Here is a 121,896-nt window from a genome sequence, read left to right as displayed (position 1 = left end):
AACGTTCATTTAGCCAATATTTATTGAGCCCCTGCATGGGTATGTGACAGTGCAAGCCAATGCAAAAGTAGAAACAACTCAGTTATGCTTTGGAGAAGTTCAAATGATCAGAAATAGATCAGTACACAGATAATTTTAAAAGTTTATGATAGGTGCTCTAGGAGAACTTTACACAAAATGTTATGGGAGCACAAACGAATGCATAACTAGCTGAATTTGCAGAGGTACTGGAAAGCTTTCCAAAGGAGCAATCCCTTTAGATGATCTTGGGAATATAGTGGTTTATCTGTTACACAGGTAGAGGAAGAACATATCAGGCAGGGGAAATAGTGTATAAAAATATAAAAAAGAGAGACATTGCATTTGCCTGCATTTAACTGAAAATAAAAATAACAGAGGTATAAACAAAATTGGGATTTATTTTTCCCACATTCTAGGAAATCTAGAAGTAGATGTTGGCCTTGATTTGACTCAAGGATGGCAAGTCGTAGGTCTTTGAGATTATTTTGACCTATAGTCTAAAGGAAGCAGGGAAATAAATGTTTTCTTTTATTTATTTATTTTATTCTTTTTAGGCTGGGCACAAAACTACCTCAACAAAATAAAAATTCTGTTAAAAAGAAAGAAAGGGAAGAATGTATTTTTCTGTAGACAACTAACAATCTCTGCTATAGCATTTTAAGAGGATTGCAAAGAGTCATTGTAGCTGGGTGATGGAATTTCAGAAGATTGATAAAGGAGGCTGGAGATCCAAGCAAAACTGAACCAAGGGAAGATCTAAAAGTTTATTTGTGCAATTTTTTCATGGGAAAACAGATTTAAAAAGCCATGATGGAACATCTGCCAGTTTATAGCCATAGCAGTAGGAAAGGAAATTTCATTATTCCCAACACATTTGACCAATTGATCAGAAACCTCCCAAGACCTAGAAATGCTAAGGGGCAGGGTCCTGGCAGAAAATACTGGTTGTTTTGCTAGAATGCATAAAACCTGTTTTTATCCCATGTCTTGTTAATGATAAAACTCACCACTGCCAATCATGTTTCTTTTTTCTTTTGTCTTTCTATTTCTTTCTTCTTTTTTTGTCTTGAACTTACAACAGTATTTGGCCCCGTAACTCCATTTCTTCTCCCTCTGATTCTTCAGCAAGAGTCTGTATCCTGAATGAAAGCCAGACATGGTCATTTTTAGGCTCCAAGGTTTCTGAGACGTAATTTTGTTTTTATATTTTTCAAGTTTCCATCATTCTGTTGTGATTCCTCTCCCTCTCATTCTAGCAGTTTTCAATAGTTGCTTTTTTAGCATGCTCCATTTCTGCCTCTTAACTCCTTCCTTTCCTGGGCACACTCATCTTCTCTTGCATAAGGAAACATCAGGGAAATGTTTAGTTACCTGGAAAATCAAGTACTTTTTAATATCTGACTAAACCCCTTCTACTACCAAATTCAACTTATATCCAAACTGTTGATATAAGTAATAACATTTTGGTGATTCTTTTTCTCATCTCAAAAGTAATATCTGTTTATTGTAAAAAAAAAAAAAAAAAAAAAAACTTGAAAAAAAACCAGATCAAATGAAAAAGAAGTGGGACTCATCCATAATCCCACCATCCCAAAATTTCCACCATTAATCTTTTGGTGTTATGTTCCTTCCTTCCAATCTTTCTAAACAATATACCTTTATGGTTATTTCTGGGTTTTAAATTTTAAACATTGAAAATGTGTCTCACAATGGAAGACAAGGACTAAGAACTCATGAACGCTTCACTCATTGCACACACATATTTCCCTTCCTCTTGGAGTTATACAATAATTTTTACTAAACCATCATTCAGTGTTTACCTTAAAATGATACCAACAATGGGAATGGACTTAATGACACTGAACTGTACACTTAAAAAATGGTTAAAATGGTAAACTTTAGTGTGCATATTTTACCACAAGTTTTTCTAAAAACACAAACTGCAAAAAATAAATTATATCAACATTATTCACAGTCATTTATTTAGTATGTAATACATTTCATTTCTACTACAATTTTTTTTTTCTGAAAGTTAGTAATTACCTGTTTTTTCCCTCTGTTTGCTCTGTTTTTATGGAAATGATCTCAACTTTTCAACAGAACTATAAAACTTAAAATAGGTCAGCCAAATATATCAGTTCTTTTTTTTTTTTTTTTTTTTAATACAACATCCATTTTGGAGCCTGCCATAATCCTGCTCTTATCTGAACTGGAAGCTCTCACCTTCAACCTAGATTGTTTCTATCCTGGTAAGTCCTTTTTCATCTTTTCTACCTTGGATTTCCTGTTTCCTGAACCCCAATCTTTTCTTTCTTGCTTTACTGCCATTCAAATATGGTAAAGCACATACTTGAATAACTTCCTGTAACTCTGTGTGGAAAGGAAATTTTTTGTGTTCATGGATGACTGAAAATGTTTATTATAAGTTATCCTCACCTAATTGGTAGTTTGGCTGGGTATAGAACTCTATATTACAAAAAACTTTTTCTCAGAATTAAAAAAATTTTTTAATGTTTATTATTTTTTTTTTGAGAGAGAGAGAGAGAGAGACAGCATGAGTGGGGTAGGGGCAGAGAGAGAAGGAGACACAGAATCCAAAGCAGGCTCCAGGCTCTGAGCTGTCAGCACAGAGCTCGATGCAGGGCCCAAACTCCCAAACTGTGAGATCACGACCTGAGCTGAAGTTGAATGCTTAACCAACTAAGCCACCTAGGCACCCCATTTCCTCAGAATTTTAAAGGCCTTACTCCATTGTTTTCTACCTTCCAGGATTACCTGCCAGTCTGATCCTTAGAACTCTGTAAGCAATCTGGTTGGTTTTTGTGTTTTTTCCCCTTAAAGATTCTCTCTTTATGCCTCTCGATTTGAAATTCTACAATTGCTACAATTCTACAATTGCTATGGGTCTTTTTTCATCCAGTGTCTCAGTCACTTACGCTCTTTATGGAGAAGAAATAGGATCCCAAAATCTAACTGCAAGAAGTTTCTCTTAACTTAATCAATTTTGCTAAAGGAGAATCTTCTATTCTTTTACATAGGGGATATAAGCCTAACTACCAGCCTACTACATAAATGTATGCATATATATTTTTTTTCACAAATGAGATCACACTACAATAATGTTCTCTAAAATTTACTTTTTAAAAAAAATTTTTTTTAACGTTTATTTATTTTTGAGACAGAGAGAGACAGAGCATGAACGGGGGAGGGTCAGAGAGAGGGAGACACAGAATCCGAAACAGGCTCCAGGCTCCGAGCTGTCAGCACAGAGCCTGACGTGGGGCTCGAACTCATGGACTGCAAGATCGTGACCTGAGCCGAAGTCGGCCGCTCAACCGACTGAGCCACCCAGGCGCCCCTAAAATTTACTTTTCATCTAACAATATATCTAAAACATCTTCCTGGGTGTGTATGCATATGAATACAGAAGAATGTAAAAAGGATGCCTAAAATTTCATATTATATATGAGCCATAATTTACTTAAATAGTTTTTAGTTGATGGGCTTTGGTGTTTTTTCTTATAACAACATTGCAATTATGTCCGTATCTTTCTGTACTTGAGCAAGAATATCTATACAATGAATTTCTGGAAGTGGAAGTGTTGGATCAAAAGATGTGCATATTTATTTCTACACACCAATAATGAAGCAAGAGAAAGAGAAATCAAAAGTCTATCCCATTTACAATTGCACCAAAACCCATACGGTGTCTAGGAATAAAACTAACCAAAAAGGTAAAAGATCTGTACACTGAAAACTATAGAATGCTTATGAAAGAAACTGAAGAAGACACAAGGAAATGGAAAAACATTCTATGCTCATGGATTGGAAGAACAAATATTATTAAAATGTCTATACTACTTAAAGCAATCTACACATTCATTGCAATTCCTATCTAAATAACACCAGCAGTTTTCACAGAGCTAGAACAAACAATTCTAAAATTTGTATGGAACCAGAAAAGACCCCAAATAGCCAAAGTAATCCTGAAAAGAGAAATCAAAGCTGGAGGCATCACAATTCTGGACTTCAAGCTGTATTACAAGCTGAAATCATTGAGGCACCTGGGTGGCTCAGTCAGTTAAGCGTCCAACTGGCTCAGGTCATGATATTGCACTTTGTGAGTTCAAGCCCCACGTGAGGCTCTGTGCTGACAGCTTGGAGGCTGGAGCCTCCTTTAGATTCTGTCTCTCTCTCTCTCTCTCTCTTTTTCACTCTCTCTCTCTGTCCCTCCCCACTCCTATCTATCTCTGTTTCTCTCTCTAAAAAATAAACATTAAGAAAAAATTTTTTAAAGCTGGAATTATCAAGACAGTATAGTACTGGCACAAAAACAGACACATAGATCAATGGAAGATAATAGAGAACCCAGAAAAGGACCCACAAATGTAAGGCCAACTAATCTTAGATAAGCAGGAAAGAAAATCAAATGGAAAAAAGACAGTCTCTTCAACAAATGGTTTTGAGAAAACTAGACAGCAACATGCAGAAAAATTAAACTGACCATACACAAAAATAAATTCAAAATGGATTAAAGACCTAAATATTAGGTAGGAAACCATCAAAAACATAAAGGAGAACACAGGCAGCAACCTCTTTGACCTCGGTTGCAGTGACTTCTTAGTAGATGTGTCCCCAGAGGCAAGGGAAACAAAAGCAAAAATGAACTACTGGGACCTCATCAAAATAAAAAGCTTCTGCACAGTGAAGGAAACAATCAGCAAAACTAAAAGGCAACCAACAGAATGGGAGAATATATTTGCAAATGACATATCAGATAAAAGATTAGTATCCAAAATCCATAAAGAACTTATCAAACTCAACACCCAAAAAAACCAAATAATCCAGTGAAGAAATGGGCAAAAGACATGAATAGACACTTCTCCAAAGAAGACATCCAGATGGCCAACCGACACATGAAAAAATGCTCCACATCACTCATCATCAGGGAAATAACAAATCAAAACCACAATGAGATACCACCTGTCAGAATGGCTAACATTAACAACTCAGGCAACAACAGATGTTGGCGAGGATGCAGAGAAAGAGGATCTCTTTTGCATTATTGGTGGGAATGCAAGCTGGTGCAGCCACTCTGGTAAACAGTATGGAGGTTCCTCAAAAAACTAAAAATAGAACTACCCTGTGACCCAGCAATTGCACTAGGCATTTATCCACGGGATACAGGTGTACTGTTTCGAAGGGATACATGCGCCCCAATGTTTATAGCAACACTATCAACAATAGCCAAAGTATGGAAAGAGCCCAAATGTCCATCGATGGATGAATGGATAAAGAAGATGTGGTGTGTATATATATATATACATATACATATATATATATACATATACATATATATATACATATATATATACACACATACATACACACACACACACACACACACAATGGAGTATTACTTGGCAATCAAAAAGAATGAAATCTTGCCATTTGCAACTACGTGGATGGAACTGGAGGGTATTATGCTAAGTGAAATTAGTCAGAGAAAGACAAAAATCATATCACTTCATTCATATGAGGACTTTAAGAGACAAAACAGATGAACATAAGGGAAGGGAAACAAAAATAATATAAAAACAGGGAGGGGGACAAAACAGAAGAGACTCATAAATATGGAGAACAAACTGAGGGTTACTGGAGGGGTTGTGGGAGGGGGGATGGGCTAAATGGGTAAAAGGCACTAAGGAATCTACTCCTGAAATCATTGTTTCACTATATGCTAACTAATTTGGATGTAAATTTTAAAAAATAAAAAATAAAATAAAATAAAAAGATAAGCTTCTGCACAGCAAGGGAAATAATCAACAAAACTAAAGGCAACCAACAGAATGGGAGAAGATATTTGCAAATGACATATCAGATAAAGGGTTAGTATCTAAAATCTATAAAGAACTTCTCAAACTCAACACCCAAAAAACAAATAATCCAGTGAAAAAATGGGCAGAAGTCATGAATAGACACTTTTCCAAAGAAGACATCCAGATGGCTAACAGACACATGAAAAGATGCTCAACATCACTCATCATCAGGAAAATAGAAATCAAAACCACCATGAGATACCACCTCACACCTGTGAGAATGGCTAAAATGTACAACTCAGGAAACAGGAGTGTTCACAGGTGAATTGTACCAAACATATAAAGAAGAGTTAATACTTATTCTTCCCAGACTATTCCAAAAAATAGAAGATAAAGCTTCCAAATTCATCCTATGAGGCCATTGTTACCCTAACACCAAAACCAGAGAAAGACACTACAAAAAAAGAGAACTACAGGCCAAGATCTCTGATGAACACAGATGCAAAAATTCTCAACAAAATATTAGCAAATCAAATCAACAATACATTGAGAGAATTCACCATGATCAAGTGGGATTTATTCCCAGGATGCAAAGTTGGTTCAATATTAGCAAATTAATCAATGTACTACATAATATCAATAACAGAAAGGATATAAAAAAACATATGACCATTTCAATAGATGTATAAAAATCAAATCAAATAAAAAACTTGTGGCAAAGTACAACATCCATTCATGATAAAAACCCTCAACAAAGTAGGCTTAGAGGAAACATACCTCAACATAGTAAAGGCCATATATGAAAAACACAGAGCTAACATCATACTCATTGGTGAAAAACTGAGAGCTTTTCCCCTAAAGCCAGGAACAAGATAAGGATGTCCACTCTCACCACTTTTATTCAACATAGTACTGGAAGCCCTAGCCAAAACAACCAGACAAGAAAGAGAATAAAATGCATCCAAATTAATAAGGAAGAAGTAAAACGTACAGAATTTGCAGATTACATGATACTATATATAGAAAACTCTAAAGACTCCACCAAAAAACTGCTGAAACTGATAAATGAATTCAGTGCAGTCATGGGAAATAAAATCAGTACACAGAAATCCATGCATTTCTATACACTAATAATGAAGCAGCAAAAAGAGAAATTAAGAAAACAATTCCATGTACAACTGCACCAAAAGTAATAAAGTACCTAGGGATAAATTTAACTAAGGAGGTAAAATAACCAAGAAATTGAAGATGACACAAAAGGAAAAATAGTCCATGCTCGTGGATTAAAAGAACAAATATTGTTGGGTGCCTGGATGACTCAGTTGTCAGATTCTTGATTTTGGCTCAGGTCATGATCTCACAGTTTGTGAGTTCGAGCCTCACAGTCAGGTTCCATGCTGACAGTACAGAGCCTGTTTGGGATTCTCTCTGTCACTCTCTCTATGCCCCTCCCCCAATTGTGTCTTCTCTCTCTTTCTCAAAATAAATAAATAAACTTTAAAAAAAGAACAAATATTGTTAGTGGTCCATACTACCCAAAGCAATTTAATGCTTTAATGCAATTCCTATCAAAATATCAACACCATTTTTCACAGAACTAGAACAAATAATCCTAAAATTTGAATGGAACCACAGAAGACTGTGAATAGCGAAAGCAATATTGAAAAAGAAAATGAAGCTAGAGGTATACAAATTACAGATCTCAAGTTATACTACAAAGCTGTAGTAATCAAAACCATATGGTACTGGCACATACATCAGTGGACTGAATAGAAAGCCTAGAAATAAACCCATGATTATATGGTCATTTAATCTTGGACAAAGAGAGAGAGAATATGCATTGGAAAAAAAGTCTCTTCAACAAATGGTGTTGGGAAAACTGAACAGCTGTATGCAAAAGAATGAAACTGGACCACTTTCTTACAACATATACAAAAATAAACTCAAAATGGATTAAAGATATACATTTGAGACTAGAAGCCATAAAAATCCTAGAAGGGAGCACGGGTAGTAATGTCTCTGACATCTCCTGTAGGAACATTTTTCTAGATATGTCTCCTGAAGCAACAGAAATAAAAGCAAAAATAAACTATTGGGACTACATCAACATAAAAAACTTCTGCATAGTGAAGGAAACAACCGACAAAATTAAAAGACAACTCATTAAATGGGAGAAGATATCTCAAACTGATATATCATATAAAAGGTTAGTATCCAAAATACATAAAGAACTTATACAACTCAAAACCCAAAAACCAAATAATCCAATTTTAAAAAATGGGCAGAAGACGTGAACAGACATTTCTCCAAAGAAGACATACAGATGGCCAACAGATACATGTAAAGATGCTCAACATCACTGATCATCAGGGAACTGCAAATCAAAACCACAATGAGATAGAGCCTCATACCCTTCAGAAGGGCTAAAATACAAAATATGAAAAACAATAAGTATTGGTGAGGATGTAGAGAAAGGGAGCCCTTGTGCCCTGTTGGTGGGAATGCAGACTGGTGCAGCCACTCTAGAAAACAGTATGAAGGTTCATCAAAATATTTAAAATATAATTACCATATTGTCCAGTAACTCTACTACTGAGTGTTTACCCAAAAAATGCAAAAACGTGAATTCAAAAAGATATATGCACCCCTGTGTTTACTGCAGCATTACTTACAATATCCAAATTATGGAAGCAACCCAAGTAGCCATTAATAGATGAATGAATAAGGAAGATATGGTATATAATATATATATAAACATATAGAGAATATATATAGAACTTATGATGAGCATTGAGTAATGTACTGAATTATCAAATCACTATATTGTACACCTGAAACTAATACAACACTGTATGTTAACTATACCGGAATTAAAATTTAAAAATATCTAGTTCTAATTATAAAATACACTTCTTTAATCATTATTGAAGTAGAATAAGTTTTACTATTTTTATTAGCCATTTGTATTTATTTTAATGTGTCAAAAGACACACACTATATGATTTCACTCAAATATGGAATTTAAGAACCAAAACAGATGAATATAGAGGAAAGGGAAAAAAAAAGAGAGAGAGGGAGGGAGGCAAACATAAGAGACTCTTAACTATAGAGAACAAACTGAGGGTTGCTGGATGATAGGTAGGTGGGGGGATGGGCTAAATGGGTGGGGGACATTAAGGAGGGCACTTGCGATGAATGAGCACTGGGTGTTAAATGTTAAGTGATGAAGCACTAAATTATACTCCTGAAACCAATTTTACACTATATGTTAGCTAACTAGAATTTAAAAACTTGAAACACTTTAAAAAATAATAATAATATAAATTTTTTCTTTTAATTCATTGCACATTTTTCTAATGGGTGATTAATCTTTATGGTATTGAATTGTCCCACGCTTCTGTACATTAAAGAAGTTAAGCCTTTGTTCATTATTTAATATTTCTTTTTATTTTTTAACTTTCTTTCTAGTTTTATTTTCCTCCTAATGGAAAATTTTACATACGTATATTTTACTTTCTGACTTGGGTGGGGTTTTTTTTTGTTTTGTTTTGTTTTGTTTTGTTTAATAATTCTTAGAACAGCCTTCCTTACTCCAAGATAATTTTTAAAAACTCACTGTTTCATCAAGTGTTTCATGATGGTTTCTGTTATATAGAGGCACCATAATTTATTTAAATAGTCTTGTATTATTAAACTTTTATGTTGTTTCCCATTCTCCAAAGGCCACATCCCCCATTTTGTCCTAAATTCTCTGAGAAACTGAAGAACAAAAGGTGAATGCTTTCTCTTTTCACAAATATGTAAAAGCCTTTTCACAAATATGTAAACATTTTTCTTCTCTGACTTCTCTAACTTTAACCATATTTCATTTCATTTTTTATTTCATTTTTGCTACTCTTCTCTCAAATCCTCCCAGCCACTCACATGTGCATTAAAATGCCAGGGCCCAAACTTGGCATGATACTTTAAGGGTATGACCAATTCTAAGTTTAGCAGAGGGATACTTTCCTAACTCTTGGATGTCACAGACCTATTAATATATTTCAGTATCACAGTTAGCTTTGTAAAAACAGCCACGCTATACTGCTGACTCATTCTCAGCTGGTGGTCCCAGGCTATCAAACTCATAAAACTAAAAAAAAAAAAAAAAGTCCAATGTGTTAGATGAAAGAAAAAGATTCAAAAGATCCTGGAATTTTGGAACACTGGGCCAAAAGATGAAACTTATCAGAAAGAAATGAAAAGATCTGCATTCTATGTAAAAAACAAAACAAACAAAATAAAATAAAACACAAACTTACAGGATAGGGATGATTTCACTTAACACACACTGGAACATTTTAGTTTACTGTAAACTTAGTATCAACAACAATGTGAAACAGCTGCCAGTACATTTAATGCATTTTTGACAGGAAAAAAAAATTGATGTCTGACTGTTCACAGCCTCTCCTCTCCTTCTTCAGCCAAGGAAACTTTTTTCCTTGGCAAGTTCGGCTCGTTTTTAAGAGATTTGTGGATTGGGTAAAAGGAAAGCTTTGACTGATTGACCTATTAGAAAAGTTGACCTATTGGAGAAGTACACAAGGGAAAAAGGCAGATGCTGAAGATGAGAGGAGGCACTCCAAAAATCAAAAGCCAATAAGCACTGGCTAAGAAAGAGAGTTTGGGAAGTTTATAAAAGAAAGAAAAGAGAAAGAAATTTGGATTAGCTGCTGTGTTATGGCAAGGGAGGCTTTTGAGATGAGGAAAGAGGTTTTACAGGAAGTGTTGTCATGTGTTATGAATATCATGTCACTCTGTGTGTGTTCTAAGAGACTTAAGTAAAATTTAAACGTTTTTTTCCAATTATTTTTGGATGTTTGAAATGTGTGTCTTTGGATGGAACTTTGAGCTGAGAAGCCACCACAGAATATCTGAACTGTATGCAGGTTACAAAATCTGATGTCGCATTAACAGAACTATAATGTTTGAACATAATAAAGATGACAATCATGTCATTTTGGCAGACATCTATATTATTATCTCGAGCCCAGGATATCAAATTTTTATAAGGGGTATTAATTTGCTAGGGCTGCCATAACTAACTGCAGACTGGGTGGCCTAAACAACAGAAATTTATTTTCTCACAATTCTGAAGGCTAGAAGTCCAAGATCAAGGTTTGACAAGGTTATTTTCCTCTAAGGCATCTCTCCTTGGTTTGTGGATGGCCATCTTCTCTCAATGTCTTCTCAAGGTCCTTCCTCTGTGTGTGTCTCTGTGTATGATATCTCCTCTTTTTATAAGGACACCAGTCATATTGGGTTAAGGCCCATCATAATGACCTTTTAATTTAATTACCTCGCTAAAAGATGCTGTCTTCAAATACAGTCAAATTCTGAAATATTTGGCGTTAAGATTTCAAAAAGGATACAATAATCAGACTATAACACAAGGCTGCCGACAAAATTAATCTTTATTTTCATTTATAGAAGTCTTTTAATTTTATTGATGGTCTTTCAGGACTTGTACCTAAGTTCTTATAATTGATAGCCAGAATAGTCTCAACTTCTTCATTAAATTATCGTCAAGTAGTAAAATACCTGGCTGACACTGATGCACATGATTTCTATTCCACTCAAAGAATTCAGAAGCTGATAGTCAATAGATACATGCAAAATAATATTATATGGTCCTTTGGAGTTTATGAATAGATAGATAGATAGATAGATAGATAGATAGATAGATAGATAGATATCATATATATCTATATGGCACCAAGGTGCCAAAAGTAGAATATATATATATATCCATATACATAAGTATATAAAGAAAAACAATTCCCTTTTCTGCAAAATGAAGCAAGAGGACCAGATAATCTGTAAGTTCTCTTCTAGTCCTAAAACCCCACAATTCTAGTTCAAGGACAACAAAAATTTATGTTCTTAAATATAATCTTTAAATATTGGATATGTGTTATAAAAATGGGCATATAGGAAAAGCAGAAATCAGGTCAGGAATCATGGAAGTTTCTCTTAAAATTTGACTGGGCAATCTAAAATATCTTGGAGGAAAGTCTTCAGGTCTGATTATTAACCTAGAGTTAGACTTTCTGAATCGTAACTCATACTATGGCAATTCAGGCTCCCAGTTTCACAGTGCATAACCAGCATTTTCTTTCATGGTGGCACATGCTTCAAAACTGACCTAGGAGAACTGACCATGTGCATTTATGCCTTACTATAGATTTCATATCCTTTCACAGCTTTCATTCACATTATTTCCAATATCCTTTACTTTTATTTTTGCAGAAATAATAACCTTTAATCAGCATTAACTGATTGTCTATGTATTTAGGCAGAGAAGATAGTAAACTTCTGCAGTGCACAGATAAATATCTGAATTTGACAATGTTTTACACATTATATTTATTCACATTTCCCAAGCTCATGTGGAAATCTATTCATATACTTTTCAACAAGCCAGGATTACACAGTAGATCTGCCAATCCCTAAAATTAGTTTTTTAAAATACCTTGTTTAAGTCAGAAAATATGGCTCATCTTTTTGAAGGTTGAAGACAAGCTAATATTTTACTTTTCTTTAAAAAAAAAGATAAGGGCCAACTGTCAGGCAAAAGTTGTGAAAATTGTAGCAGTAATACTTAGAGGTTGCTCTCAACAGTGAATTATTATACTTTGTAAGACTTTCATATACTACCCAAGGCCCATTCTGACATCAAGTTAAAATCACTTTAACATGAATAATTTTTAAATGAAGCATTTTCTGAAAGTAGAAAAGAGTTATATTGGATTTTATCTGGTTATTAAATTCAAAAAGTGCCTTGTATCAAGAAAGTGGATATTGTGCCCAGCGTTATTAACATATTCTATTTAGAAGAATGACATTGTTATTCATATGAAAATAGATGTTGGTTTAGATAAAGTTAAATGCCTTTAGAGGTCTCAAACATGTATACATGAAATTATAAAAATTAGTTATAGTTCAAGCAAGGACTTTTCTGTTCTTCTGCTATAAAGAAAGTGTTTGGGCTATCTACGGCTACATAACAAACCACCTTAAAATTTAATGGGTTAAAATACAGCTTGACAAACTTTTCCTGTAAAGGGCCAAATAATAGGTATTTTTAGAGTTTACTGGCCATACAACCTGTCACAACCACTCAGCTTTGCAATTTTACCTCAAAAGTAGTTGTAACAATGCATACACAAATGGGTGTGGTTACATTCCAATAAAACTTTATTTACAAAATGAGGCAGTGAGCCAGATCTGGCCCACAGGCCATAGTTTGTTGATTTTATTTATTCATTCATTCATTCACTCATTCATTCATTTATTTATGTGCTTGGGCTCGTAACTCTATTGGTTGGTGTTTTGGGAAGGGCTTTCAATGGGGAAGACTTGTCTCTGCTCTCATGATGGAATGGGTTGATGATGCCTGTGTTAGTAGGCAGGTGGCAAGTTGGCTGGGAGCAGAATGGTTCTGAATAGTCTCACTCACATGTCTCTCAGTTGACTGAGGTTGCTGGCTGGGTACTGGGTTTGTCTTCACACGGCTTCTGTTGTAGGCTAGCTTGGGGTTTCTTGCATGGCAAGTGGATTCCAAGGTGCCAAAAGTAGAAGCTTCAAGACCTTTCTGAGGCCTCAGAAACACAATGTCAGTTCACCATATTCTATTGGTCAAAGATCCAAGGCTGACCCAGAGTCAAGTGTGGGGAAATAGACTTTACCTCTCGATGGGATAGGCTGCAATGAATTAGTGGTCATTTAGAATTCTGGCGGTAAACTCTGTCAAAAGAGGGTACTATCAACTCCAAAGACTTTTATCAGCAACTTTCTTACTTTGAAAAATTTGCCAAAACCTAATGTGTTGTGGTCACAGTTCTCACTGTATATCACATAGCCACAACTTAAGCAAAAAATAAGAATCAAATTTTCAATTCAGACTATTTTGAAATTTTTGTGAAAAGAAAGAAGTTATGAAAGCAAAAACTCTTTTAAAGTCTCAGAATGGAATGATCTCATTTTTATTTTTAATAGGGTTCTTGTTCAAGAGGGTCATTTGAGGAGGAGAGAGAAAGGGAGAATGTGGAAAATAGTGCACAAGCATGGCTGGAATTTTGATCTTTAGAGGTGAAAAGATTATTGCTTTGAGTGACTTTTTATTTTAGGATATTCCCCTCTCTGAGTCTTTAGTTACATTTGATTATAGTGGTGTCTGCCAAGCTTCTCCTCTGTAAAATTATACTTTTTCACTTTCCAACTAATAAGTATTTTGTTGAGTTTCTTTATCCCATTCTCCATCAGATTTTACCCATTAGTTTTAACATTTGTTGATGTTTTTTGTTCAATTTATTAGTATTATGATGGCTGTCAAATAGTGTTTTTCTAAAATTCCATCACTCCCTCTATGTTTACTAGTTATAAGGAAAATCTTCCTCCTCTCTATATGTATGTATTTATTTATATTAATACAAGCCCATGAATTACAATTTCACTCAATTTTATAATCCATATTACTGTTACTTATTTTGACGACCAAACTGTCCTAGAGTTGACCAGTGGAAGCTTCTGGAAACTGACTTTTCTGTTCTTTTAACATCCTCATCATTCTTTGAATACTTCCTTACTTTCTCACACAGTAAGATATTCCAGGCTCATCGTGTACTTTCCCTGCCTCAATTCAGCCTTGTTCCCTTCAATGAAGGGATGAAGGGATGGGCCTCTAGGTCCATCCATGTTGTTGCAAATGGCAAGATCTCATTTTTTTCATGGCTTATATTCCAGTGTGTGTGTGTGTGTGTGTGTGTGTGTGTGTGTGTGTGTGTATGTATGTGTGTGTGTGTGCGTGTGTGTGTGTATGTATATGTGTATGTGTGTGAAGAATGGAGTACGTTGAGGTATGTTCCTTCTAAACCCACTTTGTTGAGTTTTTATCATAAATGAATGGTGAATTTTGTCAAATGTTTTTCCTCATCTATTGAGATGATTATATGATCTTTATCTTTAGTTTTGTTAATGTGGTGTATCACACTGAATGATTTATAAATATTGAACCATCCTTGCACCCCCAGAATAAATCCCACTTGACAGTGGTGAATGATCCTTTTAATATGTTGTGGGATGTGGTTTGCTAATATTTTCTTGAGGATTTTTGCATCTATGTTCATCAGGGATATTGCGTTGTGGTTTCTTTTTTTTTTTTTTTTTTTTTGGTATCTTTGTCTGAGTTCAGTGTCAAGGTAATACTGGCCTTTATAGAATGTATTTGGAAGCTTTCCTTCCTCCTCTATTTGTTTCAATAGCTTGAGAAGAATAGGTATTAATTTTTCTTTAAATGTTTGGTAGAATTCATCAGTGAATCCATCCAATCTTACATCTAGGTTTTTTTCATATTTTTTAAATTAACAGTTCAATTACTTTACTAGTAATCAGTCTGTTCAGATTTTTTATTTCTTCTTGATTCAATTTTGGAATTTATCCATTTCTTCTAAGTTGTCCAATTTGTTGGCATACAATTAGAAAAGAAAAGATTCTTATTTAGTACATAAAGGGATGATTATGGGAGGAATGTTAATACCTATTTTGGTGGGGGGGGGAAGAGAATGAGTGGGAAGCTATTTTTTTCTAATAGGAGAGGGCTTAGAGAAATTTAACCAAGTATGAAAGGTGATTTGTCTCAAAGCCTTTAATAAATGTATATGAGTAAATCAAAACAATCTAAGTGTCTGCTGGCCAATTCCACTTGAATGTTGCAAAAGGAACTACAGCAAATCTGAAACTGAGACTGTATCTCTCAAAGCTGGTCTTCTTTTAATACTATTTATCAGTATAATGTCACCACCATTTATGCAATTTATATGTAAACCAGAAACCTGAGGGTTATTATTAATAACTTATATACCTTCACTTCCTCCATATGCATTTAATCACCAGGCTGTATTTATTTTACCCTCCAAATTTGTCTTAAATCTCTCTACTTACTCCCTACTTTGCCGCCACTTCCTCTGTCCAAGCTATCATCATACTAGACTACTAGTCTTACCTACTAATTGGTCTTCCCTGTTTGTGCTGTTGCTCAAACGTATACTGCATATCTGATGATTTCTATCCAGAAACGTCCACCTTCCTCAGGGTAATAACACCCTAAATTTCATTTAGGAAACCACCCCTCCCCCAAGTGGTTTGGGATTACTTCCATCTCCAGCTCCAGAGTTATGGATGCCCCCTAATTGGCATACTCTTTCCTAGCCACAGAGATTGTTCTAGGCAAGGGCATTTAACCCATACCTAAGCCACTTAAAGTACTGTATTCCCCTAGTCAAAGGAATTAGTTCAAGGTAACATGTGATTTAAGTAAATCCAATCAGCAGCATTGACTGGTTCTTGTGACCATGATGGGTACCAGACTGGAGTTGAGCCAGCACAATGGTAAGAGCAGAATCAAGGGATCCCAGAGAACTAGAGCTCGGATATTAAGACATCAACTGCCTATGCATAAAACTGTGTTTGAGTGGGGTCTGAACTCTGAACTTCACCATTATATAAACCAATGACTATTTGGCGGGGAGGTGGGTAGGGCTTAAGGCAAGAGAGATTGGGCTTCCCATCACTTGAAGCTGAAAAATTCTTAGCTAATATCCATCCAAGCTAATGTACCATTACACATAGAATAAAAGCAAAAGGCTTAATGCAACTTGAAGCATATTTATGTTTGTTTTCTGAGTTCAATCCACAAAGGCCAACCTTTAACCTCTTTTCATGCCATTCCCTCTTCCTGAAATGCCCGTGGCCTCCATATACTCAATATCATGCTTCTTATTCTACTTATCTTTTAATTCTTAGCTCAAATGTCTCACATGAGTCCTCAAACATACCAGATCCTCATCATTTACTTTACAAGCACAATATGGGTTTGGCTTTGCTACTTGTAAGCATAGAAATTTTACATTTATTTATAAGATTCTTTCATAAAAGTCTGTCTCTCTCATATAAGAAACTCTTTTTGTTCACTAATAATACAGTTCTTGACACATAGTAAGTGCTTTATTTCTTTTGTTTAATAAATTAATGAATTAAAGAAGTCAACAAGAGGAAGACATTCTCTTAGCATAATAAGTTTCAGTTAACTTCACGCTTCATCAAATAACAAATTGAATTGTATTTGCAAAGAAGTGGAAAGTTACAGAGACTATCACTGGTTCACTTACAAAATGAAAACAGGTTAGTAAAATTTATTAAAATTTTTAAAGACATGATAGGAGAAATTTTCCTGGTTATATCCAAGCAATTTATAAAAATGAGAAATTTTTTAAACATATATATCAGAAAAACATACTATTTTAGCTAGAGGATAAATTAAATAGCTGAGTTAACATCCTTGTAGGGTAAAAGGTTGAAGGAAAAATTTGTTTTAATGTAACTCAACCAAAGGGGGCAGAATATGACCAATGTATTGATTTAGATGTAGATGGAATAATTTGGGAAAAAACATGATTTCTGGCAAAGTTCCTCTTCTAGCTTAAAGCTGCAACAAAAAAAAAACTGATAAATGTTCACAATTCCATTTCAATGTTGGATCAAATCTCAACACACAGACTTTCTCTCAGCTATTGGAAAAAGAATTTGAAATGATTTTGTTATACTACAAACTGCAAAGAACTTCTTCATGGTCAAAAGATGATTTTAGATTAATTTTAATTTTAAGAGGTCATATTTCTGCATCAATTTTTCTTTCCTGGTGTCCCATCCTCACACAGAGAAATAACAGCTGTGTACGTAAAGGTTAAACTGACAATACTGTTGCTCTTATGAGAGTTTCACAACATAACAAAATGTATTATATATTTAGTGGAACAATACTTTGTTGCTTTTCAATAATGGTTGAATGAAATATACCATGAGTCAATTTGGACTTTGAATGAGCTATGATTCCATAATTAAGAACACCTAGAAAAGTAAGATCACAGGGGCACCTGGGTGGCTCAGTCGGTTGGGATTCTGACTTTGGCTCAGGTCTATGAGATCATGGTCTTTGAGATCATGGTCTATGACATCTATGAGATCATGACCTGAGGCAAAATCAAGAGTTGGCCACTTTACTGACAGAGCACCTAGGGACCCCAAAATCTGAAAATTTAAAGAATATTCTCCATATATCCATGTTCATGGTAGTATTACTCACAGTAGCTAAAAGGTAGAAGCAACCTAAGTATCCATCCAAGATAAATAGATAAACAAAATGTGGTATATACATACAATGGAATATCATTCAGCCTTAAAACATTAGGAAATTCTAATATATGCTACCACATGGATGAATCTTGAGAACATTATGATAAGCAAAACAAACCAGTCACAAAAGGATAAACACTGCATGATTCTACTTGTATGAGGCACTTAGTTAAACCCATAGAGAGAGAAAATAGAGTGGTAGTAGCCAGATGCTGAGGAGAGGGCAGAATGCAGTTATTGCTTAATGGATACAGAGTTTTTATCCATGAAGATGAGAAAAGCTTTGGAGATGGATGATGGTAATGGTTGTACAACAACTTGGATGTATTTAATACTACTGAATTGTACACTTAAAAATAGTTAAGGTGGTAAATTTTATATTATGTGTATTTTACAATTTAAAAATGGTTGAGATGGCGGTGTAGGAGGACGCTGGGTTCACCGTCTCCTGCGGATCACTTAGATTCCACCCACACCTGCCTAAGTAACCCAGAAAATCGCAAGAAGACTAGCAGAACGGAGTCTCCGGAGCCAAATGTAGACAAGAGGTCCAAGGAAGAGGGTAGGAAGAGCAGACAGGCGGTGTGCACTACACAGACTGGCAGGACGGAGCCAGGGTGGAGAGGCAGCCCGCCGACCAAGCAGAGCCCCCGAGTCTGGCTGGCAAAAGCGGAGGGGCCGGACGGAGTGTATTCTGACAGCAAGCGGGACTTGACATCTGGAAGGTTATAAGCTAACAGCTCTGCTCAGAGAACGGGAGGGCTGGAGGACAACGGGAGGGAGAGTTGTTGCGCCCCGGAACAAAGGCGCTTGCCAGCACCATCTTCCTCGCCCATCCCCCAGCCAAAATCCCAAAGGGAACCAGTTCCTGCCAGGGAACTTGCTTGCACCGCGCAAACACCCAACACTGTGCTTCTACGGATCCATCCCTCCAGCAGGTCTGACTCCCTCCTGGTGCCGCAGGGCCCCTCCCAAAGCACTCTCCGAAGGAAAGGCAAGCTGGGCCTGCCCCTCCCGCCCCTGTGCACCTTGCAGATCCACCCCAGCTAATACGCCAGATCCCCAGCACCACAAGCCTGGCAGTGTGCAAGTAGCCCAGACGGGCCACACCACCCCAAAGTGAAACCCGCCCCTAGGAGAGAGGAAGAGAAGGTGCACACTAGTCTAACTGTGGCCCCAGCGGTGGGCTGGGGGCAGACATCAGGTCGGACTGTGGCCCCGCCCACCAACGCAAGTTATTCAAGACAGCACAGGGGAAGTGCCCTGCAGTTCCACACCACTCCAGGGACTATCCAAAATGATGAAACGGAAGAATTCCCCTCAAAAAAACCTCCAGGAAATAACAACAGCTAACGAACTGATCAAAAAGGATTTAAACAATATAACAGAAAGTGAATTTAGAATAATAGTCATAAAATTAATCACTGGGCTTGAAAACAGTATAAAGGACAGCAGAGAATCTATTGCTACAGAGATCAAGGGACTAAGGAACAGCCAGGAGGAGCTAAAAAATGCTACTAATGAGCTGCAAAATAAAATGGAGACAACCACAGCTCGGATTGAAGAGGCAGAGAGAGAATAGGTGAACTAGAAGATAAAATTATGGAAAAAGCAGAAGCTGAGAAAAAGAGAGATAAAAAATCCAGGAGTATGAGGGGAAAACTAGAGAACTAAGTGATGCACTAAAGGGAAATAATCTACGCATAATTGGTATTCCAGAGAAGGAAGAGAGAGGGAAAGATGCTGAAGGTGTACTTGAAGAAATAATAGCTGAGAACTTCCCTGATCTGGGGAAGGAAAAAGGCATTGAAATCCAAGAAGCACAGAGAACTCCCTTCAGAGGTAACTTGAATCGATCTTCTGCACGACATATCATAGTGAAACTGGCAAAATACAAGGATAAAGAGAAATTCTGAAAGCAGCTAGGGATAAACGTGCTCTAACATACAAAGGGAGACCGGTAAGACAAGTGACGGATCTCTCTATTGAAACTTGGCAGGCCAGAAAGGAATGGCAGGAAATCTTCAATGTGATGAACAGAAAAAAATATGCAGCCGAGAATCCTCTATCCAGCAAATCTGTCATTTAGAATAGAAGGAGAGATAAAGATCTTCCCAAACAAACAAAAACTGAAGGAACTCATCACCACTAAACCAGCCCTACAAGAGATCCTAAGGTGGACCCTGTGAGACAAAGTACCAGAGACATCGCTACAAGCATGAAATCTACAGACATCACAATGACTCTAAACCCTTATCTTTCTATAATAACACTGAATGTAAATGGACTAAATGCGCCAACCAAAAGACACAGGGTATCAGAATGGATAAAAAAAAAATAAGACCCATCTATTTGCTTTCTACAAGAGACTCATTTTAGACCTGAGGACACTTTCAGATTAAAAGTGAGGGGATGGAGAACTATCTATCATGCTACTGGAAGTCAAAAGAAAGCTGGAGTAGCCATACTCATATCAGACAAACTGGACTTTAAATTAAAGGCTGTAACAAGATATGAAGCAGGGCATTATATAATAATTACAGGGTCTATCCATCAAGAAGAACTAACAATTATAAATGTCTATGCACCGAATACGGGAGTCCCCAAATATATAAAACAATTACTCACAAACATAAGCAACCTTATTGATAAGAATGTGGTAATTGCAGGGGACTTTAATACCCCCACTTACAACAATGGATAGATCATCTAGACACACGGTCAATAAAGAAACAAGGGTCCTGAATGGTACATTGGATCAGATGGACTTGACAGATATATTTAGAACTCTGCATCCCAAAGCAACAGAATATACTTTCTTCTCGAGTGCACATGGAACATTCTCCAAGATACATCACATACTGGGTCACAAAGCAGCCTTCATAAGTATACAAGAATTGAGATCATACCATGCATACTTTCGGTCCACAATGCTATGAAGCTTGAAATCAACCACAGGAAAAAGTCTGGAAAACCTCCAAAAGCATGGAGGTTAAAGAACACCCTACTGAAGAATGAATGGGTCAACCAGGCAATTAGAGAAGAAATTAAAAAATATATGGAAACAAATGAAAATGAAAATACAACAATCCAAACACTTTGGGATGCAGCAAAGGCAGTCCTGAGAGGAAAATACATTGCAATCCAGGCCTATCTCAAGAAACAAGAAAAATCCCAAATACAAAATCTAATGGCACACCTAAAGGAACTAGACACAGAACAGCAAATAAACCCCAAACCAAGCAGAAGAAGAAAAACAATAAAGATCAGAGCAGAAATAAACAACGTAGAATCTAAAAAAACTATAGAGCAGATCAATGAAACCACGAGTTGGTTTTTTGAAAAAATAAACAAAATTGACAAACCTCTAGCCATGCTTCTCAAAAAGAAAAGGGAGATGACCCAAATAGATAAAATCATGAATGAAAATGGAATTATTACAACCAATCCCTCAGAGATACAAGCAATTATCAGGGAATACTATGAAAAATTATATGCCAACAAACTGGACAACCGGGAAGAAATGGACAAATTCCTAAACACCCACGCACTTCCAAAACTCAAAGGGGAGGAAATAGAAAGCTTCAACAGACCCATAACCAGCGAAGAAATTGAATCAGTCATCAATAATCTCCCAACAAATAAGAGTCCAGGACCAGATGGCTTCCCTGGGGAATTCTACCAGACATTTAAAGCAGAGATAATACCTATCCTTCTCAAGCTATTCCAAAAAATAGAAAGGGAAGGAAAAATTCCACACTCATTCTATGAAGCCAGTATTACTTTGATTCCTAAACCAGAGACACAGTAAAAAAAGAGAACTACAGGCCAATATCCCTGATGAATATGGATGCAAAAATTCTCAATAAGATACTAGCAAATCGAATTGAACAGCATATAAAAAGAATTATTCACCATGATCAAGTGGAATTCATTCCTGGGATGCAGGGCTGGTTCAACATTCGCAAATCGATCAACGTGATACATCACATTAATAAAAAAAAAGAGAAGAACCATATGATCCTGTCAATCGATGCAGAAAAGGCCTTTGACAAAATCCAGCACCCTTTCTTAATAAAAACCCTGGAGAAAGTCGGGATAGAAGGAACATACTTAAAGATCATAAAAGCCATTTATGAAAAGCCACAGCTAACATCATCCTCAATGGGGAAAAACTGAGAGCTTTTTCCCTGAGATCAGGAACACGACAGGGATGTCCACTCTCACCGCTGTTGTTTAACATAGTGTTGGAAGTTCTAGCATCAGCAATCAGACAACAAAAGGAAATCAAAGGCATCAAAATTGGCAAAGATGAAGTCAAGCTTTCACTTTTTGCAGATGATATGATATTATACATGGAAAATCCGATAGACTCCACCAAAAGTCTGCTAGAACTGATACATGAATTCAGCAAAGTCGCAGGATACAAAATCAATGTACAGAAATCAGTTGCATTCTTATACACTAATAATGAAGCCACAGAAAGACAAATAAAGAAACTGATCCCATTCACAATTGCACCAAGAAGCATAAAATACCTAGGAATAAACCTAACCAAAGATGTACAAGATCTGTATGCTGAAAACTATAGAAAGCTTATGAAGGAAATTGAAGAAGATACAAAGAAATGGAAAAACATTCTGTGCTCATGGGTTGGAAGAATAAATATTGTTAAAATGTCAATACTACCCAAAGCTATCTACACATTCAATGCAATCCCAATCAAAATTGCACCAGCATTCTTCTCGAAGCTAGAACAACCAATCCTAAAATTCATATGGAACTACAAAAGGCCCCGAATAGCCAAAGTAAGTTTGAAGAAGACCAAAGCAGGAGGCATCACAATCCCAGACTTTAGCCTCTACTACAAAGCTGTCATCATCAAGACAGCATGGTATTGGCACAAAAACAGACACATAGACCAATGGAATAGAATAGACACCCCAGAACTAGACCCACAAAAGGATGGCCAACTAATCTTTGACAAAGCAGGAAAGAACATCCAATGGAAAAAAGACAGTCTCTTTAACAATTGGTGCTGGGAGAACTGGACAGCAACATGCAGAAGGTTGAAACTAGACCACTTTCTCACACCATTCACAAAAATAAACTCAAAATGGATAAAGGACCTGAATGTGAGACAGGAAACCATCCAAACCCTAGAGGAGAAAGGAGGAAAAAACCTCTCTGACCTCAGCCGCAGCAATTTCTTACTTGACACATCCCCAAAGGCAAGGGAATTAAAAGCAAAAATGAACTACTGGGACCTTATGAAGATAAAAAGCTTCTGCACAGCAAAGGAAACAACCAACAAAACTAAAAGGCAACCAACAGAATGGGAAAAGATATTTGCAAATGACATATCGGACAAAGGGCTAGTATCCAAAATCTATAAAGAGCTCACCAAACTCCACACCCGAAAAACAAATAACCCAGTGAAGAAATGGGCAGAAAACATGAAGAGACACTTCTCTAAAGAAGACATCCAGATGGCTAACAGGCACATGAAAAGATGCTCAACACCACTCCTCATCAGGGAAATACAAATCAAAACCATACTCAGATATCACCTCACGCCAGTCAGAGTGACCAAAATGAACAAATCAGGAGACTATAGATGCTGGAGAGGATGTGGGGAAACGGGAACCCTCTTGCACTGTTGATGGGAATGCAAACTGGTACAGCCACTCTGGAAAACAGTGTGGAGGTTCCTCAAAAAATTAAAAATAGACCTACCCTATGACCCAGCAGTAGCACTGCTAGGAATTTACCCAAGGGATACAGGAGTGCTGATGCATAGGGGCACTTGTACCCCAATGTTTATAGCAGCACTCTCAACAATAGGCAAATTATGGAAAGAGCCTAAATGTCCATCAACTGATGAATGGATAAAGAAATTGTGGTTTATATACACAATGGAGTACTACGTGGCAATGAGAAAGAATGAAATATGGCCCTTTGTAGCAATGTGGATGGAACTGGAGAGTGTGATGCTAAGTGAAATAAGCCATACAGAGAAAGACAGATACCATATGGTTTCACTCTTATGTGGATCCTGAGAAACTTAACAGAAACCCATGGGGGAGGGGAAGAAAAAAAAAAGAAAAAAAGAGGTTAGAGTGGGAGAGAGCCAAAGCATAAGAGACTCTTAAAAACTGAGAACAAACTGAGGGTTGATGGGGGGTGGGAGGGAGGGGAGGGGAGGTGATGGGCATTGAAGAGGGCATCTTTTGGGATGAGCACTAGGTGTTGTATGGAAACCAACCTGACAATCAATTTCATATATTTTAAAAAAAGGCAAATAAAACAATACAATAAATAAATAAATAAATAAATAAATAAATAAATAAATAAATAAATAAAAATAAAAATGGTTAAAATGGTAAATTTTACATTATAGCTAGGTAACCACAACTGACAAATAGTAATTCTCTAGATATGGGAAATAATTCTTATTCAATTGTCTTGGTTTTCCATTCTCCTTTATCATATTTTATTCAAGCATCCTCTATAAATATTTACTGAGTATCTGCCATGTGCTAGGCATCATTCTAGATGTTCGAGATATACCCATGACTCAAACAGACAAGGTCCCTGCTCTCAAACAGTCATAATTCTGTCTATGACACTATATTTATAAGAATTAGATGGTGTAGCATGAGAGAGAAGAACCAATATCACAGTGGCTTTAATACTCAAGATATTATACTCTCATATAAAATGTCTATTTGGCAGAGACCAGATTCATTCCAGTTTTCTTTGTTATCAACACTAGGGTGTTATCATATAGGTATGGTCCATGGTGGTTGCTGGATAGCTGGTCTTTGTACCTGCATTCCTACCAGCACAAGGGAGACAATCAAACCCAACGCATAACTCTTACATCTGGCACATTTTCGGAAAGCAATCTCATTGACAGTCAGCTAGTCATATGGCCATGCCTAACCCCAATGGAAGCTGGGAAATGCACTCTTTATTTTTGGCACCCTGTGACTACCTAAATTTCAAGGGTTCTTTTATTTAAAAAAAAAAGAGAGAGAGATGTATACTAGAGAACTATCAGACTGCCACAATTATTTTCCCAGCAGTTCTCGAATCCTTTGAAGGCTGAGAGTTCTGTCAAAGCATAGATTTAGTAAGAAGAGACCAAGGAGCAAGGTAAAGAGAGCACGGGGGATAATATCCCTCTAAAGGTTTCACTCCTTTTACATGCCACTTCCTACTGACAAGGATTGCCTTAGAGCAGCAGTCAGCAAATATTTTCTGTAAAGGGCAGGATAGTAAATATTTTAGGCTTTGCATGCAATAGGCTCTCTCCATCTACTACTCAATGCTGTTGTGATTGCATGAAAATACCCAAAGAAAGTATGTAAATGAATGAGTATGGCTATTTCCAATAAAAAAAAATTGTACTTCACAATACAAGCCCTTAAAAGTCAGTAGTATTTTACCCATATATTTTGTCACCTTCATGGGTTAGTAATCAAAACCAAATGTGTGACTGAGATCCCTCATGAACATGAATTTTGTTTAGACCATCAGGTTAGCCACTGAAACAAGTGGAGGTAATAGTTAAGCATTAGGAGAATTTAGAACAGAGAGTAAAGGAGGTGTTGTGGAGGAGGGCCAATTGTGGCAAATATTTTCCCCCATTCTTTGAGTTGTCTTTTCACTTTCTTGATAATGTCTTATGAAACACAAAAATCTTTAATTTTGATGAACTTCAATGTTTCCTTTTTCTTTGATTGTTCATGTTTTTGGTGTCATGTCTAAGAAATCACTGTCTGATCCAATGTCACAAATATTTATACCTATGCTTTCTTTCAAGAGTTTTATAAGTTTTAACTTTTACATTTAGGTCTCTAGTCTATTTTGAGTTAATTTTTGTGTACAGTATGAGATAGGAGTACAACTTCATTCTCTTTCATGTGGATATCTAGTTCTCTAAATATCATTTCTTGAAAAGAATGTTCTTACCCCCATTGAATTGTTTGGTACCCTTGTTACAAATCAGTTGTCCAAGAATTGTATGGGTATATTTCTAAGCACTCAAGTCCATATAACTATCTTTTTAAATTTTTTTTAAGTTTATTGATTTATTTTGAGAAAGAGAGAGAGCACAGGTGGGGTAGGGGCAGAGAGAAATGGAAAGATAACTCCAAGCAGGCTCCACGTTGTCAGCACAGAGCCCTAAGCGGGACTTGAACTCATGAACCTGAGATCATGACCTGAGCTAAGATCAAGTCAGAAGGTTAACTGACTGAGCCACCCAGGCACCCCAAGTCTATATAACTATCTTTAGGCCAGTCCCAAGTTATTTTTACTAACCAGAATATCTATTTTTCCAGTATAATGAATAACATGTTCTTTTATTCACTTTCTAAGCATATATGTCAAGTACTATATTCATACTTAGAGGGGAAAGGAAAATATTGTCATTTAGATTAGATCTAGGTATCGATATGTTTCCTTGGATGTGTTTCCTCAAATATAGCTCCCTGGGAATGGTTCCTTTTGATCTGCAAACCTATGAACTAAAGAGACAAAATATCTCTCTCACACATTCCCAACATACAATGATGGGACAGGCACAAATAACTGTGATAGACATTGCCATTTAAAAAGGGGAAAAACTGAAGAACACAGAAGTCACTGGTCCATCACAATACTAAAATCCAGCTGGACATATATTGCCAGTTTCTTGATTAGAGGATCAGTCCTACTGTTTGGGAATGATTCACTATTGCTCTTGGCTCTACCCTCTGTATTCTTGACTTCTTGATTTTCCATAGAAAATAGTCCACATTTGCAACTGAGTAATTTTCTCAGTCTGCTCTGCCCATAGAAATTTGGAGGTCCAAAGACCTCTTTTTCATTTTATATTATCTCTAAACCTTTTAGTCCAAGTTTATATAATTCTTTTAAAACATTTATGGGTTTTTATGACTCAATTAATTTATAGTCCACTCCATTAAACAAAATCTATGCCCAAAGTCTCTGAGAGAAGCCCTTCTCTTACTTTGGTCTTCCTAGTAAACTCCTGAGGGACAACACCTTTAAGATTCTTAGAAGTCCTTTTTAGAGACATCCTTAAGATCCCTAAAGGACCTTTGGTCTGACTAAATTGTCTTCTGAGGAACGACTTCAGATTTGTCTGAGATCATGAAAATGGATGTTATATTTCTTCCCTGGGTTTGATCCTTGCTGTGAAGCTTTTTCTTAATTGGCAATCTTGAGGAGCCTGGAAATGATAGTTTTATTTTCAAATTCAGTTCTTTATTTAGCTTATTTCTTTCTTCTCACATTTTACTATAAGCAAGAAGTCAGGTGGTGCCTTCAATATTCTTCCAGGAAATCTCCTTAGCTAGGTTATCAAGCTCATTAGGTATATTTTCTATTTTCTACTTTAGCATAGGTTCAGTGTTGCTAAACATTTTGTCACTACATAACAAGGAATCTCTTTCTCCAATTTCCAATAATATTTTCCTTACTTTTCTTTAATTCCTCTCTGAGAGTTCTCTTGAGGGTCATTAGACTCTTCCACCAGTCTCTTCAAGGCCCTTTCACATTTCATCTACTGTCCCAAAGTCCCAAAGCCACTGCCACATTTTTGGCATTTTGTTATAGCAATACCCTACTCCTATATACTAAAAACTGTTCTAGTTGCTATGGCTGCAATATAAATCACCCCAAAACGTGGTGGACTTACAGCAACTATTTATTATGCTCATAGACTCTGTGGGTCAAGAACTTTGGGGGAGTGATTTTTGTCTGTCTCATAACATTTGTGAGATAGATGACCTGAAGGCTGGGGACGGGAATCGTCTGAAGTCCTACCACTCACATGTCTGGCAGTTGAGATGTATCTATCTCTATCTCTATCTCTATCCCATTCACTGGGGACCTTAGTCCCTCTCTATGTAGTCTCTCTGAATGGGCTAATTTTGGCTTCCTCATAGCACAGTGGCTGGCTTCTAAGGGAGAGTATCTTGAAAAAGAGCTATATGATAGTTGAATTGCTTTTCAGGACCTAAGTTTGGAAGTCACCCAGTGTTACTTCTGCCTTATTCTATTAGTTAAAATACTCACAAGGTCCCCTCAAGTTCAAAGACTCCACTTCTTGACAGTGGAGTGGCAACTTGGGAAGAATATGAAAAGTATAGGGGACCAGAAATAATGTGGTGGCCATTTTGGAAGAACACAGGAAAAACCTAGAAAGGTGCTATTTCAATAGATCTCTTGTATAAGAATTCTATGTCAGACTCTTCTTCTAGGGAACTCAGCTATATTAGTTTCAAGGGCTGCTGTAACAAAGTGTTAATGAACTGGGGGACATAAAATACATTTATTGTTTCACAGTTCTGGAGGCAGGAAATCCAAGATCAAGGTATTGATAGGTTGGTTCCTTTTAAGGGCTGTGAGGAAGAATGTCCATGCCTTTCCCCAAGATTCTGATGGTTTCCTGGCAATTTTTAGTGTTCCTTGGCTTATAGATGCATCACTTCTATCTCTGCCTTCATCTTCACATGGCATTCTTCCTGTGTGCATTTGTGTCCAAATTTCCTCTTTTTATAAACACACCAGTCATATTGGATTAGGGCTCACACTATTGGTATCATCTTAACTAATTATATCTGCAATGACCCTATTTGGAAATAAGGCCACATTATGAGGTGCTAGGGTTAAGACTTCAATATATGTATTAAACAATTAAACCCACTGAACAATTAAACCCATAACACTGACCTAAGACATAAGAGTACCTATATTATAGTATTTATTATAAAGAATATCTGAAATAATACATAGGAATTTCCTGGCATTGATTAAATGATTAATAAGTGTTAGTCAACATCATTATTTATCTTTGGATCCAGGGAAACTAACATAGGGCTTATCATATAAGTGAGCAAATAGTAAACATATTTGAGTTTTGTCTGCTGGGCATTCATTCTTTTTTTTTTTTTCTGATAAGAACACCTTAAAACAATTCCTTTGACAGTCTTGGTGAGGCAATCATTCAAAATGTTCTGCCTTGAACAAGAAGTGAGTGATTGGATGACCCAAAAATGCCATTCAGACTCTTTCTTCCAAACATTAAACCTTGGGGAGGAGTTCAAATGGCAGAGCAATAGGAAGACCCTATGCTGGTCTCATCCCAATCATTAAATCTCAAGTATGATAAAACAGGGATAGAAAATGGCTATAATCACTTATCCTAACAACACTGCCACAAAACGGACTGACCATTGGTTCGTGTTACTTGGATACTTAGAACTATTTTGATTTCTGTTCTTTTCACAGACTGGTGCTTAGATTTTCTTTTAATTCTTTGTGTTACTCCACATTCTTGAGCACATTTCTTGTTTTTGCTTAAGATAGCCACAGTTTTTTTTTGTTTATGGAAAAAGTGAAATAGAAATTGATTCCTGAAAGTACCTGTTACAACTGACACACTTGGAATGACAGTGTGGAGTTGCAAGGGTCATGGTGAGGCAGGACATAGTGTATTTTCGCTTCTCTTGCTGGGAAGATGGTTAGCTTCATGAGTAAGTTTTATCCGGAGACCCAGGCAAGATGTCTATGCTGGGAAATTTAGGAGAGTTGGTGGAAAAATGTCATCTGGTTAGATAAGGTTGGATATTTTTTCAGACTGAGACAAGCTACTATAAGTGATTACTGGCTCATCAGAAAGCAGAAAGAGAACGGAAATGGTTAAGGAAAGCCCTATGATCAAGGAGAGTTAGTAGCCAGATAATCTTGCGCTTTGCTCATTTGGCAAATGCTGAATTCTCTTCCTCAAGATAAAGTTAGAGGAAGCAAAGTCCAGGACACTGAAAACTTAAAAGGAGATAAAAAGGAGCTAAGGAAAGCCCCACTGAGCACCTCTTTCTGAGTCTCCATTGCCTGATGAAATCTCCACTTAGCCCCACTTTGGAACCCAACCACTGAAATACTTGGCATGGGGGAGCCCACAGGTTTTGTCTCTTCCAACTCAAGCTACTGCTTGTCACTTCCCCCAGGAAATATCCAAAATGGAGGCATTATAGTTAAGGGCTGGGGACAAGGGCATAAATCTAAGGCCTGTTGCTGTAAGAAAGGACATTGTAGTGTTAGATATAGATGGAAAGCCTACTAGATCTAAATAAAAATGATGACCAGCCTAAGGCAATCTCCAGGGCCCTGAACTCTTCTCTATAGAAAATAGGTTTCAAAATTAGTTTAGCTCCCATCTGTGGGAGCTTCTCAGATGTGACCACAGTAGATACTGCACTACCAGAGGAGAAAGCCATTGTCAGCTACTTTGGCTAACCTCTGATTTCACTCCACCACTGAAGCAGGGAGAGTTTTTTATTCCTGGAAAGCAGGATGTGATCAATGTTGTTAGACAGTGACCATTATAAGTTGATTCTTCTTCCCTTTTTCACATGGGACTTTTTTTTTTTAATTAAGGTATCCTGATCTCCTTACACCTTTGTAGCTTAGGTTATATTTGTCATTTAGCAAAGTTGCCAATACAGAGCATATACTCTGGACCTGAGAGTAATGAACTGCGTTAGTCAGCATTCTACAGAGAAACAGAACCAGTAGGATATGCAGAGATACACAGAAAGAGATTTATTATAAGGGACTAGCTAATGTGACTACGGAGGCTGAGAAATCCAATGATCTGCTGTGTGCAAACTGGGGGCCCAGGAAATCCAGTGGTGTGCTTCTAGTCCAAATTCAAAGGTCTAAGAACCAGAGGAGTCAATGGTATAAGTCCCAGTCCAAGTACAAAGGCTCAAGAACCAAGAGCATTGATGTCCAAGGACAGGAGATGATGGATGTCTCAGCTCAAGCAGAGAAAGCAAATTCACTCTTCCTCTGACTTGTTATTTTATTCAAGCTCTAAATGTATTAGCTGATGCCCATGTGCATCAGTAGGGGAGATCTTCTTTACCCAGTCTACTGATTCAAATGCTAAGCTCCTCCAGAAACACTCTCACAGACACACCTAGAAATAAGGTTTTACCAGCTATTTGGGGATTCCTCAGCCCAGTCAAGTTGACACATAAAATTAACCATCAAATGCCATTGCTGAGAGCCCCTAGAGCTGGATGCAATAAGTGGCATAGACCTTAGGGAGGGAGTTTTGGGGTGTACATGGAAGAGTTGCACTGTCATGAGTGGGAATACTTATGACATTTTATGATGAGAGGAAGAGTGTGTGTTTGTGGATATCAAAGCATCAGGAAGAGTACAGTGAAAAACTATTGTTTTTGCCTGCCTAGCATTCTCATCCCAAGAATGCCCAACATTCCTTTATAAAACTTTCTCCCCCCAGGCTTGAGCCAAACAGTTCTAAAAGGGCTGAATCTATACTTCCTCAGCTCAGCTGGCATGTAACCCAGACCTGATGTGTTAATTTATTCCATCTCTCTGGCTCAATGAATGATTTAGGAAAGTTTATGCGATCCAAATCTGATCAATAGAGTCAGCTACAGATTTTGATGGAATCATTGGGAAAGAGACACATTCTTTACACAAGTACTGCTTGGCTGATAAAATATAAATTTGCAGCTCTCAGGAACCAGCATGCCACCATTTTGAGGAGAATGGTCCATGAACAGAGGAAAGCAGAGTGAGAAAAAGCTAATAAAAGTCCCCTTTGCTTAGCCATTTGGAGGAGGTATAATGGACGTTTGTCTGGAGGCCAGCACTTTATGAATACTCTCCCTTTGGTTAGGGAATTTCCTCCCTCCTCAAGTTAAAAGTCAGAAATCATGCTTTCCTAGCCCTCCTTGCAGCTGGGCACAAGCATGTGATCCAGGCCTCACCAGACACTCCTGTGAAACCTGCCTTGAGAAGAGACTAATGTGAAGAAGAAATGCCATGTGGAATCCATTTTTGCCAATGAGAGTGACAGCACTGCCACTTGGCTTTCAGACATGACACTGGTTAGTTTCTGGTAACACAGCTGGCGATAGTACCTGCATCAGTGAAGTTAAATTCCTGCTGGCAGTGGAAAATGTAGCATCGAGTGCTAGGCGGGAGTTGTGGAGACAGAAGCAGTGTCCCAAGATAGTTCTGATGCCTACTTCAGGTGGTGTCCTAGAAGTTCAGCCTTGAGGCTGACTCTCTAGACCTTATGGCAATTCTGTGACCTACCAAATAGCCTTTGACAATTTTTTTGTTACTTAACCAATTAGATTTCTGTCACTTCCAACTAAAAAGTCATGTTAATAGAGATGGATAAATGAATGAAAATTCTGTGAGGTAGGCATTATTATTCCTATTACAAATATGAAAAATAGCTCTAGTAGTATTAAGTGCATCCTGCTCAAGGTTACACAGCTGGTAAGTCCTAAAGCAGAGATTTTAATTCTACTCTATTTTTTTTAATCTCCAAAGTTCATCTTTTTTTAGTGTGCCATTTGAAACATGCTTTCAGAAATAATCTTGTGACAGAGAATAGATTGGCTTGCTCAGAATTCATCCCAATCTCCTTCTAGTATGCCTTCCTGAACTACAGACGTTGGAAAGCTAAAACTGATATTTCCCATACTCATTTGCAACTAGGAATATGATTGATTAAATGTACTTACATGAAAATTGAATTCAGAACTGAGTCAAATAGGAGGGAAGGCAGGCCTTCATTCTGGTGGTGCAAATCAGGAATGCAAGGTTTGGGGCTAACAACTGAGTCTGCAATTTTCTGATGCCTAAATCAGCAAAAGTTGTGAGATCTTGGAGCTGGCAGGTTGGCATGGGCTTCTTGATTCCCCAGCTTCCTATTCTTTGCAGAGATAGTTCTCTAGACAGGTCAGCTCTGTGGTAGTGTTCTGGAAGTCACTCCAGAAAGCCTAACCTAGCGCCTACTCCTCCCAGCCTTATAATTGTGAGCATCTGATTCCTTGTGTCCAATCCTTTCTGTTTAACTACTAGACTGGCTTCTATTATCTGCTTCTGAATCCTGTCTAATAATACAAGCACATATAGAAGTCAAGTACAACATAACCAAGAAGCATTGCATGGAGATTCTCATCTTTTCTCAGAGTCACAATTATGGGGGGGCAGAATATGTATTTGATATTCAAGGTGAATTGATATATTGAAATAAAGAGCACCATGGTCTTTCCAATATTGCCATACTTGTATCTCAAAAAATGGAGTGTATCAGTCAAGATAGAGGAAAGCAATAGATGGCTTGTTCAAACTTGACTAGACCAAAATTTAAAGGTATGCACAGGGCATACAGAGCCATAAGGGTTATGCAGTGTCTCTCAACCTGCAGTAGCAAGAGGAAAGAGTCTGCTATAGACTGAATGTTTGTGTTTCCCCAAAAGTCATAATGTTGAAATTCTAACACCCAATGTGATGATACTAGAGAATGGGGTCTTTAGGAGATAATTAGGTCATGAGGGTGAAGCCCTCATGAATGGAATTGGTGCCCTTATAAAAGAGACCCCAGAGAGCTCCCTCACCCTTTTACCATCACAGGAGGGTATAGCAAGAAGTTAGCAGTCTACAACCAGGAAGTGGGTTCTCACCAGACACCAAATCTGTCAGCACCCTGATCTCAGACTTTCAGCCCCCAGAACTGTAAGAAATAAATCTCTTGTCCATAAGCCACCCAGTCTATGGCATTTTGTTATTGCAGCCTGAACAGAATAAGAGCCATTATGGAAACCTGGAGACAGTTATGTAGAGAGGATGTTTCCAGCTGCGACCTTTGGTTGAGGGACGATGCTAGCTCGACCTCACAGGCAGAGGGAGAAAGGGGCAACCTCACACTCTGCCCTCCTTTCATTCTCCTGCCCATTCACTGAATCCACCTGGAAGGCAGGAGACATGGGCCTGTGTTGTAGTCCTCACAGGACAACCTCCGGGGGTGAACGATGGAGAGTCCATTTGAGGAGAAAATGGGAGATATCCAGCATAGCAAGTAGAAAATCACCAAAACCCAGTGCAGTAAGATATCATGAAGATTGCAGGTCAAAGTGTTTTGGTGCTACTGAATTTTTTAATGCTCACAAGTTGAGTTTATTAATTCTTTTTAAAAGTGGTCAAAATAATATGATCTATGTGATTCAAGGGCATTTTAGTAAGATTCATACAGAGTGTCATACAGTGTGAGAAGTGGAAGTCACCTTAGAGATCTCCATGAACATTTCTCATTTCATAGATGAGGAAACTAAGACTTGGAGGGATGAGATAAATTCCTACAAGGTCATATATCCAGAAACATGCAGAACCAAGAGGCACATCCAAATCTCATGATGCCTAATGCAGGGCTTCTTCACATTCTGCAACTAAAATCCTTGCTGGACACGAGTTATGCTTATGACAAAGTGCCAGACTGTGATGTGGTTGCAGTCTCAGTCTTGTGCATTCCTCTGCCTTGGTTTTATTTTTCTCTTCATTTTGAACATTTACCTGAGAGGCTGAATTTCAAAGACACTTTTCCTAAAAATAACTAAAAGATATGCAGGAGGAAATCAGCATAATGTATTTTATCTATAATTTACAGTGTGTAATCTAAAAATGTGCAACAAAGCAATGCTGGTAGTGCAGAGAAAATTCCCCTGGGATATTTGGTTCCATTTTAAAACACCTCAGTATGGGGGGATGTGGGAGCAGCAGCCTGTGACACACTTCCATCAGGGCAAAATGTTATTCTAGTGATTCACAGCAAGAGGGCTGACAAACACTTCGAGTCGATATAAAGGTTCTTGCCATCAGAATAAAATGAGAATTGCAGTGGGTGGTCCCATTCTAGCCTCATGTCTCCTTCTACTTCTGTCCTGGCTTAGGTGGTTGCCCTGGAAACAGTAGGGTGGCAAACAAAACCATTTGGAACAACTTTTAGGAAGCCTTACGCACGAAGGCCTGATTTTTATTTGATGCTGTCCTTTTTCTCTTCTTAAAGGGTGGCTTTCCCAAGGTTATCATTCCCTAAGAGGGTGTGCTCTTTGGACTACCTTGGAAGTTGGTTCATTCTAAAGTCTTTGGCAAGGTCCAGTTGGAGGGCTGGCTAGAGTTTGGCAGATAGCAGGGGAAGGGGGCTTTATTTTTCATTATTCAGTTCTGGATCCCAACACAGATGGTCCTGATCTCCTCCTCCCCCACCTAAGAATTTTTCTAAAATGACACCCAAGTTTTTCTTGGCAGAAGTTATAATTCCTGGCAAACAGTTCACTGCAGCTCTAATTATGATGACAGCTTTAATGGAGAAGATAATCATATTAAATGGTTCTTATTCAGTTCCACGTGATGAATTAGTGATTACCATGAAATGTGTTAAGCAGCCAAAAGTCAGGGGAAGGGATAATGTACTGAGCTACAAGTTGAGGTCTGAAGGATTCCAAAACTAGTGGGAGGAAGGACAAAATGACCTTTAAAGAGATGATGATTTTAATGTCTCTTGTGGCTTACATAGTAAGAAACCCCTTTTTCCTGATGTGTCTGTTAAATAAAAAATTATTCTGACATTTGTTAAAATGGTAAAGAATACTTTATTCAAGACTATTGCAATAGGAGCTGGCTCTATGGCAATAGGAGAGAGATCAGATTCAACTCCCCATACAAGAAAAACAAGTGGGTGTTATTAGCCAATGTGCAAAATGAGGGGTCAGTGGATAGAAAATTACTAACAGGAGGTATCAAGCGTAGAAAAATTCTTTTCTAACAGAATTCCTGTGAAAGGCTGACCATGTACTTACACATCAATGGTGAGTGATGGGGGACTTGACCAGACATGGAGGGTGACTAGATATCAGTGGTGGGGGTACTCTCACTAAACGTAATTGGCAAGATTCTTGTTAAAACAGGACCGGACCAAGACTGAAGCCTTAGAATCTTTGTCAGTCCTTCCTCCTGTTCAAGGGAAAAAAAGAGACATTTTTCTTTCCTCTGAACAATTTAAGTCCATTTCTTGTTCAGTCCCCTTTTGTTATTAAGGACCAGCTAAACCATCTGTTGGGAGTTGGTAGTGGAGGATATTTGCTGCATGGTACAAATAATCAGGCATTTAATTCAGGAAATTTCTATGAAAGTAAAAAGAAAAATAAAGATTAAGGTTGAAGCAGACTATAAACCCAGTTTCTGAGTCCAAAGGGCAGGCAGTTGAGATTTCTAGATAGTGGCCATCTTTAGACAGTGAAATGAAGGTGATGGTGGCAATCTGATAGATTTCCTAGTCTGCAGTTTGAATGTCTTCAGTGATGGCATAATATCAGTGCCATGGTTATGTCCCAGAGCAGAGCATGGAAGATATGGAACTTTTCCATAAACTTTCTGAGGGTCTACTTAGCAGCATCAGGCTTAAAGGCTGCCCATTGTCCAGCTTCAGCTTGCAAAACAACCTAAGATCCCAATAAATATCTGCACAGTCAGGTTTTAGTTTTCAGTGACACCAAGTTAGGAAAGTGGGAGAAAAATTGGAAATATTCATTTGGATAGTTCTGGAAAGATATTGAAGAAAATTAGAAAAACTGAATATTTGGGAAGGACGAGTTCTTCTAATTAAGGCAAGTTGACAGGATTCACTTCAATCTGTAAGTTTATAATAAAACCTCAAAGACAATGACCAGACTAGAGTCTGACGTCCACAAAGGTAAGCTATAGATTTTCACTGAAGCATAAAATTTCTCTCTACATTAACCCCTTTTTTCACCAAAGTTAACCAAAGTATGATTATTCCTGTTTACAAAATAAGTCTGGTCATATTATATTTGGCCTATTATTTACATAAGTGCAGCAAGAGTAGTAATTGACCACATACATCTTTGAAGTTTGCTTTGCTAGAACTTTTCATAAGGAATCTCAACTTAGACTTTTAAAAGCCTCTCAAGGTTAGGAACCCAAGCCACGAATTTGCCACCAGATTTCACTTGCAGTATCTATAGATTTAGGTAAATTTCTCCATTCTCTAGGTCTCCAAAATATCCTAACGTTCCTGGGCCTGCCAAGAAGAGACCTTTGTTACTCACCTACAAGGCTGGGAACGCTGTAAGCCATACCAGCCCAGTTTTCCCAAAAGGGCTTTGAAAGCATTAGCTCCATAAAGTCAACCTTAGTTCCTTCAAACTATTTGGTCATAACTGATTCTATGCTCATCAGTCTAAAATATGACATTCCACTCAAAGTCTTGGTTATATAACAAATGTTTCCAATTATGTCTTGTTCAAGGAGGACAGATTCTTATTGGACTTACGCAAATGATTATATTGCCATGAAAATAAGAACACTCACTAAGAGTTTCTGAATTCTGGAGGAATCAGGCAGGGAGAAAAGATAAATGTTTCATTTCTGTTTACAAAAAGAATTATCTACTAAATCGCTGTGAGTTATAGCTTAAGAGAAAAGGAAAAGGGGTTCCTTAAATCCAGTGGCAATCTTCTGAACAAAAACCATAATCATCCTTCATCACTTCATTCATTCTTATGTAACTCATTCTTGTTCTGCTTGCTCTTATGAACCCATCAGCTTCTCCACTAGAGTTCTAGGATGCTTTCTCAGTCAAATAGTGTGGTCTCAAAATTATTTAAGCAATGCCATTGGAAAGCCTGTATCCAGAGACCTGTCCTAGTGGGATTCTGAGACCACTGCTTTCTGTTGAAGATGAGGCACTCTGGCCTACAGCTGATTGTAAGTACTTTCAGAGAAGAATCAGAGTCAAACAAAAACTATTAATGATGAAAGATCTGAGGAGAATTCATCATAAAAATAATGCAATTGGCAAGGGAATTTGATTATGTGGTGTAGAACATTTAAAATGTTAACTAGAGTTATGACTGGTGACATTATAACAGAACACATCATGGACAGTGAGGGTATTGAAAAGTTTCATAAAATTTCTGAAATATTTATCCATACAAATATTTTATCCATACAAATAAAACTTGGAGAAGGTTAGAGTAGCTTTTATTGGACAATACTTTTCATGCAGTTGAACATATGAAATAAAGCTAATTGTTTTTTTTTCTCTTTTTCAAGATAAAAGAAAAATCCTTTAAGATCTTGAAGGAGCCGTCTGAGAAATGTCAAGGTCAGTTCAAGATAAAGATTTCATTTAGGATTTGATCCAGGGAGGGCAAATTGTCCAAAAGGTCCAAGATGGAGGGCACGTGAGTGGCTCTGTCAGTTAAGCATCCAACTCTTGATTTCAGCTCAGGTCATGATCTCACATCATGAGGTTCATGAGTTCTGGCCCCACGTCAGGCTCTGTGCTAACAGTGAGAGCCTGCTTGGGATTCTTTCTCTCCCTCTCTCTGCCCCTCGCCTACTCCTGCACACACTCTCTTTCTCAAAGTAAATAAATAAGTTTAAAAAAAAAAAAGGTCAAAAGTTTTGAATACTTGACTAAATACAATCCCAGGTTATGGTGAACAATACTTAGCTACACATTTAACCAAAGTCACAAAAAAGAATTCAAAAGTAAATGTCATAGATAACATGACTGTAACATCTTTTAAAAAATTAGTTCTTTTAAAAGTGAGAAGACTTGGTTCTCTTAAACAATTAAGGATATGACAAAGCATATAAAGCACAGGAAATTATTCTGAGAAGACATGGTATCTGTTTCCTAGGAGAACTACACAAAAGGTAGAAAAGCTTTTACAATCTCTTATTAAGAGCAGACGAATAAATCAAGAAAATTTTGTTATTTCAACAAAGAGAAAACCAAAATCTAGTTTTGCATTAGTGTACTTTTAATATTAAAATGCATTTTCAAAAACCTTATAAATAAACATATTCAATAATCCAGATTTGACCACATAAGATTCCTTCTCCAAGATTCCTTTCCTGAAAACCTTCTATAACTTTTTACACCCATTCAGTTTTTGTCCTATTTTTTCCTTTTTTCCTTTTGGGAAAAATTACATTCTTATTACCTTAACAAAACCCTTCCTACATACACTGTATACTTTTCTCTCTTTTTTTCAGTGTTTATTTTTATTTTTGAGAGAGAGAAAGAGCGCAAGCAGGGGAGCAGCAGAGAGAAAGGGACAGAGGTTCTGAAGGGGGCTCTACACTGACAGTAGACAGCCTGATGTGGGACTCAAACTCATGAAATGCAAGATCATGGCTTGAGTGGAAGTTGGATGCTCAACCAACTGAGCCACCCAGACATTCCCACTGTATACTTTACTTTATCAAAAATACATTCTACTTTCCTTACATACCTGTCATGCAATGTTGTTTCATTTCACCCTTATTGTTTCTAGTAGCTTCATTTACAAATATTGATTATACTTTTTAATCATTAATAACATTTTAACAGAAAAAACTACGAAGTAGGCAACTGAATTGTCTCTTGTATACCAGCATTCTGTAACAGACTAGCAAATTTTATGAATATACCATCTCACAATTTTATAAGTACATATATGCTTTCTGACAGTACTTTTCATTGTGTCAGAAAGATGTTATCAACAGACTCAAATATAGTTAGCCTCTCTATATCATATAAAAATAAGAGGCCAAAGGTATATAAAACTTAAACTTGTGCTTAGAAATTTAAGGTTTAATAGTTTCTCTTAGAAATGATCTCAATGTTTAATGAATGTCTCTATTTAACATACATATCTCTAAGGTTGCTAATACAAAAAATATTTTGTAAATTCTTTTTAGGCATATATATCATAACATTAAACAAAGCTAGCCCTCATCTCAAGTTATTTCCCTGTTGCCTATTTTTACAGCACATGCATGATAGGCAAGTATCAAAAAAAAAAAAAAAAAGAAAGAAAGAAAGAAAAGAAAAGAAAAGAAAAAGAAAAAAGTCACAAAAGCAAAGAAATCTAAAAATGGTTAAACACCAAATATATACTTGTATTATACTTGATGCTTATACTTAAAGCATTTGAATTAGTTTCTATATTTCTGGAAGATTTAGGAATATTTAATTTATATAAGCACTTCTCTCTAAGCCAATTAAAAAATGTTTAATGTTTATTTATTTTTGAGAGAGAGAGACAGAGAGAGAGAGAGACAGGGCACAAGTGGGGGAGAGGCAGAGAGAGAGGGAGACACATAATCCGAAGCAGGCTCCAGGCTCCGTGCTGTCAGCACAGAGCCCGATGCGGGGCTCAAACCCACGAAGTGTGAGAGCATGACCTGAGTCGAAGTTGGACGCTTAACCAACAGAGCCACTCAGTCATCCCTCTAAGTCAATTTAAGAATCTCCTTCACAAGATTTTATAAATTTTTTGGCAATACCAACGAGAGATAGAAAATATCACATATACATAACACAAATATACAAACATAACTATATAAACATACAGACAGATGCAAAGAGAGACCCTGTCGCTTTCATTCTAAAATTGTTGCCACGAGTCAGGTAAACATAGCAATAAAAACTCACTGGTTTCTACAAAATAATTGGCTCTTGTTTTTGCTCCACTTTATATTTTTATCCCAAATTGTGTTTCTGACAGATGGAACAAGTTAAGGTTACCTGCTTAATTGATGGTTAATGCTTTTCACCAAGATTTATGGAGGAACATTTTAAGATTTTGTTTTGCCCTACATGTACTTTCTTTGGTGGTCCCAGAGTCTCTTGAGAGCCTTCAATGTGGGTTGGGGAACCCAAAATTCAAGCGACTGTAAGAAACTGAGGGGCTGGAATGGGAAAGAGAAAGTCTTGCAGGGGTGGACAGAGAGATGGAGGAGGTAGGGGCTTGACAACAGTCATATCAATGGATTCAAAGACTGAAGGTGCTAAAAGGAAAAAGGAGAAACAGAAATAATGCTGAGAGAAGTCCTAGAGGAACCAGTTTGGGGGAGTCACTGAGGTTCCCAATTATCTCTAGTAAAATTATTCCAACAAGAAAGGAAGTAGAGAGTTAGTACCATGGTAGTGGAGCATATAGTCAAAAGGGGTATGAGAAGGGGTTTTCATTCTACTGAGATCCTCCCTTGTTCTTAATTCATGGTACCTTGCTAACAAAGAAGGCTGGGACTCTAACCCAGCTTCCATTTGCCTGGGACTCTAACACAGTTTCTAGAGTAGAGGCCTCCAAAAGAGTCAGGAATTTGCCACTTAAGAGTCAGGGAGTAAATCCCTACTCAGAAAGATCCAAGAAGACATCCATCCAGAAAGATGCTTGCTTAACAGGTACTTTTCAACCAAAGGATCGTGGAACTCTAACCTAGCCTCAGCGAGTATATGCTGAATCTTAAGAATCAAAACCTGCCCTTAACCATGCTTTAACAGCCTGTCATCCAGAGCACTGGCCCAGGAGTTAGACTCACCAGTAGATCTCTAATCAGTCAGGAGTGAAATAAAGTCTTCAAAAGCACACACTTGGGGTCCTGGATGAGAGGTTCCAGGGGTCCAATGATGAATTCGATCCCGTCCAAGTCATGGCACCATAACTGTTAAAGAAAAAAATATTCCGGCACTTATTAAAATGGCAAGGAAGACATTATTTAGGACAATTGCAATAAGATCACTGTAGTAGGGGAGAGATTACAGCAAAGACAGCAGGGGATTTATAGCCAATAGGCAGAGTGAGGGGGTCAGTGGATGGAAATTACTAAGAGGAGATATCAGGGGTAAGGGGATTCTTACTAAACCAGCTTAACAGGATTCTTGTTAAAACTGGGAGAGACAGGCCAAAGACAGAATGGGGCCAAGGTGGAGACCTAATAGAGAAGAAGACTCAGAGAAGTCTGACTAAACTATGGTCAAAGAGAGAGTCTGTCAAGTCCACCACTAATATACATACTTTTACTTACAGTGACCCAGATATGGAAAGGTAAGAATGGAAAGGAAGGAAGAAAAGGTTTGTTTGCTTGCAGTGAAGAAATTTTGCAATAGCCAAAAGATACTGAGGGCCAAGTCTTTAAAAATAAAGAGGGGATCAAACTGAGTAATAGGGTTACAACTATAAAACAATAAGCTGGCGTTTCTTGTGTTTACAAATAGGGTGACCAAACTCAACCCATTTTGCCTGGCACTCACCCAGTTTTAGGACTGAAATCTCCCTCGGTTCCAGGTAACCCAGGAAAGTTAACCCAAAGCTGTCTCAGGTTTAAAATTCAAAGTCCCACATCCTGGGAAACTCTTCAGTCCCAGACAAACTGAGATGGTTGATCACCCTGTGTGTTTAAAGAGCTCTGAAGTTACAAAAAGAAGTTCCAAAATCATTTTGAGTGATGGCACATGACAAATTAGATGTTTGGCTTTCAATATAAGGAGTGTTAAAAAAAAAAAAAAAAGAGCTTTATTTGTTTAGTCACATATTATGTAGGAAGATAAATATTCACCCTGACTCCTATTTAGTTAGAAGTATGTATACATAAATACTTTATTTCAAATAAAAGCCCAGGGGCACCTGGGTAGCTCAGTTAAGCGTCTGACTCCTGATTTCGGTTCAGGTCATAATCTCGTAGTTTTGTGAGTTCGAGTCCCATGTCAGGCCTGCTTGGGATTCTCTCTCTCTCTCTCTGCCTCTTCCCTGCTCACACTGTCTGTCTCTCTCAAAATAAATAAATTAAAGTTTAAAATAAATAAATAAAAGTCCAAACACCTCTCCACAAAAGTTTGGCTAAAGAAATTAACATAGTTGTGTACAATTGTGCATGTTCTCTTTTTAAATTAATATATTTATGTTTTGCTGCAAAATTCTTACCAGAAAAAAAGACATTCAAATTTGCTACTCATTCGCCTGTAAGCTACAGTAACTGTAGTTGCATGTGTGATATCCAAAGTGTGTGTACATGTGTGTGGTATTCTATGGGGAAGCAACCTTCTTTACCCTCATTATCTCCAACCCCTAATTTATCTGTACTTTCACTCATTTTTCCAAAGGGTGTGTTGTTCCTTTAGAAGACTTTGAGAGATGGGGGGTGCTAAGAGATGGATAAGAAGATTAGATGATAGCAAAATCTTGCTCAGAAAGCTCTGCTTTTGCTATTTTGCTCCGATTAGTCAAAAATACCTTAGGGTGACATTAGTTTATCCTTTCCAAATCCGTTTTACATGTTTTCCCATTTATGTGAGGACCTTTCTCCCTAACAAGAGGGGGCTGGGAAAGCTGGGAGGGGATGTGGTAGCTGGGACCCTGGGACTTGTCTGAGGCTCACTGGAGCTAAAGGGGAAGAGATTCAAGAGGAAGCAACTTAGGGAGAGGCTGAATTTAAAACCACTTTTAGGGGTGCCTTGGTGGTTTAGTCGGTTAAGTGTCCGACTTTGGCTCAGGTCATGATCTCACGGTTGGTGAGTTCGAGCCCCACATCGGGCTGTGTGCTGACAGCTCAGAGCCTGGAGCCTGCTTCAGATTCTGTGTCTCCCTCTCTCTCTGCGCCTCCCCCACTCATGCTCTGTCTCTCTCTCTCTCTCCTTCAAAAATAAATAAACATTTAACATTTCAACACTTTTAATGCCACAGTATCTAAATAAGAGACAAACAGGGGAGAACACCGAAAACAAGGAGGTTAGAAACAGAGCATACGGTAGAAACTAAAATAAGGTAGCTGCCTGATGGCAGTGGACATTTTAACCAGGACTTGCTCTTCTTCCACTTGGCACTCCACTAGACTGCGTTGTCCAGTGTGCGTGGCTAAAAAGACTCACATGTTCAGGGTTCTGAGACTGAGCAAGGGTATTTCATGTGTTTGATTCTCTAACTTGCACCCCTTCTCAAAGACAAAGTAGCACAGCTGGCTCTGGGACTGCTGGGAACCCAGAAACTTTCAGCAGATTCTTGAGTTCCTCCAACTCAGTTGTCAGGGTAAGACAGAGTTCTGGGTTGGAAGCAGGGTCTCAGTGAGATGGACTAGTGGAGCTGGTGGAAGGAGACTTCATCTCTCTTTTTACTCAGAAAGGAGCAAGCAGAAGACAGCTATGACAATTTCACATCATCACAGTTACTAATTTTTGCCTCTTTCCTTTATGACAGAACTTTCCTGGAGTGTAAGTTCTCTTAGACTTCACCACTTAAGCCCTGGAGCCCCTCTAACCTATTCAAAGGCTTTGCTCTTTCCATAATCCACTCTGTCTAGCATTCCCACATTTCCTCTATCTATTAGAACATTCCTATCTTCATATAAAAATGCCAGAATAGCTCCCACCTTAAAATAAATCTATCCTCCCCTGAATCTATGCCCTTCTCCATCTACCCCCTCCTGTGTGCAGAGCTACTTATATCACCATTCCTAAAAGCAGTGATCAATGCTCAATGTCTCCACTTCCTCACTTCATAGTCTCTTTTCAGTCTTCTCTGATCGTTTTCTTCCCTACAACTCCACTGAAGCCCTTCTCAGGATCACCAATGACCTCCATCTCTCTAAATCCTCTGAACCATTCCCAGTCCTTCTCTCACTGGACCTCTCAGCAGCATTTGACTCAGTAAACCGCTTGGCTTCTGGGTCAACACACTCTCTCAGCCTTCCTCCTACATTCCTGCTTGGCTTCTTCTTAGTCTGCTGGCTCCTTCCACTTATTCTTGATTTTTAAATTTGTCTAAACCTCTTCTCTTCTTTAAATATACTCACTCACTTTGGAGAAGATCTTATCCAGCACCATGGCTTTCATTTCTATCTCCTTCTCAATAATTCCCAGATCTATATATTCTCCAGTCCTGACATCTCCCTTGAGCTCCAGACTTAACAATCATATCATGCCTCCTACTTGACATTTCCATTAGGTGTCTAATTAGAATTTCAAGTTGAACATTTTTTAAATAGAACTTGATCTTATCTCCCCAACATGTTTCTCCAATAGTTTTCTCACTGCAGCTACTGGCTTTGCCATTCATCCATGCTATGGTCTGGATATGTCCCCCCAAAACTCATATGTCAAATCCTAACACCCAAAAGTGATGATAGTGGTTGGTAGGGTCTTTAGAAAGTGCTTAAGAACACCATGGATGGGATTAGTGCCTTTATAAAAGAGATCCAGAGAGATCCTTAACCCTTACCACCACGTGAGGACACAGCAAGGAGGTGCTGGCTATGAACCAGTTAGAAAGCCCTGACCAGAAGGCGACCATGCTGGCACCATGATCTCAGACTTCCAGCCTCCTGATCTGTGACCAATACATTCTTGTTGTATAAAGATACTCAGCCTGTGGTACTTTATAGCATCCTGAATGGACTAAGAAAACCCGTACCTCAGAATGTAAACTTAAAGCCCATTCTTAACCATTTTATTCCTCTTACACCCACATATCATAAAAATCCAATTGTGTGGGCCCTTATCTGTGCCTAATGGCTAGGGCTGGATGTCCTCAGGATTCCCAGCCACATGACTGCCAGGATTGGTGCTGTAGTTTTCACTCATGGTTCTATGGTTTCCAGGATTGGGTATGAAATGGTAAACCCAAAGTGCTTAAAAAAGATGACACTAATGCAAAGGAGTCCCTGCACTCATCTTAGCCACTACAGTCTCTATGACAAGTGACTTTTGTTCCCAAAGAGGATGATCAATTGAATTTTTCCAAAAGTCAATTTCCCAGAGAAGGAAACCCAAGGGGTAGAGGAGGCATCAGGGGTGGGGCCTCTTGGGATCTAATGTTTCCCATCTCAATGGTTGGAAATATTCATACGGGTTGGACTGAGTCAGGTGGGTTAGTGGAAGGTTGGAAAAATGAAGCAAGGCTTATTGGAAAGCTGCATCTGCCTCTGAGCAGGAAAAAAAACAAAAAACAAAAACAAAAAACCTCCTTCCCTTTTCAAAGTGTCAGCTATTCTAACAGCCAAGGAGAAGAAATGTGTAATGAATTTTGTAATAAATTCCAGGAATTGCTAAATATATTTAATGAACCATGTGGGTTTTTACTCTGGGACCATGAATACTTGAAGCACAATGCAGATGTCTTGGCTGTACAGAATACAACCCAGATATTCCTCCATTTTCTTGAATGTGTATTTTTTGGAGTTGGCCTGCAGGTGGAGTTGTAGCCCACAGAGGGACTACACACAACAGTATACACAAGAGACGGATAGGATGTTAGATTCAGATGAGTAATTAGGATATTGCCCAAGTAGATCTTGCCTCCTTGATTCCAGATGTGATTCATTTGGCATTAGAAGATGACTAAGGCAAAATGACACCATAATCTGACAGACGGTGTCTCTCCCATTGATCTCAAAGCTCTTGGACAGGTACACTGAAGTATCTACAACCTCCTCCATGTCCAGGTAGGTGATAAAAGAAAAACTGCCTTCTGCATAAGCCCCAATGAACTGCCCATGGGAAGTTGCTCATGCCTTTGAAGAAAGGACGTCTATCTATGAGTAAAGTTGCCAATTCTCTCATAATGCTAGCTCTTAAGCTCAATACAGCAGGTTAGCATCCCCACCACACTTCCTGCCACATATTCCACTTCTGCTAAAGCTGGTAAATAGAATTGCTGCCCACAACTGGCTTGGCAGGAAGGCAGACATATTTGTAGCAGAGTCACAAATTCATTCACTCTGCACTTAGATGTATAAAGAAAATGCAGCTTCTTTATTTCTCTACAATACACCTGCTCATCCACAGGGAACTGGGAAAAAGAACCCTAAATTTATCCCATTCAGCTCAATTTATTAGTTCAGTTCAATAATTCAAATAACCCCTTCATGTGAATTCTCTCTTTTGTTTCTTTAAGTAAAATATTAAATCTTTCAAATTTTCTCTTCATCTCTTTGTGTCCTTCAAAATAGCATCTGTGTGGACCGACAGCAGCAGAGATAGCATTATCTGGATCTTCACTGGTGAATAGTGGGGTGGCTGGATTTTCTGTTTCTTGGACTGGTGACCATTAAAGTATAGTTTTTCTGGTGTGGCTTTCTGAGATGAAGTACTACCTATCTCTGAAATTTGTAGTTCTGGCCTTTTTGAAGTTCCTATTCAGCTACCTTTTGGCTTTGACCACAGCCCTCTGATGTACTACTATGTTCTCTGAACACGCGGAACTTGCTGGGTCACTTGTACACCAGGTCATGTGGACCCAGGAGGGATGGCTCAAGCTCATCTATCAACTCACCTCCCACTACACCTCCTCGCCATAATTCCTTGCCAAGACTCTGGCTTTTGACCTTGCCTCTTCTTCGTCTTCCTTAGTTCTTCCATAATCCTTTAGAACTGGAAGGTGAAGTCTTTAGGCAATTCATTCGTCCAGGTATTGTTTCCCTTGTAGGCTATAGAAAAGAGCCTCATGGCTTAACTTTCATAGGTAGAAAGGATATCTTCTCTATACTAAAGAGAAAAAAAACCTGTGATTTGAGTTCCCCCAACTAGTTCTGGATAAACCTTAAATATGAATTAAAAAGATCTTTTCTGAACAAAAAAGAATCGATGCAAAATATAATCAAAGTATCAAAGGTCAGAAACTACTTTGTTTCATTGCTACACTGTCCAGTGTAATAGCCAGTAGTCCCATGTGGCTATTTAACTTTACATGTAAAATAATTAAAATTAATTAAAATTTAGAAATTCAGCTCCTCATACTAGCCACATTTCAAGTTCTCAGTAGTCATATGTGGCTAATGGCCACTATATTGGACAGCAAAGATATAGAACATTAACATCATTGCAGAAAATTCTATCTAGCTATTCTAGAATTGTACCCTTCTTCTTTCCTGAAGTCCTAAAATGCCTTATTTAGAAGGAAGCTTCCCATAAGGTAAGTTTTGCAGCATATGGCACTACATCTAAAAAACATTTTTAAACAATTACTCCTAATAGTTGTTGCCCTAGACTCCTAAGTCAGTTAGTCAGTAAGGGATAGTCAGTAAGACCCACCCACTTCTCCAAGTATCAGTGATGTTCTCTGCTTCTCCTAAGGAGAGGGTATATAGTTTGTGGAACCTAGTGCAAAATAAAAAAATTTTAATTGTATTGAAAAGCTATTTTAAAATGTCAAGACAGCAGTAGCAGAGTATTAATGCAAGTACTGGCTTTTCTGAGTGAGGGGCCAGGATAACTGCATAGGTTTCACACCCATGAGGCTGGCTTTGTTCCAAGATAATCATATCTAAAAAAGAAATGAAGACAGCCCTGTGGGCTCACTGGGGAATTTGCTAATGAGCGGTAATGCCAGGGCCAAGCTCAGATGTTAACTCAGACAGCTGCCCAGGGAATGCCTGTGGCTGGAGGGAGCCACCTAGCCAAAAGGAAGCAATAGGAAATAAGGGCCCCAACATGTTGTATTGGAAAGCCCAATGCTGGAAGGTCTGGGCAGGTCAACTGCTTCCAGCTGGGTACATTTCCAAAAAACCCAGCGCCATGTGCAGCCAGGAAGGCTGAGATTTGTCAGGGCCATCATTTTAGAAACTATTGGTGGACAAGTGAAAGGCCACACATCCAGAAACTTCAGGTTTCCTACCTAGACTGTTGATGTATGGTATCCAGGAGCTTGTGCACAGGGGAGGTCTTCCCTGCCTCAATCTGAGAGACAAGGAGATTTGAGGAAAGGCCAGAACAACAGCCACTCAGAACTTCAAAATGCCAGTGAGTAAGATGGGGGGAAAAAAAGAATCTACTTATAAGTTGGCTAAACAGAAGCTGAGGAAAATAGATAAAAACAAAAAGATCTGAGGTGGAAGGTGAGACTTGTAAACTGTAAACAATCTGTAAGATAAGTAAATTAACTCCCACAGCTTTTTAGAGTGTAGCAGATTGGTATCTACATAGAAACGCTGGTTAAAATGCAATAAAAAACAATTTTTTAATAAATAGCTAAGCTCAAAAGGGGGAAAAAAGGTTTCAGAATAAAAAGAGAACAAAACCATAGTGGGTTCAGTCTGAGTTGACACTGATTCACTTGATGGTCTAAAGAGTTCCTGTTCAGGGTTTTCTTCAGGTGTCCTTGTCTGTCACATTGACCCCCGGCCTTGGGCAAAGAAGTCCTGGCCCTGAGCCCATCCCAGGCTTTTGGCCACCCTCTCTGTTCAAGTTCAGAAGCTGCATAAAGGAATCTCTCTGAGCTACCTGAAACACAGATTCTGGGGACAAGTAATGTCTTTGGAGGAAGACCCTTTAAATATGAAAAGAGACATAGAAAAGTCCAACCTCCCAGCTTGGGAAATTAGTATAGAAGCTTGGGGTTTTAATTTCTCACATGGGACTTTTTAATTTTAATCCTGACCCTAGGCAGATAGCAAAGTTCCAGTACAGAGGAAAGAGGAAAATAAAATTTAAAACTAGATTAACCTAATAGAAATAAAAAAAGAATCAAAAAGGATGGTAAATAGAAAACAACATACATGGTAAAAATAAATCCAAATAGATCAATAATCAAAGTACATACAAATATTAATATATTGAACTTGCCTACTAAAAGACAAATTTTCATCATAAGGACTTTTAAAAATGCAACAATGTACTGCTTATTAAGAGATATGCCTAAAACACAATGATGGAGACATCATTATGTAAATGGATAACATGTACTTTTAAACAAAATTAACAGAAATTAAATATAGTAGTACCAACTTTTTAGCTTTAAGGCAAAAGGGTCATTATATAAACATACAAAGATAAACAGAATAATTCACATTGAATAAATAGTTATTTGGAACCTCAAATGTGTGTGAGAGTGTGTGTGTATAAATCAATAATCATAGTTGTAGATGATGTAAACAACATAAGTGATCTTACACCCAAAACTTAAAATACACATTCTTTCTAGCACACGAAACATATATAAAAATTTACTATAATATGTCAAAAACCAAATTTCAAATGAGTACCAATGACCCAAAACATGTTCTCTGATAACAGTGACGTAAAATTAGAAATCAATATAATAGTTACACTGCCCTATTCATGTTAGAAGCTTCTAAATAATTATTAAGAAGGCGAGAAAAATTAATGGAAATTACCAAATGTTTAGCACTGCCCAGACAATGAAAACACTAGTACTAAAATGTGTGGTGTGCAATTTAAGCAGTATTTAGTAGGAAATTTAGAACTTTAAATGCATTAATAGAAGAGAAGGAAGCATATGCCTCAAAAGTTAATTAGAACAGAGCATGCAGAAGGAAAGAAAAAATAACAAAAGGAACAGAAAAAGATGAAAGACGGGAAAATCAATAAGGAGTCAATACATCCTAAAACTAGTTTTTTTCCAAAGACTGATAAAATAGACAAACTTTAATTTTTTCTGATTGATAGAAAAAGAGAAAAGTGAGGAGAAAGGGACAGGACTACAAATAGAGTCAAAGTTTTTAAAAGGACTAGAAAATACAATGAATATCGTTACACAAGTAAAGTTGACAGTTTAATGAAATGGACAGTTCTCTAGAGATAGATAAATCACTAAAATTGACTTGAAAAAGAAACGGCAATCTATATATTTATTTATACCCATTAAATAAATTGAATCTGTAATTTTATTTTATTTTTTAATTTGTAATGTTTATTTATTTTTGAGAGAGAGAAACAGAATGTGAGTGGGGGAGGGGCAGAGAGAGAGTGGGAGACACAGAATCTGAAACAGGCTCCAGGCTCTGAGCTGTCAGCACAGAGCCTAGTGCAGGGCTCGAACTCAAGAAGGTGAGATCATGACCTGGCTGAAATCGGATGCTTAACTGATTAAGCCATCCAGGCGCACCTGAATCTGTAATTTTAAAAAATTGCATCCAAAAAAAAAAAATTGTATCCATTAAGATAGGTCTCCTCAGGCAAGAGAAGCAAAAGCAAAAATTAACCACTGGGATTACTCTAAAATAAAGTTTTTGCACGGCAAAGGAAACCATCAACAAAAGGGTAACCTACTGAATGGGAGAAGATATTTGCAAATGATATAGCTGATAAGGGGTTAATATCCAAAACATATTAAGAGCTTATACAACTCAACACCAAAAAAAGAATAATCTGATTTAAAATGGGCAGAGGATCTGGTCAGACATTTCTCCAAAGAAAACATATAGACGACCAACAGACACATGAAAAGATGCTCAACATCATTCATTATAGGGACATGCCAATCAAAGCCATAATGAGATATCACCTCATACCTGTCAGAATGGCTGAAATCCAAAACACAAGAAACAACAAGTATTAACAAGGATGTTGAGAAAAAGAAACCCTCATGCACTATTAGTGGCAATGCAAATTCGTGCAGCCATTGTGGAAAACAGTATGGAGATGCCTCAAAACGTTAAAAACAGAAATACCATAAGATCCAGTAATTCTACTGCTGGGTATTTACCTAAAGAAAATGAAAATATTAATTCAAAAAGATACATTCACTCCTATGTTCATTTAAGCATTATTTACAACAGCCAAGATATGGAAGCAAGCCAAGTGTCCACTAATAGATGAGCAGATAAAGAAAATGGGGTATATATACATATATATGTATATATGTGTGTGTGTGTGTGTGTGTGTGTGTGTGTGTGTGTATACACACACACACACACACACACACACACACACACACAATGGAATGTTACTCACCTATAAAGAAGAATGACAACATGCCATTTGGAACAACTTGGATGGACCTAGAGAGTATTATGCTAAGTGAAGTACGTCAGATAGAGAAAGACAAATAGTATATGATTTCACTTATACGTGGAATATAAGAAACAAAACAAAGGAATAAACAAACAAACGCAGAAACAGACCCATAAATAGAAACAGTATACAAAGAATACAATACAAAGAGAACAAACTGATGGTTGCCAGAGGGGAGATAGGAAGATGGACAAAATGAGTGAAGGAGACTGGGAGATACAGGCTTCCAGTTATGGAATGAATAAGTCACCAGGATGAAATGTACAGCATACAGAATATAGTCACTGGTATTGTAATAGTGTTGTATGGTAACAGATGGTAGCTATATGAGGTGAGCATACATAACAAATAAATTTGTTGAATCACTATGCTGTACACCTGAAACTAACATAACACTGTATGTCAACTACACTTCAATAAAAAAAAAATGTACCATTAAAAAAGCACCATGCCAACCAAGTACTTACCCACACAGGTGAGTTTAACCACATGTTCAAAACTTATTTCCTGCACTAAACAGACTTTTTCAATGAAGAGATAGAAGAGATCATTGCTTCATATTATGACATAAATATATTTTTGATACCCAAAGTGCACAAAGACAATATGGGAAAAGAAAATATTTATATATTTAAATATTCTCACTTTTGAACACAAGTATTTTAAAATATTACCTAACTGATATAACACATCACAAGAGATAAGGTACAAAGCAAATATAATAATATGTTAATTGTAGAATCTGAATGGTTAATGCATGGGAGTTCACTGTGCAGGCCAACTTTTCTAGTTTAAAATTTTTCATCTGAAAACCTTAGGAAAAGTAAGAAAATCTCTGTACATCTGCAACCTCTAAAAGCATATCATAACAGAATCCCAAGGATGATTGAAAAATCTATCAATGTAATTCATCTCATTAATAGAGGTGAGCAATTTATAAAAGTGTAATTTATGAAAAAAGAAAAAACATTGGCAAACTGAGAATGGACTACAACCTCATTACCCTGGTGAAGAGTGTTGAAGGATTGGGCTTGACTATTAGTGGCAGAAAACTTCAGACTGTATAGCATTTTACTTCTCTCTCACGTAAGACTGGTTAAGTGGCCCAGAGCCAAGTTCCTTTATTATGTTTTGTGTGATCTTTATTCCTAAGATCACTTCAAGTCCACTATAGTGCTCCAATTCAGTCATCACAACTGCATGTCAAGCCGCAGGAAGGAGAAAAGGTAAGAGTGCCTAAAAAGAGGCACCCTTTCCCCTTTAGGATATACTGAAATTTGCACATATGACTTCCACTTAGATGCCCATGGCAGAAACTAAGTTATGTGCCCTCACGTAGTTGAAGGCTGGGCAATGCAGGCATTTTCTTGGTAGACAAGTCTTCAGAAAAAATTTAAAGATTCTACTTAAGGAAAAAGACAGAGCCAAATCTGGGGGAGCCGGCAGTCACTTCCGCATGTATCTATCAGAAACCTCTAGAACACATGATATTTAGTGGTAAAACATTAGAATTGTACTCTTTAGAGTCAGGAACAAGACAAGGGTACCAGTTATCACAGCTTCTCTTAAACACTGTATAGAGTCCTAGCCAGCATGATACTTAAAAAAAAGAATTAGAAGGAAAGAAAATTTTTCTTATTTGCAGACCATAGGATTATTTACATAGAAAATGCAAGAGAATCTGTAGGTAAATAATTCAAACAAATGGAGAATTCAACATAATACATGTTCAGAGTGTAAGAGAAAACAATATATATTTATATAAAATCTCTCGTTTACAGTAGATACCTAGGCAAAAATCTAATGAAATTTATGCAAGACCTATTTGGTAAAATTACGAAACATTTACACAAAAGATGCACTGGATAAATGATAAGACACTGAAGAATTGAAAGATATAATTGTGTAAATCCAGTAGCTCTCCCCATGAATATATAATAGATCTATGAATCATTATAATTCCAATTGGAGTCCCAAGACTCTTCATGGAATTTAATAGTCCTACTGTAAAGTTCATGTGGAAGATAAAAGAGATAAAAGTAGCAAAGAAATTTTTGAACAAGAAAACTATGGAGTGGAGGTTTGCCCTACTAGGCTAACTATAAGGCCACAGTAATTTAAATAGTGTGGTATTAGGTCAAGGATATAAAATAAGGCCAGAGGAGCATAATGAACAAAATAAGTCAATACTGACCAATACATATATGGAAACTTGGCATGGGACAGAGATGGCTTTACATGTCAGCAGGGAGTAGCGACCATGAGACACTTGGTGCCAAGAGAACTGGTCATAACCAGCACATATACCGGGAGAAGGTAGGCATTTAGATCTCTATTTCATGCCGTAACAAAAAGACAGCTCACGTGGATTAAAAATTCAAATGTATGCGGGAAATTTTTAAAGTTAAAAAGAAAGTTTAAGAGAATGTCTTCATTACATTTCTTTAGGTTTCCTAAACAAAATGACAAAAGCAAAAATGAAAACAGTGAGAATTTGAATACATTAAAATATAAAAATTGCATTAGACAGAAGACACCGTAAATAGTAAAAATGCAAGCCACAGAGTGGGAGAAGTTAATTATAATACACATTATGGGATAATAGTATCCAGAATATAAAATAATCCCTATAAATCAATAAGGAAAAACAAATAATATGAAGGAAAAATTGTCAAACATTTCAATAATTAATTATTAAGAGGGAAACTAAATAGCCAAAAAAGGTAAGAAAAGATACCTTCAGAAATAAATGCAAATTAAAACCATGATGAGATACTATTTCATCCCTATTAGCTTGGCAACATTTTAGAAGTCTGAGAAATCCAAGTGTTGGTAAGAATGTAGCAACCGAAAGAAAGAGGAAAGAAAAAGAAAGAAGGAAGGAAGGAAGGAAGGAAGGAAGGAAGGAAGGAAGGAAGGAAAGAAAGAAAGAAAGAAAGAAAGAAAGAAAGAAAGAAAGAAAGAAAGAAAGAAAGAAAGAAAGAAAGAAAGAAAAAGAAAGAGAGAGAGAGAGGGAGGGAGGGAGGGAAGGAAACGAAAGGAAAGGAAAGGAAAGGAAAACTTTTAAACGTGGCTGGTGTGAATGTGTATGGTCAAAAACCACACTGGAGAATAATTTTGCAATATCAGATGAAGGTGCTATGCACACACCTTACAACCTAGGAATTCTCCTTGTTAGTATATATCCTAAAAAATTCACATACATGTGCCCAGGGAGACATTAAAGAGAATGCTTATTTTAGAATTGCACTTAACAGCAAACACCTGCAAACAAACTAAATGTTCAAAAACACAACTGCTGATAAATTGTGGTGCCAGAGTCACATAATGAAATACTAAATACGTATACACTAAATATATAAAAAACAAGGCAGGAAGGATACATGCTAATTTGGGGATAGTGATTAGCTTTAGTCAGAGAGCAACAGAATTGGGCAGGGGGGGCTATGGTTAAAATGTATCTGTAATGTTGGAGCACGTGGGTGGCTCAGTGAGTCCAGTGACCAACTTCAACTTCAGCTCAGGTCAGGATCTCACAGTTGGTGAATTAAAGCCCCACAGTGGGCTGGCTACTGTCAGCACAGAGCCTGCTTCAGATCCTCTGTCCCCCTCTCTCTCTGCCCCTCCCCTTCTCTCTCTCCCTCTCTCTCTCTCTCTTTCAAAAATAAACATTTAAGAAGGGGAAAAAAAGTATCCGTAATGTTAACATAAAAAACCCTAAAGCCATTTTGACAAGATGTCAACATCAGTTAAATCTGTTAAAAACAATGAGCCTGGCCATGTGTAAGACTGATAAGGAATGATTTCCAAGGTATACTGTTAAGGGAAAAAGGTAGCCATGAAAGACTATGACAAAGACACTGCCATTTGTGTAAAAACTAAAAAAAAAGGGGGGGGATCAGTTTGTGTCGAATATTTCTGAATGATACCAAATAAATTGACAGTGATGACCCCTAAAGAGGGAGGAGGCTGGGGTCTGGGGTCGGCAGTGAGAAAGTGATCTATTTTAGGTAGCTTTTTCTACAATTGGGCTGCTTTTATCACTTGCATGTTTTCTCAAAAGTAAAAAAATAATGCAAAACCATTTTTAATTAAAACTATTTCTACCCCAGTAATGCATTTTGAGCCAAAATTACTGTTTGGAGGAACTGCATAAAAATATAAGTAAGTGCATCCTTATGTTTGCCATCTTACCAAATGACTGATTTTTCCAAAGAGTTCTTGATAATAAGTTCCTTATGATCAGTCACACAGAAATATATACTCCGCCTGCTGCATCTGCTTTAACTGTGCATCTATTTATATGGTATGACAGATACTTTCCCTAATAAATCCTACCATTTCCTCTGCTAAGGAACTGAGTGCTGACTAAATGGTTGATGACACACGGGAATTATTCCTACATTTTCTGCACACAGTAAGACAAATCAACGTAATGCCCCATTCTTCTGTTATAAACACTAACAGCTTTGGAGCATGTCAGAAAGGGGCGGGGGGTGCATCCGAATCCGTAGTTTCTGGACTTTCCTACGAAAGACAGCCTGAGGCAATTTGAGAGCAACGGCAGGATTTGGAGTTCCTAACCCCTCACGTTTTATTTCCATGAGCTAATTTACAGTGAAGAGAGCTTCAACACTGCCATCTAGAACTCAACTGCTTCACATAGTAAACCTCCCTCTTATATTTTGCTTTGAGCTGTTTAGGCATTGGGTTGTTTAAAGGCTAATTATCCAAGCAGAGTAGTGATCTTCAAACCTTTTATGGTAGGACTACTTTAAGAAACAAAACTGATTTTCACCGTCTTCTGTTACCCCAAGCTAGACCCCAAAGCCCCATGCCACAGTTGGTGCAAAGTGCAAGGTTCTGGTTTTTACCACTTTACAGGTGTCAAGGAGGCAGGAGAGAGACTTGGGGTAACAGGAGAAAAGAGGAAAGAGGCTCATAGTCATCTCTTTTTCATGTCTTTCATTTCACAACTTCTTCCTTCCCATGCCTGCTGGTGTGCTCCCTCGCCTTGTTCCAGAGCCAAAAGACAGGTCAACCTCACTGCTTCTTATCCAAGTTGGCAGAGGTTGTGGCAGCAGGGTGGTAACTCTGCCCGATGTTCTCAAGCTGCACTTGGGACTTGTCCAACAGCAAAGTCACTCAGTAAACAGTTCTCTGTTTTCTCTTTTCCTTGAGTTGGCTGGAATATCTAGGACCTGGTACCACCCACTCTTTAATTCAAGACAAGCCCACAGACCAGAAACTTCACAGATCATCCTATCTTTTTTTAAATGTAATTTATTGTCAAGTTAGCTAACATACAGAGTATACGGCGTGCTCTTGGCTTCAGGAGTAGATTCCCATGATTCATTGCTTACATACAATACCCAGCGCTGATCCCAAAAAGTGCCCTCCTCAATGCCCATCACCCATTTCCCCTCCCTCAACCCTCAGTTTGTTCTCTGTATTTAAGAGTCTCTTATGGTTTAATTCCCTCTCAGTTTGTAACTATTTTTTCCTTCCCTTCCCCCATGGTCTTCTGTTAAGTTTCTCAAATTCCACATATGAGTGAGAACATATGATATCTTTCTCTGACTGACTTATTTTGTTCAGCATAATATCCTCCAATTCCATCCACATTGTTGCAAATGGCAAGATTTCATTCTTTTTCATTGCCGAGTAGTATTCCATTGTGTATGTATATATACATATACCACATCTTGTGTGTGTGTGTATATACACACACACACAACACATCTTAAATCAGTCTTTCATGGGGTACAAAATACCATCTATGAAATCATTGATAGGCTACATTATTTCAATTCCAAGCCCTATAGGTGTCCTTTTTGAGGTCAGCTTTTTCTATTTTTAGTAATATTTCCTGTACATCATTCATTCAATATTTCAAGATGTTTACTAAACATCTATTTTGTGCCTAGCTTTGTACTGGGGTGAAATGGGGTATGGGAGATGAACAAATATTGCATGTAACAGTTCCTTATTTTATGAAGCTTAAAAAGAAATTGGAGAGAGAAAAGACAATATGATACAAATAAAGAATAGCTCAAGACAAAATATATTTAAACACCAAAAGCAAGGAATAAATATCAGAGACTTGGAGAGATTAGGAAAAGCTTCAAGAAATATGTTGGGCTGGAGCTGGGTTTTTAAGGAAGGGTGGAAGCTTGGGCAGGGTTTTCTAGGTGTGACACAATGGTTAGGACCTCAGAGGCTGGTCTCAGCAGAGCAGATTGTGGGACTGTCAGAGACCTGTCTAATAAAGCAACTCTAAAACCCAGTAAACAGGTAAATAAACAAATAAAACTAAGGGGCAAAAACAGATTAATAAAGTAGCTAAGAATTAGTTATTTTGTTACATATAGACTCCTAGAGATCAAAGGGACCTCATGAATTGTGTTATCCACCTTCTGCCTTCATTTTACAGATGAGAACACAGGATTAGAGAGGTGAAGTGATTTCACCCTATCAGGTAACAAATTAGACCAGAGCAGAAATTCAACTCCAGACTTCTGACTCCCAACACATCACACTCTGCTTCAAACTACCAGACTATTATGCTCAGATGACTCTAGGTCAGTTGGGACCACTGACATACTAGTAGTAATAATGTAAATGCCAAAAGAGGTTGCAAGAGGGATAAAGCTCCTCTTCTACACAGATACTTGGGATATTTCTAAAATTTTCTTTTCTCAAATTGCAGTACTTATTCCATCATGTTTCACCTCCTTTGCTTCACATTCAAAGTCTTCCATAACATGGCCATCCTGGCCTTTCTGATTTTATTTCCTAACACTCTCCACTCTACAGCCTCTACTCTAGGCAGATATGATCATCCACAGTCCCTAGCTTTCACCTGGCTCATTCTCCTCCCTTGGGTATTGCTCATGTCATCTCCCCCTTCTCTAACAACTTTTTCCCCTTGTCAACATGGACATAAAACCTGGGGTTCAGCTAGGATCTTCAGCTACTTCAAGTCTTCTCTATACTCTTACTTAGTTCAATGCAACCCAATTCATTTCAATAAAATTTTATGGAGGACCTGTTGTGTGCCAGGCTCTTACTAGACACTCAGGGGTCCAAACTAAGTAAGGGATGGGTGCTGACGATTACAAGGAGAATGCAGGTAGACATGAAAGTGAAGCACCACCACCCAGAATCATAAGAGCAGGTACAAAAGGCAGAGCACAACCTACAGGATGGAAAGGAAGGAGACCTCATTGAGAGAGTGATGTCTAAGCTATGTTAATGAGTGAGTGGGAGTTTGTCAAGCGCTAAATTGGGGAAAAGGGAAGGAAAAGACTGGTCTATGTAGAGAAGACTACATGTGGAAATTCACAACATTTGGTAACATTTTGTTTTGTTTCATTTTGTTTACTAAACCAGGTTTGGATTTGGTACCAGGATTTGGTTTACTTTCAAAATGTGTGCAAATAGAAGGGCAAGGGGAGATAAGGCAAGAAAGCTGGTCAAGGACTCCTCACCAGGCTACAGAGGCTGGGCTGCTCCTATAGATGATAAAAAGCTATGAAGACATTTTAAGTGTCGCTAGGGTGGATGGTTCAGAGGAATGTAAGCCCTACTTTATATTCAAGTAATCAAGTAAAGCTAAATAAAGGAAAGTTCTGGAAACAGACCCTGAAGAATGGGTAAAATTCAACAGACTGAAATGGAGGGGAAGCCATTACACCATTAGTGGAAACAGCAAAGGTTCCATTTAATTATTACCTTATTGTTCTAAGTATGTTAATTTTTCTCCTGAGACATATTACCTAAATTCTTCAAGGAAAAGAATTATTTTTCAAGTTTCCTTTTAATAGCTCCAAATACCTAACACATCTCTGGATACACAGTGGGTGTTTGGTCAGTTATCAATGACCTTTGGGATGTGGCAAAAAAGAGAGAGAGAGAGAGAGAGAGAGAGAGAGAGAGAGAGAGAGAGAGAGAAGAAAACCTCTTATATTTGTTCATGACAGAAGCTTATGTTTATTCCTAAATCTGTTGTGAGGAATGAAAATTCATAAGGTTTTATAAATCCATAATTTGAAATGAAGATGGTGTGTATAATTGGAAGCTTATGGTTGTCTAATAAAGGACAGAAGATTCCAATTAAAGCCAAAATTCCATCTCTAAGCAGCCTTTCTCACTGTGTGGGCATCCCAACTGCTAAGTTTGTTTAATAGATCAAATTAACTGGATGACTGCTTTTGAAGGGCATCTTAGGGACTTGGGACTTAGCTTTGCTTTGGTGCATGTGTCCCTAAGCTCACTACTGACAGGAGTATTCAGTTTTATTATCAGAAATTCAAACCACTTTTAGATATTGGGGAGAGTAATAATATGATATAAACACTTCATAAAGGACTACATATAAATGTTATTTATTTTTTCTTTAAGAAAAAAAAGGGGGGGCAATAGTTTCACCAATTCTCTTTGTTTGCTCCAAATCTGATCAGGCTCTGAAAAATATCTTGCCAAAAACTTTGTTTAGGTGTCATTTTTGTTCCATAAAAATAAATATTCTTTTTATGTGTTCAAGACTGCTCATATGGTATTACATATATTATTTTTAACTCATAAATGGTGAGATTCATGGGGTGTGGGGATGATATCAAAATAGTTAACAATTGAGGCACCTGGGTGGCTCAGTCGGTTGAGCATCTGACTTCAGCTCAGGTCATGATCTCACATTCATGGGTTCGAGACTTGCGTTGGTCTCTGTGCTGACAGCTCAGAGCCTGGAGCCTGTTTTGAATTCTGTGTTTCCCTCTCTCTCTGCCTTTCTCCTGCTCACACTCTTTCTGTCTCTCAAAAAAAATAAAACGTTAAAAAAAAAAAGTTAACAATGGTACAATATGTACACCAGGCATTGAGAATATACACCCTGAGCAACTGGGACAGATGCCAGTTGGTTCATCAGACCTGAATATACAAGCTCCACCTCAGCCCTGGTGTGGTAGACCGATAAGCTACTTGTGTCAATGCATCTCCCTTCTGATAAGAGTCACACATTTTCCTTTGGAGAACTGCTCTACCCCATTCAAAGTGATCTTGAAGGAAATGGCCATTATGGGACTCCACCTTCCCTTGACTCCAAGCCTGGGACATGTGATCCAGATTTAGCAAGTCAAAATATACCATTCTTTCACCACATTAGTTGAGAAATGGGTACATGACCCAGTTTAGGCCAAATAGAGTCCTCCCCAGAACTTTCCCTCTGGAGTTAATCAGGATGATTTCCCCTACTTTGGAGATTGCTAAACTTGAAGGATGTGAGCCTAAGACAACTGGAGGCCACATTGCCTTCAGAGAAGAGAAATCCTACTTAAGAATGACGCCAAGAAGAAATGAATGAATCTGAGAGAGGAATAGAGTCAGAGTCCTGACAACATTATTCAAACCTCTGGAGCCAGCCATGCCTACAGCCAGGTGCAATCTCCTGGACTTCCCATTAACTCAAAAAAACATTTTCTCTTCTTTCCTTTTCTTTTTTTTTTCTTTCTTTCTTTCTTTCTTTCTTTCTTTCTTTCTTCTTTCTTTCTCTCTCCCTCTCGTCCTCCTCTTCCTCCTCCCCCTCCCCCTCCCCCTCCTTCGTCGTCCTTCTTCTTCTCCTTCTCCTCCTCCTCCTCCTCCTCCTTCTTCTTCTTCTTCTTCTTCTTCTTCTTCTTCTTCTTCTTCTTCTTCTTCTTCTTCTTCTTCTTCTTCTCCTCCTCCTCCTCCTCCTCCTCCTCTTCTTCTCCTCCTTCTCCTTCTTCAACTAATTGAATTGAGTTTCTGTCCCCTGCATTCAAATAAGTATTGAGTAATAATTATGCCCACATAGCATAATTCTATACCACTTCCATTACACAACACTGATGAAATTTTGGATTAAAAGAAAACTGCTTTTTGTTAGTGTCCAAAAGCTCCAAACCAATACATTATACAAATAGAAGTCATCATGGGGCCTTAATCAGAGAAATAATAAAATAAAGATGGTGCTTTAGAAAAATCTGCCTGGCAAGAGATATGTGGAAATAATCAGAACAACATATGCTCATATGTGCATTCAGAAATATATACATTGATTTTCAATATATATCCAATCAATATATATTTCCTTAATTTCCAAAGATGCCAAGTGCCATTTCTTTTTGTGTTAACATGACTGAAAAGAACTGTTATTAGCCATACCTTAAGAATGCTTAGAAATTATTATACACTCTGCCTTTTATTATTTGGGATACTGAATCATAGATTTAAATCATTTATTTATCCCGTAAGAAGATATTAGAAGTTGCTATGTGCAAGTTGCTGTTAAAGGCGCTAGGGATAAAAAGATGAATTAGGGGGCGCCTGGGTGGCGCAGTCGGTTAAGCGTCCGACTTCAGCCAGGTCACGATCTCGCGGTCCATGAGTTCGAGCCCCGCGTCAGGCTCTGGGCTGATGGCTCGGAGCCTGGAGCCTGTTTCCGATTCTGTGTCTCCCTCTCTCTCTGCCCCTCCCCCGTTCATGCTCTGTCTCTCTCTGTCCCAAAAATAAATAAAAAACGTTGAAAAAAAAAAAAGATGAATTAGACAATTTCTCTGCCCTCCAGGAATTCACATTCTGGTGAGAGAAGCGGAACTGTGAATACATAAATAGTGTAATAGTTGGCAGGACTGGAACTCTTCCTTCTGCTGGAGGTCTACTCTTCGCAGGCATTATTAGCTGAGGGCTGAATGCATGGAGTACAGTAGGTGCACACAGCTCCATACAAGCAGCTCCTGAGTATTCCAGGCCAAGCAGCTCAGGGAATCATATAGCTCTGGGTTTTCTTGAATTTCAGGCACAACTCAGATTGCTTTGGTCTTTTTTTACATAAAGACCTTTCTTGAAGGAAAATAAAGAGTTAGGTATTCCCATGATTGTTGAATGTGGTCTTGACTCTTTACAAGGCCAGATATGGTATTTAGGAAGTTATTTCAGTTGATTCATACCGCAAATTGTAAAGAATTTAAATTTTAAAAAAAGTTTAATTGTAAAAAAAATTCTTGAGAGCAAAGAGAGGTGACCCACTAAAGTTACATTTTCAATCATTATCAAGCCTGTGTTTATTTGGAGCCACTCCTTCCTTAAAGATGCAGAGTAGTTAGACTTTTAGAGTGGATTCTCTTACAAGAAATTCCTCCAGTGGAGACAGACCATAAGAGACTCTTAAATACAGAGAAAAACTGAAGGTTGTCAGCAGGGTGTTGGGTGGGGCGAAGGGCTAAACGGGTGAGGGGCATTAAAGAGGACACTGGTTGGGATGAGCAGCATGGATGCTAAATGTAAGTGATGAATTACTAAATTCTATTCCTGGAAAATCTATCTATCATCTATCTATCTATCTATCTATCTATCTATCTATCTATCTATTTGTAGACAGACAGATATATAAGAGGGGCACCTGGGTGACTCAGTTTGTTAATCCTTGGACTTCAGCTCAGGTCATGATCTCACAGTTCGTGACTTCAAGGCCCATGTGGGGCTCTGTGCTGACACCTCAGAGCCTGGAGCCTGCTTCAGATTCTGTGTCTCTCTCTCTGTCCCTCCCCTACTCATTCTCTCTTTCTCTCAAAAAATAAATAAACATTAAAAAAAAAATTAAAAAAAAAATTCCTCCAGGCTATCTCATTTTCCTCAATTCCTCATTGGAATTTCACAATAACTTAACACAAAGTTGGAATTCACTTACAAATTCCTAGGAACTAGAAGACAAAAAGACACTGACAACAATTTATTTCACCTTTTTTTCTTATTCTAGTTCCTGTATCTTTCTGTGAGTGTTGTTTGCTTCAGTGGATGGTTGGTGTGCTTGAAGAGGAGAAAAAAATAAGTCTTCCATTCCTTTTCCCTTCCTATTTTAACTGGCTTTTTAATTCTCCATGTGGACTTTCAAACTAAATGTAGTCTAAAAAGGCCTAGTTTTTGGTTCCAAAGTAACTCTTAAAAGGGGAAAATATTTATTGTGTTAGATTTCTTATTAGAAAGGAGTTAGTGCCTGACTTCTAAATTAAATGATTTGGGGACTTAAAAGCTCTTTATAAATTACCTAGTCCGTGTTGGGAAAACCAGATGGCTACATGCAAAAGAATGAAACTGGACCACCTTCTTACACCATACACAAAAATAAACCCAAAATGGATTAAAGACTTAACTATAAGACCTGAAACCATAAAACTCCTAGAAGAAAACACAGGCAGTAAGCTCTTTGACACTGGTCTTTGCAATATGTTTTTGGATATGTCTCCTCAGGCAAGGGTAACAAAGCAAAAATAAACAAATGGAACTACATCAAACTAAAAAGCTTATGGACAGCAAAGGAAACCATCAACAAGATAGAAAGGCAACTTACTGAATGGGAGAAAATACTTGGAAACAATATATCCAATAAGGGGTTGATATCCAAAATATATAAAGAACTGATACAACTCAATCCCCCAAACCCCAAATAATCTGATTAACACACAGGCAAAGGACCTGAACAGACATTTGTCCAAAGAAGACATATAGGTGACAAAGAGACACATGAAAATATGCTCAACATCACTCATCATCAGGGAAATGCAAATCAAACCACAATGAGCTATCACTTCACACCTGTCAGAATGGCTATTACCAAAAAGACAAGAAGTAAATGTTGGTGAGGATGTGGAGAAAAGGGAACGCTTATGCACTCTTAGTGGGAATGTAAAGTGGTGCAGCCACTGTGGAAAATAGTATGGGGGTTCCTCAAAATTAAAAATAGAATTACCATACAGGGGCGCCTGGGTGGCTCAGTCGGTTGAGCCTCCGACTTCGGCTCAGGTCATGATCTCACAGTCTGTGAGTTCAAGCCCCGCATCGGGCTCCATGCTGACAGCTCAGAACCTGGAGCCTGTTTCGGATTCTGTGTCTTCCTCTCTCTCTGACCCTCCCCCGTTCATGCTCTGTCTATGTCTCGAAAATAAATAAACGTTAAAAAAATTAAAAATAAATAAATAAATTAATTAAATAAATAAAAATAGAATTACCATACAATCCAGCAATTCCACTTCTATGTATTTATCCAAAGAAGACAAAAACACTAATTCAAAAAGATATGGCCCCCTATGTTCACTGAAGCACTATTTATAATAGCCAGGATATGGAAGGAAACTAAGTGTCCATTGACAGATTAATGGATAAAGAAGAACTGGTAGTATATCTACAATGAAATATTACTCAGCCACAAAAATGAAGGAAATCTTACCCTTTGTGACAAGGCTGAACCTAGAGGATATTATGCTAAGTGAAATAAGTCAGATAAAGACAAATATCATATGATTTCATTTACATGAAACAAACAAAACAATTAAAAATAAGTTAAATAAACAATTAAATTAAAATAAATTAAACAAAATAAATTAAACAAAACAAAAAAACAAAACAAATAAAACAGAAATAGATTCACAGATAGAGAGAACAAACTGGTATTTGCCAGCGGGGAAGAGTGTAGGGAGATGGGTGAAATAGGCAAAGGGGATTTAGAGGTATGAACCTCCAGTTATAAAGTAAATAAGTCAAAAAGATGTGTGTGAATTATGTGGAATATAGTCAATAATATTACAACTTTGTATAGTGACAGATAGTAATCAGACCTAACCAAGTGATCACTTCAGAATGTAAAAAAATATAAAATCAATATACTATACACCTGAAACTAATATTATATGCCAATTATAATTCAATAAAAAATAATTTTAACTAAAAAAAAGAAGTAGGTACATTGTCCAAATTCCTCATTCTACAAATATTCAGACAGGTTAGATTATTTGCTTAATTCATAGAGCTAGTAAGTCGCACAGCCAAAACTAGAACCCTGGTCTCAGCAAGGTTGTCAACACTGTTGGTTAAGTTCCCAACCCATTTCTCATAATAACTATTACAAATCTTCATCACTGTTTTCATGAATCTTCTACAACTACCTCCCCATCACTCTGGTCCTTACTTCATAGAAACTTACAAGCTATACAGCATGACTCCAGTTTCCAGTTTTAAACTTACTCATATCTCATCTCAAATGAATATTACCATTACTCTTCAAGGGAAAACCCTGCCATCTGTTATCTATCTCACATTGAGTCCCATCTTTACTGAGATCCCATTTTGTCGATTATTTCTTCCGATATATATGTGAATCCTTCCTTCATTATTCCTTTTTAGCACATAAATATGTTCAAGGACTTGCATTTATAATGATGTTATGTCCCATTCCAGAACATTCTTTCTTTCCTTTCAATCTTAACCAAGCTCATTTTAAGAAACTGTTCTGACACTGTTCCTACCTACATTCTCACCACTTATTTACTCATTCCACTGAAAGTGTTTGGGAAAAGGCCATATATGCCTTTCAAAGACATTTCAATTCCCTCCTTTTAACCACCTTATTCCCATCTTAACATTGGGTTTGTAAGTTTTTCTCTTTCCCTTCATGCATTACTTAATTACTGATGCTTCCCAGCATTCTGTTCCCAGCACCTTTTCTTTCTCCACTTTGAACTTTCTCTGGACAAGTCCTACTTATATCCATGGCTCAGCTCTGACACACAAATTTGTATAATCTAAAAAAATTATTGTCTTAAGTTTTCAATGTTGACCAAAATTATTTTTATTGTATTATTCACTTACTTAAATAAGCATAAATTCTTTATGCTTTTAGTTCCTAACAAGTTTACAAGCAAAATCTTTATAAAATACACTCAAATAAAACTAAAAATCTAAAAAAACTCATACGATGAAATAAACATTAATTTATTAGGATTGTTATGCTTTTTTCCTTGAAACCAATTTGCCAACTCAGAATGTGAATGTGGGCGTGGCTGCTAGTAACATAGATTCTTTTTAATTTAAATAGAACTATGTACCATGTGATGATTCAGTTCTCCCACCACTTTTCTCTATTCATACTACTATGAAACCTTCATTCATATGAGCAAGCACACAATGATATCACTTCATCTTCACTTGACCTGAATGCATCATTTACATAGTAAGCCTGGCTCTGTGATACTTGGCACCAGCAAGATTATAAACATTAATACAAATAAAGACACTGAAGTAAGTTGGCAATACTATTAATAAAGTGGTCATCCGAGTGATCCAGATTATTATTGAAATGAAAGCATGAATAGAAGCATTAGGATAAAAATCAATTTATCAAATACATTAATCCCTGAAAATACATTTGATAGATTCCAGGCTCCTGGAACCCCCAATTTTGTGAATCCCATATCTGTGTCTATAGCCCAAAACCCTCTCCTGAGCCTCTGCCCTGTATTTGCAACTGCCTACTAAAAATTTCTCTACCTACGTGACCTAACCTCAGATACAGCATGTCCAAACTGAATTTGTTATCATTCCCCACGCACACACCCACCTTAACCTGTGTTCCCAATCTTACTTAATGACATCATCATCTAGCCTGTTACTTAAGCCAAAAACTTAAGTCTCATACTAGATTCCCTCCTCTGCCTTACCTCCTACATCCAATTCTTGTAGATACTACTTCCTAAACTTCCTTCAAATCAATGGCCATTTTTCCTTTGACCCAGAAATCCTATTCAAAAATATTCCAAGGAAATAATCAAGATATTAATAAAGCAACAAATAAACAAAGAGGAAAGATATTCACCTCACTATTATACTTAGTAAAAAAACTAATGAAGAAATAATAAAGAAAATTAGCATGACAATTTAAGAGTAGGGGAAAGGTTAAGCTAAATATGGTATATGTTATCTTTATTCAGAAATAACAAAATTCTAGTCCTTGGCAAAAACCTATCAAATTTCTTTTTAAATGCCCAGTTTAATCCACATTCTTGGGTGGGTTTTTAAAAAAATTTCAATAATTGTATTTTTGCATTTCTAAAAGTTCTTAAGTGCAAAATATCTTTAAAATGCTAGTTAAATTAAAAAAAAATTTTTTTACATCCATGATTGACTTATCAAGAATGCAAGAGAGAGCCTCCAAAGCTAAAAAAAAGTATAAGAAGAGGATCATAACTCCAAAGAGATATGAAATCTGAAGACAGCTCCTGTCTTGGGTATCTGTCAATCTTTGGTGGCCTAGAGTTTTAGTTTTAAAAGGCATTGGGCATGGCAGACAAGAGACAATGTAGGCCCGTGAAGGCAGGATATTATACTGGACTTTGCAAATAACAAAGAATCCCAAAGACCCATATCCTCAGTGAGTAATCTAGAAAATAATCTATCCTACGGAGAAAGATGTTAAGGAAAATTGTCTCACTCTTGGCCGTAAATCAAGGCAAAAGATAAGTCATTCTTGATAATTCAAGACTACAAGTCCACCCTGAAGTGGGTTTAATGATAGGATTTACAAAATCTGAATGGTCCCAAAAACACAAACAGAAATTTTCATTCAAATTAGTCCTAGTCTTAGTCCAGACATTGAGCAGAAAATAAAACAAATCTCTCAATAAATTTAACTTTAATTTAGGCCTCAAAAAAAAATCCCACCAATAAAATTTCAAGGAACATAAATCCATACTTTGACATAATGAGACACGAAGAATAAATTATTGTGAACAAAGTCAGCATAAAAAATTTCAGAATGAGACTCACAAAAACTTCAGTTTAGGAAGTTATATATAATTTTAACATAAAAAGCTATATATACAAGGTATATATCTATACTGATATAGAATACAAGATAAACATGTTTAATATACTTAAAGAAATAAAAGAACATAAAGCCAAAGAATGAATTTATAAAAAATCAGCTGAGTTATAAAAGAACCAATAAGAACTTTTAGAAATGCAAAAATACAATTATTGAAAATTTTTTAAAAACCCACCCAAGGATGTGGATTAAACAGCAGACTAGATGGAACTGAAGAAATAATTAGTAAATTGAAAGCTATATCTGAGGGAACTACTCAGAATACAACACACAAAAAAACAATGAAATAGAATATATTTAATAAGTATGAACACATAGCACAGAGAAGGTCTAACAAATATATACTTATAATAGTGAAAGATAAATGAAATAATGAAGGAAAGTTAATAATATTTCCAAAATGATCAAATACATAAATTTTTGTATTCAAAAAGCCTTATATATTGCAAACACAGTTAAAAAATTTTCACAGAAATCTAGACATAAACCACCACCAGAAAACAGCTAATGTTGGACTCAGTGATGAAAGACTAGGAGTTTTTCCTTTAAGATCAGGAACAAGACAAGAATGCTCACTTTCACCAGTGCGACTGAACACTTTACTAGAAGTCCTAACCAAAACAATTAGGCAACAACAACAAAAAAAGGCATACAAAGTAGAAAGAAATAAAACTATTCCTATTCACAAACAACATGATCCTTTACATAGGAAATCCCCTCAACAATCCATACAAGAAGGGTGCCTGGGTGGCTCAGTAAGTTGAGTGTCCAGCTCTTGTTCTCACCTCAGGTCTTGATCTGAGGGCCATTAGTTCAAGCCCTACGTTGGGTTCCACGCTGGTCTTGGAACCTACTTTTAAAAAATCCATAAAAGAACTAATAGAACTAGTAAACTAATTCAACAAGTTACAGGGTATAAGATTAACACTCAAAAATCAGTTGTGTTGCAGGGCACCTGCGTGGTTCAGTTGGTTGAGCGACCAACTCTTAATTTCAACTCAGGTCATTCTCTCACAGTTCACGAATTCAAACTCCACGTTGGGCTTTGTGTGACAGTGCAGAGCCTGATTGGGATTCTCTGTCTCCCTCTCTCTCAGCCCCTCCCCTGCTTGCTCTATCTCTCTCTCTCAAAATAAATAAATAAACATTAATAAAAATCAGTTGTGTTGCTATATAACAGCAGTAAACAATCCAAAAAGAAAATTAAGAAAACAATTCCATTTATAATAGCATCCAAAAAATAAAAGTAGCTCAGAATACATATAACCAAGGAGATTAAAGACTTACATACTGATAAATATAAAAAACTGCTGAAAGAAATTAAAGAGCTAACTAAATAAATGGAAAGATACTCCGTGTCGTGGACTGGAAAACAATATTGTTATATAGCAATACTACCCAAAGGGATGTACAGACTCATTGAAATTCCAAAGGCCTTTTTTGCAACAACAGAAAAGCCAATCCTCAAATTCATGTGGAACTACAAGAGGCTCTGAATAGCCAAAACAATCTTGAAAAAGAAGAACAAAGATGAAGGCCTCATTCTTCCTGGTTACAAACTTACAAAAAAGTTATAGTAATCAAAGCAAGGCTGTACTGGCATGAGAATAAACCGATATACCAACCAAACAAAATTGAGAGGGTAAAAATACACTTATATATCTATGAACAACTGATTTTCAAGTGTGCCAACACTATTCAATGGAGAAAGAACAGTTTTTTCAATGAATGGTAGTAGGACAAATGGATATCTAGATATAAAAGAATGAAGTTGGGCTCCTATCTCACAGCACATAGAAAAATTAAGTCAAAATGGATCAAAGACCTAAATGTAAGTACTAAAACTATAAAGCTCTTTGAAGAAAACATAGAGGTAAATCTTCATGTACTCAGACAAGAGATTCTTAGATGTGCCATTAAAAGTATGAGCAACAGAAGAAAAAATAGATAAACTTGACTTCATCAAAATTAAAAATTTTTGTACATCAAAGAGCATTATTAAGTAAAAAGATAACCTCAGAATGGAAAATATTTGAAACTTACATCTGACAAGAATATAGTGTCTCGAATACACAAGAACTCTTACAACTCAAAAACAAAAAGACAAACAACCCAATTTAAAAGTGCACAAAAGGGGCGCCTGGGTGGCTTGGTCAGTTAAGCGTCCGACTTCGGCTCAGGTCATGATCTCACGGTCGGTGAGTTCGAGCCCCGCGTTGGGCTCTGTGCTGACAGCTCAGAGCCTGGAGCCTGTTTCAGATTCTGTGTCTCCCTCTCTCTCTGCCCTTCCCCTGTTCATGCTCTGTCTCTCTCTGTCTCAAAAATAAATAAACGTTAAAAAAAAATTTAAAAAAAAAAGTGCACAAAGGACTTCAATAGACATTTCTGTTAAAAAGAATATACAAATGGTAGACAAGCACATGAAAAAATGCTCTATATCATTAGTCACTAGGGAAATGCAAATTAAAACCACAATGAGATACCACTTCATACCCACTAGAATAACTATAATAATAAAACAAAAACAGAAAATAACAAGTGTTGATGAGAATGTAGAAAATTGGAATTCTTATATATTGCTAGTGAGAATGTAAAATAGTGCAGTCACTCTGGAAATACTTTGGCAGTTCCTACAAAAGTTAAACATATAATTACCATATGACTCAGCAATTCCAGCCTGACGTATATATCTAAAAGAATTGAAAACAGGGACTCAAACAGATACTTGTTTGCTGATGCTGATATTCATTACATCATTATTCACAAAAGTTGAAAGGTGAAAACAATCCAACTGTCCATCAACAGATGAATGGATAAACAAATAAGGTATATATATATTATAAATGAAATACTGATACATGCTACAATATTGTTGAACTTCAAAAATATTATGCCAAGTGGAAGAACCCAGACACAAAATGCCATATAGTGCATGATCTCATTTTTATGAAATATATATAATAGGTAAATTCATAGAGACAAAAAGTAGTTTGTTGGTTCCAGAGCTAGAAGGAGGGAGAAATGGGGAGCAACTGCTCAATGGGTGCCGGGTTTTCTTTTGGCGTGATGAAATGTTTTGAAATTAGATAAAGGTGGTGGTTACACAACATTGTGAATATACTAAATGTCATTGAATTTTACACTCTAAAATCATTAATTTTATACTATGGGTTTCACTTCAACTTAAAAAAAGACATAAATTCATACATACTCATATAGAAATAGAGAAAGCAAAATGTGACAAAATGGTAACAGTTTGTGAATCTAAATAAAAGATGTATGGATGTTTGTTGAATTATTCTTTCAATTTTTATGTAGGAGTCTCTTCTCAAAATATTGGGAAAACTTATACAAAAAATAACTTCAAAATACAGAAAGCTAAAATTGACAAAATAACAAAGAGAAATTGGCAAATCCACCGAAGTGAGAGATTTTAATAAACTCACTTAATAATGATAGAGTAAGTAGATCAGAAAATTAGTAAGGATAAAGAATATTTGAGGGGCACCTGGGTGGCTCAGTCAGTTGAGAGTCTGACTCTGGATTTCGGCTCAGGTCATGATTCCATACTTATGAGCCTGAACTTCCCATTGGGCTCCATGCTGAGCCTGAAGCCTGCTTAAGATTCTCTCTCTTTCTCTCTCTCTGTGTCTCCCTCTGTCCCTCCCCCCATCTTGTGCACTCCCTCTAAAAAATATTTTAAAAATAATATTTGAACAAGTTTGATTTAATACACATATAAAAAATTGCATCCAGCATCTGCAAAAATACAACTTTTTTAATATATAAGGAGTATTTATGAAAACTGACTATGTATTAGGAGATAAAGCAAGTCTCAACAAATTTTGATGAATTAGTATCATACTGACTACATCCTGACTACAATGCTAATTATCATAAATAAATAACAAAAAAATATTTTTAAAAATCTACATTTAAAAATTTCAAAATGTTTCTAAAGTATTCATGGAATAAAGAAGAATATAGTGAAAGAAAAAATGGAACTAAATGATAATGAAAAACAGTACACATCAAAACTTGCAGTACTAGAGGAAATATATGGCCATATCTTAGAAAAAAGAAAAGCTGAAAATGAATGACATAAGCTGAAAACATTAAAACATTATATAAAGTGCAACAGAAAAAAGATATTCAAAGTGAGAAAATAATATAAATTAATGAAATAGAAAACAAATATACATAAAAGAGTATCAACAAAGGAAACACGAATAAAATTGTCAAACCTCTGGCAATATTGATCAGAAGAAAGAGAAACACAAGTGAAAGTATTATAAATTAGGGGCGCCTGGGTGGCTCAGTCGGTTAAGCGGCCGACTTCGGCTCAGGTCATGATCTCGCAGTCCGTGATTTCGAGCCCCGCGTCGGGCTCTGTGCTGACCGCTCAGAGCCTGGAGCCTGTTTCAGATTCTGTGTCTCCCTCTCTCTCTGACCCTCCCCCGTTCATGCTCTGTCTCTCTCTGTCTCAAAAATAAATAAACGTTAAAAAAAAAAGAAAGTATTATAAATTTAAGGGAAAATAACTGCAGCATAAATTAAAAACATAAGAATATTAAGAAAGTCTTTTCTTAGTAAATTTGAGTGAAGTGGAAAGTTTTTAGAAAACAGACTCAAGAAAAAAACATAAAAACATAAGTGATCTTATAACCAATACAGAAATTCATTATCTTGAATATCTTTAATCTTTTCACAGACACAGACACACACACACACACACCACCACCACCACCACACATTACACTGAATCAGGACCAAATGGTTTTACCAGCAAGTTCTACTGAGAAGAGTTAATTTCAATTTTAATCAGCTTTTCCAGAGAATACAAACAAAATAAGCACTCTTCAACTAAATTATAATAATAGAATATTTTTTATACCATATTCAAGCAAGGGTATTACAAGAAAGAAAATTTCAGATCAATCTCATTCATGAACATAGATGTGACAATCATAAAGTATTAGCAACCCAGGGGCCTTGTGGCTCTGTCAGTAGAGCATGAGATTCTTGATCTCAGGGTTGTGAGTTTGAACCCTGTGTTGGGTGTGTTGGGAGATAACTTAAAAATAAAATCTTAAAATAAGTAAATAATAAAGTATAATAAAATAAATAAATAATAATAAAGTATCTAGAATCTTTTCCCCCGCTGTGGGAACATATATAAGGGATTTTATTCTATCATCCCAAACTAGAATTTCTCTCCTCTGATTCCAAACACTTTCATTCCTTAAAATACCTTTATCAGGTAAGGTTCACTTAGACACTCAAGATGAAGAAAGGACAATCAGAAATTCACCAACTTTAGAAAGGTAGGTATTTTCAGGCAAAGGAACTGGGGCAAGAAAGAGCAGTCCCAATAAACAAATTTTTCCTAATAGCTAGAGCACCATATAGAAGAAACAGTAACAGGAAATGATAGGGAAAACGGTTTAGTAGGAAACAGACACAGTGCTTTAAACAATCTATTTTTAAGTAATAGGTTTCAAAGGCAAGTTCTTTATCCTTAAAACACAGCTATTTAAGACAGGATACAATTACAAGTACTCCACTTTCCCTGAGCTTAAATACAATGCAACAGATAAGCTTTCGTGTATTTTTATTTATTTATTTTTTTTTTTTATTTTTTTTTTTTTTAGCTTTCGTGTATTTTTAAAACTGTTTTTTCTTAGTGATTTAGAGGGACTATTTTCAAACTACTGTAAATATTTTATAAGTAATATCTGTCAGCTCCTAACCAGTTGAGTATATTCTGCTGTATACAATAAACCACCTCACATCTTTCAGCAAGAAATAAACCACCAAATTTGAATAAAGACATCACCCGAGGGGCACTTGGGTGGCTCAATCCGTTAAGCATCCGACTTCAGCTCAGGTCATGATCTCATAGTTTGTGAGTTAGCGCTCCACATCCGGCTCTGTGCTGACAGCTCAGAGTCTGGAGCCTGCTTCGTATTCTGTCTCCCTCTCTCTCTGCCCCTCTTCCATTCATGCTCTGTCTCTGTCTCTGTCTCTCTCTCTCTCAAAAATAAACTTAACAAAAATTTAAAAAAAAAAAAAAGACATCACCCAATGAATTAGGACACAATTAAAGTTTGCTTTAAATATTTCTTTGAGGGAGAGGACACCACAGAGCTACTCAAATAAGGGAAACATTTTTACAGTCTTGAGGTCTTTTATTTTTTTACATTTATCATGCTGTGAATTCATATGGGTTCCAGCAGCTCAGGCTCCTTTCCATTGGTTCTCACAAAGTGTGCTTCTTGGGCGGGGCAGCCTAGCACTTCAGTGGAACCTCAGTACCTTTCTCCTTGGCGTCCTTCTTTTTTTTTATCATTTTCCTTCACACCCTTCAGGAAGCTATCACGACTCTTTGAGTGCTTAATATGCTCAATACATACGTTAATTTTCTTAGCAAGAATCTGGCCTTTAGCTTGTTTACAACGATGCCAACAGCATGCTGGGTAACACTGTAGACTCTTCCAGTTTTGCCATGGTAACATTTGTGGAGCATTCCTTTTTGAACAGTGCCCAATTCTTTGATGTCCACGATATCACCTTTCTTATAGATTCGCATGGATGTGGCCAAAGGAACAACTCCATGTTTTCTAAAAGGCCTAGAGAACATATAGCGAATACCTCTCCTCTTTCCCTTTGTGTTGGTCATTTTGGCAAATTACTGGAAGTTGGTGGTTCCCGCGGAAAGACAGAATTTTTTTTTTTACATTTATTTATTTTTAAGAGACAGAGACAGAGCACAAGTGGGAGAGGGGCAAAGAGAGAAGGAGACACAGAATCTGAAACAGGCTCCAAGCTCTCAGCCGTCAGCACAGAGCCCGATGCAGGGGTCAAACCCACAAACCGTGAGATCATGACCTGAGCTGAAGTCTGACGTCCAACCAACTGAGCCACCCAGGCGCCCCAGAATCTCTCTTTTTTTTTTTAAGAGCAAATCATCACAAATAAGTCAGCTCTCCAGTCAAACAGCCTTGATTTGTAGTTGTTTGCTGATTTCCATGGTGTAAATACTACAATCTTGGCTAATTTCAAGCTGCCAGAAAGACTTCACTAAATTCAAAACTGGGGGGAGATGTTAGCAATTTTCACAAATTGCTATGAGCTGGCTCCTGTATACCATTTACATGACTCACATACCAAGACATTGAACACCAATGGATAAAAATAATCAGGCTGGAATAATTTGCTATCCAAAATTTTTAAATGACATTGAATCCCTACCTCATACTACAAACAAAAATCAATTCCAGATGGATTATGGACTTAAATATGAAATGCAAACTTTAACATTTTTAGAATATAGGAGAGTATCCTTCTGAACTTGGAGTCAGAAATTATTTCTATAAGACATAAAATCACTGACAATAATGGGATTTATGTTTTATTATTAAAATTATGAAATTCTGTTCATCAAAATATACAAGCAAGAGAGTAGAAAAACTCACTACTGAGTGAACTGTGAAAGTTCTCATTTGTAGAAGATGATTTCCCCATACAAGTACAATTGGATACCATTGTCTTCCACTTCCCTAGGGTCCTTGCCCTAGCAACTCTTCTTATGTTTTGTAACTTAAGTCTCTCTCTCTCTCTCTCTCTCTCTCTCTCTCTCTCTCTTTCTCTACTGGCTTTTTTCCAAAACACTGCCCTATCTCTCTTCTTCACGACCAATTTTTTTGAAAGATTAATATACATTTACCTTGTCCACTTCTCAACTCTTTTTTTAAAATGTTTATTTTTGAGAGAGAGAGAGAGAGAGAGAAAACACAAGTGGGGGCAGGGGCAGAGAGAGGGAGAAAGAGAATCCGAAGCATGCTTCAGGCTCTGAGCTGTCAGCACAGAGTCCACCATGGGGCTCCAACCTGAAAACCTCGAGATCATGACCTGAGCCAAAGTTGGGGATGCTTAACCAACTCAGCTACTCAGGCACCACTCAACCCAATTCTTTAAAAAAAATTTCTTTTAATGTTTTCATTTTATTTTTGAGAGAGAGAGAGACAGATGCAAGTGGGGGGAGGGACAGAGAGAGAGGGAGACACAGAATTCAAAGCAGACTCCAGGCTTTAGGTTCTGAGCTGTCAGCAGAGAACCCAATGCGGGACTCGAACTCATGGACGGTGAGATCATGACCTGAGCAGAAGTCGGATGCCCAACCAACTGAGCCACCCAGGAGCCCCAGAATCCAATTCTTAATTACGCATTTCCTTCTCATTTCTAGTACACTCTGATTTCTTGGTTGACACAACTCTAAGGTGACTTGATATTGTGAAATTCCATGAACGCTTTTCAGTGTTCCACTAACTGGCCACTCCTCAGAAGCATTCAATAATGTTGGCTACTCCCTTCTTGAAATCAGTTCCTTCCTTTGCTTCTGCAACATTACTCATCCTTATTTCTCACTCCTTCCTCTAAATATCCTCTATAGGTCTTCCACTCTTTTTGCTTCTTCCTACCTCCTACCAAATTTAACTAGCTTTTAAAAATATATAAAAAGGAATATATAATCATTAAAACAATTCTAGAACATTTAGGAAAATATAAAGGAGAGAATTAAAACAGTAATCCTAACAGTCAAAGATTATTATTATTTTTAACATTTTGATTAGTATATATTACTAGACTTTTTCTCAGAATATACATTTATTTTCACAAAATGGTTAACTACCATACATAATTGTCCTTTTATCACTTAATATAATGTACATTCTTTCATATCAGTATAGATTAATATTGCTGCTTTAATTATCAATAGCCAATATTCATTGAGATTTTACTGAGGGTACTGTGGTAAGCTCTATATATATTTAACCTTCACACTACACCCTTATAAGATAGAAGTTATATTATTATCCTTATTTTACAGATGAAAAAACTACGGCTTTGACAATTTCAGTAAATAGTCCATGGGCTAATAGTGGAGTAGCCCTAGTAAGAGTTACCCAAGATTTGAAACCAAGCTGTGTTTAACTTCAGAGTTGGAACTCTTTTCATTATCTATAGTGTTTTATAAGTCAGAGTAATTTCATTTGTAAGTAATGGAACTCCGAAAAAGGGAAATTAAACAGATAAAAAGTCTTGAATTAGATAGTTTTAAAGCGACTATACCACCCAACAACGCAAAGCTTTGAGTTGGCACTTCTATGATTCTCATAGCTTTCCCTCAGAGTCATAAGATAGCTACATAGCTGCAAGCACCGCATTCTTATATCCTCACATGAAATATCTAAAGACAGGAACAAATGGGCAGGGTTTCCTCCTCATGTATGTATTTTTATCAGGATGAAAAACCTTCCCAAAAGCTCCAAGAAGAACAACGTTAGTGTCTCATTGACCAGAAATAACTCATTTGTTGACCTCTAAACCAAACACATAGATATTGGATTACCACTGTCATCACAATTCACTCCTCAGACTACGCCCACCTTCCCTGAGCATATTACCTCAATACCTAAAAAAAAAAAATGGTAATTCTGTTAACAAGAGAGAAGAGGAAAGTGATGACCATTAGGTTGGCAACAACTACGAGGTCAATAGCCATTTAAAAGTTTATGTATGTACCATGACTTAATTAAGAAATCTCATGAGTTTTGTTTTTTAATTCCAAGCAGCCTCCACACTCTGCACAGAGCCCAACGAGGGGCTGAATCCCACAGCTGTGAGATCATGATCTGAGCTGAGCCCTCCAGGTGCCCCAAGAAATCCCATGTTGAAGGATTTTTATGTTGTTACTAAGTTAATACCATTATAAAGAAAGCTGCAATGAACATATTTGTAGCTTTCTCATGCTTTTTAATTTTTCCTTAAGAGAAATTCCTAGAAGTAGAATTTTTGTATCAAAGCAAATATTCTAAGGTATATTATACATACATTACCAAATTACTCTTCAAAATATTTAAGCAAATACATGCTCTCCCAGGAGAGTATGAGAGCACCCATTTCTTCACATTCTCAAAAACATTAATTAGCTTTAAATATTTGAAAATGTAATTTGAAATTATATAACTTTTTCTTTTAAAACTTAGCTTTTATTTTTCTTAATTTTTTCAAATGTTTTTACTGATTTTTGAGACAGAGAGAGACAGAGCATGAGCAGGGGAGGGGCAGAGAGAGGGGAGACACAGAATCTGAAGCAGGCTCCAGGCTCTGAGCTGTCAGAGCCCAACGCGGGGCTCGAACTCATGGAGTGTGAGAACATGACCTGAGCTGAAGTTGGACACTCAACCGACTGAGCCACCCAGGTGCCCCAAAACTTAGTTTTTAACTACAAGAGACTCATTTTAGACCTGAAGACACCTTCAGATTGAAAGTGAGGGGATGGAGAACTATCTATCATGCTACTGGAAGTCAAAAGAAAGCTTGAGTAGCCATACTCATATCAGACAAACTAGACTTTAAATTAAAGGCTGTAACAAGATATGAAGCAGGGCATTACATAACAATTAACAGGGTCTATCCATCAGAAAGAGCTAACAATTATAAATGTCTATGCGCCGAATACAGGAGCCCCCAAATACATAAAACAATTAATCACAAACATAAGCAACCTTATTGATAAGAATGTAATAATTGCAGGGGACTTTAATACCCCACTTACAACAATGGGTAGATCATCTAGACACAGAATGAATAAATAAACAAGGGCCCTGAATGGTACATTGGATCAGATGGACTTGACAGATATATTTAGAACTCTGTATCCCAAAGCAACAGAATATACTTTCTTCTCGAGTGCACATGGAACATTCTCCAAGATACATCACATACTGGGTCACAAAACAGCCCTTCATAAGTGTACAAGAATTGAGATCATACCATGTACACTTTCAAACCGCAATGCTATGAAACTTGAAATCGACCACAGGAAAAAGTCTGGAAAACCTCCAAAAGCATGGAGGTTAAAGAACACCCGACTAAAGAATGAATGGGTCAACCAGGCAACTAGAGAAGAAACTAAAAAATATATGGAAACAAATGAAAATGAAAATACAACAATCCAAACACTTTGGGATGCAGCAAAGGCAGTCCTGAGAAGAAAATGCATTGCAATCCAGGCCTATTTCAAGAAACAAGAAAAATCCCAAATACAAAATCTAACAGCACACCTAAAGGAACTAGACACAGAACAGCAAATAAACCCCAAACCCAGCAGAACAAGAGAAATAATAAAGACCAGAGCAGAAACAAACAATATAGAATCTAAAAAACTGTAGAGCAGATCAATGAAACGAGTTGGTTTTTTGAAAAAATAAACAAAATTGATAAACCTCCTGCCAGGCTTCTCAAAAAGAAAAGGGAGATGACCCAAATAGATAAAATCATGAGTGGAAATGGAATTATTACAACCAATCCCTCAGAGATACAAGCAATTATCAGGGAATACTATGAAAAATTATATGCCAACAAACTGGACAACCTGGAAGAAATGGATAAATTCCTAAGCACCCACCCACTTCCAAAACTGAAACAGGAAGAAATAGAAAACTTGAACAGACCCATAACCAGTGAAGAAATTGAATCAGTTATCAAAAATCTCCCAACAAATAAGAGTCCGGGACCAGATGGCTTCCCAGGGGAATTCTACCAGACATTTAAAGCAGAGATAATACCTATCTTTCTCAAGCTGTTCCAAAAAATAGAAAACTTCCAGACTCACTCTATGAAGCCAGCATTACTTTGATTCCCAAACCAGACAGACCCAGCAAAAAAAGAAAACTACAGGCCAATATCCCTGATTAATATGGATGCAAAAATTCTCAACAAGATACTAGCAAATCAAATTCAACAGCATATAAAAAGAATTATTCACCACGATCAAGTGGGATTCATTCCTGGGATGCAGGGCTGGTTAAACATTCACAAATCAATCAATGTGATACATCACATTAATAAAAGAAAAGATAAGAACCATATGATTCTGTCAATTGATGCAGAAAAAGCATTTTACAAAATTCAGCATCCTTAACAAAAACCCTCAAGAAAGTCGGGATAGAAGGAACATACTTAAACATCATAAAAGCCATTTATGAAAAGCCCACAGCTAATATCATCCTCAATGGGGGAAAAGTGAGAGCTTTTCCCCTGATCAGGAACACGACAGAGATGTCCACTCTCACCGCTGTTGTTTAACATAGTGTTGGAAGTTCTAGCATCAGCAATCAGACAACAAAAGGAAATCAAAGGCATCAAAATTGGCAAAGATGAAGTCAAGCTTTCACTTTTTGCAGATGACATGATATTATACATGGAAAATCCAATAGACTCCACCAAAAGTCTGCTAGAACTGATACATGAATTCAGCAAATTTGCAGGATACAAAATTAATGTACAGAAATCAGTTGCGTTCTTATACACTAATAATGAAGCAAAAGAAAGACAAATAAAGAAACTGATCCCATTCACAATTGCACCAAGAAGCATAAAATACCTAGGAATAAACCTAACCAAAGATGTAAAAGATCTGTATGCTGAAAACTATAGAAAGCTTATGAAGGAAATTGAAGAAGATACAAAGAAATGGAAAAACATTCTGTGCTCATGGATTGGAAGAATAAATATTGTTAGAATGTCAATACTACCCAAAGCAATCTACACATTCAATGCAATCCCAATCAAAATTGTACCAGCATTCTTCTTGAAGCCACAACAAGCAATCCGAAAATTTATAGGAACCACAAAATACCCCGAATAGCCAAAGTATATTGAAGAAGAAGACCAAAGCGGGAGGCATCACAATTCCAGACTTTAGCCTCTACCTCAAAGCTGTAATCATCAAGACAGCATGCTATTGGCACAAAAACAGACACACAGACCAATGGAATAAAATAGAGACTCCAGAATTGGACCCACAAAAGTATGGCCAACTAATCTTTGACACAGCAGGAAAGAATATCCAATGGGAAAAAGACAGTCTCTTTAACGAATGGTGCTGGGAGAACTGGACAGCAACATGCAAAAGAATGAAACTAGACCACTTTCTTACACCATTCACAAAAATAAACTCAGAATGGATAAAGGACCTGAATGTGAGACAGGAAACCATCCAAACCCTAGAGGAGAAAGCAGGAAAAAACTACTCTGACCTCAGCCACAGCAATTTCTTACTTGACACATCTTCAAATGCAAGGGAATTAAAAGCAAATATGAACTATTGAGACCTTATGAAGATAAAAAGCTTCTGCACAGCAAAGGAAAACAATCAACAAAACTAAAAGGCAACCAATGGAATGGGAAAAGATATTTGCAAATGACATTCGGACAAAGGGCTAGTATACAAAATCTATAAAGAGCTCACCAAACTCCACACCCGAAAAACAAATAATCCAGTGAAGAAATGGGCAGAAAACATGAATAGACACTTCTCTAAAGAAGATATCTAGATGGCCAACAGGCACATGAATAGATGCTCAACATCGCTCCTCATCAGAGAAATACAAAACAAACCTCACGCCACTCAGAGTGGCTAAAATGAACAAATCAGGAGACTATAGATGCTGGAGAGGATGTGGAGAAACGGGAACCCTCTTGCACTGTTGGTGGGAATGCAAACTGGTACAGCCGCTCTAGAAAACAGTGTGGAGGTTTCTCAAAAAATTAAAAATAGATCTACCCTATGACCCAGCAGTAGCACCGCTAGGAATACCCAAGGGATACAGGAATGCTGATGCATAGGAGCACTTGAAACCCAATGTTTATAGCAGCATTTTCAACTATAGCCAAATTATGGAAAGAGCCTAAATGTCCATCAACTGATGAATGGATAAAGAAATTGTGGTTTATATACATAATGGAATACTACTTGGCAATGAGAAAGAATGAAATATGGCCTTTTGTAGCAACATGGATGAAACTGGAGAGTGTGATGCTAAGTGAAATAAGTCTTACAGAGAAAGACACATACCATATGTTTCACTCTTATGTGGATCTTGAGAAACTTAACAGAAGACTATGGGGGAGGGGAAGGGAAAAAAAAAGTTAGAGAGGGAAGAAGCTAAACCATAAGAGACTCTTAAAAACTGAGAATAAACTAAGAGTTGATGGAAGTGGGAGGGAGGGGAAAGTGGGTGATGGGCACTGAGGAGAGCACCTGTTGGGATGAGCACTGGGTGTTGTATGGAAACCAATTTGACAATAAATTTCAGAAAAAGAAAAAAAAAACTATTAGAAATCTAGATATTAACAACTGGTGATATTTTTCCCATGCTTGTGAAGACAGTCTTTTTATGAAATTAATAACCTGATTTTGAGGTTTTATTTGCATTCCTATAGAGGCATTAAAATACATACAAACCATAAAAAAAACCAATTGTCTTCCATAGCCCTTATCAATACTAGAGATGATAACATCTATATCTGTTGCATAAGAGTAAAACTGGAATCCCATTGTTTTAATTTGTGTTTTTCATTTGTGAATGAAAACGGGTATCTTCTAATTACAGAGTACTCAATCAAAAAAATAAATAAAATAAAATTAGTTTTTAAGTTACAAAAGCAAAAGTTGCTTTTTGACAAACCTTAACAGTCCACATATGTAAAAAGTAAACATTCTTCCCACCACACCCCCCAATTGCCACCATCTCATTCCCCAGTTGTAATCACTGTCAATAATTTTTTACCTCCACAATTGCAGGGACTCTATCAACTTTATTCTTTGCTGGATCTCTAGTTAATGGCCCAGTTCCTGGTATATACTGCATGTTTATTTTTTTAAATGTCATCATACCTGCCATTTTTTTCTGAAACTTGACCTTTCAACCTTACAAATATTGTAAGTGGCTATCAATTCTTTGTACATAAACAGATCTGCTTCATTTTTAAAAAATATATGAATCGTATTCCATTGTATGGACGTATCATAATTTATGAAACCCTTAGTTAAATTATACCTGTCCCAATTTTTCGCTATTATAAGGCCACTGAAATGAGTATCCTTGGAAGTACATTTTTGTTTTGTAGTGCAAATATTTCTGAGGGATAAGGTCCTGTAACAGATTCAAGGTCAAAAAGTACGTGCCAAATTGCTTTCCAAAAGACTGCACCAATTTACAATATGTGAGTGTTTTCCTATTCTCAAGCCAGCACTTGGTATCTTAAATATTTTTACCTTTTTCTACACTGAAATGTTAAGATTATATCTTATTATTTGAATTTTAGTTATAACCTCTTAGCCAGTGGTTTAACAATTTCTTACATTCATTTTCATCCTATCTGTAAATTGCCCCTTTAAATCCTTTACCTATTTTCCTATTTTAAAAAAATCTTTTTCTTATTTATCTTAAGGAATTGTATATATTATGGATAGTTACCTTTTTCTGCTATATATTTGGAAATATTTTGTCCCCAATTTGTTTTTTTAAATATTGTCTTTGGTATCTTTATCACACATAAATTTCAAATTCAAACCTTCTTTGGTAGAGTATCATGGTGACTTAACTGTTGCAGCTTCATAACCTAATATTTTGCAATCTAATATTGCAAGAAACCTCTTCAATACCAATTTAAAAATGTCTTCACTTTTTGCATTTGCTTTTTGCAATTTAATTCACCAAGTTTTCCTAAAAATTGCTCCTCTTCTTTTTCAAAATTTTGTGAATGAACTACCATGTCAAATCACCCAATTAAAATACTTTTTATTCTTTCCTCTCTCTCCACAAGAGGCTACCTTTTCAAAATTTCTCAAATATTTCTTCTCTTCGTTTTTCCCACAGTTATGGCTTCAGGCCTTATTACTTCTGTACTAAATTACTGCAACACCTTCTTCACAATCTCCCAATCTCCAGTCTCACCCTCATCCAATCCATTCTCTACACTGTGATCACAAATACTTTTCTTGAAGGGTTCCTTGCTGCTGGCTGACTCTGTCGGTAGAGCATGCGACTCTTTTTTTTTTTTTTTTTTTAATCTTGATGGAGAAAGAGGGTGAGTGGGAGAGGGACAGAGAGAAAGAGAGAGAGAGACAGAGACAGAGACAGAGAATCACACGCAGGCTCTGCACCATCAGAGCAGAGCCCAACACAGGGCTCAAACCCACAAAACACTGAGATCATGACCTGAGCTGAAACCAAGAGTCAGATGCTTGACTGAGCCACACAGGCACCCAGAGCATGTGACTCTTAATCTTGGGGTTGTAAGTTTGAGGCCCACGTTGGGTGTAGAGATTACTTAAAAAATAAAATCTTTATTAAAAAAAAAGAAATGCTTTTATTAAAAGAAAACCTGATTATGTGATTACATATTTGAAATTCTTCAGAGTTTAGACCTTTTACTTTATCATGGAAATGTCTGCCTATTTCTTTGGCCTCCTCTCTGCTCACCTTCTCTGTAATTTCTTGCTAATTCTCTTCTCAGTTCCTATGAATCTCCCTTCTATCTAGAATATCTTCCTTTGCTTTTTCATCTAGTCACTTATTACTCCCCTAAAAACTCAACTCAAGATTCACCTTCCCCAGAAATATCCATTTGTGATGCCACAGCATCTAGTGCATAAGTCTGTCAAAGCACCTATCAAACCATTCTGTATATGAATGTTCACAATAGTTTTACTCATGATAATACAAAACAACCTAAATGTCCATCGATAACAAAATTAGTAAATAAGTTATCGTTTATTCATGCATGAGAATGCTAAACATCTATAAGTAAAAAACAAACTGCTGATACATGGACAACACGGATGAATCTTACAGATAAAATATTGAGTAACACAGACACAAAAAAGTACATAGTGTACCATCCCACCAGCTACACTGGAAAACCTAATGAATCACAAGGCGTTAGGCCAAGTACATAGAAGGACCGTATCTCTGACGTAGGGAATAATTAGCTATAAATTAAGCACTACTTCAATTTGCCCAACAAATCTTAAAATCAAGATTAGAAAGGACCAAATTATTTCATAGTTACTTAGCTGTGTGCAAGGACAAAACTTATGAATATTGCTAGGACTATAAGAAATATCCAGCATCTACTTACAGTAACATTCACGATGTTCAGACTCCAATCAAAACTTGTCAGACATGAAATACAGCAAGGGGAAAAAAAAATAGCCCTTAACAATGAGAAAATTCAATCAATCAAAACCAACCCAGAACTGACAGAGATGAAATAATTAATAGATAAAGACATGAAAACTGTATGCCACACATTTAATATTCAGTAAATACATGGAAGATATGAAAAAGACCCACTAAAACTCTTAGAAATGAAAACTACAATAGATGAAATGAAAAATATACTAGGTAGTATTAACAGCATATTTGAAATTACAGAAGAAAAAATTAGTGAACTTGAAGCTATAGCAAAGGAAACTACCCAAAACTAAACATAAAAAGGTAATTTTAGCAATGGAAACAAATGCAAAAATAAACTATTGGGCTTTAATCAAAATAAAAAGCTTCTGTACAGTGAAGGAAAAAATCAACAAAACTAAAAGACAGCCTACAGAATGGGAGAAGATATTTGTAAATGACATATCTGATAAAGGTTTAGTATCCAAAATATATAAAGAACTTATAAAACTCAACATCCAAAAAACAAATACTCCAAGTTAAATATGGGCAGGAGACATGAATAAACACTTTTCCAAAGAAGACATACATATGGCTAATAGACACATGAAAATATGCTCACTCATCATCAGGGAAATACAAATCAAAACTACAGTCAGGTATCACCTCATATCTGTCAGAACGGCTAAAATTAACAACACAGGAAACAACAGGTGTTGGTGAGGATGCAGAGAAAAGGGAACCCTCTTACACTGTTGGTGGGAATGCAAACTGCTGCAGCCGCTCTGGAAAATAGTATGGAGGTTCCTCAAAAATTTAAAAATAGAACTATCCTACCAATCCTACCACCCAGCAATTGCACTACACTAGGTTATTTACCCAAAGGATACAAAAATACTTATTGGAAGGGATGCATGCCCCCTGATGTTTATAGCAGCACTATTAACAATAGCCAAATTATGGAAAGAATCCAATGTCCATTGACTGATGAATGGACAAAGAAGATGTGGTACTGTGAATATTACTCAGCCACCAAAAAGAATGAAATTCTTGCCATTTGCAATGATGTAGATGGACTTGGAGACTATTTATGCTAAGCAAAATAAATGAATCATAAAAAGACAAATACCATAAGAAAAACAAAACAAATGAACATGGTGGGGAAGAGGCAAACCAAGAAATAGACTCTTAACTATAGTAAACAAACTGATGATGGGTATTAAGGAGGGCACTTGTTGTGATGAGCACCAGGTGTTCTATGAATCACTTAATTTCATACCTGAAACTAACATTGCACTGTATGTTAATTAGATGGAATTTAAATAAAAAGTTGGAGGAAAAATAATCATTTTAACAATTAGTAGAGCAAAAGGGACCTATAGGATAACTTCAAAGGCCTAATACATGTGAAATTTGAATCCTTACAAGAAAGAGAAGGTCACAGAAAAATATTTGAAGAAATAAAAGTCTAAAATATTTCAAAACTGATGAAAGTTATACACCCAAATATTAAGGAACCTTAACAAATCCCAATATAAGAAACAAGAAAAAATTATACCAAGGCACAGAGTAATCAAATTGCTCAAAAGCAGTGAAAAGGAGAATATATAAAAAGTAGGAGGGGAAAAAAAGACACATTATGTGGAAAGGAACATAGACAAGGATTAACAGCAGGTTTCTTTTCAGACACAATGCAACAGAAAAGACAGTGATGCAACAATATTAAAATAGTAAAAGGAAAAAGTATCAACAACTAATTCTATACCTAACAAAAATATCTTTGAAAAACAAAGGCTAAATACAGACTTTTCGAACATACAAAAGCTGAAAATCTTCCTCATAAGTAGACCCTTGCTATGTAAGAAATGTTAGACATCCTTAAGACAGAAGAAAATGACACCAGATGGACACAAGCAACATAGAGCAATGGAAACCCTAACTCCTTAAACAAATACATAAAAATTTAATCTATAAATCTCTTTGAAAGATAACAGTTCAAATAAAAAATAATAACAATGTATTGTGGGGCTTATATGTAAAAATATGACAACATGAATATTATATAAGGCATATAAGACATATAAGGCATTTTATATATATATAACCTCTTTTTTTCTTTTTTTTTCTTCCCCTCCCTCATGGGTTTCTGTTAAGTTTCTCAGGATCCACATAAGAGTGAAACCATATGGTATCTGTCTTTCTCTGTATGGCTTATTTCACTTAGCATCACACTCTCCAGTTCCATCCACGTTGCTACAAAGGGCCATTATTTCATTCTTTCTCATTGCCACGTAGTACTCCATTGTGTATAAAAACCACAATTTCTTTATCCATTCATCAGTTGATGGACATTTAGGCTCTTTCCATAATTTGCCTATTGTTGAGAGTGCTGCTATAAACATTGGGGTACAAGTGCCCCTATGCATCAGCACTCCTGTATCCCTTGGGTAAATTCCTAGCAGTGCTATTGCTGGGTCATAGGGTAGGTCTATTTTTAATATTTTGAGGAACCTCCACCCTATTTTCCAGAGCGGCAGCGCCAGTATGCAATCCCACCTGCAGTGCAAGAGGGTTCCCGTTTCTCCACATCCTCTCCAGCATCTATAGTCTCCTGATTTGTTCATTTTAGCCACTCTGAGTGGCGTGAGGTTTGTTTTGTATTTCCCTGATGAGGGATTTTGCACTGAATGAAAGTGAAAACAAGCAATTAAAACTTTGTGATATTTATTAAAGCAGGACATAAGGGGGAATTTACACTTTAATACCTCTATTAGAAGAAAGATCTTGGGGCATATGGGTGGCTCAATCGATTGAGTGTCCAACTCTTGATTTTGGCTCAGGTCATGATTCCAGGGTCATGGGATCTAGCCATATTGGGCTCTGTGCTGAGTGTGGAGCCTGCTTGAGATTCTCTCCCCCCTCTCTCCCTCTGCCCCTCTTCTCTGCTCATGCTCTCTCTCTCTCTCTCTCTCTAAAATAAAATAAAAAAGAAGATCTCAAATCAATGACTTCAGTTCTACCTTAAGAAACTAGAAAAAAAGGGCAAATTAAACCCAAAAGAAACAAAAGAAAAGAAATAATAAGGATCAGAGAAAATAAATCAAAGAAATAAAAAAACAAAAATCATGAACAAAGTCAGTGAAACTAACAGCTATTTGCTTTGAAGAGATTAACAAAATTAAAAAATTTCTACACTGATCAGGAAAAAAGAGAGAAGATGCAAATGACCAATATCAGGAATAAGAGAGGTGACACTAGTATAGATTCTATAGATGTTAAAAGGATAATAAAGGAATATTATGAATAACTTTGAATCAATAAATTTGATAGTTTAGAGAAATGGACAATTTAGGAATACTATGAATAACGGTGAATCAATAAATTTGAAATTTAGTGAAAAACACAAACTACCAAAGCTCACAAGAATAAAGAGATAACTTAATATATAAATATATACTAAAAAATTGTATTTGGAGATAAATCCTTCCCACAAAGGAAACTCCAAATCCAAATGGATTTACTAGTGAATTCTACTAAGCATTTAGGGAATAAATAATTCTAATTCAATACAAAGTCTTCCCAAAAAAGTTGAAGAGGAAAACTTTTCAACTTATTCTATGAATCCCACCAAACAAAGGCATTATGAGTGAATGAATACATACATACATACATACATACTGCAAACCAATATCCCTTATAAACACAGATACAAAATTCTATACAAAACTGGGCAAATCAACTCCAACAATATATAAAAAGGATAAAAGATCATGACCAAGTTCAGTTTATCCCAGAAATGCAAGGTTGTTTCACATTTGAAAATCAATTGATAGAATTCACCATATGAACACAAACTTAAAAAGAAAACCATAATACCATTTCAATAGATACAGACAATGCCTTTGGAAACATCCAACATACATTCTTGATTAAAAAAAAAAAGCTCTCAGCAAATTAGGAATAAAAAAGACCTCCCTTGACCTTATAAAGGGATATCTACAAAAAATCTATAACCAGCATCACACTTAAAGGTTAAAAAGGGGAGGGGAGGGGCATGTGCCTAAGTGGTTCAGTTGATTAAGTGTCCAATTCTTGATTTTAGTTCAGGTCATGATCTGATGGTTTGTGGGTTCGAGCCCTATATTGGGATCCACATTGACAGCTCAGGACCTACTTGGGATTCTCTCTCTTTCCCTCTCTTCTTCTCCCTCACTTGTGCTGTCGCTCTCCCTCTGAGAACAAGTAAATAAACTTAAAAAATAAATAAATAACATAATGTTTTCCCCTGAGATTGGGAACAAGAGAAGGACGTCTTCTCTCACTATCTCTATTAAACATTTTACTGGAGGTTTTAGCCAATGCAATAAGGCAAGAAGAAAACATGAATGGTATCCAGATTGGAAAGGAACAATTAAAATTGTAATTATTTGCAGACATGATTGTCTATGTAGAAAACCCTAAAGAATCTACAAAAAAACCCTACTAAAACTAACAGGTGGGTTTATGAGTTTAGCAAACTTGCAGGATACAAGATTAATATGTAAAAATAAGTTGTATTTCTATATGCTAGTAAATGAACAAGTGGAAATAAAAATATTAAAATAATATTTATAATAGCGTCAAAAACATGAAACATTTTATGAATAAATCTGACAAAAGATATGGGAGATTTGTACACTAGCAACTCTAAAACACTGCTGAGACTAATTGAAGGAATTCTGAATAAATGAAGATTTATACTTTGTGCTTCAGAAGAGTCAATGTTGTGAAAATGGCCAATTCCTTCCAATTTGAGCTACAGAGTCCATGAAACCTCAGTAGGTTCTTTTTTTTTTTTTTTTTTTTAGAAATTTGAAGGCTAATTATAAAATTTATATAGCAGAGGAAAGGGCTTACAATAACCAAAACTATTTTGAAAAAGAACAAGTTTGGAGAGTCAATATTCCCTAATTTCAACACATTATTTGGAATCAATACAGTGTGGTATTGGAGTAAAGATGACAAGGAAATATTGCAACAGAATACAGTCTAGTAAAAGAGCCATACATACAAATATGGAATAACTGATTTTTTACAAAGGGCAAAGACAATTCAGTAGAAAAAAGATACTGTTTTGTTTTCAACAAATGATGCTAGGACATGAGAGAAAAAAACTATTACAGAGAACTTCCCAGGGCATATAACACTTGGCAGATTCAGCTACATAAAAATTTAGAACTTGGGTATAAAAAAGATAACCTAAACTAAAAGATAAAATAACAGATCTTCGAAGAAAAGATATATTTATGGTACAAACAAACCAAGGGTTAAATTATATAATCTATCAGGAGTTCCTACAAATTAGAAAGTAAAAAACAAAGAACAGGCAATTCACACAATATGAAATATGGTGAATAAACCTTTAAGTTGTTCAACTGAGGCTCCTTAGTTTGATGTATTTCCACTTCATTTTTGTGTTGTTTGTCATAAAATCACTGTCAAGACTTACGTCAAGGAGCTTCTTTCCTATTTTTGTTCCAGGAGTTTTTTGGTTTCCAGTCTTACATTTAAGTCTTTAATCTATTTCAACTTAATTTTTGTGAATGGTGTAAGATAAGGGTCTGGTTTCATTCTTTAGCATGTGAATATCTAGTTTCCCAGTACCATTTATTAAAGAGATTCTTGTCTCCATTGAGTATTGTTCACTGTTTTATCAAGTATTAGTTGGCCACATATGAACAGGTTTATTTCTGGGCTTTTGATTCTATTCCAGTGGTCTCTTATCATACCAGTACCATACTGTCTTGATTACTATAGCTTTGTAGTATAGTTTGAAATCAGGAAGTGTGATGCCTCAAGCTTTGTTCTCTGAAGATTGCTCTAGCCACTCAAGGTATTTTGTGATTCCATATGAATTTTGTAATATTATTCAGTCATAAAAAAGAAGGAAATCTTACCACTTACAGCAACATGGATGAAACTTGAGGGCATTATGCTAGGTGAAATAAATCAAACAGAAAATGACAAATACTATATGATCTCTTATAAGTGGAATCTTAAAAAACCAAGGGACAGAGAATGAGTGAAGGTATTGAAGATCAATAAATTCTGGGGATGTACAGCATGATGACTATAGTTAACAATAGTTCACTGCATATTTGAAAGTTTCGAAGAGAGTAGATTTTTAAAGTTCTTATCACAAAATAACTGTAACTTTATGAGGTCTCAGATGTGTTATTGTGTTATACTATATATGTACATAAAATCACTATGTACGTATATAAAATCACTTTGTACTATATACGTACATAAAATCACTATGTTGTACATCTTAAACTTACACAATGTTATGTATCAATTATATCCCAATAAAGCTGGAAAAAAATAAACAAAAAGTTGTTCAACATCATTAATGATTAAAGGAACAAATCATTTCCCCACAGTCTTATTTTTTTTATTTGTTTAATTATTTATTTTTGAGAGACAGAGTGTGAGCAGGGTAGGGCAGAGAGAGAGGGAGACACAGATCCAAAGCAGGCTCCAGGCTCCAAGCTGTCAGCACAGGGCCTGATGCAGGGCTCAAACCTAAAAACTGTGAGATCATGATGTAAGCTGAAGTCAGATGCTTAACCCACTGAGCCACCCAGGTGCCCCTTTCCCCACAATCTTATTATTGAACCTATAAAAGCTTGACAAGAGTCCCCCAAATCCAGACCAGTTCTCCAGTGTGCTCTTGGAAATAGGGTGTCCCTTCTCTAGGCACAGAAAGGAAATCAAAACATGATACAACTTATTCTGCTTAGTCTGTCTATGTGACCTTGAGAAAAGCATATCAGAGTTGAGCACTGGGTTTCCATATTCAACTCTGGCCAATAAGAGGTAAACAAGATACTCCCTCAGTCCTTGCCAACTCTAATGTATCATCCTTAGACTGGTTTAAAGGCATATTTTCTCGTAACTCAAGGGAAGATAACTCATCTTTCTGGAGGGGCCACTCAGTGACAAGCGCTATGCCATAGACCTTGCATTAACTATTTCATTTCATTTCTACCACAACACTGCAAGGATTTTATAAATCAGAAAATTAAAGCTCAGAGAACCTAAATAAAACTATACGTCAGTATTCACGTTCTTTCCACAGCACTGTAAAGAATCAGTAATTTTTTCTCCGGTCATATGCAAGTCAGAATATGATAAAGGCTCTGAAGAATATCCAAATGGTTAAAATTACAATAATTAGTGGAAGTTCCACATGAAATGCTGAGAACAACTTTAATGTTGCATATTTCTGTGATAGGCCCTGATATTTATGGTATCATGCTTTACAGTTTTAAAGTGAAAACAAAACAAAAAACCAAACAACAGCAAAAACCCACTAGTCTTGGAGACAGACCTAATCTCAAATCTCAGCTCTGCTGCTTATCAGTGGTGTAGTCCTGATGAAAAACCTGATTCACTGTGCTAAACCCTGACTCCACAGTGTTCGCATTGTGTGCTATATATAATGCCATCATTTGATTTGTTTTGTGAGCTAGTGGAGGACAATTACTTTGTGTCACCGACAATATCCAAAAAGTTACTTGTATATAAGAGTTTTACCATACATATTTATTAGATGATTATCTTATTATAAACAAAAACAAGAAAGCTTGGCAATACCAAGAGTTGGCAATATATATATCATATATATATCATATATATGTATATATAGACATATATATACACACACACACATATATATGTCTACATATATATATATATATATATAGAGAGAGAGAGAGAGAGAGAGAGGGAGGGAGACAAATTTGTGAGTAATAAAAGGAGTGCTATAAAGAATAAGACTCAAACGTTCCCCCCTCCACACCCTACTCCATGCTTCCTCCACCCATACTTTGTTCCCTTGATTTTCTTTGAATCCTCTGAATTGAAACTACTTAAGAACAAGGACCACGTTTTATTCATCCTTGAATTCTTAGAAATAGACTAGTATAAAGCTCAATAGATGACTGTTGAAGTGAACTGAATGGTAATTTTGAGAAGGAAGAGATCATTGCAGGCAGAACATTCATCTCAAGAGGTAAAGTTACAGTTTTAACTTATGTTCAGTTGCAATTCCTCTATAAGTAAGGAAATTCTATACCAGAGATTGAAAAAGCACATCATAAAATATGGCTCAGTCCATCTGAGTCCTGTTTCAATTTTAGCACAGAATGTGTTGAACTTCAGCATTCCTGAATCACACCTTTCTAATGCAAATACATCAAACTTTCAATTATTTGAGGGGGATTATCAAATTTGTAGATTAGCAAGGCTTTTTGCTTCTTCTACTCCCTCTAGCTACATAGTCCTTTGGGCGCCTTCTTTCCTTGTGCATGAATGGCAGTGGGATTAACTCATTATGAATAAAGGAAACATCTGTGGTGCTTAAATGGTGGTAAGGAATGCATAGAAATCCAATACCACCTGTATGTAGTTCTATTACTGGTCACAAATTGTATTGAAAAAAAAAAGCTGTCACAGTATTCAAATTTCAAAGGATATTGCTTGAAGTAGTTCATCAGAGAACATTTTTCTCATATCAACTAAAGAACTAACTAAATGAAGCGTTTTATTTACAATAATAAAAATGTTATATTGATTCAAATCACTGGCAGTGTCTACAGACACATAATAGAAAGTGGATGCCAAAATCCCTGAAAGATTTGGTCAGTCAGGCTCATCTCAGCTTGTCTATGCTTTTCATTTAGTGGCAGGAAGTCTATCAGTCCCTATCTCTTAATGGTCAATTAATTTAATGTTTTGGTTCTATTCAAAAACTTTGCTTTGATCCAATTGTAATCATCTCCTAAAAGTAAGAAAAAGCGATACAGCTTATAAATTATGAGCATTTTAAAACCTGGTATGTAATTTATTCTTTATTTTTCTACTTATACTTTTCTATTACTATTAATACTTCACATAGGTATAAATATAAGCTTATATGCTCACAAACACACACAACTCCCAGCTGAATGTCAGCACCTTAGGAAAGGGAAAAAAGAGATTTGTACAGGGGAACCAACGTGGAAAGCTTTAATGTGTGTATGTCATCTGGTGACTATACATATTTACATAAATATGAAAAACAACATGAATGGAGAAAGGAAGAGAAAAAAGTTAAAGTGACTGAATGGTAGGCTTCAGAACTACCATGTATAGCTACATGGACTGTCCACTGCACTGTCTCAAGGACAGCAGTCACTCTGACTACAGGTGAATGGTGCCCCCTGGAGTTGTGCAATATAGTAGTCTTGGTGGACTTTCTCTCCTTTGGGATTTAAATATTCTGGTTTATAGTAAGGACTAGACTGTAACTACAGCTCCAGATCACACTTCTTAATCTCCTGGCATGCTTAGAAGTAACTTATTTACTCACAAGGGGATAGAGGAAGAAGAAAGAAAAGTAGAAAGGACAGGAAAATGTATCTATGTAGAGATGATAAGGATAAAATAACAGTTACAAATGTCTGAATATTTGTTATGTACCAGGTATGGGTCATAGCACGCTGCACGTACTAACTCTTTTAATCCCTACAATCATCATAGAAGTAGGCACTATTATTATCCACATTTCACACATAAGAGAATTGAGGTCCAGACATTAAATAACTGCCCCAAGACCATGGAGCAGTTAAGTGAGGTAGAAATGGACAAGTGAGAACTGATTGACTCCTCTTTTTTACAAAATTGTGACGGTCACTTGAAAGTCAATTGGAGGCTCCTCTCATTTGAATCTTTATTTGCTCTTGCTAAAATAAATATTTTATGGGGGAAAGCAGTCCTTTAAGAAGACCCTCTGTGTGCAATCATAAGATCAGATTTAAGAATAGAGAAAAAAATTAAGTTCCAAATAAAATTCCAAAAAATTGATAATTCTCCAAAATAAGCCCCCAAATTGAAATATAGAATGCCTAGGGTTATGTTTATATTTAGCACAAGTGCTCAAGGATAAAAATTCCTAACTGATCAGTTAGTACATTGAGGAAACTCCTGGCTTTTAGAATGAATAAACAGGAATGTTAGAAGATGAGGAAACATCACAGAGGCACTGATTAAAAAAAAAAAAAAAAAGCAGAGGGAGCAGTAAATAAACATAGCAGTCACAAGAGCCTCTACCGCTAAAGGAAATGGGCGTTGGGGGTGGGGACACAGTTACTAATACATAGCACAGGAGGCCTAAAATATTTCTCAAGTGAGTCATTAGCGTTTGTATATCTAATTGATTCCTTGTTTCATAACTTCTGAATACTTGAATTTCTGCACATCCAATTTATTATGTAGAATCATATTCATGTTGAAATGACTTCAACTGTGTATGAAATTTTAATTTGAAAAACCAACTTAATGAAATTATGACTTCAAATGTAATAAGAAATTGCAATAATTATCTCTGTACATTATTTGCTCCAACTGTCCCACCCCAATGCCCCTATGTTAAATTATTTGAGCAACTGAAATATTTAAAGATGCAAAAGAAACATTTAAAGATAAAGATAAAATAGCATTTGTAAAATGATCACTATTAAAGCTCTGTCCTGCAGACTGTTCACAGATAGTCTATCCCTCAACTTGTCAAAATGACCCATTTTCTGAGCATGTTTAAGGCTTGCAGAGGTCTTCATTTACACCAGAATGTCAGGACTCTGGGAAACAATAATATTTTGAAAATGGCCTGTGATGTACATTGCTTTGTCAAATATCTAATCAGGTGGGGCAATGTGTCAAAGTCAAGAAATGTTACTTGGCTACAATGGGTAGGATACAGACGTGGCCACCCACTCACCAGCTGCAGGAAATGAATTTAAAGTAAGTTGGTCATCTGTCCCAGGATAAAAAAACAACTGCCAAATATTTTATCCCAATTTGTCAGCCCTGTTCTATTCTAGTGAATTCCATCAATCCAAGGCCAGTCCCACTGTTTATTCTCTCCAGAACAATAAGCTTAACCAATAGGTTTATTTGTTTGAGTCATCTGGTGAATTCTTTTAAATTAAGCCTTGTCTCTAGTACCGCTCGCATTTTGCTTGTATTCATGTAAGCTTCTACTGCAGCTGCTCGAGAAGAAAAGGAAAGGTGGCTCTTGTGGAGCAGTGAGAAGAGAATACATTTTTAAACTTTCCTTTCTTTCTCCTAAAATTAGCACCTAGCATATGGAATATTCAGCAGGTGGCTCAGCAGGGACAGGCTTACTGTTTTTCATACCTGCCACGGAGATGTTTGACATTTTGACTTGCAAGGGAGTAAGATTTTTGAGGCCATTACTGCATGCCTGAGAGAGAGAGAGAGAGAGAGAGAGAGAGAGAGAGAGAGTGAGAATGGCGTGTGCTCACGGGCATGCTGAGGAACATCTCATAAAGGTGTTTAAGAGGAGAGAGTGCAAGAGACAGAAGCTACTAACAAAGTTACACAATTAGGAAAAATTAAAGGCTAGAAAAGGGAGTGTATTTGCCTATGTTTCATACTATTGAAGTTGAATAACTAACTCCAATCCGACTAGTGTTAGAGAATAAGAAATTACTTTGTGACTTAAAGAATTCCAGGAATTATAATCTTTGAATATTATTTGAAGACCTCAATTTAAAGTTCACTGCAATAACTTACCCCATTGTCTGAAAGGCAGCTATTAAATCAGCATTCCACAAACATTTATAAATATAAACAGAGTGGGAGCGCCTGGGGTAGCTCAGCTCAGTTGGATAAGCATCCAACTCTTGGTTTCTTCTCAGGTCATGATCCAGGTTCAGGGGGCCTAGCCCCGCACTGAGCACGCAGCCTAAGATTCTCATCCTCTCTACTTCTCCCTCTTTCTCTCCTCTGCTCATGCTCCTGTACTCTCTCAAAAAAAATTTTGGGGGAAAAAACAAACATAGAATGCATCATGCACTATTTTAGACAGTGGGGCTTTAAAAAAAAGTGGAGTTTCAAATTTGTAAGAAATTTAGGAAGTATGATAAACTATTCTTGGATAAGAGCAATGAGAGAGACAAAAGAGTCTCAGATAATCCCTAGGTCTCTGGCTTGATGACTAGGTGGCTAATAGAATCATTAATGACGTCTGGTAAGACTACTACTTGCTTACCTAATATCCACTCTACCCATTTTCTTATGTAATTGATCTATACAGTATCAAAGATGACAACATGACCAGCTAAAAACCATATCAAAACTGTGTCTCTGTCTGATAAGACATAATAACACAAGACATAAGCAGACATCTTTGGGTAGCGTATCCACTGTGTCTAAAGTACATTGTCTCAGCAGGGTGACCACATATTTTCTTTACCTTCCTTCTTTCTGTCTGGGATGTGATAGTTGGAGCATGATAGCTAGTTTGTGACCATGAGGTAACTTAAAGATAGACACTTCATGCCAAGGATTATAGAACAAAAAGATGGATTCCTGAAATTGGTGAGTCACCATGTTAGCCGTGGGTTGCCTAATTCTGGAGTTCTATTTTAACCAAAAAATAAATCCTTATCTTATTTAAGCTACTATCATTTCAGGTCTCTGTTACTAGCCACTAATCCTAATTGATACCCTATTATAGAAAATTAAGTTGCTTTTTGGAAGGTGGCAGGATTAGGAGGAAGTTCAATTTGGAATGTGTTGTATGTGAAGTGTTTGCTGGTGGAATGCCCAGACGTCACCTTGAAACACCAGGTAGAGATATAGATTTGGGAGTGATCCAAGTGGAAAGCTAACATCTATAGCTTATCATTTCCAATCAGTGCTTCTTTATTTTCTTTAGATCGCAACTATGTTAAGGACTTTCTATTTTTCACTTGTGAGCATTTAACTTGCACTTTCTCTTGAATACTAAAAAAAAAAAAAAAAAAAGACGGTCTTTATTTTGCATGGCTGTGCAGAACCTTGAAAACAAGCAATCAGGCTGAAACTGTGCAAAGTGATTTTAATAATCAATGGAAAATTATGATTGCTTCATGATCTTTAAAATTTTTGTCAAAATATTAAAATCTCTACTGTCGGGGTGCCTGGGTGGCTTAGTCAGTTAAGGGTCTGACTCAGGTCATGATTTCATGGTTCATGGGATTGAGCCCTGCTTTGGGCTCTGGGCTAACAACATGCATTCTTTCTCTCTTGGGATTCGCTCTCTCTGCCCCTTCCCCCACTCTCATTCTTTCTCTCTCTCTCTCTCTCTCTCCCTCTAAATAAAAATTTTAAGAAACTTTTAAAATCTCTTATTGTCAGGCACCTGGGTGGCTCAGTTGGTTAAGAGGCCGATTTTGGCTCAGGTCATGATCTCCCTGTTTGTGAGTTCAAGCCCCAGGTCGGGCTCTGTGCTGATAGCTCAGAGCTTGGGGCCTGCTTCGGATCCTGTATCTTCCTCTCTCTCTCTGCTCCTCCCCAACTCTCGCTGTGTCTCTCTCTCTCAAAAATAAACATTAAAAACAAAATTTGTAAAAGATCTCTTATTGTCTATATAGGTACATTAAAAATAATAGTAAAGCTATTATTTACCTAGTATATTGAAATTTAAGGCATTGGAAACTTTAAGAATTAAAATGTTTTATTTCTTTGTTAAAAATGCATAGAGGGAGTGCCTGGGAGGCTCAGTCAGTTAACCTTGCTTCCAACTTCAGCTCAGGTCATGATCTTGCGGTTCATGAATTTGAGCCCCATGTGGGGCACCTGGATGTCTGCTGTCAGCACAGAGCCCACTTCAGATCCCATCTCCCTCTCCCCCTGCCCCTCTCCCTCATGTGTTCTCTCTCTCAAAAGCAAACATTTGGGGCACCTGGGTGGCTCAGTCAGTTAAGCAGCTGCGTGGCTCTTGGGTTCAAGCCCCTCATGAGTCTCTGTGCTGACAGCTCAGAACCTGGAGCCTGCTTCAGATCCTGTGTCTCCCTCTCTCTCTGCCCCTCCCCCTCTGGCTCTCTGTCTGTCTCTCAAAAAATGAATAAACATTTAAAAACAAATTTTTAGGGGCGCCTGGGTGGCTCAGTCCGTTAAGCGTACAGCTTCAGCTCAGGTCAGGTCATGATCTCGCAGTTCATGGGTTCAAGCCCCACATCAGGCTCTGTGCTGACAGCTCAGAGCCTGGAGCCCCTTCAGATTCTATGTCTCCCTCTCTCTCTACACTTCCCCCATAAATACTCTGTCTCTCCTTCAAAAACAAATAAACATTAAGGTTTTTTTTTAATTTTTAATAAACATTTTAAAAAATGTATCAGGAGTAACTTAAACAATGCTTGCCTTCTTCTCATTGTATAACTTACTATAGGGAGTGAGGGTCTTATGTTTGCCCTAGTGAATTGTTATACTCTTTCCTAAATTTGGATTTGCTTCCAACATTTTATCCTTTGATGTTTGTGTTGTGAAATGTCTCCAAAAGTTCTGTTAATGTGGATTTTTTTGCCTGTGTTACTTCTTCTAGGATATCTTCATCATCTTTGTTGCAACCACTTTCTTCTTTATCTTGATAACCTCGCCTTCACGAAGTTCCTCTGGCTGTACATCTAGAGTCTTTCAAATGGTGGCAGTGTCAACATTTCAACCATCAGTTATTTTTTCTATAATTCCATTTATATTCAATTTGCAGTGTCATTTTTTGGACTATGTGTAGCACTATTGGCCAATTCCCTCTTTTGATTATCCATGTTTGTAAAATGTCATGTGATTTTATCACTAAGAGACAAGATTACAACACAACTACACACTTTTGCTGTCAGTGTGTAAAATGAAACAGATGCAGAGTGACCAATCACTGATAGACTTTGAAAGCAATGGTTCGATTGGTCACTGATCATGATGTGCATGTGTCAATTATGTGGTCATTTGTGGAATGAAGATTCAGCAACAAAGTTTGTACTTTATACAATTACTGAACCAAACTGAATCATGGTAACTGAAATTTGAACTATGATGCTATAGGACTGGATTATTTTACTAAACCATGGTAACTGGAAATCATGCATGTCAGAACCCTGCCAAGTGAGACTTGTGTATAATCCAGTTGATAGCTGGTGAGTAAAATCTAGATGTGTCCCTGCAACATTCATTCTCTCCCTTTCATACTTCTTTCTCGTCACTTTTTTAGCCATTTCATTTCTATTAGTACCACCTCTAAAGAGTGATAAGAGGAATCTGCAAGGCATCCTAAATCAGTCAGTTTTGCTACTGATAGTTTTGGTTAAATATCTGAGCCAAAATAGGGATTTAAAATTATCCTTAATCATATATTTTCCATCCTGGTTTCATATCCTATAATAGCATGGCTGTAATAATGCTCTGCATAAGTGCTTTTATTATAATAAATTCTGTGTTGCTCAACATTCTACTAATCAGAATTATATTTTTATTAATTCATTTAATAAATATGTGCTAGGCACTGTACCACGCGCTTGGAATTGTTTGTATCAGTGAATAAAACAGGCAATACTCCTTGCTCCTGTGGTACTTACATTTTAGTTGGTAGTTGTGAGGGCTGGAGTATTAGGCAATAATAATGAAATCTGCTATGGTGTTGCAGTGTTGTCGACTATGATGATATTATAAATGAGAAAAATATAGGTATTCAAGTATACATTTTTTAAAGAATTAACAATTTTGACCAGATGATCAAAATTAGTATCACTAACAAAATGATATTATGAACATCATGTACTTTAGATACGATGCCCTAAAAAGGACATAAATTCACTATGTGATATTCTGGCCAGATATGTCTAATTTTAATCTAATCATGATAAGACAGCAGACAAATCCCAAATAATGGACATACTATACAAAAGGAAGTATCCTCCAAAAATGACAATGTCATAAATGCTAAAGGTTTTTTTATTTTTTTTTTTAATTTTTTTTTTCAACGTTTTTTATTTATTTTTGGGACAGAGAGAGACAGAGCATGAACGGGGGAGGGGCAGAGAGAGAGGGAGACACAGAATCGGAAACAGGCTCCAGGCTCCGAGCCATCAGCCCAGAGCCTGACGCGGGGCTCGAACTCACGGACCGCGAGATCGTGACCTGGCTGAAGTCGGACGCTTAACCGACTGCGCCACCCAGGCGCCCCTAAAGGTTTTTTTAAAATGTCAATTATAGGGCTCTTTATTGCCAAGAATTCTGTTTTACCAAAACATAATTCTTCACATTATGGTATCTGTAGCAAATTTTGACTCTTAATTTTATTTACAAAATAACTTCTTCTAAGCATTAATTCTGATCCTGCTTTGGGTACTGTCTATGCTTGGATTATCTAGAAAACAAAGCCTGGACAAATTTGAGGACTAGACTTCATTGGGAGATGTAATCCCAGGACACTGAGAGTGAGGAAATAAACAAATGAGGCAGAAAGGGGTACATTACTAAGCTGACCACAGCTTCATAAAGAGAAATGGTGAGGATGTCTTTGGGAAAACCATACCTAGAAAACAAAATCTGGAACAAAGCTTAATTCTAATGCTTCGCTTTATTTACTATACTGTTTATTCAGTGGCTTTACTGAGCACCTGCTGGCTTTAGTATCATACTACTGAGACTTTAGCCCTAAGTCACCTAATTCACAAACTTATGGATATCTCTACTCCTCATGTTGAGTTTTTCTGTAGAGAAGTCCTTTCTTTCTTTCTTTTTTTTTTGCTTGCTATATGTTTTTATTTTTTTTATTTTTTTCAATAGAGAAGTCCTTTCAAACCCAAATAATTTTCTACCTCCTCTTTCCTAAGAAGAGCTGAGGGAGGTGCAGAGGTTCCATTTCTGTATAGGAGAGGCTTAAATGATTGGAAGTGGGTCATACAGCTTGTATTCTACATAAGAATGAAAACTAGTTTCTTGACCTCTCTTGATTTAAAACCTTTACAATATTTACCTTGAAAACTAATATAGATTTATATTAGTTTAACTAACTAACTAATTAGTTTAACTCTCAGATGAGAGTTAAAAAATAATTCTAAAGCCAGGTAGAAAAATGTGTGGGTGTTAATGTTTTGGGGATATCCTGATTCATTTCCTTCCATTGGTTAAAAAGACCAGTTTTAAATAAAATGGCAACATAGTGAAAGAAATTTGTTTTTGCACAATCCCTATCAAAATAACACCAGCATTCTTCACAGAGTTAGAACAAACAATCCTAAAATTTGTATAGAACCAGAAAAGACCCCAAATAGCCAAAGAAATCCTGAAAAAGAAAACCAAAGCTGGAGCCATCACATTTCTGTACTTCAACCTGTATTACAAAGCTGTAATCATCAAGACAGCATGGTATTGGCACAAAAACAATGGAACAGAATAGGGAACCCAGAAATGGACCCATAAATGTATGGCCAACTAATATTTGACAAACAGGAAAGAATATCCAATGGAAAAAAGACAGTCTCTTCAGCAAGTGGTGCTGGGAAAACTGGACAGCGACATGCAGAAGAATGAATCTGGACCACTTTCTTACATCATATATAAAAATAAACTCAAAATGAATGAAAGACCTAAACATAGGACAGGAAGCCATCAAAATCCTAGAGGAGAAAACAGGCAACAACTCCTTTGACCTCGGCCACAGCAACTTCTTACTTGACATGTCTCCGGAGGCAAGGGAAACAAAAGCAAAAATGAACTATTGGGACTCATCAAGATAAAAAGCTTCTGCATGGAGAAGGAAACAAACATCAAAACTAAAAGGCAACCTTAGGAATGGGAGAAGATATTTTCAAATGACATCTAAGATAAAGGGTTAGTAACCAAAACATATAAAGAACTTCTCAAATTTAACACCCAAAAAACAAATAATCCAGTGAAGAAATGGGCATGAGACATGAATAGACACTTTTCCAAAGAAGACATCCATCCAAATGGCTAACAGACACATGAAAAAATGTTCAACAGCACTCATCATCAGGGAAACACAAATCAAAACCATAATGAGACAGGGCACCTGAGTAGCTCAGTAGGCTAAGCATCTGACTTCAGCTCAGGTCATGATCTCACCGTCTGTGAGTTTGAGCCCTGCTTCAGGCTCTGTGCTGACAGCTCAGAGACTGGAGCCTGCTTCAGACTCTGTGTTTCCCTATCTCTCTGCCCCTCCCCCACTCGTGCTCTGTCTTTCTCTCTCTCAAAAATAAATAAACATTAAAAACAAATTTTAAAAAAACCATAATGAGATACCACCGCCTCACACCTGTCAGAATGGCTAACATTAACAACTCAGGCAATAACAGATGTTGGTGAGGATGCAGAGGAAGAACCATTTTGCACTGCTGGTGGGAATACAAACTGGTGCAGCCACTCTGGAAAATAGAATGGAGGTTCCTCAAAAAATTAAAAACAAAACTATCCTCTGACTCAGCAATTCCACTACTACATCTCTATTCAAAGGATACAGGAGTACTGATCCAAAGGGGTACACGCACCCCAATGTTTATAGCACCACTATTGACAATAGTCAAAGTATGGAAAGAGCCCAAATGTTCATCAACTGATGAATGGATAAAGAAGATGTGGTATCTATATATAATGGAATATTACTCCGTGATCAAAAAGAATGAAATCTTGCCATTTGCAACAATGTGGATGGAACTAGAATGCATTATGCTAAGTGAAATAAGCCAGTCAGAGAAAGACAACTATCATATGATTTCACTCATACGAGGAATGTAAGATACAAAACACATGAACATAAGGGAAGGGAAACAAAAATAATATAAAAACATAAGAGACTCTTAAATATAGAGAATAAATTGGGAGTTGCTGGCGGGGTATTAGGTGGAGGGATGGGCTAAATAGGAAAGGGGCATTAAGGAGGACATTTGTCGGGATGAGCACTGGGTGTTATGTGTAAGTGATGAATCACTAAATTCCATTCCAGAAATCATTAAAAAAAAATAGTAATTAAAAAAAGAAAGAAATTTGTTTTTGCTATTCCTCCACTCTGTTTCATGTTTCTTCCCCTCCTCCCATTTACACAAGTATCCTGGATATTCATGCTGCCCCTTGCCTATATATAGCACCCCCCAATCTTGCCTTTTCTAGATAGTGTCTCATTCTATTTATTCTTTTGTAGTGTCTTTTATTCTTACTTCCTGCCATCCCAAAATATCACAGACTGGGTGGCTTAAACAACAGAAATTTATTTTCTCACAGTTCTGAAGACAAGAAATCCAAGATCAAGATGCCAGCAGGGTTTGTGTCTGATGAGCACTCTCCCCTTGGGATGCAAATGGCCATCTTGCCAATATAGGCATATATGGGCCTCCTCAGTGAATGCATGGGGTGGGGGAGGAAGTTCTCTGGCGTTTCTTCTTAGAGGGACACTAATCCTATCAGAAGGGAATCTCACCCTTATGACCTCATTTAACCTTAATTATTTCCTTAGAGGCCCCATCTACAAATACAGCCACACTGGGGGTTAGGGCTCCAGCATGTGAACTTGCGGGATGGGATACAAACATCCAGTCCATATCATCTCTTGCCTTAACTCTTCTCTCAAATTTTACCTTCCCCTAACACAACCTTTGAGACTAATTTTGGCTAGGTAGCTATTGTGATGAACAAATTTGGGCCAACAGACAAGTTCTGCTCTTAAAGAGTGATTCACACAGGAAAAGCAGATAGAGTTTTATCACTTAGACAGTATCACTTTGAAAGAAGAATTTTATTAATTCATCTAACCATCAAGCACTGCTGCCCATGCCCACCCCTATGCCCAAGCATTTGCTAGATACAGCTTCAGGGACTCAGGCATTTGATGCCTAGGAATCTCCCCCTCACCCTTCCACCCGTTTCCAGGATGTACTATTTTGGATTTCTTGTTATTAATGGTAACAATAAAGTTTATAGAAGAAGCTTGACACAAGAATGGGAAGAAAGAGGGCACCTGACTGGCTCAGTAGGTTAAGGGTCCGACTCTTGGTTTCAGCTCAGATCATGATCTCCCAGTTTCGTGACTTCAAGTCCCACATTAGGCTCTGAGCTGGCAGTGAGGAGTCTGCTTGGGATTTTTCTGTCTCCCTCTCTCTCTGCCCCTCTCCCACTCACGGTGTCTTTGTCTCTCTCAAAGTAAATAAACTTAAAAAAAAAGAATGGGAACAAAGACATGCAAATTGTACTTTCTAAATTTAAATTCCAGTTCCATATAATTTATTAATAATCCCAGAAATAAAGACAATTATGCACCTTATACTTTTATTTATGTTTTAAGTAGGCTCTATGCCCAATGTGGGGCTTGAACTCATGACCTTGAGATAAAGAGTTGGAAGCTCTACCAACTAAGCCAGCCAGGCACCCTTATACTATGGTGATTTGTGAAGATAGTTACGATTCATTTATTATTTTGAAAGATATTGTGCCAGCTATCAACTTCTTGCTTCTCAGCTCTAAACTCACCCTTCATTCACTCTCTGCAACATCTCCCCCTTATAGTCAGCACAACTAAACTTTATCAGTAGAGACGATGGGAAGGTCATTGAAGAAAAGAAAAGAGGTTGCCTTCCTGGTTCCAGATTGTTGCATTTTGCTTTTTCTACTTCCTGCTGCATCATCTATCAGTAGTGCAAGTGTGTGGGAAGGAACTTCTGGCTCTGCCCCAACTGTGCACCCAAAGTGCATAGTCCCTCAGCAACCTCACAGACCCAGCCCAGGTCCAATGACCACCTCACTGTGGTTCTTCCAGTGCAGACACCGTGCACTCTAAGCCTTGTTCTCACAATAGGTCCTCAACTCCCTCTAAGCCCAGCAGCCTTGGTTCACCTGCAGCGGGGAGGGAGACCAAGTAGGATGTTCTTGCAACAGACTTGGCAAGATACAACATCTTTTAACTAAGGCTACTGAAGTGGAGACGATGAGATATGGTTGGTTCCAGACACAGTTTGGGATTAGAGCCATTAAACTTACGATGGATTGGATATGGGGTGTGGATTTAAGACAGAAATCAAGATAGTTGTACCATGCAATTGGATAAATTATAGAGGCACAATTTATTGAGAAGAAAATATTTAGGAAGGTCCATATTTGGGAAGTGGGGAAGGCAGATGGAAGTCAAATCTACTATTTTAACCACATTTAATTTGAAATACCTATTAGACATACAAGTAAAGATATCGAGTAAGCAATTAGATATACTAGCCTAGAACTCAGGACAGAAAACAAGGTTAAACATATAAATTAGAGTCACTGGCATACAGATGGTTTATTAAGCCACGGCTCTGGATAAGATTACATGAAGTCTCGATAAAAAACAGAAAGAAGGGGGAAGAAAGAGGAAGGGAAAAGGGAGGAAGGGAGAGAGTTTGGGGATAAATACAGAGTAAGTTTAGGAGAGAGAATGAACCACTGACTGTGGTATTAGTTTTTCATGGGTAATCTCGGTAAGAAACTTTTTAAGGGTATCAATATAAACAAAGCTAGTTTCGCACTAATACTAGCTCTAGACCTCTGAGGGTCGCTTTTTTCAAATCTTATTGATTGCACTATCTTCTATTCCTTCAAAGCAACCATCTCATTGTTATACTAAACCACCTGGAATTGTACTTTCCTCTTTTTATTTCAGCTATTGGTTTGTCAACAAATTAGAAAGCACAGATGGGAACTGATGACATTTGACACGTTTTTATTTTCAGGCATTTATCACCATCTATATTACGATTTGAATTCCAGGTCTTGTTCTGACAAACTCAATTTTACCTAAACATTAAGTAAATGAAAATCAGCCTGGGTGCTGTGGGAATGAATAGGGGTAGGGTCCACATGGCTGTGATGTTCTTGGCTAGAGATGAGCTCTATTCAACATCCTTTGCCCCACCTTGCTTCTCTTGACATTAAGCATACATACTTTCTTTGCTCTATTTTTCTTCATAATATTTATTACTACCTGACATTATGTTATATAATTTACTTCCTTATCTGTTTATTGTCTGTCCTGCCCTCATTCCCATTGGAATAAAAACTCCATGAAGCCACAGATTTTGTTTTATTCACCCTTGCTCTATATGCTGTCCTTGGACCAGTGGCACATAGTAGGTGCCCAATATTTGTTGAACACATTAACTTAGCAGAAATTAGCTTGGTTAAAATAGGAAAAAATCATGTATGCAAAAATTGGCTCATTTCCTCCTTAAAATACAAAGGAATATATTCTGTAACCAATGAAACTATGGTAATAAATACACACAATATATGTATGTTAGTACAAGTTCTAGCAAAGCTTTTTTAAAAGATAGTATGTACAGCATGGAGTCTACATTCAATTAACAGGTTACTTGCACCTTTGTCATTCTCCCTGAAGCTGGACAGTGTGAAAGGGATGTGTCTTTTCCTTTGTGTATATTTGCACCCTTAGTATGAGACCAGTGAAAAAGAACAAATATGAGAGGGGAACATCTGTAGGTCAGCTTTGGGGGCACCAGATTAGGAATGAGCTACAAAGACATCTCATATTCTTCATTCATTCATTCATTCATTCATTCTGTCTCTCTCACTCTCTCTCCTCCCTGCCTCATTCTGTCTCATGTTCTGGCTCCCCTTTACCAAGTAAAATACCCACCCTATCCCTAATTTGCCTTCAAAACAGTATACCTTTCTCCAGAACATATTACCTTAATGAATATGCTCATTTTTAAAGTCTATTAAGCATATCAACCTATTGTCTGTTGTGCATGTTGCCTTTTTTTCCCCAGTATTGTCTTTCAACTTTAATTTGATCCAGCACAGAGGTTGGTACTATATAAATGTTAGTTCCTGTTTCTCCCTCCCTTAAGACATGTATGGATTAAGATTCTTTAGACCAAGCAAAATGCAAAGCACTGGAGATACAAAAAATTAATAAGACACAACCTGATACTCCTCAACATGCTGATACTCCAGCCAGGATGATAGCAGTGCTGGTGCTGATGCAGATAAAGCTACCATGGTTTTATTTCCTGAGGCTTCCTGTCTTGTCTCCTTGTCTCTTGTCTACTTTCCAGGGGAGAGTAGAGACTTGTACTTCTATCACTTTTCATGAACATTAGCATGTTTTCTAAATTTTATTATTACCTTATTATACAGTTTGTATCGATTATAGATTTTGTGTACAGATACCTACAAGGGTTGACGATGTAAATTCTTTTTAAAAAAGACTCCCAGTCTGACTATAATCCTGTTACAGTGGACTGCTTTCAGTTTTTGGAACATTCCAAGCTTCTCCTTCTTCAAAGCCTTGTTAATGCTCTTAGTATGAGACTCTCTGCCTGGAATGCTCTCCTCCTGGCTTTCAGGCACCGTCAGATTCTCCAACATGAAGCCACCATAACCATCCTACAGAATAGCAAATGCTACCACTATACCCTATCATAGCACTTATCTGTTTCCTTTGTAACATTTACATCATTTGTAGTTATTTCAATTACTTATTTTTATGTTTACTATTTTCCTTACTAAACTGTGAATCAAATTTTGTCTATCGTGTTCATAGCTATATTCCCAATACATAACAGATTATCTGGCAAATAAAAGTTGTTGAGTAGGGGCACCTGAGTGGCTCAGTGGGTTGAGCATCTGACTCTCAATTTCAGCTCAGGCTGTAATCCCAGGGTCATGGGATAGAGCCCTGTGGCGGGCTCCCTGATGGGTGTAGAGCCTGCTTAAGATTCTCTCTCTCCCTCTGCCCTTCTCCCCCACTTGTACACTCTCTCTAAAAAATAAATTAAAAAAGGTTGTTGAGTAAGTATCTGTCAAATCACTGGTCGAATAATAAGGAAGACAGCAAAAGGGGGAAGAGAGAGGGAAAGAAAAGGAGATTTTCACTATACTCAATCATCTGGCTTTTCCTCTGAACTCTTAAAGGGTCTACTGTCTAGTAATCTTCAAAACACTTTACTCGTGTACCTCTTAAAATAATGTATTTAAGTGATGCATGCTCTCACACATGCTTAATATCTATAATTTTCACAAGTTTATTTTAATGTTTATTTTTGACAGAAACACAGAGTGAGCAGGGGACAGGCAGAGAGGGAGGGAGACAAAGAATCTGAAGCAGGCTCCAGGTTCTGAGCTGTAAGCACAGAGCCCAATACAGGGCTTGAACCCATGAGCCGTGAGATCATGACCTGAGCCGAAGCTGGATGCTAAATTGACTGAGCCACCCAGACTTCCCTCATCATAAGTTTAAACAAATGCAAACAATAAATATCCTGTATATTATAAATGGTAGTATTTAAAATAAGTCTACTGCACAATATTATTTGAAATGTATCCAATGTGACATAAATACAATAAAGGTTTGGTATCCACTACTATTCATTTTTATTTTATTTATTTTTAAAATATAATTTATTGTCAGATTGGCTTCATACAACACCCAGTGCTCATCCCAACAAGTGCCCTCTTCAATGCCCATCACCCACTTTCTCCTCTCCCCCACCCCCCACTATTATTCATTTTTAAAAGGCACAAAGATTCAGCCATACCACTCCCAGACATCAGCCAGAAATTAGTATAGAGGTTCCCCACAAGACATGTACAAAAATATTCACAGCAACTTTATCCATAATGGCCACAAACTGAAGAAAAACCCAACTGTTCCTCAGAAGTAGAATGGCTAAGTACATTATGGTACACAAATGCATGCATACATACATACAAACGTGCATACATATACTGGGATATTACATAGCAATGGTTCTCAAGCTTTCTGGTCTCAAGGCCCCTTTATACTCCTAAAAGTTATTGAGGACACCAAAGAGCTTTTAAAATCTATTTGGGCATTTCTATCAACATGGGTAATGTTAAAAACTGGACTGAGAAATTTTCAAAATGTCTATTAACCTATTTTTAAAATAACAATAATGACATGGCTAAATCTTGAAGACATTATGCTAAGTGAAAACAGCCAGACACACAAACACAAAAATTGTATGATTTCACTTAAAGGAGGTACCTAGGGTAGTCAAATCGATAGAGACAGAAAAGAAAATGGTGGCTGCCAAGGGCCAGAAAGAAAGGCAAATAGAGAGTTATTGTTTAATGCATAAAGAGTTTCACTTTGGGAAGATGAAAAAGTTCTGGAGAAGAATGGTGGTGATGGTTACTCAATATAAATGTACTTAAGGTCCTTTACCTATACACCTAAAAATAGTTAAAATGGTAAATTTTTTAATTTATATTTTACTAAAATTAAAAAACAATAATAAATCCCTTACATGTTAATGTACATTTTTTTTTAATGTTTATTTGTTTTTGAGAGAGAGAAAGAGAGAAAGAGCGTGTGTGCATGTGCACACAAGGAGGGAAGGGGCAGAGAGAGAGAGAGAGAGACAGAGGATCCAAAGTGGGCTTCTCACTGACAGCAACAAGCCTGATGCAGGGCTCAAACTCATGAACCATGATACCATGACCTGAGCCAGAGTCAGATGCTTAACCAACTGAGCCACCCAGGTGCTCCTGTTAATGTACTTATTTTTATGTATGACTATATCTTCCAGACAAAAATATTAGTAAGAAGTAAAAGCATTATTTTTACACGTTTTCAAATCTTTTAAAATCTGGCATAATAGAAGACAACTGCATTGTAATATCTGCTCTGTTTCATTCTGTTACAATATGTTCTTTTGTTAAAGTATATGAAGGAAATCTGGCCTTACAAAGATATATAGTGGAAAAGAGAAAGATTATTCTAATAGTCTTTTCAGAAAATTCTGAATTATCTTCTTTAATACTATATCAAAACTTGATAATTGGTAGTTTCTTAAAATACTGGTTCACTAATATATGCAGATCTTACAAATACTAACACACTTAATTGTATGTCAGAAAAATAACATTTGTTAATATCACCACCAATCTCAAAAGAAAAGTTGTGAAGTACTGGGAGGATGTTAAGCCCAGGACAGTGAACGCAAATTTTCCAAAATTCTATTTTTGCTTGAAAATGTAAATTTTATCAATGTCAACAAATATAGTCAATTTGCCTTGAAGTAACGATTCACTCCATTTTTTTAAACAAAATATCTGTCAAATAACTAAATCAAAGTAATCATAGTTTGTCTTTGCTTTTCTCAAGTAAAAATGGTGTCCTATGAAAAAAAACCAACCAGTTCAGTCCACAATTCAATTGCACAGGTGGTTTTTCTTGAGACAATCATCATATTCCTGTATGGAGTAGAAGTACTTCATGTGTACTTCCTGTTTCATCATATATAATATTACAAAGACATCTACTAATGTCAGCAACCTATGAATGGAAGGAAGCTTCTTCAACCTGATAAAAGACTATGAAACACCTATTTCTAACATAACTAAAAATAAAAAACTAAATGTTTTCCCTTCCAAGATGGAAAACAGGCAAGAATGTTTGCTTTTATTGCTTCTAATCAACATTGTACTCAAGAATTTAGCCAGTGAAATAAGACAAGAAAAGAAAATAAAAAGCATACACATTGAACAGAAATAAAGCTCTCTATTCACAGGTGACATAATTATGTATATAAAAAATATCAAAAACACTGCTAGAATTAATAAGTGGATTTATCAGGTTCACAGGATATGTCAATATATAAAAATATATGCAACTAACAAATGGAAATTGAAATGTAAATAATACAATTTACAAAAAATGCAAAATGCTTAGGAATAAACCCAACAAAATTTGTGCAAGATTTGTATCCTGAAAACTGTGACATATTCATGAGAGAAATTTATTTTTATTTATTTTTAATTTTTTTTTTGATAGAGAGCACATGAACGTGCAAGTGGGGGAGGGGCAGAGGGAGAGAGAATTCCAAGCAACCTCCATGCCCAGCATGGAGCCCAATGTGGGACTCAATCCCATGACCATGAGATAATGACCTAAGCCAATGTCAAGAGTTGAACGCTCAACCTACTGAGCCAGCCAGGTGCTCCTCAGGAAAGACATGTAAAAAGATGTAAATAAACAAAGAGATATACCATGTTCATGGATTGAGGGTTTTAATTTTGTTAAGGTAGCAATTTTCCCCAAACAAATTTATAGATTAAGTGCACTCTCAATCAAAATCCCTTTCTGTAGAAATTGACAAGCTTATTTTATGCTTTATAGGGAAAATCCAACCAAATGAATTTTGATTCTTTTCCTTCTAGAGTTCTTTAAAATGGATATGACTGTTTAATACATTTTTTAAAGGTTATTTATTTATTTTGAGAGAGAGAGAGACAGAGAGAGAGAGAGACAGAGAAACACAGTAAGTGAGTGGGAAAAGGGCAGAGAGAGGAGGAGACAGAGAGAATCTAAAGCAAGCTCCACACTGTCAGGACAGAGCCTGATGTAGGACCCAAACCCACAAATCATGAGATCATGACCTGAGCTGACATTAAGAATTGGACACTTAACAGACTGAACCCCCCAGGGGACCCGGACATGACTGTTTAAAACAAGGGTTTAAAACAAATTGTATGGAAGTGCCTGAGTGGCTCAGTCCACTGAGCAACCAAGGCTTCATTTCAGCTCAGGTCATGATCCCATGATCCCACGCTCAACCTGAAGGCTGCTTAAGATTCTCTCTTTCTCTCTTCCCCTCTCCCCCACTCATACTTGCTCTCTCTAAAATTAAATATATAAGTAAAATAAAAAGAACTGGCTGTCAAAATAGATCCTACAGGTATTAAAAGAATAACAAGACAACATTATAAACAATATTATGACAACAAATTCAACAAAATAGATGAAAAAGACAAATTTCTTGAAATTTTCCACGTACCAAAATAGAGACAAGGAAAAGCAAAAAATCTAAATAGACCTATATCCAATAAACAAATTGAATTGTTCTGGAAAAGCTTCCCCCAAAGAAAACTCCAGGGCCAGATAGTTTCACTGGTGAAAACAACGAAGTTACACAAATTATTTTCACCAAAGAGTGGAGGAAAGAACACTATCCAACTCATTTTATGAGGCCAACAGTTATGGGCTGAATTGTGTCCCCCCACCCCCACTAAAAATTCGTATGTTGAAGTCCCAACCCTTATTACTTCAGAATATAAACATATTTGGAAATAAGGTCCTTGTTATGGTGATTTAATTAAAACAATCCTGTTAGAGTCCTAATCTAATATAACTAGTGTCCCTGTAAGAGGAGGAAGAGACAACCAGGGGCATGTGGTTGCACAGAGAAAGGCCATGTGAAGACATAGAAGATGGCCATCTACAAGCCAAGGAGAGAGGCCTTAGGAGAAAACAAACCTGCCAGCAATTTGATCTTGGACTTCAAACCTCCAGAACTGTGAGAAAATAAATTCTGTTGTTTAAGCCCAGTCCATGGTATTTTGTTACAGCACCTTAGAAATCTAAAACACCAACATAAGCTGAATAACAAAACTTGACAGAGATGGTATAAAAAAAATTACAGACCAATATTCTTTGTGGAGATAGAGGCAAAATCTATAACAAACAATAGCAAAGCAAATCGATCGTACATAAAATGAGTAACACTTCAAGACTTAGTAGGATTTATCCCAGAAATGCAAGATTAATTTAAGATTTTAAAACTAGTCAATGTAATTTACTATAACAACGTAATTCACTAAAAAAGAAAACCAATATGATCATTTCAATAGATTGAGAAAATGCATTTGACAAAATCCAACATTCATTCTTGATAAAAGCTTTTAGCAATCCAGAAATAGTAGGGAACTTCCTCAAATGAATAAAGGGCATCTACAAAACACCTACAACATAATTAGTGGAATTAGACTGAACGTTTTGCCCTACAATGGGAACAAAGCAAACATGCCATTATCACAACTTATATTCAACATTTTACTAGAAGTCCTAGTCACTGTAAGAGGAAAAGAAAAGGAAATACATGTCAGTAAGATTAAAAAGGAAGAAGTAACATTGTCCCTATTTGAAAGTTACTTGATTATTAATGTAAAAATCCTAATGAATCTAGAAAACAATTTCTAGAACCCATAAGTAAATTTAGCGAGGTCACAGGATACAAGGTTTATATATAAGAATCTGTTTAAAGCAAACACTAAATATATATCTCTAAATACTAACAGCAAACTATTGTAAAATGAAATTTAAAAAGCCACTCTGTTTACAGTAGCACCAAAAAATAATTATGAATAAATCTAAAAAAAAATCTTTATATTAGAAACTATAAAACATAGTTGAAAGACATTAAAGTATACTTAAATAAATGAAGAAATATACCATGTTTATGGATCAGAGGATTCAATATTAACATAACAATTCTCCCCAAATTGTGGTATTATTAAAGGATAGAGATAAAGATATAGATCATGAAACTGAATACAAAATCTGGAAACAGACCAATAAATACATGGTCAATTTGGGGCATCTGGGTGGCTCAGACAGTTGGGCGCCAGGCTTCAGTCCAGGTCATGATCTCACAGTTCATGGGCTTGAGCCCCGCATTGGGCTCTGTGCTGACAGCTCGGAGCCTGGAGCCTGCTTTTCCCTTTCTCTCACCCTTCCCCCGCTCATGCTCTGTCTCTTGCTGTCTCTCAAAAATAAATAAACATTTAAAAAAATTTAAATACATGGTCAACTTGAGAAAAGTGCCAAGGTGATTTAATAGAGAGTCATTTTGACAGTAAGTAGTGCTGTAGCAATTGGACACTGGACATCCATATTAAGAAAAAAAAAAGGACTATTGATCTTAAACTCACACCATATGCAGAAATTAACTTGAATTGGGCCACAGTCCTACATGGAAAACCTAAAATTATAAAACTTTTGGAAAAGAACATGAGAGAAAATATCTGTGTCTTTAAGTTAGGCAAAGATATTTCAAACGGGATGCAAAGAGTATGGACCCAAGGGAAAAATTCATGCTAAGATGCCAGCAGTTTTAACCATCATTGCTTTTGCATCATGAATTAAATAACATCAATGCACTGAAAAAGGCAAATAAATAAAATCCAAAATTATTATAAAAATAATTTTGACTCATGGACCCCCCTGGAAATCTTAGGCACCCCAGCCTCCAGCAAGAATCCTCAGACCACTCAGACTTTGAGAATAGCTATTTTGTAATCATTAAAAAGAATGAAATCTGGTGTATGCAACAACGGATGCCTCATACAGACATAATGTTGAACAAAAGAAGCTTAACACAAAGGAAAGCATACTGTATAATTCCATTTATACAGCTTCCAAGAACAGGTTAAAGTACTCTATGGCATGAGAAGTCAAAATCATGGTTATCTCTGGGGTGGGGAAAGGAGATTAACTAAGAAAGTTCATAGAGGGAGCCTATATCTTGATTTAAGTGGTGCTTTGTACAGTTTATGGATGTTATACCTCAATACAAATATAAAAAGAATATAAATAAATTCCTAATCTTTAACAGTTTTATATCTTTTCCCCCTTGAACTTATATTTCAATATATTTTAATTCCACCTCCCTACAGAATATTATTCTAATGAAACATATTTCTATATTTAAGTGTTTTATTAAACATACTCTATGACCTTTATACACACACACACACACACACACACACACAAAACCATAGTCATATTCTCAAGCAGGTCAATTTTAGGGAATGAAGCTGAGAATCTGAGAATTCTAGTTTGAGGATGATGGACCATAACATTTATTTGGCATTTCAAACCTTAATTGGTAAATACTTTTTAATATATATGTCTTACTTCACTAGAGAGCTTCTTAAAGGCAGGGATGCATCTCAGGTCTTCCATAGCCCAAGATCTAGCACATAGTAGGTGGCTCACTGATTGATTTTCTCATTCATTCATGAGACAAAAATTTCTTTAGCCTTTTATGTGTAAGGCTTGCTAGCCTCTCTGGCTATAATGATGGGTAAGTACAAGGCTCCATAAATTCCTGTTGATAATTGATTGATAATTATCAGCTACATTTCAGAAAAGGTGTAATTCTCTTTTCTCCCAAATTCCAAGTATGAGTGCACTACAGGTTTTGTTAACCCTGTTGTAAAAACAGGGACACCAAGACACAGAGATTAATTAATTGACTCACTTTGGGTCATGCACTTCATCATGAGTCAAGTGAAGTTTAAAACCCTTACAGGTTCTTTTCTGGACTGAGGTGCTAAGGGAATTCATTCAGATTGACTAGAGTTCATATTTCATTTAAATGCTCTCATTTCACTTATGCTACATCCACCTTCTTGGACTTGTATTTTAGGATCTGCAGTCTGAATTGGTTTACTTCTATTTCAGACACTGTCAAGATAAATTAGACACTTAGGGTCCATGACACCATCTGAAGCAGAAGTGCTATTAGTTGAAAATACATAAGAAGTTTTGTATTTCAATATAGTATAACACTTCTTTGGAGAACCTATTTTCTACTAAAAATGAAAGTGGAAATAAACATGAGTAAATTTTGAAAATGTTAAAAAAGTTAAAATTTGGTCTTAGTATATATCCTCAGGCAAGCATAGCCAAAGGAAAGCAGGTTAACAGTAAATATTTTTATCTCCTGCCAATGCATCTACAAACCATTCTGTTGAATAAAATCTGGCAGTTTCCTCACTGTGAGCAGAGATAGGGTAACAACTCTGATGATACATAAACTTGCATCAGATACAGGCTCCATTTTTTGCTGTAATCATCCATCCATAGCCTAGACTGCTCAGCTGACAAGACATGTTATTAATAAAGCAAACTGTACCACAAGTGCATTGCCCTACATGGTGTTTATCTTGTTGGAAAGTGTAATTGTCTGAAACAGCGGCCTCTGTGAAAAGATACCTTATGAGCTGTGTAAAGATCAAAATAATTTCGACTAATAGTGGTAGTTGTTTGTGAAGGATTAAAACATAGGTTATGCTGCATAGAGTTAATGACCCGGCCTTGCTTTTAAGGTCCCTGTGAGATAGCCTTCAATTTCATGCCATGCCTTGTGGAGTAACAAAGACCCTCCACTAGAATGTAAACTCATCAAAGGCAGAGAACTCCAGTTTATTTGCCAATGTCTCCCTAGCACATAGTGCAGTACTTGGAATAGAGTCAACATTTAATATTTGTTGAGTGAAAAAAATGAATGAATATGAGTATAGGAAAGAAATGTAACAAGTTTCAGGTTCAAGCCAAGCCATTATCAGAGTTCCGCCAGGTTGTAACTCAGAAACATAGAGTGGAATCCAATCTCCAGGATTGGTATGGTGGGGAGGGAAAGGGTAAAATGGAAGCGGTGTGAAATCTAGTAGCTGAGGATACCACTTGGGACTCCTATAATTCTAAGGCAGACAGGAAAGTCCCAGGTATAGAAAAGTGTAAAGCTTGTCTTTAGTCCCTGTCTCTCACCCGTACCCTAGCCTCACAGGATAGGACTTGGATGAGTTCTTGCATCTTTCAATCTGGATTCTCCTGGCAGAACAAAAGGAGCTTCAGATCTCAGATTCTCACTAGTGGAGTGCTAGCTGGAACAGCAACTGCATGTGGCTTGAGGACCAGTGTGAGGGGCTAGGACAAGAGCAAGGTCTTAGATAGGGAGACAGATGGAGCACCAGATCCTGAAATGGAGCTGAGTCACCTCTCCATCGAGATAGTAAAAAAAAAGAGTATGAAGGAAGATAGAAAAATTTAGAAGTGATTAAGGAGAGTAGATACAGAAACATTTTGTAGAGGAAAGGAAAGTTGAAGGAACCTACTGAGGCCTAAACCACAGCCACTTTTCCTTCTTTTTTTCCCCAACAAAATCTGATGTTATTTTAATTATATCCTCCCACATGCTCATGGTAAGTGATTTCTCTCCCCAGCATGAGGGATAAATTATGTTTGGCATCATTCTTTTTACAAGTAGTTAGTTTAGGATGTGTATGTGACACAATTCTGTCCAATGGGATTCAGTTCTGCCAGAGGACTCTAGTAAGGGTTACCTTCCTTTATTACGAGAAAGATAAAGACAGAGAAAGAAAGAGGAGGGAGACAATATCCCTCTTTGCAGGATGCCCTTACTGCCCTTGACACCAAAAATGCAGAGGCTATGGTGCAGCCTTGAAGGAGATAGCAGGAAAGTGGCATCTGAGGATGGCAGAGCAGAAAGAAGAAATCCACTTGGGTCCTTGACAACATCCTCGAGTTACTCAACTAACCAATACAGGAACCACGTTCCTCCAAACTTCTTATTTAATGAAATAAATTCCTTATCTTTCAAAAGCTACCTCTAGTCAAACTTTCTGTTGCTTGCACTTTTGTTGATAGCTTGATCTTTTCTTGTAAAGGTAAGAGCATGTATTTGGATGTGAAATGTGGGATGTGAAAATTTGAAACATATTTCAGCTCTCACCTATAGCGTCTCTCCATGTTCTTTCCCCTCTTCCATTTCTTCGCCACACCTACTGTAATCAGACAAGGGCCAGGGACACAGGACCGGACACAGAAGGACCTCTCCTCTCTCAAGATTTAGTCTTTGTTCCTAGCTGAAGCTCAGCATGTTTGGCTCCTTCACTACAGACATGTTCTGTCGCAGGAAGCTCCTCAGTCACTCCAGGAAACAGGCTTTGGGGCCCTTGCCCCATCAGCTCCACAGACATACCCAGATATGTCTGAACCCCAAGCCACAGCTTAGGCTCAACTGGAGCCCCAGCTGCAGCATCACTCTGTACCTATAGCTTTGTGGCCCTTGAACACAACTAGAGAATGAAAATGGCCAAGACTTAGGGACAGGAACTGGCACAGACATGAGAGAATGTCTGAGATTGCAGGAATTAGCATAGCTTTACTACAGTATAAATTTTATGAAGACCACTTAGCACCCAGCACAGAACTCTGCATCTACAGAGTTAGTCTCAACACATGTGTATTAAATTTAATTGAAATGACCAGATTGTAGGCTGAAAGTCAAATGGCTTCCTTTTGCAGAATCTTCTGTTTAGAGAATGCTTTTCAACCACCACCCCCCCTCCCCCCGCAAACAAAACCTTCAATGTTTTCATCTGTTAACTAAGTTTATTTTTATAATATACTTTGAGACAGGCAGCAGTAAGAATAGTTTTAACTTACCAGGAGGAAACGAAGACACAAAGAGATGATCTGACTTGGCCACAGTCCCAGAGGGCATCCGTGGCAGAGCTAGGATGGTCTCTAAGTCCCTGGGGGCTCTCAAGCCATTGTTCAGATGTCCCTGTATGTAATTGTTTTGATGGCAATTTCCCTGGTTCTCTCTCACTTGCCTGCTAATCACGCATGTCAATCACATTCAGGACGGCCATGGGCCTAAGGGTCAGCCACAGTCTCAGGAGGACATAATTCGAACGGAAAAACAAGACACAATAGAGCACTTTCTCCTTCAAGCATGTATGTCAATTGTGGCCTCATAAGTCTGACAGTGTGTGCAGGAACAGTGTCGCTTTTTTTTTTTTTTTTTTCCCCTTCCCGATGGAGAAAGGATGTAGCGAGTGCTCTGACCACAACAGAAAACCCAATGAGAAATTCACCAGTTTAAGATCTTCTTACTGGATAACACTCAAGGATATTGCAAGAGTTCTCCACCCACTCTCTAAAGAGTCAGGAGGGAGGTCCTCTTTCTTCCTCCTCAGTGAGTCTCTGAAGCTTCACTCCATCTGTTAGGCAAGCCTGGACGGTGGAGCGGTAGTGTAAACCTTGACACAGATGCTAATTACCCTTCCCCTACAGACCACTTGGCCCTCTTTCCTCATTTCACTTTCACTTTAGAGAGCAGCATCTGCGGCCCAGAAGACAGGGTCCAGGCCTGGACCTGGGAGAAGGCCCTGAGGAGACGCGCGCGTGCGGCCAACAGGGAGGGGTGGGAAGGGGAGCGTGCGCGGGGCGGAGGCTGCTCGCGTGAGGCGTGGACCCTGGAATGTGCGTGTGCGCGGCCCTCGAGCACCGCCCGCGCAGCGCCGATTGGCCGGGGGCGCGCGGCGGGGGAAGCCCTTGGCTAATCTCCTGCCACTCAGCCCGGTCTACGTCGGCGCCGGGGCCGCAGCGCGGCTCGCGGAAGGACAAATAGTCCCCGCGGCGGCGCCGCGCGCCCCTCCTCGGCTTCGCTCACCCCGCCCGGGAGGCCCCGGCAGGCGGGGGAGGGGTGGCCTCTGCGGCTGCTCGACCCCCTCTCCCCTCTTCGCGGCCTGATGAGTGGATTGCGCTCCCTTGGGAGAAGTAATTGGATTCCCGACTCCCCGCAGCAGGGATCAGCGGAAATCGGAGGCTGAGCCTGCAGGTTGCGGGGGGGCGGGGGGGTTGGGAGAAGAGGAGAGGTCGAGGAGCAGCTGCCTGGGAAGGAAACTTGGTGAAAGCAGCACTTTGCACTGACGTGTTAAGGCGTGCTTGTTTCTCTACAGGCCGCGATAGAAAGCTGGGTGGTAAAGAAGGATCAACGGAGATTACCCCGGTGTCCTTTTCTACCTGGCATGTGACTTTTGCCCCTCCATGGTGTCAGCATTCTGAAATTCACCTGGTTGCTGATCTCCGGGAAGAGAAGTAATTTGGAACGTTTGAGTCTTTGAGCCACCACCACCTCGTTTTTCTCTCAGAGCTCTACTTGAAGCTCAGGCGGAGAAAGAACATCGCCAAATCTGGGATTGGAGATACTTCTTGTTAACGGGGTAACTCGGGAGAATATGCCATTCTCACCAGAATCATCCAGGAAAGAATCTTAGGTCCTTGTCTTAGCGGTAGTGAACTTCCCTAAATTTTCTCCTTAGGGGAGATGATGCCGAAGAGGGAGCCTTAAGCAGAGTTTTTGGCTAAAATGATAGGAATGTGCTAGGAATTTAAGTGACTAATTCATCCTCCTTGTGATTTTTTTTCCCATCTAATTTACTGTATTCCACTCATTCATTCATCAAACACGCTTTTATTGGGGGCTTTCCATGTGCCATGCTCTGTTGTACTTACCAGGGATACAGCAGTGAATAAAACAAGTCCCGAACTCATGGAATCTCTTTACAGTTCCTCCAGTGGGGGAGACGACAAGACATGTACAAACATATAGAGTATAATGTCATGCAGTGATAAATGCCACAAGGACAAAGCAGGGTAGAAGGATGCAGATGACAGTAGTGTGGGGTTTTTTTTATACTTAAGGTAAATTGATCTAGAAAGTCCTCTTTGATGAAGTTATGTTCAAACCGTGGTCTGAATGAAATGAGGGACAAAGCTAAGCAAATGTCTGAGGGGAAGAACTTTCTAGGCAGAGAAAAGAACAAGTACAAAGGCTCTCAGGCCAAACTGATGAGCTTGAGTTAGTAGGAAGCACAGAGGCCAACATGAATGTTACACAAGGAGCAGGAAAACAGAGAATCTTCCTGACTTCCTTCTTCTACTCGAATCTAACCTGTCAGAATAATCATTCTAAATCTTCACTTTTAGTACATCTCTTCCTGCCTCAATAGTTTGATGGCTGTATTTTCTGTTCCATTAAATTTAAATTCTTCGGACTGATTTTCAAGCTCTTGCTCCAATCTAGTTCCCTCTTATCCTGTGAATCACTTTCAATCTATTCCTTCTAGTTCTAGTTAGGTTTGTCTCTCAAGTATTCATGTTTACTTATTCCTGTGTATATTTGTTTATGGGTCTACCCTCACACAACTTAGTATTGATTCAGTAAGGATATATAATTGCAAGTGACATAAAATCCAGCTCAAATTGGCTTAAGTAGAAAAGGGAATTTATTGGCTCACATAACTGAGAAGTTCAAGATAGTTTTATTAGACATGGCCTGGCAGTAGAGTTCAAATTATGTCATCAAGATTTGGATTCTCCCTGATAGGTTTGCTCTTTCCTCTGTTGTT

At 37.2% G+C, this 121,896-nt stretch overlaps 1 long non-coding RNA gene and 1 pseudogene across 1 annotated transcript; both read right to left on the bottom strand.

Moving 5' to 3' along the window:
• Positions 1-747: 747 nt before the first annotated feature.
• Positions 748-119,892, bottom strand: LOC107179853. Its single transcript, XR_001510564.2, has 3 exons — positions 119,144-119,892; positions 41,316-41,438; positions 748-1,160 (listed from the first exon to the last, which is right to left on the bottom strand). It is a non-coding gene; the product is annotated as an uncharacterized LOC107179853 (long non-coding RNA).
• Positions 74,404-74,867, bottom strand: LOC122239222 (annotated as a pseudogene).
• Positions 119,893-121,896: the final 2,004 nt, after the last annotated feature.

The sequence above is a fragment of the Panthera tigris genome, chromosome B3 (assembly GCF_018350195.1).
Source record: "Panthera tigris isolate Pti1 chromosome B3, P.tigris_Pti1_mat1.1, whole genome shotgun sequence".
Taxonomy (NCBI): domain Eukaryota; kingdom Metazoa; phylum Chordata; class Mammalia; order Carnivora; family Felidae; genus Panthera; species Panthera tigris.
This window is presented reverse-complemented; position numbering and strand designations above follow the sequence as displayed.